Genomic DNA, 130,972 nt, shown 5'->3' with positions numbered 1-130,972 from the left:
GAGTTACCAAAAAAGTGCAAGTTCGGGCCAAGTAAAAGAGGCAACGCAAGATTTACAGATATGTAAACTTGGCCTGGGATGCCTCGCACGGAGGCTAACGGAATACAGGAAATTACACTGGTGGTTCACGATTACTCTGGTCACAGTCCCTTGGGCTGTAGAGGGCCAAGCCTGGCTACTGGGAGAGGGGAGGATGCGAGAGGCTCAGACCAGCCCAGGCTGTCTCCTGCTTTCCCAGCGCATCGGTGCCACCCAGCGTCTGCTCTGCCTCACTGCCGACATGTCCCATTGGAGCAGACCAGGGCTGCGGCAAAGACAGTCTGGAAAGTGATGAATTCACTAATTGCACATGAGTTGAGCTGGGTGAAGATATATGTGACACGGAAGACGCACAAACTCTATTGCATCCATAGGCATGCGGTCTTTGCAGCATTATACACAGTGGAGAGATGAATGCTGGTCAGTTATTTCATAGAATCATTAAGTGGCTTGGGTTAGAAGAGACCTTACAGATCATCTCACTCCAGGCCCCCTGCCATGGGCAGGTTGCTCAAAGCCCCGTCCAACCTGGCCTTGATCACTTCCAGGGATGGGGCATCCACAGCTTCTCTGGGCAACTTGTTCCAGTGCTTCACCATTCTCACAGTAAAGAATTTCTTGCTAATATCTAATCTAAATCTACACTTTTTCAGTGTAAAGCCATTATCCCTTGTCCTATCCCTACATGCCCTTGTAAAAAGTTCCTCTCCAGCTTTCTTGTAGGCCCCTTTAGATACTGGTCTTTGGAAGGTCTTCCTACCCATGGAAGGGGGGCTGGAACTTGATGATCTTTAAGGTCCCTGCCAACCCAAGCAATTCTGTGGTTCTATGTTTTCATCTAAAAAGTCATCATACTCCACAGTACAGAGGAAAGAAATAAACTAAAACCAAAAAACAACCTTAAATAATACCTCCCCAAAACCATCAATTTCATTTAGTCTGAATTTTACTATTAACTGTTGAAGCAAGACACCAGAATTTTGAATCCTTTTTCCAATCCAATAGAAGCAATAGAGCATTTTATCTGACATCATATCTGCACAACTTCAGAAGACAAAAAAAAGGCTTACGGTTTACAGAACAGGCCCTCTCTGATGTTTGCAGAGGATCAGTACACTCTGAAACATGGAGCCTGCTGCCTCCTGCAGGAGACAGGATAGTGGCCTATGCAGGCCAGACATAGCCCTTGCCAGTGGGAAGGTGATGGGAAGAGCAGTCAGCGTTTCGCTCTGCTCAGCAGCAAGGTATTCCAGCTGCCCAGGAGATAAATGTGGGAGGTTTCGGCAATATAAATAGCTATTGTGTTAGCACTGGATTAACAGGAGAAAGGCCAAGCTTAATCCCTCTTTTAACATGCTCCTGCATGCTGGGAAAAGGGCTAATAAAGAAACACTTTCCAGAGATGAGCTGATAGGTAGGTATAGAGCATTTTGCTTGAAAGAGGAGGACACTGAAGGAAAATACATCACCCAGAGTAGGAATTTCCTAGCATTAGTGGCTAAAGTTCAAACAGCACTGTCCTATTGTGACTTTCTTTTTAAATCATGTTAACAAGAAATAGCATCTTAGATGTTGCTCCATTATTGTTTCCATGAAGTGAACTATCAGTAATGTAGATGTTATGAGTATTTATAATCTTTCAGGACCTCTCATTGTCTCCTCAATCACTGCAGTGCAACAACACCTGTCAAGACTTGCTTTTAGTGCAATAGTTGAATAAATAAATATGAGGAAAGCTGCAAATGAACAAAGGAGAAAGTGATTGTTATTGTGATAATGCCTAGGGAAGCAGAGCAGAAAGTTGGGTGGCAACTACATGCAGTGGTGAGGGACTTCGAGACACAAGATGCTGAAGAGGAGAGCAAGGTTCTTCCTTTCATCTTAAGGGATTTCATTTCCTTCTTGCAAGGAGAAGGCAGGATTCCACAAGAAGGATAACCATGGCTTGTGCAGCAGCGTCACTCTGGTCAAGTTTTGTATACAGGACAAAACAGTATCTTCATAAGAGATCTCTGTGTGAAAGTAGTAAGGGAGTTAATCACTGTACTAGATTTACCCCCCAATGCATCCACTGCTACAATGTGCTGTGCACTTTATAATCCAACAGCAAAGTGAATTTTTTTACTTAAAATGCCTGATATTCACCATTCACCAGAGAGTAACTGAGGAAGATGTCTGTCTATCCCCTAGACACCACACAGCCTGCTGAACAAACAGGGTTTTTAAATGACGAACGATTTGGCACCCAAAGAGGCTCAGACTCAGGGGACTTGAACAATCTTTTGCTCAATGCTTGTTAAGCAATGGCACACAGGAGCCTGGTCTGCACCTGGCAGTTCTGGCTGTATTAATAGTATTGGATCAGTAACTAATGAGAGCTGTCAGGAATTAGCAAGCACTGCTTATAAGGCTGTCACTTGAATCCAGTTCCCCATACACACACTCTAAGGTATTTAATCAATTTTTCTAAATGAGTGTTTACTTTTCACATTAACTCATCTGAAAAATTATGTTGATAGCTTAAAAACAAAACAGAGAGGGAGAACATGCAGTTCTAGCAATTGCAAGGTTACAAAAATTTTTTTCTTCAACTCCCTCCTCCCTATTTCCTCTGCTTTGGCCATTTGGTAGAGCAAAGCACATTTACCAGCCCTGCGTGTACCTGTGTCCAGCCCATTAGTCCTCTGTTGGGGAAACAATGCCATATATTCAAATGCCTGACTTGCTTTTCAGAGCATATGAAATGGTCATAAATATAAGTATGCTAAAGAGCAGGAATGTTTATTTATGGCATCAATTGCCCAGCAGTGGAACCAGTGTCTCATGCCTGTTTGTTCTTGCACCATAACCCAGCTCTGGGAGGCATCATTCATTGTGAACTGAGTTTTGGTTTCACCATCTGTCTATAAGGAATAGTTTACTTAAAACGCAGGAGCAACAAAGACAGTTTCTCTTGATATATAGTAGATAAACCTTTCTCAGTCAGAATGATGCCTTACAAGAGACAACTGTCCCAGTCTAGGTTTTTGGTTCATTATTTTGTTTTTGTTTTGATAAGACAATTGCACTATAATGTGAATGCAGTATAATGGAAACTGCAAACATTTTCTTTATTCCAAGCAGAAAGTTGTCCCTGGCTATTGTAACACCCAGATTTTTGCGTAGAGAGAAATGTTGGGATAAATGGTGGTACCCTTTTCTAATTAAACAGTCCCTGATAAATGTTACTCAATGTTTACCTTTGTTCTCTCATTGATCATATTTGAAATAGAAGAAAACAACAGGGAATTTTAACTTGATATATCAGGTCTTGATTCTCTTCTTTTTTTTCTTTTTTTGCCAATGAATCAATTTAATTTTTGTTGTCCTTGGGTGGGCAATAGGAAAAACAAAGGTAAGACCATATCAGGAATCTTGTTTAAAGGCTTAAGGGAAGGTGCATTTTTTTGGCTGAGATATAGTTGAGATAGAACATTGAGATTTTGTTTCTTTTGAAATCTGTGATGGCAACAATTTTTCCAGCTCCCTTTTGTTTATCATTTGGTAAACAAATACTTCATTTCTTTAATGAGACAAAGAACTCCTGAGGCAAGGGAGCTAATGACAGTACTTGTTCTTATATATGTAGTTTAACTGGCTAAAAGGTCACATTGTGTGTATGTGTATACACACATATAACTGAAACACTAGAAAATAGAGTTTTGAAAGATTCTGTGATGAAAGTGACATACTTTCCAGTTGTGTTTATACATGTATATATGTGCAAGAATAAAATTTTTTCCCTGCTGGAACTTATGAGATTTTGAAAACCTAAAAAAAGAAAGAAAATTAGTGAGAAATATTTCAGCAAATTTAATTCTCACAAGTTTTTTTTAACTTGCCAAGAAAACAACACTGTGAGGTCCTCTCAGAACTGAGACAATGGCAATGACCTCACTTGAGCCAGCTTAGAAGTAACACTGTAAGAAGCAGTAATATATTACACCTTGTACCTTAATCCTGTGTTATAGAAGAGATTTAACTATTCTCTCTAAATAGACTCATTTAGCATTAGTTGCTTAGCACTAGTAACTAAAGCACATGAAGCTCTGGGCTGCAAGAGATGACTGAGAGTAAGCTTTCTGAGAAAACTAAGGCTGCTAACAGAACTAGCTGAATCCAGCAGATGTGAGTGAAATGAAGAAGATAAGGATGAAGGAGACAATTTCAAGAAAATGAGGTAACTTCAAAAGAAGGCCAGCCCAGCAACAACAAAAACCAGTAAGAAATCAAGAGACCACCAACCAGAATTAAGTGACTGGACTTGTGGATTGAGCGATGGGTGGTACAGGTGTAACTGAGGGGCATGATCTGGGTAGGGGTACCTCCAGGTTTTGGTATTCCTGAAGCAGAAGACAGCCAGTATCTGTTTGCATTTATGTGGAAAGGTCAACAACTAACATGGACTCTCTTGCCCAAGGGTCCACTGGGTCTCCTATATTATCCTATTTGCTTAAAGATGACTTGAAAGATAGTGTGAGGATTTTCAAGCACAGTAGGATACTGCAGACTCTGGATCCTGGGGCAGAAGCTACCAAGGCAGAGGGAGTGGAGCCTATACAGTGGAGTCCCAAGAGAGAAAAGGATTTCCGAAGTATAAAAGGATCTGTAGCTTCTGCTCCGGCACTGGGATTGCTGGATTACTCCAAATCCTTTGCACTATGGGTGCGTGAGAACAAAGGAGTAGCGAGTGCAGTCCTTACTCAATAGCATGGTCACACTGCCGCCCTGTGGTTTAGCACTCAGCTCAACTGGATCCTGTAGGGGCGGGAATAATTTGCGTGAAAGTAACAGCAGGAACAGTGACTATCACAGAAAGAAGCAGACCACTAACCCCGGGTCACCATGTCCAGCATGAAGTAAAACTGATTTTTAAGCAACATGTTATGCAAGCATAACATGCCACAAAGGGCACATCACTATGTATTCATGGTTTTAAATTAGGATAATATTACTTTAAAAAGATGTAATATTCTGAATCCAGCAATTTTACTGTCTGTTCCTTACAAAGATGAGCCCCACTGGGACTGTGCTAAGGTAGCGTTTCACTCCAACTGCATACAGGAAGATCTGCAGGATCAGCCTCTAGAGAACTCAGATCTAACCCTTTTCACTGACAGATCTTTATACTATATGAATGGAAAATGATACATGGGCTATGTAGTAGGAAGAAACCTAGAGGTACTTGAAGCAGAACCTCTACAACCCTTGATGAGTACCCAAGGGTCTGAATTAACTGCGTTAGCAAGAGCAGCCTGGTGGGGACATCAGCTGCATTTATTATTATTGCGAATAAGTTTTTGGAGTGTGTCATGCAATGGGTATGCTACGGAAAGAATGAAGTTTTCTTACCTCAGCAAGAAAGAGTATTCCTAACGGAACTGAAATCTGAATGCTGTTGAAAGCTATTCAGCTTCCAAGGGAAATTGCTGTACTACGCTGTCCAGCTCATACAAAGGGATACAGCAAAAGTGGAACAAATAATGAATTGGCAGATAAAGCAACTAAAGCTGCTGCCCACCAACCTATAATGAGTGTGCCACCATAATAACTCCCTCTGCTTATGGTTGACCAGAAATCAATAATCCAGCCCAAATATAGGCAGAAGATACCCTGGAAGAACTGGCTCAATGGAAAAGTTGTGAGGCTGTGAAAGACGAAACTGGAATTTGGACTACTGGGAGACAATCCATTTCACCAAGAAAGTATTTAATGACTTTGGCTATGTGGTTTCATGATAAAACACATGGAGAGATGATGGCCTCTAGGAATAGTGCTATGGGGTATTAGAAATACTTCTTTCCACCCTCTGAGGTTGTCACCAGCAGAAATGTTTTGGCAGGCACTTAACTGTATCTGCAACCTTTGTCCCTGCTACAATCAGACTCTTAGATGAACAAGTTACCAAATTTGTACTGAGGATACAAAAACACCTGCAAGAAGAGAGGGCCAGATGATTTCACCCTTTTTTATTATTGGATTGTCTTGTATACCTTAAGATACTAGAATGGTTACTCCAGGTATTAAACCCTTTCTTGAATATATGTTTTGGTTCCCTTTGTTTTCTAGAACACAAGGACCAAGGAAAAAATTCCAAGAGAATGAAGTAGCTTCAGAAGGCCAGCCCAGCAACAGTGAAAAACAATAAGAAATCAGGAGACCACTAACCAGAATTAAGTGACTATATTTGTGGATTGAATGATGGGTGGTATGGGTATAACTGAGGGGTGTGATCTGGGGTAGACACCAAACTCAAGTTGTAACCTGAGAACTAACAGAAGAGGAATTGGAAACCATCACTTGAACTTTATGTTAATCAGTGGATCCTAGAGTCATACACCCTGTTATGGTGGCCCGTGTGTGTAAATCCATAACACCTGTCAGCTTATACTGCTCAAGGTATTGTCACGAGGAAAGGAAAACAAACTTTACTCCTAAAAAAATCATCCACACTACTGATTAGACTGATATATCAATATTAAAAGAACATCAGACCTCTAATTAGCCCAATGGTACCAAAGCCCATGAGTAATTTGTAGTGCCCATTCTGCTTTTCCAACTCAGGTTTTGGGTCTGTGTTCTCTAACTGCAGCTCTCACCTACAGAAATTTGGCAATTTGTACCATCTAAAGTTGGTTGCTCTGGAAACTGGCTACAATTTCTTCCAGTTTCACAGCAAGAGATGCTGAGCTCCAAGGCAAACAAGCATAGCAGCTCTGTTCACTTGCTTCCCCAGGCCAATGAACTTACCGCAGGAGCGACAGATTATTTTTCTCTTTCTTACTCACTCTATGAGGCCAACCCCAGGAGGAGCTCATGATTGACTCACGAAAAGACTGAAGCCTTGAAATGTCTTTCACAAAAAGGAGGTGAAATAGAAAATCTCTCACTGGCCAGAATCAGACAACATTTGCCGAAGTATCAAAAGGGGGCATGTAAGGGATCTAGAGGGTTACAGAACCCTCCCACTTCCGGATGCTATGACCACTGACATCATCCTACTTTTCTGAAACGACTATTGGGTATTACTTACATATTGTTGCTTGCCACATTATCAGTCTGTTACTAGTCATTCAAATCATGATCTTCTGAGCTCCCTCCTTTACCAAGCCATTCATCAAAAAATCTGGAATAGCTCAGGCACCCAAAAAACACATCCTGCTAGCACAGGACAAGCAGTGGGCGTTTTAACACCCAAGAAAGCACAGGGTTTCTTACCAGAATTTCCTCCTTGTGTAAGGCAGTATGAAGTGAGATGGTAAAAAAGTGTCCATTTCCTGTCTGCTCTCTCCCTTAGGGACCTGGACACAGGGACTGATTGCATTAAGCACAGGTACCCGACCCTTTCTGAGGAAGGTGCAAATTACCTCCCCTGTGCCACATGGCCAGTGTGTCCCTGGGCTCCTGGCATATGGCAAGGCAGCACTCCAGCTTCTGCTTTGCTAACTTGCTGTTTTATTAACACAGGGGAGGAGAGAAAGAAAAGGCATGGGGGATGTCAGGAAACTCTCCTGTCTAATATGCGAGATCCTGTCCAAACTATCTCCTCAGCAGATGCCTTAAACTGCAGGGACTCTTCCTTCTCTTGATAGAAGTATGACAGACCAGGAACTCTGTGACAGGGATGAGGTCAACCAGCCCCATGCATTTGGAAAATAAAAATAAATGTTCAGAAGCTATTAGGATTTCAGTTTTCTGTTAGGTAGTACTGGTTACTCTTGCTCTGTATCAGCTTGTACCCTACCACTACTCCGCTGAGCTCATGCTTTTATTAATCTGCTTGGAAGTTGCTGTGACAGCTTAAATAGATTTAGTAAGTCCTTTAATTAATGGGTGTTTTAGCAGACATAAGCTGCCATAAAACCCCAAGATTACTTGTTTGAAGCCTCACCATAACTGCTGTGCCAGCACAGCATTACAGAAACCATTTGATACTACATGTTTCATTAAATACTAAGATTAAGCTGCCCATATGGACTTAATGTAAAATTCTTCATGTCTAATTTGCACCAGTGGTACATGTGCAAATCAGAGCAGGATAAAATATTCTGCCTTGCCTTCCTCTATTCCTGCAATAACCTAGTTCACATGGGTATGGGACAGCTAAGGGGTAATATTTTCCAATTTATTGTTTAATAATTTCTTCAAATTACTTAAAGCAAATATGAGGTTTTTGATCTAGATAGAAGACGCAGGGTGTCCTGGTAAGAAAACAAGGCAAAACAGGCAGTTGCAAGAGAGCTTTCAGAGTTCGAGACAAGTATTCTTTTTAAGACACCGAGATATTTTTAGGTTCCAAGCTCTGCTTGAGCTCCTGTGGGGGGCAGCATCAGTAGATTTAAGCATCGAGAGTTCATGCAGAGCACTGAACACAGAGGCTGCAGAAGAAAACTGGTACAAAAGCATGTCCCACAAGCAAACATGAACCATCAAGCATTGGAACAGGCTCCCCAGGGAAGTGGTGGATTCACCATCCCTGGAGTGTTCAAAAAATGAGTGGACTTTGTGATATAGTTTAGTGGATGTGGTGGCATTAGGTCAAAGATTGGACTTGATGATCTTGGAGGTCTTTTCCAACATTTATGAAGGCCTCAAGGAGGGCACAAGTGCCATGCTCTGTCTTGGGGAATACTGTGAGTGTGAGAACTAGATTGTTAAACATGGGGAAATAGAAGCAGCTGAAAAACTTCATGGCAATAATAGAGAGGAAATAACAATACTCTCACTGTCCCTCAATTCAGTTCACCTCAGGATCTCATGGAATCAAAAACTGCCAAAATTCCAACCTCATGCAGATTTTCAGGCAGGCAAGAGATGCTGAGCTGTATTGTCAGGATCCAGACTTGATTCTGTTGATGAATTGTAAACAGAAATACATCATAAGACACAGAAAACGTCCACCTGGTCTTCAAACCCATCAGGGATGCAAAACCAATGCAAGTTTCCTTTTCATAATGTAAAAATGTGCTTAAAATGGCACAGAAATAAGGGGATGCTTTTTTCAGTTCCTTTTTTCAGCTTCCTTACAAGGAACTGTCTTTAAATTGTTTTTATTTTTCAGATGTCACACTACTCCAAAGATGTGCCTCTTCACATGAGCGAGGAAACAGAATCTTACCATCTCTTCTCCCTCAAAACATCCCCCTCTGCTCCCAAGGGCATGCGACAAATAGGGCATTGCAAGTCTCAGACATAACTGATAAGCTCTGCATGCTTATGATTAAATTGTCACGGTTCTTCTTCAGTAATGCATGGGAGCAAGAGAAAAGCCCTCCAAAGATGGGGAGGGGGGGAGCCTACAATTACTTACATAGATGAAAGAGTGAAGACTTTGTTATTCTCATGTAACCAGTAAGTGGTTGGAGGGGGGACTCAACTCCACAGACAAATTTCTTTAAGTAGTTGAGTAAATTGGTGCTTCCTATAATGACAGTAACACTGGTTCCATACTGTCTAAGACACAAAAACTCAGCCTTATCCAGAGCTGGCAGGTGAAGGTTACTTGTCCTCTCACCAATACAGATTCCACTGTCTTACCTTTTGGGTGCTTTTCCCCTCTCCTTGCCTGCTAAGTGCAGACAGGATCAGCTATGAGGGATTTAGAAATCTCAAGTGACTGAAAACAGACACAGACTTAGGGTTTTATAGCAGATACAATTTAACAAAAATTCACAATATATTCTTCTGACATATTTTTAAAAATAATTTTAAAAAATACTTGCCTGGGTCAGGTTAAAATGATTTAAAAGCATAATTATCAGGAAGCAATCTTTAAAAGTGACATTTCATAACATAATCTTTTCTATTAAAGCAAAGATCGTGGTTCTAACATGTTTTCAAATACAAGCTTAACTCTAAATATTAAGAAAACACTGAGTAGCAACGCTTATTCCTCAAAAATCTACACATCTTCCAAAGTCTGTCCTGGTCTGTTGCCCTCTTTACTTTTTTTGCACATTTGAACACATAAATTAACATAGAACTAAGAGAATTAAACCCAGTGGAGAACAGAACAGAGAAATATTATCAGAGGAGAAAGAAAATTGGGAGACATTTCCATAAGCAGAATTGATGACTTGCTGGTAACACTACCTCTATTTGCTGCCTTTCTCACTGAGCTGGCTGCAGAAAAAGCCAAACCTCCCATCACCACCAGCTCAGATTGTACTCGCACTATATACAGCTGACCTTCCCCTGTCCTTTAAAGACATTAAAATTCAAATCAAGTTTTATCATTAGACTATGCCCACAGTGAATTATACCCACTAACTTTTACCCATCTCACAAAATGGAGCAATTATCAGAACTACGTGAAAAATAATTAACTTCTATTAATATAGAGAGTTAAGAAAAAATAAGAACATAGAAAAACAAGATCCAAGACAAGATTCAACAGTAACTAACCCGGTGTTAACTGAGCCCTTTAAACCAACATTTTGGTTTGTGTCTGCACAAGCAATACACAGGCAACATCCTTATACTATCTGTTTTCTAGTTGAGTTCCTCCATAAGTACTGACAGACTTGATGAGGATAGTTCTTGCTTCTGCCACACTGAGTGATCTTGCTCAGTTATCTAATTTTATTGATTTCTTCTTCTTGGCTTGCTTTTTGGACACAGTACTCAGAGCTGAAATGCCCACTGATGTCTGAGGCAGGAGTAGTCTTCCAGACTGTGTTGGGTACTTGGTTTTCATAAGGACTTTAAAGAGTGGCTGGGACAACATATGTTTCAGTTGTTTTTTCATCCCCTTCAGCATCTTTTGCTTCTGGCTTTCTTCTTGCTCATTAGCTTTTCTTCCTTGGGGGAGAAATCAAAGATACAGAACGTTACAAGAGAACAACTTGCATTGCAGACCTTTGTAGTGAGAAGCGCAGATGCTAATCTCAGCTTTCTCTCTCTAACAAGGTCACTCAACTCCCACACAGTCTTCCAGTCATCTGTGTCACTTTCAGATCACCCAGGCTGTCCACAGGATAACGAGATCAAGAAGAATCCCGACTACTGAGTAACCACAGCCCAGGTATCATTCTGTTAAATCATTCAGCTGGCTCTCAACCCTCAACAGACTGAGGAACAAAGGTAAGGGGCCCCCAAAAGATAAGGTATGCATTCATCCAGGGCTTCTAGCTCAGGCAGGAGCTTCTTCTGTGTATTTTGTTACTTCATGCATGCCTCATTTCAGCACCTGTAAACCAGGAAGTCCTTTCCTCTTTATACATAAAAAGCAATGAGGTTCTCAGATTTAATAACACAGGATAAAGAAGGGCATAGAAAAGATTTGAGACAGTTAATAGGGTCAGAGGCCTGAACTGGAGAGAAAAACGATATCAAAGTTGCTGCAAGGTAAAATTGAAAGGGCACTACTAAAGCCTTTGTAACTGTGTAAGAGGCATTTCATTTATGGGAGGAATGACTGAGATTTTAATTGGTCTCCAACAAGCTACAGAAGAATCAGAGACTGAGTACAGCATGAAGCTGGCAAGTTTCTGGGTGGCAATTACAAAATGTTTCACTTGAGAGCCCCAACTTACTTGGACTGGATGTGCTGTTTTGAAACTCATTACAAAGCACAGCATACTCAGATTATGTCAAAACAAGACAGCAGAGTGCTAATTATCTGAAAGCACTCCTGAACAATTTAGACAGAGACAATTAGCGTTTGCTTGCAAAGTGGTTGAGAACCAGCTAGTCCAGCCATGAATAAAATAAATAAATATATAAATAAATCTAAACATATTTCAAAAGTAAGGCATCTGCATATTTAGCAGCTAACAGGTTAGAGACAGATTCATCTGAAGAGAACTCTGCAGCACCTCTATTCAGCCTGCCTTCAAAGAACTGGTAGGAAATCATACCTTCAGCTCCTAAAATATAAACACAATGTGGCACTTTACAGTGCATCTAAATATTGCAAAACTTCATGGCATTGAGCTAATAGGCACCCGCAATTGCAACAGCCCTATACATTCAGGCACAGCCTGGAAAACATTTAATGTATAAAATATAAGAAATTATTTACTTCTAACACATCACCAAAAACCTCAGCAACTTGAATATATGTATTGGCCATTTTGCCCACACAACTCAACCTACATGAGGTTCACATAATATTTGGTGTTTCCTAGCACTTCCTAACTGTTCCCACACAGAGCTGTCAGGCTCATGTCCTGATGCCTGATTACAGGGAGAGACAAGCAGAAGCGAGGAAACAGCTTTTTCTTTGACACGGGGGGGACAAGACCCAATCAGGACATAATGGGCTGTTTAGATCACTCTGAAATACTTCCCAGAAGCTAAACAGCTCTTGTCCTACGACATGTAGACTTGTCTGTGACTTGCCATAACTGTCACACTTCACTCCCTCAGCTTCAGCACTACTGCTGCACAGTCATCCTGAAAACACCAGTAACACCACATATTAATGACACTCCTTTCCTTCCCCTTCTGCTCTGCACAATTTGAAGTTTCTCTGCCATGGTGAGACTTCTTCCAGACACCAGCACTGTGGGAACAACTGAGCACACCCACAGACAAACATTTCTACTTGCCCATCAACATGTTATCATCAAGATCCATCTCAAGAGCCTCTGCAGCTTGATGGAGCCAGGAGTTGTGTTGCTTTGCCCGACTGTTGAAAAATTCTGCCTTCTCAATCTGCCTTGCCAAATTCATTCGCTCCTGCAACAAAAATACATTTAGACATTATGATCAGGTTTATATGTGTGGTACTTTACCAGAATCAGTGTTTGAGAGCATGCATTACAATGCAACTGGGGTACAGAGACACTCATGTTCCAGGAGATGCCCCACATAACAAAGACGTCATAATTTGCTAGTGTTTTACTTCTTCCAGATCCATGATAGAATCTGGCTTCTAAAACATCTCAACTACTAAACATACCTGAATGTTAACATTCTATAAACAAATCATTACAAACACTTGAGAGACATCAAGAACAAATCATGATTCAAATACCCATAATTTCCAACTTACATATTTACATAGTACACATCTCAGAGTTACTAGACTCAGCAGTAAGGGGCAGCCACTATCTTCACTAACTCCTGCAGGCCATATGGATGGAACAACTCATGTTTTAAGGAACACACGTGGATCTTGTTTAGGCACAGGACAGAATGTCCTGTCCTTCCCAGCTGCATACAGGTGGAACAAAGATGTCCAGCAAATCTCACCTGACCTGCAGCCTTCCAACTGGGCCAAAAAAAAATAACTAATTCACTGTGGAAAGAAACTCTACACTAACAATAAATAATAATCAACCAGCAGCAAGTTCTGCTGTTTGGAATGTGCCTGCAATTGTACAAAACAAACCCTGTGCAGGAAGCTGAATAGTCTGGTGCTACATAGTAACAGCACCAGCCAGAACTGCCACAATAGTTAAGATGCAGAGAGAGAAGACATTAAATGTGCCGTAAACTACTAAATCAGTCAGTTCTAAGATCACTACAAGAAATTTTAAATAGTTTTTCCATCTTTGCAAAATTTAAGTCCTCTTTAGGTCCATCCTCTATCCTGGTTCAACAAGTCTATTCCTTCCAAGTGTGAAGCCCCTTCAGACTTTTTCTGAGCTTGGATGAAAGCATACAGAAACACGGAAGGAGTGTGCAAAAGGGACAGACATACAGAACCAGCAGCACTATTAGTCCCAACTACAATGACTTTGTGATTAAGCCCAGGTCTAAGTGTAAAGGAGACCTGACTGTTCGAAGGGACTGAGGCTGAAGTTCTGCAACTACAATTACAAAGACATCTCTTCTGAGAAGAGGAGTACTATGACAGATAGGAGAGAAGATTGTGAGATGGTAGCAGGAAAATTAAAGCATGCAAACAATATTTGTTTGCTCATTAATTGACACAGCATGATAAGAGCCAAGAATACTCAGCAAGAAACACAGAAAGAACCTCTGAAGAAACACTCTTAAAAAACAACAGATTTCTTTCAGTACCCAGAAATATTTAGTGGGTGTAAGGGGGCAGCAGAGGAGATGGGGGGGGAAGGAAATCAGATTCTCTTCATCACTACCAAGAGGATAAAAACAAGTCTGTAGAAGCATTTATTGATTTTCTTTCTCTTTCAGAAAGCTGCATCTCCTGAAAGATTCATGCTAAATACCCTACCTGCAGCAAGTCTGGGCTTTGAAACTTGCTGACATTATTCCCAAGGTGAGGATAGTGCTGTTGCCACTGGGGTAAACCCTGGGCTCTGTCCAAGCCAATTGGATAAGCCTGAATCAGAATACTATAAGGAAGATAGCTGTTGCATTATCTGACTGCTTGCATTCTCCCTTGTTCTCAATGAGTGTGCAACATTCAGACATTCCAACCCTAAATTCCTTTAAAATCCAGTATTTAAGTATGTCCCATTCCTACATAGCTGATATCACTCAAAACATTAAGAGAATGCTGAGACATAAAATGGTCTCTTATTCAAGAAGTAGAAAATCTGCAGTGACTAGATGCTTTCTAAAACACATTGTTTTGTAAACCCTAACCATTGTCTATCTCCTCAAAATGGCCAATAACCCAGAAAAGAGAATATACCCAATTTGACAGGGTTCAGTGGCAGCTGTGGTCTCACAGTATAGGAACTCTAAGAAAAGCAGAAAACTCACTACTTCAACTGAGTAGAGGCAGGTGAAGACCACTGAACACCCCCGGACCCGGTACTGTTCTCCAGTCTGTTCCTAACAAAAGAGGCTTTAAACAATGTACTTAGCAAAGCCATCCCAGCTCCCTAGCCACAAAACATACTCGTTTCCCTATACTGTTTTTGGAAATCTAGTCAGGAGAAACTCTACATAACACCATACAAGAAAAACATAAGTGATGTTTATGTTCAAACACATTTCTTGGGCCACTTATAATGGAGAAATCATAAATACTGCTTAAAAAAATATAAAGTGTGACTAATTTCCTTTTCAAATCCAGGTCCTCAAAAGTAAATTTCACCTGAAATCTGGAAAGAACACGATAGGCAGTATCATATCAGTAATGTACGTAATATAAGCAAGCAAGCAACTACTCAGGCTCCAAAAAGACTGTTGTTTCTTTACCTTGATAGAAGTCATGCACTTGGTATCAACCGGGAAAAACGGCAGCTCTTCACTCTTCCCCAATGTTTTATAAATTTTCCGAAAATTGATCAAGTCGTCAGGGCCAATCAGCAATAGGCTGAGGCCTTCATTGGCAGCTCGGGCTGTTCGACCGCTTCTGTGCACGTACAGCTCAGAAGTACGAGGGACCTGCAAGTGTTCAGAGAAGCCGTGAAGCTGACAGGGAAAGCTACCAGCAGCCTGTCATGCTTTGGACAAGAGGTTGCCAAAGAATATTGCATTTTATACACACATAGTACATTGCAGGTAACAGAAAAAAGTAATGTAAAAGATGTTGTCTTGACACACTTTTTGTTCTCTGATCCAGCATTCTTCCTTGCATAATCTTTTGTGAATTTCTCCTAACTTCTGACCCTCTGTCATTTCACTTGCAAAGCAGCAAAACATTTTATGTGTCCTCAGAGATGAGTTATATGGGTGAGTCATTTGACACCTTTGGATATCAAAGTGAAGCAAAAACCAAGGAGGATAATATCTGTTATGCCATTTCTGATATAATCGCACATTGATGAAGTGCTAACTACTGCAGTCAGTCACTGCAGCAATGAGATCTTTAAGTACGAAGCACTAAGACAGTTAAATGATTAAATATCTATACTTGGGACTATACTATACATGGAATCAAGAATTATAGCTTTATAGTCTTCAGGATTTGGATCATGAAGATCTTATTTCAAAACTAAAACAGTAAAAGTAAAACCATTAAAAATACTTAACCTGGTAGTGGATGACATGCTGCACATTGGGAATATCAAGACCACGAGCTGCAACATCTGTTGTCAGGAGGACACAGCTGAGAAAGTGACAAAATTTAATGAACATAAAATTGAAGAGTAAATCATCTGCTGAGGAACATAAAATACAGCAACACAGAATCCTACCACAGCAGTTTAAGAAACAGATTTATACTATATCATCTGCTGGAACTACACATTCTGCTTTTCCTTACAGAAACGATACCCACTATTACATCAGAGGCAGTCTTGAAACAATTCTTAAAATAAAACTAAAAAATGCAAATGTTACCCTCAGCAGGTCTATTTTATTTCCAATATAGAAATTCACTACCTTGCTGGATCCTGTTTTCCTATGCTTTTCTTCTCTGTCGGTTCACAAGAACATTAGAACTAATTGCTATCTAAAGAAGGGGGATATGTTCCCCTTTGATGCCCTTTTCAGTGCACTGCCCAGGTTTGGTTTAAAAATATCTTTAGTTGACATGACCATACCATTAACAACACAGCTGATCCTTCAGTAGTACAGACGTTATTAAAAGTTTTACCAGTAGAGAAAAATTACATTAATAACATTATATATTTAAATAACAGTTTTTTGGGGCTAAAATATCTTCTACCAACTTGCACTCAAATAAGCTCCCTCAGTAAATTAAAAGCCAGAAATATAAGGAGAGGATTCTGTTCTGACAATTGGTATTTCTCCTTACCCCTAGATATGATGAACTACTCAAAGATGTTGTTCTTTTATATAAATAGTCTACTACAGAGAAAAAATTCTCCTTAGGATATGGAACAATTTGTTTTAAAAATATCTCCCAGCACCTGAAACAAGTTACTTTTAGGCAATGGAAATTTATTATGATTTTATGGCATCTGACTGCATATTCTATTGCTACAAGGTTCAAAATAAAAACAACCAGAGAAAATTCCATGGCTTGCAATCTGCAGAACACCATGAGAGATGGTCTCATAGATTTCTTTCTTGCCTTGAAAATCTGCAGTTTCTGAAAGCGATCCATCCCACCTTGGTCAATGCTATCAATACAACATTTGCCAAGGGATACTGCAGATCCATCACAGCAATTCAACCTGTGTTCTCCCTGCTTGAATCTATTAACAAGTTACAAATTCCCAGACAGCATGCAGCAGTTTACAGCAGGACTAAACTGTGAGGCTTCCGGATTATGGAAGTACTGAGACCACCACCCTCCTCCCAAAGGTTGTTCCAAAACCAGCAGGAAACAATGTTTCTTAAAATGGCAGGACTGGTCTGCCTGGGTAAACCCTGGCTGCCCACCACTGCTGAAAGGTACAACTGCCCCTTCTCTTACATTGCTCCAGGATACTTTGACCCCCTGAAAGCTAATTCATCTAACTAAACCCACAAAACTGTAACATGGCAAAAAATGGTTAGTTTTCTAATGGTTTAGTGAGATCAATGACTTTACAGAGGATCAAATGAGTTGCAGAGCCAGGACATAGGCAGAGAGGTGTGCAGGATGGTCATGAAAGCTTATGTCTGAAAACAGGGCAAGTGACAGCTCTGTTAGCAGCAGTGAGCTGCCAGACCACAGGATAACTCAGGCTCCAGAGGACCTCAGGACATCTCTAGTCCAACCTCCTCCTCAAAGCAGGATGAGTTGTAAGGCTGGACCAGGTTGCTCAGGACTTTATCCAACTGAGCCTCAAAAAACTCCAAGAACAAGCAGACTGTTCCAATGCTCAAGTGTCTGCACAGAGAAAAAGCCCTTTTTCCCAGGTAGACCGAACCTCTTGTTTTAACTTACACCCATTACCCCTCATCCTCCTACCATGCACCACTCTGAAGAGCCTGGCTCCGTCTTCTTGACAACCTTCTTTTAAGATATCAGAGGGTTGCAATTAGGCCCCTACAAAGTATTTTTCCTGAGTGATACAACCTCTTTGCCTTCAGCTTCTCCTCTTGCAGAGCCAGTGCTTCTTGAACACCTTGGTGGCCTTCCATTGAACTTGCTCCAGTTCATCACCTCAACTATCCTGTGAAACCTCATCCTTCATTGTTAATAACTTGGGCTCATAAACTTATGGGTACTCACATCCCCAGCTAACCTCCTCAGCTTGCTCCAACTCTAACAGAGCTGCTTCCCCTTCCCACTACCTTTTACGTGATTTTTTTTCTCTACTAGGAAGTTGAAAATCAACCTACCTCTCTCGTTCAGCAAACCTCTCCAGGTTTTTCAGCCTTTGCTTTTGGTGCATGTTGGCGTGTAATGGAAGAGGATCACAATTTAAGATTGTGAGGAGAGAACTGAGGCGTTTTATACAGTCTATGCTGTTTGCAAAGACCATGGTTCTTCCTGGATACTGCAGAAGAAAGTAATATAGATAATAGTCCTTCTCGTTTGTATTACAGTGGATTCTGGTTTCTGTCAGAGTCTCAACAGTAGCCTCCTTCCTTGTTAAGTCTATTACTTTGGGTTTGCCCTTTATTCCTATTTTTTCCATTAACAATTCTAGTTTGGTCTTCTTGTCCATCTTTTTAGCATTCTTTTTTTGTAAAACTCTTGTAGGAGTCTGATGGACTAAAGTCAACGTGGCAGAAAAAACAAAAGTCTGTCGATGAGGGTTATACTGTGAATCATTTAAGACTTCCAGCAACTGAGACAGCTCTAAGAAGTGACCTTTCTCAACCATTCGGTCTGCTTCATCAATCACAAGGCACCTGTCAAGCAGAAAACACACAGTAAAAATATATTTGTGCAGATAAATACAAACCTGATACACTTAAAAAGAACTTTTCCTGCTAAACACATAAGGGATGTTCTGCATATAAAACTAAAAGGAACACTGACTATGCTGGGGCAGCTACAGTAGCCTTCTGTACTTCTTTTTGAAAAAACAGGCTTTTACTACTGTCTTTAATTGACATTTTCCTCCATCAAAATAACCACTGTGCATTTCAATAAAACACTATGAGACAAAAAAAATAAGTGATCTTATGTAGTCTAAATTAATCAGTTAGTAAACACAATCAGGGTGCAAGGATGACTAGTTCAGTATCCAGCAGTTATTCTAAAAGGCACATTTACCTGAGCTGACGAAGATTTGAAAGATGTGGGTGTCTCTCTTTAACTAAGTCCCACAGACGGCCTGGGGTTGCAATTACAATTTCTGGTTTTCGATTCAGTACACGTTCTTGCTTCTGTGCAGCCATGCCTCCAACTAGAATTGCAGTCTTAATGCCTAGAACATATAATAGGTTTTATTTCACTAATTTATCAGTCAATGTTTTTATGTAGATCCACTCAATGATTTTAAACAGTTTATACTGCAACTTTCAATAAGCATTTTGGTCAGGAAACTTCAGGGGTTTTATGTAACATTGAACATACAGCAATGTGCTCAATTTTACAGAAAAATCCTCATTATAGTTAGATGTCAAAAATAAAGTAGTCTTTCTCTTTAGGACACCTGTCTTCTAATAGCACAAAGAAACACATCCATAGCTGTTAGCTTTGTTTACCCATACTTCAGAGTCTCGTGTTTTGTCAATTATATCTGCATGAAAAAGCATATTCCTGCTATGAATAACCAGGAGGCCACTTCGTAGAATAAGACTGAGAAATGCTTGTCTTGCTAAATGACTGCTCATTTGCTATGGAATAATCCTACTAATAATACTCTTGGCCAATTAATGATTCTTGCATAGTAGCACAGACCTTGAGTTAGCTTTAAGTACTTTGCTGAGGTAGTGAAAGGAGTTTAGTTTTGGGAGCTGACTACACATGGCTTATTTCACCCTCCTTCTTCAAAGAATACACTGGCCCATGATGAACTCAATACTACTGTGCAAGACCCTTCCAGTATCCAAGCTACCACTGATCTCTCTTCCCTACTACTTGTAGAACACCATGCTTCCAGGTATGGATTTTTTTTCAAAGTGTGTTTGAGGCAATAAAGCAAGCCAACATTAAAACATTTTCTCTCCTGCTGCTGCAACTATGTATCACTTGGGCAGCAGATTTTTACACATAAATAGCTCTGCTCCTGTCAGAACTGCATGAAATAAATCAATTGTTTCAGGCTAGCAGTTATAATAAGCCTTGTAATCAGCTGCAGACTGATGAACACAGCAGGATCTACAGGCACTAAAGGAAGATATGCTTAAAAGTAGTGCAATGCACTACATATCCTCTTCAATAAATAATTACTGGTGTTGAAGAAGTGGTGAGTTCTTTTCCAATTCTCTCCCTCCTTAACAGTTTCATGTCCTCACTCACTGACTTCTGGTTTGGAAGAGAAAGGAACAGGATGGAATTGCTTTCATCAGGCATATTACTCAGTAATACTCTACGGCTTGACTGCTGCAGGAGGCAAGTCAGACAATCCAGCAATGTGATCTACCCTAAAAATTTATGGCCTTACTTTTCTTTTTTTGATCCATCAAAATTATATATTTATACACACACACACACATAAGTATATACACTATATAAAAAGATTAATAGACCTGTCAAAAATTGAAATTATTATATATATTTAAAATTTTATATATAATGGAATTATTTTTTATATATAGCCTACATGATCCAAAACTAGGACAAAGTTAGCTGTGACCAGGTATCTAGTACTCATTCTGTGTTGTGAGAGCACAAGTCAATAGCTATTTGAAGGAACACACATTTTAAAGCAAAATATCTCACATTAACTGTTTACTTCCACATGCATCTCACCAAAGAATCTTCACGCATTTCTCACACATCAGTGACTACAAACCCTAATCCTTCAAAAGTCACAGCAACTTCATGATTTTATGGAAGAAAGTGTGGCACGTATTCTGGCTCAACACCAACGCCAAGATCCAAACACAGTGTAATCTGGGACATGGCCTGCAGGACCTACATACCTGTAAACTTTGCAACTGCATCAATGTGGTGCTTTACTTGTACAGCTAATTCTCTTGTAGGAGTGAGGACCAGTCCTAAAAGAGGTCTCTTTTTATGGGAGCCAACAGTTTGTGTCTTGTCACCTGAATCAAATTCAACATTTTCCAGAACCTTCACACAGCCCGTTGTGGAAGATGCATCATCTTCATCTCCGCTATCTTCAACCTGCTGATGGGTTACTTTTTCTGCTTCATCCTCATTTTCGCATCTTGTTTCATCATGATGCTGATGGGACTCTTTAGAAACACTGTCATTTGTGGTTGTTGAGCTATTTGATTTTTGCCACTGCAGCACAGAGTGAATCATTGGAATTGCAAATGCAAGCGTTTTGCCGCTTCCTAAAAAAACAAACAAGAATAATAACACAGACTGACAAGTCATTTATTTGAAAAGATGAGAAAAGCAACAGCCAATTGCACACTGTTCTTAAAACATATCACTGTAGCAGACACAAATTCATGATCTTTAGAACACCAGAAACTTGCAGAAATAACATCTTTTCTCCTGTTCCCCTTATACATCTCCTTGAGGTCACCAATATCGTATTTCCTGGGGAACAGGTATTTTTCCAATCTCTAGCAGGTCAGGCAGACTTATTTGTTCTGAAAGTGTTTTTTAAAAGCTGCAGTTGCAGTCAAGATATTTTTAAAGAACTGTATGCCCGTAAGGAGAATACCATGTCCTAATTGAAAGTTCTGATCAACACTCTCCAAATAAAGGAATAGCAAATGAGGCCAAGGACAAGCTGGAATGTACTTGAAGGATTTGCTTCTATCTTCAATTTATAGTCCTGTATTTACAACTTTCTAAGAAACTGTATTTTGAAATACTCCACTGCCTAACTTCCTGATCTAGCACCATTTTTATAATCAGAACAAAGAAATCTGATTTAAAACAGAAATCCACTTTGGAGAGAAGGCAGTTGTCAAAAATGCTCCTAGCTTTAATTTCAGTGGTTCTTGGCACCAAACTGCCAGTTACATCCCTGCCACGTATTCCCCTCTGAACGATCTGTCAGTATTAAAGACGTCAGGAAGAGCCTGGTAGCACATCAACCCCAGTTAAGGTTCTCAGATGTATCAGTTCATTGATCATGAATGCAGCATCCAGAGTACAAGACACTATTACACCATTCCTGTAACAGGCCACTGCTGGGAAGCAGTCCTCTGGAAATCTAAATTCATGCCCACATCACATTTATGTCACAAACCATAAAGGTTTGCCAAATTCAGCAATACAGAATTTTTCCTATTTAGGGGAGAACCTTAATATTAGTTAATAAACAGATAAGCCCAGTGTCATTATCCTGACCAATGCTGCTGCAAAGTCTCCTCGTATGCACTTCCTCACCTTTCCACATGTCTGGGAGGTCTTTTATGACTTCTGTCTGCACTTGAAGCAGAAATTGTTTATAATCTGTACTTACAGATTATAAACTTACATACTTATATACTTACACTTATACAGTAAGATTCTATATTAACAGAACATCCGTTTTTAAGGTGAAGAACACTGCTGATCTTGAATTAAATGTAATGCAATTTGGCTGGTGTAAACGTCAGTACTGCACCCAGACAGATTATTGCTGTGATAATCAGCACTATTCTGCAGGCAATAGATTCATCCACAAATTTAACAAATTATCACCTCATAGGACACGTTACCTTTGTAACACACAGACCACATACCAGACAGGCCTGCAAAACCAGGAGAAAAGTATATCTTGGTACTACAGCTCAAGCCAATTCACACTTTTTTAAATGGTTTTAGATTGTATAATCTTACAGAGATAAAACTTGGTTCCCTAACCAAAAACTTCAGTAGTTCTACATATCAATGAACAGAAAGGGTTAGACCCACTGCAAAAACAAGAAGCCTTGCCATTCCCTCCACCTGATCTCCACACAGATCTACTGCCATGTCAAAATCTTGATGTTCTTCCCAATGTTGCTACCAAAAAAGGAAGATTAATAGTTCTTTAACTTATCACATTCCTCCCTCAGGCTCAATGCTAAGTGATGTTGTAGGATGCAGAAAAAACAGCTGGAGAGTTTCAACCTTTCCCAGCTGCAGCACCTCCTAACAGACAGTTGTCCATATATCTCAAGTTGCTACAGGAACACCAGTGATCCACTGGGCTCTCTGGAGAGAACCTGGATTTCTCTCATGAAAGAATAAATGAGCAAAACACAGTCCTCCTACCTCAGGGTTATGCAAAATTATAAAGCAACAACAGAGCCTGCCACCAACCATGCTTTCCATTCCACAGCTAGAGAGGGATTTGCTTACCAGCACTGCAAAATGGAACTTTTTTCCAGCACATAAACACCACTTAAATTTTCAGTTCCATTTTCAAAAACACTCCCTGCAGGGATTTCTAATCTTATTAAAGTTAATAGCACCAACCTAGCTTCTAATTAAAATAAAAATGCAAATGACTGCATATCTTATTAGTTAGTATACCTTCTTGCTTGAGAGCAGTAAATGACTTTACAGACAAGCACTTAGATAAGGCAACTGGAACAGATCAAAAGACTGCAAAGGAAGCCTTTAAACCAAGGCAGCTTCCAATTCTGCTTCCTATCTTTATGTTTTTTAGGGAAAAAATGTTGCAGTGCTAAAGAAGACAAAACTTCAAAGGTATAAGCAGCAAAAAAAAGTTTGAAGGAACATAATGCTCTGATACTTCACAGCAATAAGTAAAAAAGAGGCTGTAACAAATATGGCCTGGGCCATATTCACGCTTAACATTGTACCCAGTGTTTATTTACTGTTCCATGCTAGCACTGAATCATCTCCAGAGGAATCTAGTTCTCCACTTTGCTTTGCCAGGGGCATAAGTTTGGCTGCTGGAAAAATGACCCTGCTTGTTTCATTAATTCTGCCTTTTGCAGAGTATCACCCTACGGTTCCCAAAGCAAGAAACAATTTGAGAGAAAAAAAGACTTCTGTCAAAAGCATAAAAACTGATTGAGATTTCAAAGCTGCATAGGCTGTACTTTGAAAAGATGGAACATCCCCATGTTTGTGAGTTACAAAGTTTTAAAAATTTACTCATATGTTTAAAACTTTACTAATATGCTGGATTTGCAGAAGACGGAAGCTCTTCTCTCATGTATAAATGCTGCTGCTTCTACATGTAAAAACTTGTAACCATGGGCTGCTTTTAAAGAAGAGATGGGACGCTCACAACACACAAGCAGTTTAACAGATTTGTACCTGTTTCTGCAGCACCAAGAACATCCATATTATCCCGGATGGCAGAAGGCAAAGCTAAGGCTTGAATAGGAGTTGGAGCACTAAACCCCAGGTAGCTCAAGGCCTGCAACACTGGTTCAGGAACAAACAGGTCTTTCCATGCAGACACATCAGCTTTTTGATCAGCTGAGGCAGACAGAACTTCTGTTGTCCAGTTTTTCCCTTTTTTAGAAGAAGTTATTGGTGGAAGAGCTTCCTGTGCTTGAGAAGCCTTGTTTTTAGCTGCCTTCTTTTTCTTTTTCTTTGGAGTGTCTTTTCTGCTTGATGTGCTCTCAGTCGCATGTCCATAGTCTTTACAATTTGCTTCTTTGATTATCTCACTACACTTTTCCTCTTTATCAACCAGCACATCAACTTCTGCTGCATCAGGAGCATTGCCTTTATCTGTCTGGCTTCTTGAATCTTTGTTTTTCTTTTTCTTTTTGGGAGGGACAACGGGTTCTTCCACCTCCTCATTGCCGCCTTCTTCTGATGCACTCTCAGCCTGTCTCTTCCTCTCTTTTACTTTTCCCACTTTGGAAGAACTTACCAGCTTGTACTCTGTAAGTTCCTCCAAGCATACTATATCTCGAAACTCCTCCTCAGCAAATAGATTGGGGTCAATTTCCACAGTCTTCCATTTTCCTATTACTTCAATGCCTTTTTGCTTCCCTCTAAAGGAAGATCTAAATCTACCTCCTTTCCTAGCCTTCTTTTTTTTACCTGAAAAAGAAAGAGAGGGAGAGAAAAAAAAAAAAGGAACGAAGACTAACTTGATGATATTCAAACAAACAAAAAATCCATGGCATAATTATTTTACTTTCTTCTTTAAAATATTAAAAATATAACTTAGACATTAGTAACTCAAATATTAATAATGTCAATATAACTACAGGCTAATATATATCACTATAACATATATATATTAGCCTGTATAGATATATATACAAAGGCTAATATATCTAACTATTACATATATATTAGCCTGTATATATAACTCTCTATATAGGCTAATATATACAACTATTATACATATATATATTACCCTATATAGCCTATACTATCCTATATTAGACCACACCTGAAGTACTGTGTCCAATTCTGGGCCCCTCAGTTCAGGAAGGACATTGAGGTGCTGGAGCAGGTCCAGAGAAGAGCAACCAGGCTGGTGAAGGGACTCGAGCACAAGTCCTGTGAGGAGAGGCTGAGGGAGCTGGGGTTGTTTAGCCTGGAGAAGAGGAGGCTCAGGGGAGACCTCATCACTCTCTACAACTCCCTGAAAGGAGGCTGTAGCCAGGTGGGGGTTGGTCTCTTCTCCCAGGCAACCAGCAATAGAACAAGAGGGCATGGTCTTAAACTGTGCCAGGGGAGGTTTAGGTTGGATATTAGGAAGAAATTTTTTACAAAGAGAGTAATCAGACACTGGAATGGGCTGCCCAGGGAGGTGGTGGATTCACCATCCCTGGAGGTTTTTAAGATGACACTGGATGTGGCACTTAGGGCCATGGTCTGGTAACCACGGTGGGGTTGGATCCAGGGTTGGACTTGATATTCTCAGAGGTCTTTTCCAATCCAGTTGATTCTGCGATTCTATATATACAGATATATATATACTAGTCTGTGGTTATATAGCTACACATATACGTACGTTTTGATATATATTATAGTTATATACTATATATACCTATAATATAACTACGGGTTAATTTATTTAACCATATATAACCAAACACAGCAGCAGGCCAGGCCTACTGCCTGGCACACCTCTGGGGACAGAGACAGAATCGCCGGATAAATCCCCGCAGGCCCGAAGCGCTTCCGCCGCTGCCCACCCCGGGTACTACCCGCCGGAGCGGCGGCAGGGCCCGGCACGTCCTCCGCCGGCGCACGCGGGAGCTCCCGGCACCTGTGCTTACCGAGCTCAGGAGGCCCAGGACAGAGAGGGACGGAGAGAGCGCGGCCGCGAGCTCTGCGGGCTGTGCCGCCGCCACGGCCGCCGCCCGCCGCGTGTGCTCGGGGCGCCGCCATTGCTGCGTGACGTCACTCCACCGGTGCCGCGTGAGGTCACTGCGCGGCGCCCGCCGGCGCGTGCCCGTGGGAGGTGGGAAGTGGCGGTGGGCGGGTGAGGGAGGTCGCTGCGCGCGCACGAAGGGTCTCTTAAATTGCAGCTCTAAAATCAGCGGCTGCGGTTGGATGTCGCCAGCTCGTTCGCTAGATATCGTATCGTATTAGTCATTCAGTAAAACCCTTGCTGTTCGTGCTTGCTCGCGTGCCAGTATGCTCCTGTTTAAGAGTGCTGCAGGTAAAGCGATGCGACTTGGGGAAAAGTTGAAGTGGCGGCAGGAGGAGTAAGCACGGCACCGAGGTCACAGCAGGGGTTTTTTTCCCTCTCACATACTCTCTGCAGCTTGATCTTGCTGTAGGAAGACGATGTCATGAATTATACGCTATGATAATGGCAGATTTTTGTTTCTGCTAAAAGGGTGGCTGATGCTCAGAACTGCCTCTTGCTGTGATACATGGGGGAGGAGAGGGTTAAAAACGGGAGATTTCGAGGTGATAAGGGACCAGGACACTAGATTAAAGTGCAATTACAACTACAATTATTTCTTCTCTTTGGTATTTGCAGGTGCTTCCAGATCCTGTGAAAAAATGGGAAAACAAAAGAGTTGTTTGTTTCTTTGGTTTTTTTCTTTATTACTATTTTAAGGCCAAGGGAAGAAATAAGCATATTAAATGTTTTCAAGGACAGTTTCACTTCCTGATAATCCGTATTAATGTTCTGGCAATGCACAACATGAACAGTTGCTTCCAATTCATATCCTCCTGTGAGCAAGGCTAAAGAGCATTTGATGCTTGGTCCTCGTGTTTTCTACGAAATGAGTTTAAATCAGTGACTGTCAGGAAGCCGATTCAGGGAGCAAGGTTTTATACAGTACCTTTAATTCTACGACCAGCAAACCCTATTTATTTAGTACTGAACTGGAGGCAGTGATGCCCAACGGTGCTGTCTCACTGACAGCACCCCCTGAGCTGGTGTTGTGTCTTCATCAACAGCTTTAATGAGGGATCTCAGCAGTCTTTATCCATTCCTTCGTTAAAAGTATCTTTCCTTCCAGGTTATTAGATTCAAATTTGCGAGTGACAATTCTGCTTGTTTACAATTTTTCCATTTTCCCTCTTTTTATTTTACTGGATATTAGCAAAAGCAAATTTGCAGAAGCAAAAGAAACAGATTACGCTGCAATTCTGGTGTGGCTGACTTAATGTTGTTCCTGAATAAAGAGTAAGAAAAAAATTGTGGACAGGAGAGTTTTTAGTTGTTAATCTTATGTCCTTATGCTGTATGTTGTGTTAATCATATGTCCTTATGTGGTTTCAGAGTTCCCAGTTTTGTCCTAAATGAAAGATATAACATGGAAATGACTTGCTGAATTATGCTTTTTAATGTAATTGTGGACATATTTTCACAGGACATAGGAGTTATTCTGATTTTTTTTTTCAGTAAGAATTTAATTGTATATGCAGCTGTCTTTTCTGCTTGATCAGTATTGAGCTCTATCTACTATTTATAGACTAAGGGATTGAAATTACAGGCTCTAAATCTTAATTTGAAAGCAGGGACACGCCTATTTGTAATGAGCCTGGAGATTCAGAATGATCTTACCTAAATAGACATGGTACCTTTTCTGATTGCCATGGTGTGAACTGGTTGTACAAGAGGCATTGATTATTTGAGTTGCTTTGAAATGGGATAACCAAGGGAACTAAACATTTGCTTAGTATTAGAGTGACATTAATCTCTCTGAGCCTTTGTCACCTGAAAGAGACCAGCTTTGTTATGTTGTGACAAGGTTCTGTCAATAAGAAGTGCACCTTTGTGTCCTAACAGAGAGTCAGCTGATAGACTCCTGGTAAATACAGTTCCATTATCTACAGTGCCAAATGACTTCTTAGTTAAAATACCAGCGACAACTGAAACAGAGGCCTGCTTTACCCCCCTAGGACTTTTTTAGATCAACAGTTATTTAAATACCAGGAAATCGTGAATTGAAGAGAATAACCTGTATTAATAAATTAGCGAGTCATGTCATTTGTCTTGCATAACTCATGTCAGTACATACATATTTTATTATTTTATCAATAATTTCGAAGTTATTTAAGCCAGTATGTCTGAGAGCCAAAGAGAACTTGAGGGGTTTGATGTCTTCATTACAGAACTTTACTTGACAGCAGATGCTGTTCTTCCCAGCTGTAAACTATGGTCCTGCAGATCAGTAGTTCAGAGATTGTGGTTTGGTCTCTAGAGTGCAATATTAGATATTGTATGTTTTGTCAATTAATATTTTGGTTTTTTATAAAATATAGAAGACTTCTTCTAAGGTAGGTTGAGTCAGAGATTGCTTTGACCAATACCTTTGTGTAGCTGAATTCAGCACCAGGAACAGTTGAATCTGCATGTGAGCAACTGATGTAGGCTTTCACATACTAATAACATTCTTTGGCTTCTCTCTTTTTTTCCCTTTCTTTTGTTTTTTTTTTTTTCTTCTTGCAGGAATGTCAGTATCTGGTTAATTACTGATTTTAATAGCCATTACTGCTAATGAAAGAATATCACCATACTGTGATTTATATTAATACTCATGATACATTGTGCACATGATAAACATGCAGCTGCTGGCCAGTGGGGGACTTGATGCCTCCTGTGTTTTGAAGGCTCTAGAATTTGCTCTTCTGTCTTTTCTGGCATGAGGCCAGATGAGGCTTGTTGTTCTGTCCTGAAGTGCCAAGGTGCCTTGGTTCTTGGGATCAAGGCCTGTGTTTTCATATTCAGAAGTTCTGGAATATCATTCTATGACTGATAATATCTTAAGACATAGTGCCATAAAAATAATAACTATGGGAAATGAGTTGTTAACTGGAGGAGAGTTTTAGAATGGATTCTTCTTTCTGTCTTCTGCAGCATTCTGCAATATCTTTCTATATTGCTCCAATTTGTTAGTTCTCTATTGTTAAACCTATTTTGAAAATATATGTCTCTTTGCCTGTGCTGCCTATTTTTTTCTTTTTCTCTCTTTATTCCATCTTCCAGCTTCACAGATGTGTTTCTTACTTAGCTCTGTGAAGCATTTTGTCAAAGACATCATGCTGCTCCTTCAGCTCATGTGTTCTCAAAGCCAGGAGAAAAAGATAATCTCCATGCATGAGATTTAAGAGTACTGGCATGTTTAACTCTAGTTACAATAGCAAAGACTCTTTCAAGAACAGAAGAAGAAGGTGTGATTGAAGAATGGCAAAGACACCTCCATTTAATAATGTGAGGGAAACATTTGGAATGGTTGCAAATGCAGTCAGATGCAGTAGATACTTCAGAATGTATTTTCAAGGGAAGAATTATAAAGAAAGTTAAGAAGATAACAAGAAATTAAATAAACATCAATATTGATTAACCCAGGGGCGAATGGCAAATCAGGCCATGTCACTTAATAAGGTAACTGCTTTTCTGGGCAGAAAAATAAAGGTCATCTAATCTATCTGGACAACCTCAAAATATTTTTAATATGGGGAATTATTACAAGGAATAGTAGAGATGAGGTGAGAGGAGTTTGCTAAAGAGGAAGAGCAATACATGTTTCATTTTGGGGGAACACATTGGTGTGTACATTGATAGATTATCAGTTATATCAAGTTTACTCAAGGAGTTTCTTAAAGTTTCTTAAAGTCTTGTGGACTAATCTTATTTAACGAATAACTGTGATACAATATTAAATTTGCTGATGACACAGTTATTAATACAGAGGGGAATTATGATATCAAGGCAGATTGAATTGGATGAATATATTTATACAAATTACAGCACCATTCGGCTAAAGCGAATTAAGATGGGAGTTAATTAGTTTTAGATCACTGTGGATGACAGAATTATTGACCACAAGATAACTGAGCTGCAGCTGTAGTGTATTTGGTAAACTAATTCGTGTACAAACATTCATTCTTCACAAGAGGCATTACTTCCCTGAAACTTATTTTCAACACTGTATTCTGGCCACCTTAATTCAAGAGAGGTGAAGTCAAACTGCAGCAGATACCAGAGGGACTGCTAGGGTGATCAGGGGAATGAAGAGCCTGTTTTAGGAATGAAGACTAAATGCTGAGCTTAGCTTTTTTAACCCATGATTACAGCAGATATGACTGCAGACTTTAAATACCAGGAAAGGGAGAATAATTTAAAGGAAAGGACAACACTAGCACAAGAAGAAACTCAGTAAACTGGCCAACAGTAATTTTAGGTAAGAAATCTTAAGTTTCTACGGCAACCGATGAGTAAAGGATACTTGAAGGCAAAAAGTTGTTAGTTTTAATATAATGTTTGACATGAGCATGACAGATTGTTCATGGTTGTCATAGCAAGGAACTGGACTCATTGGCTTCCTCTTTGTTATGAATATAGCAGTGCCAGTCTTTGCTTTTGCAGCAGGCTGGTATGTCTTGGTACACTCTCTTCGTCTTCTGGGTCAGGATGCTGGTAGAATGTGGTATAGACATCCCTACTGAAAGACTGATGGCACTGAGATTTTTGCCATTATTGTTCTTATTTCTAAAATGCAAATAAATTCTGCTTTATCTGGATATTTGGAAAAACTAATAAATGTGGGGAAAAAAGTTTTCTGTTTCTACAAAAGAAAATCATTCACTTAAACTTTGTAGTTTGCTATTAGATCCTACTACAGGGTTAAAAATCCTACAAATAGCTGGAAGATATGAAGAAGAATGGCACTTTCTATTTGCTCTGTTGTTATTCTCTGTGCATATGCTATTAACTACTTCTGGATAGAGGGTAGTAGATTAGACACTGTAGGAGAACATTACTAGTTCTTACAGAAAGACAGGGAGAACACAGTGATTGCAGTCTTACAGATTTTATATACTACATAAAAACAAATTTAAGGATCTTTTCTGTGTTATCATATGATCTTTTTGGGTTTTTAGAGCTTATTGGAGGGAACTAAGTTACAGGAGAGAATATGGGAGACGAGGCTACAGATGATGAAAGCACACTGAATACAATCCAGTGCTTTTTCTTTTATAACCCATTTAATTACATAGCTATTACAATGAGATGACCCAAGCGGCAAAAGAACAATCAAAACTTTTCTGCAAATGACAGTAGTAAAATGAAGCAACAGTTTCTTAGCAACAATTTAGAAAATATGCTAAATAATATTTTTTGCTGCTGAGGTTTGTGTATGCTACATTCCAGGCATTGTTCCAAAGTAGACTAATATTTTTGTGCATGATTTTTTTATATTAATCTTCTTACAGGTTTGCCTTAACAGAGAGTTCTTCTGAAGAAGCACTGTTCATGGAGACATTCTCACCTGGAGTACAGAGGGAATAAAAAAAAAAAAAATCTTGTTTGGTAAGGCTATAGCATTAGATGGAACATTAAAACTGAATTTTTTTAAGGGCTTAGTGAACTGTAAAAACCAGTTCCAGTCAGAGGCTGCTCATTTGGAAATGGTGAGCAGGAGTTGTTACAGCTCTGGTTGTCTCTCAGTAGTGATGAACACACTGAACTGAACTTCTGCACAGTTCAGGTGCTGAGTCCTGAGCAGAACTGTGATTACACAGTGCATAATCTTCACAGTGTACATTATGAAATAGTATTTATTTTTCTGTGGAGTATTAAGTGAAAGAAAATGGGAAATTAATTTAATTTTGATGTTTATGGTAATTCTTCAGTTGTCTAAATTAAAACGAGCAAAACAAAACCCCAAGAGAAAGCATTACTTTCAAGTTGACCCAAAACATATTGCCTTTTTTCCCTCCCAACATAATTAAAGAATATTTTGCTGATTTTTTTCCTCCTTTTTTAGTTTCATCATTGCATAAGAAATTCTGGCTTTTAATTGGGAATGCACACATTTTGCCTGAAAGCATTTCTTGTCATGTTCTTCTGTATCTCCCAAACCAGTTACTTCATATTTCAGCTGATTTCAGAGCAGTTTCCAGAAGGCAGACACCTAACTGCTAGGTAGCAAAGGAAAATGGCCGTGTCCAACAGGACAAATCCCTTCCCCCAAGAATACTTAGCTTGAGCCAGTGTACCTGCAGAATTCTTTAGGTACAAAGTCCTTCCACCTATTGTCTTTTTTTTTTTTTTTTTTTGGTCTTCACCTGTATTGCATTTAGAGTTCATTGCTTCAGAAGGCCTGAATAACACCCTCTCTCTTCTCCCACTCAGAATGGGTGGTATTTTTCCAGGTTCTCTGCAGTTGCCTCCATTAAGGAAGGATTATTTGAAATCAGCCCGGTATTAACTTTGCAACCTTACACAGCTCCTGTGTTAAAGTGAAGGTTCCAATTCACTCTGGATTTCACAAAAGCAGCACGAAATAGCTCTTCATTCTACTACATTAGCTATGACAAGGTTAGAATGCAGCTGAGTAGAGCTTCATTTGAGAGAAGAGAGGAGTGAAAAGGGAAGGAGCTGGAAGCAGCAGCAGTTAGAAGGGGAGTCATACGTAACTTTAACCATAGATGAGAGTGAGAGACTACTTGCCTGCAGATTTACTATCAGAGGGGATTAATTTTTATATATGTGGTTTTGGAACAAAATATGCAAGAATTATTTTTCTGCCAAATGTGTGGGTCAAAAGGAGATTTGTTTATATTTAATCTAATTCTTCCTGTGATCTTTAGTCCGGTATTCAATTTACAGGAAAAAAATTCTTATTTTATTCTGCTTTTAACGTTTCCAGGATATTTGTAGGTCTCTTTGATATATCTACTGATTTTAAAACTAATGGGAGTCATGCCCGCACAGTGTTTCCTGGACTGAGTTAGAAGGACAGGACAGCTTTTTAAAAGAGCTGTTTAAATGTTTATAAGAAACACTCTTCCTTAGTGGCTTACAAAATTTATGTAAAATATAACATCATAAATCAGCCGAGTTGTATATCTAAACTCCATGTTCTTCAGTTTTTAAAACTGAGTTATGAAATTCCTGGTTTGAAAACTGCATTGAGTTCCTAATTCAAGGCACACATAAGGTCGCATAAGATCTCTTAAGATTCATGAGAACTACTTCTCACTATTTCACAAGGTGAAATAACCACAGATGGCTGTGAAAGAACTTGCAAAAGGATTTTCCTAAGTAATTGCCATTGGGATTTCAGTACGTTTTCCTAATACTTATCACTGGCAGAAGCTTGCACGTCAGGATTCTGAGTTTGAGAAAAGAACATTGTATAAAATTCTTTTTTTATTTCCCCTCGTGGAGATATTTACTTAACTACTCTGAGAGAACTTAAGTTCAGTCATAACTATTGTATTTGCTGTCTGATGATGTTCCCTAGTTAAAAAGATAACACAAAGGAGATGTTCAAAATACTGTTCTCATTTTAATTTATTGTCATGCCTTGAAAACTCCAAATGGTTTTAGTTTTCTATTACATAACACTTTGATTATTTATATATATTTTGGATTAGATTTTTTTGTTGTACATTTGCAATTAATGGAGATGCTCTAATTTTTTACTGTTTTACTTGTTTAACTGAGCACAGGATTTGGCCTAATCGGTAGACAGAGAAATAACAGACAGGGGACCGTGTTTATTTTTTGCTAGATAAAAGCTGAGGTACTTACCAATCACGGAATAAAAGTTACTAAAATTCTGGGCAATATACTACATAATTCTTACAATTTTAATTCTTACAATTTGTGGAATTACTTTTATAGTTTATTAACAAAACTTACTGGGTCATGTGGGCATTTCACAATAATAGTAAAACATTGTACCCACTCAAGCCCTTGTGAAATATTTACAGGGATTTTAACTCCTCTGTGAGTGTGACTTGCTTAGTTGTGTTCCATATAATTATTGCAAATACCACTGTCTAGAGGCCTGGTGAATAACTTAGCTAGTAAATGCTGAGTCCAGCTGTGTGTAATGATTCTTGTCCTGCATGAATTTTGCATCACTGACCCACCCCAATAGGAGCTGTCCTACTGAGTTTTTTAAAAAGATTTCATTTTCCATGCTTATTTGTCTGTGAATCAGGGGTAAAAATGGTGTAGCTTTATTTCGAAAAAAAATACTCTCCCTCGTAACCCCAGCGTACCCTAAGTTTGTGAATGAGCATGGTAAATCCTACAGCATCCAAGGCCTAACTGCATGTATCAGGAAGACGATCCATATGGAAATCTGCACTGCGGTAAGTGAGTGGTGTATAACCTGGGTCTGGAATGTAAAAGGTGAAGAATAAGAATTTATGAAGACTGCAAGTGATGTCTTCGGTGTAGATTCATAATTTACTGCCATGGATGTAAAAGATTTTTTTTTTTTTTAAGATTAATATAAAAGCATTCATTGGAGGAGGAACCTGCTTTGGACTTTTCTTTAAAATCAGCTCATCTAGAGGTTTGTCCTGTGTAGTTCTATGAGAGCGGGGCAGGACACTGGTGCGGGGTCGTAGCACGACTGGCGGGGGAACACCGCCCGGCTGAGGGGATGCCGCGCCCCACCGGGGAGGCCGCAGCAGCGGACGAGGAGCTTCAGGGAGGCTGCAGCTGTGGGAGGGGAAGCCAACAGAAGCCACAGCTGTGGACAAGAAGCCCCGCAGCAGGCGGGGGAGCCCGGCGGGCCAGGCTGGGCTGCGGCTGCTGGGGCACCCCAGGCGCGGTACCGGCTCTGAGGGGGCGGCGCCCCCCGCGTGTTCCGACGGTGCCGCGCTCGGGCGCTGTTCTGCCCCGCGGAGGCCGCGGCAGCGCCGCGTTGCCCCGGCGACCGGCGAGGCGGTGCTGGGGCTGCCCCGGCCGGGGTCTGTGGCGCTCACCCCCGCGACGCCGGGGAGGGAGCCCAGGTGGCCGCGCCGCGGGACGGGGGCGGGGAGCGTCACTGCACCGCAGCAACCGTCCCTCCTCCCGGGGCGGGGGGGAGAGGCGGCACCCGGGCGCCGCGGCGGGGCTGCTCCGCTACCGCGTCCTGCCGTGCCCTGCTGTGCCGTGCCCTGCCGGTGCGGAGCGAGCCCCGCAGTCCCGGGTGCTGCGCCGGGGGCTCCGCCGTGCCCGTCTGCCGGCCGGGGGCAGCGCGCTCCCTGGCCCCCGCAGCGGGCAGGCGCGGCCCGCGACCAGGGGAAACTTGGCTCGAAACTCCCGCCCGCCGAGGCACCAGCAGCTGCACCGGCGCTCCCGGGGCTGCAGGTGCCGGCCTCGCTCGCTGCCCGCCCGGGCCGAGCGGAGAAAGTTTCCCTGCAGGAGGCTGGGCGGAGGCGGGCGGCGCGGCGGGCGCTGCCGCAGTGAGTGCGCCGAGCCCGGGCTGTGCCGGCGGCGGGAGCGCCCGGAGCGTTCGGTCCCGCCGCCCGCAGGGCGATGTGAGGCTCGGGGACAGCGTCGGCTGCCGAAGGCTGTAGGTGTTACATGCGTCCGCTAACCTTCTCCAAAATGGATTTTAGTCAGAGCAATCTGTTCGGATACATAGAAGACCTGCAGGAACTAACTATTATAGAGAGGCCAGTACGCAGGAGCCTGAAGGTACATACCTCAAAAAAGAAGGATGCTTTAAAATCCGTTTTAAATTGTGTCTGTTTTATTTATATACAGCTAAGTGAGTAGACAGTCTATTTTTTTTTTTTACGACACCAGGATACTTAAACATTATTTTCAGTTATTTTTGGAATAAACAGTCTTGAATACTACAAAGCAGGGACTTAATATTTCCAGTATAAGAATATTAAGCTGGGAAAAAAATAGACTAACTTAGGTCTTTAGATTAATTTATATGTGATTTGCTTTCACTTTATTAGTGATAATGCCTGACATGGAATTGTACTGCTCTAACATTGCATCTTTTCCTGCTCAAAGATTTATTTGATTGAATTTGAAATGTTGGCTAGAGATTTCATGGATAAATTCAGGTAACTCATCAAACTGTCCCTGGACATGTGGGGAGGAAGGACTTGTTTTGAGAAGATCAAAATAGTGAAATAATAAGGCATTGGAAACTCATAATCTCTATTTCACACTTGACAGACACCAGAAGAAATAGAAAGATTGACAGTTGATGAAGAACTCAGTGATATTGAAAGGGCTGTTTATCTACTCAGGTATTTCCTAAAATATTGCTCTGAAACATTGCTGACCATCATGTTTACATACAACTTTTTTTTTTTTTTTGTCTTTCAGTAGTTTTTTTTTACCTTCCACTATGTTGAATGTATAGGCAAGATAAAAATGGGTACTGTAATTTTAAAAAGCCACCCTGGAATAGGGTGCCTGTGTACACGTATAAACATTGCTTTTAATATGGCCTTCACCAACACAGAGCTGTACTTAATCATCTTTTTCCCTGCAGTTGATTTTGCAAGATTCCGTGAATATTAATGTTAAAAATACCAATCATTCAGGAAGTTCTTATTCCCTCAAAGTGAATATTCACTCATGGGCAGTTACCACAGGCTGGAAGCAGCGCTGTTCTAGCATCCTGTATATGTTTGGACTTTCAGAAGAGAAAACTTGAGAGATTAGTTTTATAGTCCTTAGGAATTACTGTAGAAGATTCTGTGTTAATACTTCTCACTGTTCTGGTTTTTCATTTTACCTTCTTGTTGAAGGTATTGATTTGCAGCTACTTGAATAACTTAAATTTTGGTAGTTTAAGATACAGATCTTTCAATTACTGTGAAACTCATCTTTGAAAGTACAAATGTTCTGAGGGATTTTGAGTTGAATATGCATTTTTAAGCAATACCTAGTAACTGAAGAACCAGCTGCAGCTACCTCTCAGTTTGCTTATTCTGCTGTGTTAAGTGCTTTTCTGATCTATGCTTGTGCTCAGTGTTTAGAGTTTTGGGGTGCATGGCATTATTTTTAGGTAAGCATTTTTGTCCACTGATACTACTTTTGATATTGTGTTTTGTTTATATATATATATGTATATATATTTAATGCTGAAATTTACTAAATAGAGGATTTTAAAACTTGCTGTGCATTTCTGTAATCAAAGCAGTCTGTTGACTCTGGGGAAATTCAGAGAAAACAGTTTGTATGTTGTGCATATCATTGAAAGTATGCATATCAATTTTGTTTTTTACCTCACAACAACCAGCATAGCTGACTTCTTTTTCTTTCCCCGTGTAGCAGCAAATTTCTTTGCTCTTTTCCCAATTAAAGATCATGTTTCCAGCAATCTGTGTTAACTAGCTCATTGCCTTGTTAAATGATAAATGTTCCACTTCATATCTTTCCTTTTGCCAATTGCTATTCAATCTGGCCTTGACCTTCTCCTGACATCTTTATTTGCTTTCTCTCTACTTGAGCAGCTGTTCTGGGGACATAACATTCTTTTTCTTTTGATGAAGCTTTCATTTTTACCTCCGCATTGTTCTCATTGCTGAAAGGTAGCTTCAACTCTGCTCCATAGGCTTTTTGTAAGGCAATCAGTTGCTTTCCAGATATGTTAATACAGTAATCGAGTGGAAGCTTTTGCTGTTCAATAGTATATTGCCTTCTTGGTACTTAGTGGAGTAAAAACAAACAGTTGAAAAGCTGCCTGTAACACAGATAGTATCTTTTACATAATGTACAGAGGTATGTACTTTTGGTTTGTCAGGAATTTTTTAATTTATTGTAATAGAATATTCCTGCCTGTTGCTGTTTGACAGTAATGTCAGTCTGGTCTTTTTGTGCATTATTTTCTCCAGCAGATGCATTATTTGCTGACCTTCAGGTTGTCCCTTATGTGGGATGCTCCTTGATATTATCCAAAAAGCCACTGCTTTTTCTGAAAATCCAACTATAAAAATAGCCTTGATGAGATTGAAAGGAATTGTTAATGATGGCTGTGTTATAGCACATTTGAAAAGGATGATGTTATCTCCATATACATTAAAAATATTCAAGAACAATATTAGAAAGTCAATCTCTTACCTTTAAATATCTACAAATAATATCAAAATACTACTTGCGTCACAGTGTCATTTATATTGTCACTTATGGAAGCCTAATCTGCAAGTTGAGTCAGAATCACAGAATATTCTGAGTTGGAAGTGACCCACAAGAATCATCCAGTCGAGCTCTAATGTGAATGGCCCATACAGAGATTAAATCCACAACCTTGTTGTTATTAGCAGTGTGCTCTAACCGAGTTGAAGATGTTAAATTTACTGAGAATATATTTAGTGTTGCTTGTACAGTGCATCAGAGCTAACTAAACTGAGTGAAACCTTTGTATGCTACAGCAAACCTAGTGTTTACTAATGTTTTTCTGTTGAAGTTCAGGAAGAATCCACACACTTTAATGGCTTTCATTCTGAACGAAAAACCTCAACCACTTTCTTCTCTTTTCACATCCTTTCACTTTAAAAGCTGCCCCCAACTTCTCCTCCCCACCCCTGAAATTCAATACTCTGGTTTCCTTATATGCAGAGTTGTTCTGTATTTACTAGGTACTTGTGTTTTTTTCTAGAGTTCTGCTCCTGCAGTCTTTTACTATTGTAGTCTAAAAAATGGGTTGACATCTGAGTTAGAGAGAATAGTTTTCTTTTTTTCCTAGTGATTGATTCTTGCTTTGCTGTATATGGGAAGACAGAGATTTCCCAACTGTCACTGTTTCATCAGTTCATTCTTCTTTTTTGACTTCTTGTGTTCTTCACTTCTCATTTGCCAGTAATACCGTGGAGTTTGGGGCATGGTCTTTTGCTTCTTGATATTGTGAAGTTAATTGTTTTACTCATTTATTTGTAACCATCTAATGATTATTTTGTATTTCCACAGTGTCTTGTCTGTGTCTAGACATGATGTGTGGTCACAGATTTTGTAAATTTCTGTTCATTGTCTTCTCTTAAATATGACATAATTATATACCTCTGAATGTTTTTAGCTCATGGTAAGTACTTGGACACAATAATCCTGTTTAAGATCTCACTTTCATAGAACATGATTTCATTTTAATTGTTTTTTATTGCTACCTATCACATTTTGGTTTCACATTCTAAAGTGATAATAGTAATTTTGATAATCCTAACAAGTTTCTCTCTCTCTCTTGAATAATTATTTGTAGCGGATGACTTTGCTTTCAGTCTTCCCTTTTCTGCTAGTGCTGTTTTTCAGATAACTGTGCAATGAAGTAGATTGATAAGATGATCTAGCTAAGGCTGATCATTTTTAGTGACATTAATTTTCAGCTAAATCAACTCCTTGATTTGCTGCATGGTGGGGATATAGCAACAAGCAAAAGGAGAGGACGTAGTAGCTCTCCTGGTGGCTAAAGTCACTTTATTGTGACAGAGTGAACTTCTGCTTTAGATCACTGATGCCCAGAGTACTCAGTTTTAATTAGGTGACATTCTGCAGTTAGACTGAGCAAATCCTAATTAAATAAAAATGTGTTAACAAATTGGACTGTCATCTGTTTTAATCTCAGTTAACCTTAATTCTTGTTGAGGAACTAGGCTTCCTTAGACCCAATTGTCAGGGATGTTTATGAACTTCCCATTGAAATCAAATGGATTTAGGTACCTAAAGAGGGAGAGGCATTGGAGTGTCTAATATCTATGTTTTAGAGCTTCAACCTGTGTGTTTGGTGGTTTCTGGAGGGTCTAACAGGAATCACCAAAGGGTTGCATTGTACCGGTGTTTTGCACACTGCTGACCCAACAGAACAAGAAGGACAGCAGAATAACTGTACACCTCAGCCATGTCAGTGTCAAAATGATGGCTTAGCATAAAACCATCAGCAGATTAAGACAGGATGCCAGACTACACTGAAACAATTGAATAGTTTACATTCCACCTCAAGGCACTGTGACCTCTATCAGGACAGTGGCAATAAACAACTCAGGGACAGTAATTTTTATTCCTACTGTGAACTTTTGGCTGTAGTCTTAATTTCCATGTTTTCTGATGTTTGATTCATGTTATTACTTATATTAATTTGTCTAACTGTAGCTCATTGTTTTAGGGTATACGGCCAAAGTTATGTATTCTTTGCCTGATGCGAACCTGGTTTTGGATACAAGGATGCTTACTGGCATGTGCACTGCAGTGTGGTTTGTTTTCTGAGGGCTTTCCTGATAGATTTCCCTAGGGCTTTTACATTGTTGTGTTGTATTATTTTGTAGTCAGCTACTTTTTTTTTTTTTATTTGTACCTGCTTAGTGTTAAAGCTTCTAGACCTTGACATGTCTGTCATACTCAAAATAACAGGGTGATAATGAGTTATCAAGGTGGAAGATCGAATTATTCAGCCTTTTGGGAACATAGTGTACTTTGGGTTTGGAGGGATCCTATCTATTGGTGTAGAAAACAACACAGTGCCTCTCCAAAATGGTTTTTGAAGACACAGTAGATACTCTATCTAGACTGGAAAGTGTTCTATGCCTCTAACCTTAGCACAACTTAAAAAAAAACCAACAACAATAAAAAAGTTGTACTTTATTGTAGCCATGCTTGATTAGCTAGAGTATTCTCGAATTCCAAACATCATGTAATACATTATATGTAGTTAATTGTGAATGTCAAACCCACTACTGTTTAAAAGTTTTGTGTTTTTATTTTTTTGTCTAGTTTTTAGTCAACATGTTAGTTTTGGAAAATTTCTCTGAAGGTGAAGGCAACTACCCTTTAATTTTAAATGAAAGCTTTCATTTAAATGTAGCTTTAGAAGCTGATTGTCTACATTGTGTAGGTTTTTTTGTATTATATAATCATGAAAAATGGCTACTCTATTCTGATTATACAGCTTCTGGTCCTGATGCATACATGGTGTACTGGAAGATCCAGCTATAATGCTAAGCATATTGGAAAATAATTCTTCTGTCTATACTGCCAAGCTGTAAATATTAATGTAAAAAGTATTTCTTCAGTCTTCTTTTCTTCATCTTTTATTTAGTAAATTGTAACCTAAATTTTATGAAAGTTTAGTTCTGATTTTTTTAGTTGGACAAATAAACTATTTGCTTGATATTGACTGTGTTACACAAGTAAGTTAATGTATATGAAATTGATTCTTTCACCCTAAAGTGAAAGGGGTACCCATAGACTCCTAAAGTGTTGTAAAGTCACATACTTTTATTTAAATTTAGATTTGTGCAAATACTTCTGTTAATCATATTTGCTGAGTTGAAACTGCAGCTGAGGAACCAGCTGTGAATATACAGAGCGGAGTTAAAATAGTGCTTTGAGAAGCCTTAAAAAAAAAAAAAAAAAGAAGAGAGGAGAGAGAAAAATCTACATTTCAGTTTTCTTTCTCAGGTGCCAGTCAGTGCAGGAAGATGGCAATGTCACTCCTCTCCCTTTTCTAGTGATTGTGCTATGTTTGCACTTGTGCCTGCACAGCGCATTGGGGAATTTATCTGAGGCAAACCCTGAAAGTGATGGTTAGTTTTAAAACAGATTGATTGTGTGATCCAGGACTTTGTACACTTCAAAAAAGACCAGTACCAGCACAAAGGAATTGGATAGCAGCATAGGAACAATGCTCATGAGTGGGTGAAATGTCTTTGAGACTTAACACTTAATTTGGCTGGCTTATGGTATTTATGAAGCTACGGTTTCCTGGTGTCTAGTTTCACAGTCAAACTTAATGACGCTCTTCCTCTATCGGAGAGGAACTCTCTTCTCCTTTCCTTATGTGACTGCATGTTCCTGATAAGTTCTGTGTACTGGCACTAGTGTTGTTGTAGCCACCGTCTCGGTCAGATTAGGGAATTGATGCTAATTCTAACATTTTTCAGATGCTTGCTTCCAACAAAATGTGGAACAAAATACAAGCAACTGCTCGTGCTACCATAAGGGGGAGCATGAGCAGAGAAGTCACAGCTGATAGATGGCTCTCCCATCAATAGCAAATGAGATTTAGTTCTGATTACTCTAATTTTGAATGTATACTTTGAATTTGTGAAGTCAAGTACTGGTTGAAATGACCAGAGTATCAGCTGTAGTGTATTTAATGAGCTCTTTGACATTAAATGGACTTTAAGAATCATTAAAGTTGGACGAGACCTCCAAGATCATTGAGTCCAACCTTTAACTGAACACTACCATGTCAGCTAAACCATAGCACTAAGTACCATGTCCAGTTGTTTTTTAAACACTTCAAGGGATGGCAACTCCACCACTTCCCTGGGTGGCCTTAACCATCCTTTCAGTGAAGAAATTCTTTCTGATGTCCAACCTGAACCTCCCCTGGCACAGCTTGAGGCCTTTGCCTCTTGTCTTGTTGCTAGTTGCCTGGGAGAAGAGGCCAACCCCCACCTGGTTACAACCTCCTTTCAAGTAGTTGTAGAGAGTGATCAGGTTCCTCCCGAGTGCACTTTTCTCTGGGCTAAACACCCCCAGTTCCTTCAGTTGCTTCTCACAAGACTTGTGCTCCACACCTTCACCAGCTCTGTTGCCCTTCTATGGACATGCTCCAGCACCTCAATGTCTTTCTTGTAGTGAGGGGCCCAGAACTGGACACAAGATTTGAGGTGTGGCCTCACCAGTGCCGAGTACATGGGGATGATCACTGCCCTGGTCCTGCTAGCTACACTTTGCTGATACAGGGCAGGATGCCATTGGCCTTCTTGGCCACTTGGACACACTGCTGGCTCATGTTCAGCTGCTGTCCATGAACACCCCCAGGTCCTTCTCCGCCAAGCAGCTTTCCAGCCACTTGGCCCCAAGCCTGTAGTGCTGCCTGGGGCTGTTGTGACCCCAGTGCAGGACCTGGCACTTCACTTTTTTGAACCTAATACAATTGGCCTCAGCCCATCAATCCAGTCTGTTTAGATGCCTCTGCAGAGCCTTTCTACTGTCCAGCAGATCAACACTCTCAACCAACCTGATGGTGTCTGCAAACTGACTGAGGGTGCACTTGATCCCATCATCCAGATCGGTGATAAAGATATTAAATAGGACTGTCTCCTGAGCCTGGGGAGCCCCACTTGTGACTGAATGTAGCACCACTGACCACCACTTTCTGGCCCTGGCCATCCAACCAGTTTTTAACCCGGCGAAGAGTGCACCTGTCCAAGTCATGAGCTGTCAGCTTCTCTGGGAGAATGATGTAAGAAACAATGTCAAAGGCTTTGTTGAACTCCAGATAGACAGCATCCATAACCTTCAACACCACTAAGTGGTTCAGCTTGTCGTAAAAGGAGATCAGGTTTTGGAAGTCTGCGTGATAGCTTTGATATGTAAGTTCACTAGCTCTTCCTTATGCAATGTCAAATTCTTCTCTGGAGATGTCAGTTGTGTTTCAGAGCATCTTTACGCATGGCATAATTAGGAGAAACTAGGTAGCTGTGGGGATGTGTTTTTTGATATTAAACACAGTTGGAAAATCTGTGGGTTTTCTTCTAAAAATTGTACTATTACCCTGGGAAAATCTTATCATCCTCTCCTAGAAATGTTCTATGCAGGAATATTGAGCTAAATATTTCCCATGTTTCTTTCTTTCTACATGACTGATCCCATACAGAAATAGCATATTGCTTAGCAGGAGACTGACTTTCTTCTGTTTTTGTTTAGATGAGCACTGGCATTTAATAAATAACAACTGTATGGTTCATTTTGAGATGGCATATAATTAATGTATAAGTATAATAATTCTCCTTTATATCACCTTCCTTAGAAAGTTACAAGTGTCTGTAAGAACATTTTGTACTTATAATGAGCTTTTATCCTCATGCTTGCTCAGTATTACTAATTTATGCTTTTATCCTTTGCCTGATTTGGCAAGAGATGATAGTATTGCACTAGTTTATGTCAGGACCTGGAAATGCATCCAGTGGAAACTCCATGAAGGTGTAGCTGGGAAAATGTAATATTTTGTGTTAGAATACATCAAAGGTACAGACTCCTCAAACACTAGGTCAAGCTGTCCATTTATGGCAAGTCTGAGTACGCTTTCACACTATGATGCCCTGTACAATAATGACTGTTGTATGCAAGTGCTTGAAGCAGTCTAGCCGATTTTCCTAGAATCACAGAATGGTTTGGGTTAGAAGGGATAAAAGATCATCTTATTCCAGACCCTCTGCCATGGGCAGGGACACCTTCCACTAGACCAGTTTGCTCAAGGCCTCATCCAGCCTGACCGTGAACACTTCCAGGGATGGGGCATCCACAACTTCTCTGGGCACCCCGTTCCAGTGCCTGAGCACCCTCACAGTAAAGAATTTCTTCTTAATATCCAATCTAAACCTACTCCTATTTTGAAGTCATTTCTCCTTTTCCTATCACTATGTGCCCTTGTAAAAAAGTCCCTCTTCAGCTTTCCTGTAGGACCCCGTTAGGTACTGGAAGGCTGCTATAAGCTATCCCTGGAGCCTTCTCTTCTCCAGGCTGAACAATCCTGATTCTCTCAGCGTTTCCTCATAGGAGAGGTGCTCCATTTTTCAAATTGTCTTTGTGGCCCTCATCTGTTCTTGCTCCAGCAGGTTAAATGTCTTTTCTCTGCGGAGGAACCCAGAGCTGGACGCAGTACTCCAGGTGAAGTCTTACCAGAGTGGAGTAGAGGAGCAGAGTCACCTCGACCTGCTGGCCACGCTGCTTTTGAATCAGCCCAGGTTATGGTTGACTTTCTGGGCTGTGAGTGCACATTGATGTCCAGCCTCTCATCCATCAGCACCCCCAAGTCCTTCTCAGCAGGGCTGCTCTTGATCTGTTCATCCACCAGCCTGGATTGATACCAGGAGTTGCTCTGACCCAGGTGCAGCACTTTGCACTTGGTCTTGTTAAATCCTGTGAGGTTCCAGCAACACTCAGCTTGGTGTTGTCAGCAGATTTGCTCAGGGTGCCCTGGATCCCTTTGCTTGTGTCATTAATACAGTTACTAAAAAACCCTGGTACCCGTACTGGTCCCAGACCTCTGGGATACACCATGGATCACCTGAGCCAACCACCTCTGGATGCAACTATCCAAACAATTCTTTATGCACCAAATATGTTTTTCTTGCAAATTCATTCTGGTGTTTTGAGAACTATGTTGTAGGCATGGGAAGTCCTTCACGTGTCATGGTGTGATGCTTCCATGGCCTTGTGCTCTGACTCCATTTGTTGCTGACAAAAAGGAGAAACTGCAGTTAGTACTGGTCTGGCTATTCTTTCCCTAAAAGCAGTACGGTATCATGTCCCAAAAATCTGAATACTCTGAGACTCTTCAGAAGAATGATTCTGAGTGCTGATAAACCACATACGTTTGCGTTCAGATCTATTTAAACGCTCTTCTGAATCTCCACAAGGCAGAGCAGATAACACTCCATTATCACAGAATCATAGAATATGCTGAGTTGGAAGGGACCCACAAGGATCATTGAGTCCAACTCCTAACACTGCACCCATTCCCAGGAGTCACACCATATGCCCAAGAGTATCATCCAAACGCTTCTTGAACTATGTCAGGCTTGGTGTTGTGACCACTTTCCCTGGGAAGCCTGTTCCAGTGCCCAACCACCCTCTGGGTGAAGAACGTTTTTCTAATATACAACTTCACCCTCCTTTGGATGCTCTCTGATGGCTTAATATCTCTCTTACATTGTGGTGCCCAAAACTGCACACAATATTCAAGGTGAAGCTGCCCCAGTGTAGAGCAGAGCGGGACAATTCCCTCCCTTGACCGACTGGCGATGCTTTGGACAGGACTTGGTTGCCCCCCCCAGACACTGTTGGCCCCTCTGGCTGCCAAAGCACTGCTGACTCACATTCAGCTTGCCATCAAGCTGGACCCCTAGGTCCCTTTCCATGGCACTGCTTTCCAGCATCTCATTCCCCAGTCTGTCCGTATATCCGGGGTTGCCCCATCTCAGGTGCAGAATCTGGCAGTTCCCCTTGTTGAACTTCAAATATTTGATGATTGCCCAGTCCTGTAATTTGTTGAGGTCTCTCTGCAGGGCCTCCCTGCTTTCAAGGGGGTCAACAGCTCCTCTGAGTTTTGTGTCATCTGCAAACTTGCTTAGTGTCCCTTCCAGTCCTGCATTGAAGTAATTTATGAAGGTGTTGAAGAGCACAGGGCCTAAGATGGAGTCCTACAGAACCCCCCTAGTGACAGGTCACCAGTGTGATGTTTCCCCATTCACTGTTACCCTCTGTGCTTGACCCGTGAACCAATTGCTCACCCACCACATGATGTGTTTATCCAGCCCTGTGCTGTATCGGATCATATTGCAGCACTTTGTAAACTTTATGTGAAGAGAAGATGCTTTCCTGAGGCAAAATTCTGATTGTGATTTAAGGACTTCAGAATCTAGGACTGCAGGCTTGTATCTATGGCTCAGAAGATATGCTATGACAAAATAATTTGGAATGAGACAAGAAATAGCTTTGTTGAGATTAAAATTAATCCTGTTCTCTGGGGTAAACTTGTAGAACTGTTCATTTAGCTATTTTTAGAGTTGACTATAGCAATATTAGTATTTCTGTCCTTTTTTTACCAGCTGGTACTCTAAATGCCAACACTGAGTTACCCTGGATTTTGTCAAACCTTGCAACCCAAAGCTTATTGTCACAGGAAAAAAAATAGGATTATTTAATCACTTAAACAGAAATTTTTACGCTGGGGAAAGAGATTGGAAATGTAGACAGTTCTGGAGACTAAGCAACTCGAGGAGGTCTCCATTATTCATTGATAAATTCTCCAACTTTGTTAGGGGCACCTTATTTTATCTTTTAGGGGCAGTTTTTCTATAAGAGATGTTCTCTTTGGCTCTTGAAGAAAAACTGAAAAGGAAATTAAAGTTTCTGTAGTGAGGATTTTTATTGATATAATCTGGCAAAACCTGTATTACAGCTAAGAACCAACTGTTTAAATTCTGCACAATTATAGGTCTCTGAACTTGAAAAAGAAGGTCACTTCAGATTCCAAAACTGAGACCAGAAGTCAAAGACAGTTATGTCCTCAGGGAAAGATTTTTAAAGGTAGACCAGTGAAACATAAGTACAGTGACAGGAATTGTATGTAATTGAGTTGTTCTTGAAACCCACCCTTTGAGAGTGAACATGTCACTGGCATTCTTACATCTTGATTCTCCTCCTTCTCCTGATGTATATTTACTGTCCTAGATCAGGTTGTGTATGGGCCTTTCCAGTCTGAAGAGTAACAGTATCCTTTGCAGACTTTGAAAATAAGGGTTCTCTAACTCTTGTGCCTCAGTCTCTTAAAATTAGTTTTACATGGCTATCACATTCACTGCAGTTTTTGAAGTTGCTCCTATCTCTGTGAATACCCTTGCTGCTCTCATGGAGATGCTTTTTGACAAGATGGAGTCTTTCTCATTGAATGCTAATTCCCTATAGCCTATCAGATGAACACCCCTATATATGGAAGAAAAATGTCTTTCTACTTTATAAGTAGTAATTAAACAGAATGAGGTAAGAGACAAAGACCCAGTTGGAAACTTCTGCTAGATTTCCTGGATGCATCTGTCTGAGACATGGTTTATTGCCTCTGCCTGATACTTTTACAAAAGTAGGAAAACGTACCATATGTTTCATACACATGTGATTATTCGAATGGACTCTTGATGATGCAGGTATTCTTATTTAAATTCTTCAATTTAGCTTCTTTTACATTCAAATAAATGTTTCTCTTTGCAAAACATTACCCTACAGGGGGTTAATGTTAAGGAATAAAAATACCAGGCTCTGGATATATGTCTCCGTATCTTGGTAGTAGTTGTTTTAGCAGCACTTTTCTTTAGTCCATGTTATGTGACTGTGGGTTCTGAGAATTTGTACAACTCTCATGTACAGATTAGCTGAGTCATTCCTTGTCGGTTGTATCAATTCAGAGCAGGACCAAGGGGAATTGCTATACTTTATTGAACTCATTAACTATTGTTGGAAATGTCTTGCCCATCTACCCCTTACATACTAATGGGATTTAGGTAACTACCCCTTTCTAACAGACTACAGATAGACAGTACTTCTTAGTCATTGCTTAATTCCAAAATTATAATCACTTCATTTATGGAAACGTGCTACAGTGTGATTTTAGCCCCAGTGTTTCTCTGTAATGCCTACTTTCATGTTCTTCCACTGTTCTTAAATTTACTATAGTGTAAGAAAGATTCAGGCAGTGTGTAAGCAGGGGTAGATGAACTGGCATGAATGGAATTGCATCATTTTGAGTGTGTATGAATCCAAGTCGAGTATAGTAACTAGGGGTTTGTTTTATTGACTTAATCTACTTCAAGCAGCCAAGAAGGTGTTTGTAGGGCTTCAAACATTTTTTTTTAAACTTACATTTTTTGTAAGATTATATAAATACAGATGACCAGAATAAGTCAGAAAAATGTATAGTGATGAAGAAAGACTGAAGCCTCAAAGAGCATAGTCTTCCATGCTTTCTAATGGGGACAGAACTTAATTTATGCATTCTTCTTGTCCTTATCTGTTTTTTAATAATCATCCAGTTTAAGAGAATACTTCTGGCTTTGCAAATAGATCAATACAGATAGTTTTTCCTAAGGCATTTTTCTCCTAGGTTTTTAAAATTAAATCTTCTATTTAATTTTTTTTCTTTCCCCAGTGTATCTTAAATCAGAATGATAATTTGTTTTTATTTCTTTTAAATGGCAATGCCCTGTAACTTTGAATAAAATTACAGAAGTTCCCACAGGTGTTTTTTTGACAGTCTGGGAGTGTGAGGAATAGTATAAATGGAAGATCTTGGAGGCCTTGTTTTTTTGGCTTATGGGAGTAGCTTTGTGTCCAAATTGTCAATTATGGTTCTAGTAAGAAGTCTGCATTTCTTGAAGTAAAAACAGTGAATTAATTTGGGTAGCTATCAATTAGCTTCTCCCCCTCTCCCCCACCTCCACCCCTGTGACTGTTGTTGAACAACAAAGAACATTAAGCAGTGGAACCACCAATTTATGCTATGATTAAATAAAAGTTATTCAAAGCTCCTTGTGTAACTCCAAAACATTTCTCTTTAACAGGAGAGCAGGAAAGTTGGATTCAAGGTGCATTTGATAATGCAACTGATATTAGCAGAGCTACATAGCAGCAGCAGTGTTGCACTCAATAATACCATTCCATTTTGCTTGCTGTGGTTTATGTTTACAAAATAGGATAGTTTACTGTTCATCTGTGCTGCATGAGAAGTGCAGCTAGAGCAGCTTGTGGTCTGACTTTCCAAAGTAGTATATGTTCTTCTTTTCTTTTCTCTTCCCTAGTGAAATTGCTTAGTAACTCCTGTTACCAAGAGTATATTGAAAAGGCTGGACTAGGGACAGGAAGAAAATGCTTTAAACATGATAACTGTGTTTGTGTTGTAAATGGAAATTGATTGTATTGTCTCTGACAGAATAAACATATGTAAAAGAGAAATGTGAAAGGCGTCTACTTTAATATGCTTATTTACATGGTAATATTATTTACATTGTTGGGCAGACTTGGAGATAAAAATGCTGTCTTTAAGGAGAGAAGCAAAAAAGATGCCATTTTCACTGCTGAAATTGTAACTGAGCTTTTTGAGGGGGAGGATTTATGTCCATATTAAATAGCAAAACATGAGTCACTGCCTCATTGCTGCTTGCACCAAAATTCTTCTGTTATAAACAGTTAATCTCTTTTATGTAATTTCATTTCAAAGCTCAGAATTAGGATACCTATTTCTCTGCCATTTTGGGAGCTAGAAGTTAGATTATAGTCTTCAGGGCGAGATTCAAGTTTATTTTTGGTTTTCACAGCTGCATCAAGTGCTACCCATTAAATCAATGGAGAAAAGAATGACCATTTAAGAATGATCATGCTTCTTTACTACAGGTTTTAACCCAAGAGTATGTCTATTTCCTTTTATTTTTATCACCATGTGGTTACTTGTAACTTCTTTTGAACCTTGCATGCTTCTTGTATTATACACAAAGAAAATACTTGCGCCATGAGTTTGTAGTTATTAGATGCCTACTTACATGGAAAAATCAACTCTAAGGACAGATAAATACACTTGTACTTTAATCACTTAAACATCCCATTTGTTGAAAATGATTTCTTAGAGAGTATATAAACGAATAAAATTAATATCCAGATCTTTCTATCTTACGTAATTAGTGCCAATTACGAAGGTATTCATAAATACTTTTCAAGTGCCTCATCTTACTTCCTGATTAAATGAAGAAAGTGTTTTTGGTCTTTTTAAATGAACATTTGGAACGTGGCAGCTTTTGGATCTATTGTGTGTAATGCCCCACACCTGTAAGACCCATGAGTTGAAAAAGATTCTAAGTAGATTTTCGTACTTTACTAGGTCATTTGAGATGTTCGTGACTCACTTTACCTGCTTTTTGGTGAAGGATGCGAGTATTAGGGTTTATTTTTTTCATTTTTTTGCTCCCACTTTTTAAGTCTACCATACAAAAGACTGATTTTTTCCCCAAATGCAATTTCTTCCTTTCCATCTTCTTTTCCTTTTCTTTACCCTCATCCCTATGACTGAGGGTTTGCCTTAAGTTCATCATCTTCAGGGCACTACACATTGGATACCAGTTGAGATGGTTTGTATGACATCTGTGAAGACTGTCTTGGCCTATGGTACTCGTATAGAACTTTGGAGTTCTTTATGCACTAGAATAACATCGGTATCTTGAACCCTACATGCTGTGTTTTAGGTGAATTCTGCCAGTAGATATCCATTTGCATGAATGCCTCATCCGATACCTAATAAAAGTATTGTTCGTGAAAATAATGTGTTGTGTTAATATTCCGCCGTGGGTTTATACTAAAAATTTATTGTCTCACACCTTTCAGTTAATGGTATTCTTCTTCAGTTACCAACCATAGGGAGGAGGAGGGGAAAATGGTGTGCAAATGGTATTGCATCAGTTGTTGCCTTTTTCCATGTAACTTTTTCTTCCCCAGGAATGATATTGATACTAACATAGTAAATAGATAAGCCAGATATTCTGGTGGTTAACACTGAGTATATACTATGAAGGATCTATGCATGAGCACATTTGACATGCATTCAAAGGAAAGAGATATTCTTTTCTTCCAGAGATGATTCTGTACTAATTTTAGTAAACGTGGGTGGAATTACTGGTAAATGCTTTTATTTATTCTTTCCACTGCAGAACGTCAGACTCTTTTTAGGATAATTGTACCATTAGAAGTAAGTTAAAATATGAGTATGCGAGGAAAAAATAGTCTAACAAAAGACTATTTAAGATTATTGTAGTGATTTTGAAGGTAGGGAATGTTATTAGGATTATAATTACTTAAACATAATTGAGTAGTGTCATGGTTTAACCTCAACAAGCAACTAAGCCCTATGCAGCAGCTTGTTCATTCCCCTACCAGTGGGATCTGGGAGAGAATAGGAAGGGTAAAGGCAGAAAACTTGTGGGCTGAGATAAAGACAGTTTAATAGGGAAAGCAAAAACTGCAGACACAAGCAAAGAAAAACAGGGGATTCATTCATGGCTTCTCATGGGCATGCAGGTATTCAGACATTTCCAGATCAGGGCCCCATCATGCGTAACGGTTGCTTGGCAAGACAAACGCCATCACTCCAAATCTGCCCTCCTTCCTTATTTTTGCTCCCAGTGAACATGACATTATATGGTATGGAATGTCCCTTTGGTCAGTTTTGGTCAGCTGTCCTGGCTGTGTCTCCTCCCAACCTCCCATGCAGCCCCAACTGCCTCGCCCACGTGGCAGTACGAAAAGCAGAAAAAGCCTTGGCTCTGTGCAAGCCCTGCTCAGCAATAACAAAAAACATATCTGTATTATCAACCCTGTGTTCAGCACAAATCCAAAGCAAAGTCCCATACTGCTCACTGAAGAAAATTAATTCTAACCAGCCAAAACGAGCACAGGTAGTCAGGAGGATTCTGATGGTATGCTCATAATGATTTTAACAGGAATGCAAATACAGATTAGTTATCTGTATATGTAATTCTCATTTTTATCTACTGTTTGAAATTATTCTGCCCGAGAGATGGAAATTTGAAAGACTTGTATCATCATTTCAATTTGTTTATTATGTTAATTGTATTATCTGGTTTGATTGCCTGTCCACTCCAAGCTATATGGAACAACTCTCATGTATTTTTGAGAAACATGACTCTGACTCTTTCTTTTCATTTTAATTAAGTAGCTGAGTTTCATCCTGATTCCCAAAGTGAACATGAATCAAATAAAGCACTTTTTTGTTTGATAGAACATGAATCAGCAACAGCTTGAAATTGAAGCAATTTTTTAGTTACTTACATGTTTACCTCAGAAAGCTGCCTTTGATTGATGGTTACTTCTAATGGATGAGAAAGCAGCACTAGAGTTACCTTTTTGACATTGTAATGCTGATGCATGTAACTGCATCAGTTTGAAGCAGATGTACAATACTGCTTGAAAATATGAATCAAGAGCTTTAAACCCTTGGGTTCAGTCTCTTTACCCTTTTTATATTTATTTTCCTTGTGGCTTTTCATTTATTCACTGTATTCATACACTGTACTTTCATTCTGTACTCAGAGTTATGTCTGTATGGGTCTTTTACATTTGCATTTTCTTTTGATCCAGAGTGTGTGATTTTGAAAAGGGCTGGTCAACTCATTTATGAAGTATGTTTTATTTACCATTTGTCTGTGTTTTACTGTTTGATGCAGCAAGTTAGATTTTTTTTGTTACGGAATTTATAACCCTATTTTTAAAGTTTGAATTTTTTGAAAGACAGGTAAAAAATTCTACTTGTACTTTAATTCTTAGAAGGTTATGATTATTTTACTGTGGTCTTCAAAATAAAACAAGCTCTTGCTTATACAGAAAAGTCTTTTTTATGAAACCAAACAGGTTTCATAAAAAAAATCCCTTTTGATTTTACTTTTCAAATCAGACTCAAGATAAAAATGCCAAGAATTCTACCCAGAGACCACATAAAATGCAATATGTGTTATAGGTCCTCTAAGGAAGAGGAAACACTTATCTTCTAGGAGATTTTGATGTTGATGTGTTGATGAAAAATGTCTTCCTTGAAGGCCCTTTTTATATTCTTGAAACTTTTTTTAAAATTCAAGGGAGAAAAGCTTAATGTTTACTCATAATAATTAGTGTATAAACTCACAGAAACTGATGATATTAGGAAGAATGAAATTACTATGTTATTACATCACATTTGTTTTGGCTCAGGAACAGAAAGGAGTATCTATATGAATTAGACATTCTCCTTTCTCTCTTTGACAGATGTTCAGCAAGCAAACAGAAATAAGAGACTTCAGTTGACCAAACTGATCCTGATAAACAAGGTTACTGTGAATACAAAACTACTGTGCAGCTTAATCTGGGGTTTTGATTCTTACTTTATTGCACTAGAAGTTTCAGGTGTAGTGGTGCATGTTCAGATGTATACTAAAATCAGATTAGTTTCTTCTTTTTTTAGTGTATAGACCATGTAAACTTTATTCAGATGTGCTGTAAAATGACCATGGGCATATATATCTTAAGTAGAAGACCAAAATGAGAAATGGGTTTTGAAAATTGGATTTTACTAGAAAAGGGATACAGTGTCAATTGCAAAGAGATGTTAAGTCTATGATATTATTAGGACTTCTAACTTCTTGAAAATTTATATTAATATGGTGTTACATTTTCAAATTAATTTTATTCTGTCTTGTTTTCAGCAGAGTTACAGAAGCCTAAAAATAAAGTTTCTTCTCTTTATTTGCTCTGGCTAGACAGGTAACAAAGGAAGAGAGGGAAGGAGGGAAGAGTTAAAAGATGGCTGCCTGATGCTTCTTTGGCCCCATCACAGTCTTGGACTTAGACGGGTTTATATCCCTATTCTAGAATTTCCATAAATTTCATATATGAAAAGTCTTGTGTGCATAAATGTTATAGTGTATTAGTACATACAGAAAAAGGCCACTGGCTTCTAGGAAAATTTAAATTACTTTTTAGTTTGATACCAGTGGTGCCCAGCTAACTGTGATCTTCAAAAGATTTTCTGACAAAGAAGAAAGTGCAGCATTTACAGTTTAGGAACCGCACTATTGTATTTTAATACATAACATTAGTTATATAAAATAGTTAATATGATACATAGATCTATGTGTGTGTGTGTAAATGAATAATGTTTTATAAATTCTTGCATTAGCTGTTTTTTGAGAAGGAAACCTCTTTTTTTTAGCAGTTGCTGTACAATGCCAGAAATATAAGCAATTTGCTACATGAGATACCTGATTTTAAAAATATATCCCAAATATTGTGTGTTTGCAGTTTCAAGTACTAGGGCACATTTTCAGATTCTGGGTACTTTTTGTTTGAATTAGCAACATGGTGGAGGATAACCATACTGTACAAACAATTTTGTACAGCACTTATGGTCTGTAAAATCTCGTTTGTAATATACAGATTCAAGACTATGTTAATAATTGTACAGCTCACAATTCTCTGTCTTTGTCCAACTGAAGCTCTTAAAGGAAGTTATTTTAACAAAATGACAGATCTTTCCATGGGACTGGCTCTGTTTATGATATCCTTACTACAATAAATGTCAAATAGATGTTCAGACACTCCTGTTACATAGTTTATCTTTAAAGAAGTATAATTGAAAAGTAAGCATGCATAACATGAAATAAAAGTAAAGTTACTACTTTACACCAGTATAAAGAAAGGATTGTACTTCTACAGAAAATACCAGATTGTATTTTATCAAAGGAGTATTAACCTTAAAATAAAATGAAAACTGGTCTTAAATTGACACATCAATATTTGTGATTTCAAGACATTTTTCTACTTTCTAGATTTCCCCCTTTTTCTTACTAAAAGCCTTATACTATCCAATCAAAGACAAAAATTAAGAAAAAGTACCCTTGTAAAAGTGTTAATTTTTACTTAGCAAGAGCAGTACCTAGAAAGCAGTGTAATAAATTTTAATTCTGTGTCTACCCACCTGCATAGGAAAGATTGCAATGTAAAAATCTTCACAATAAACTAAAGGAGATTCTCAAAGAAAGTCTTATGGGCCACACACTTTTATGCTATTGACAGAAATACTTATCTGGATTTCTAGTTTGCCTTGGCAACAGTAGATTGTACATGAGAACAGAAATCCTGGAAGAAAAATTGAAGTGGAATCATTCTGAATAGGGTAAATCCTGTTAGATACTGAGCTTTTATACAAATAGGAAATTAAGTCTAGGATTTATGAATCCCAGTCACAGGATAGTTTAGGTGTCAGAGGACCCCTGGAAGGCATTTGGTCCAAAGTCCTGCTTAAAGCAGGACCAACTTCCAAGTCTGATGTAATTTAGTGTTAGATCAGGTTGCTCAAGACATTGTCCATGTGAGTTATGAATGTCTCCAAGGATTCCCACAGCCTCCAGACACCCTTTTTCAAGTTTCAGTGTGCTTTGTGAATTTTGTTTTCGTAATACCCAGTTAGTTACTGAATATTTTATTAATTTTTTTTTAATTTTACAATTCTAAGCCCTCACTCATTGAAGTTGGTAAATTTTTACTTCTGTTTTCAACAAAGGCAGATGTAGACAAACAGAGAACATTTTAGAATCTTGCACTGAAAATAATGACATTTATGGAGTACTAACACTGTAATCTCCTGCAGCCATCCATCAGAACTTCTAGGTTTGTAAAACTAAGTTACACAAAGCACAGACTTGAGTTTTTGATTCACCAATGTCTATTTAACAAGTCATTTTTGCTGAAGTGGTATAGTTAGCCACAGTGTTAAAGAAAAGTCTGTTCACAAACTGGGCTTTAGTTAGAGCTTGGGTAAACATTGTACCTCAGTCTTCTTCACAATACTGTATTCTGCACCTGTCATTGAATTTTTCAGGCTAGTGTGAATAAAGGAGTGAGAGATGGAAATCTAGCTTCTTTTTTTCAAACTCCTTTGTGGTAATATTGTCTTGGGGAACATTCAGTGACTAATCTTACTTCATGCTGTAGAAAGAGCTGTAGTCCCTCCATCCATTTCCAAATACAAATGTTTCTAATTGAGTACCCAGAGACTTTTAAAATTTTCTTTGTTGTTATTTTGTAGAATCTGTTTTGAAAAATGCTTTAAAAGTTAGTCTAAGAAATCTTATTGTCTTCCTTGAGCTTGATGAAAGTTTGCAAAATTGGAAACACCTATCTTGAATGTAATCATAGTATAGTTGCTGTGGGAAGGGACCTCTGGAGATCATGTAGTTCACCTCCCTACTCAAAGTAGTGTCAATTAGAGCAATATATTCAGTCTTGTCCTGAACTCAGGATTTTGAATCCTGTGGATGGAGACTGTACCACCTGTGTGGGCAACTTATTCCAATATTTGAACACAGACATAGAAGAACATTTTTTTTTTTAAGGTTTAAGTGGAACTTCCTATGTACTGAATTTTTTCCCACTGCTTCTTGTACTGTCACTGGGCACCAATGGGAAGAATCCACCTCTGCCTTCTTTACTGTCTCGCATCAGATTTTATGCATATTAAATAAGGCCCCTGAGGTTTCTCTTCTCAAGATTAAAAATCCCTGTTGTCTGAGTTTCTGCTCAGATATTAGATACTGTAATCCCTTAATTTTAGTGGCCCTTCAGTGGACTCACTGCCACCTGTCTATGAGATTCTTGTGTTGAATAGAGAAGAAGAATCGCCTCCCTTGAGCTGCTGGTGATGCTCTTTTATGTGTAGCTCAGGATGCTGTCAGCTACCTTTGCTGCAAGAACACACTGTTGGCTCCTGGTCAGCTTTGTACCCACTGGGACCTCCAAGTCCTTTCCTGCCAAACTACTTTCCAGTTGGCTGGCCCCCAGCCTGTACTGGTGCACAGGGGTATTCCTCCATGGCTACAGAACTTGCATTTCCTGCTGTTGAACTGTGTGATATCCCTGTTTTGTTTCTCCAGCTTGTTGAATCAGCACAGTCATCTGGTCTGTCAACTGCTCCTTCTGGTTTTGTGTCATCTGCATATTAACTGAGGGTGCACTCTGTCCCATCATCCAGGTCATTAATGAAAACATTAAACTATTACCCCCAATAGACCCATGAGGTAAACCACCTGTGGCTGGCTTCCTTGTAACTCACCACAACCCATTAGGCTCAACAGTTCATTCAGTTTTCAGTCCACATCACTGCATTTCTCTAGGTTGTACTTTATCAGTTTGTTTATGGGGATATAATGGGAGACAATGTCAAAAGCCTTAGTAAAATAAGTTAAATTTCATGATCTCAGCCAGTCATCATGTTGTAGAAGACTGTAAAGTTAACTGGTCAGGGATGATTTCCCCTTCTCAAATGCAGGCTGACTACTCCCAGGGGGTTTTTTTGTCCTTCGTATGTTTGTCAATTGTTTCTAGGAGGATTTGCTTCAGTCTCAAGGCAGTCCCAAATATCATGTGGACTTCATTTTATGAAGGTAGAAGAAATAGGTAAAACCAAATGCAGGGGCTAGTGGGAGAGGGTTAGTGCTGTGCTTGTGCTTGAGAAGTGTTCAAGGAGTGCTCTTCAGTGGGTCTTGCAGTTAGACCAGCTCTGGTACTGCTGCCCAGCAGCGAGCAGCTGGTGTTGCAGAGGCAGTAAGTATGAGGACAGAAGTGTTCAGGCACGAGAACTTTCCTCCCTGCTTGAGGATTCCCAGCATTGGAAAGTCACTGAGCTCTCCTGTAGGATGAACTCAGAAGATGAGTCTTCGGGTTTTATATTTAAATGATATTAGGTATGTGGATTTTCCTAGCATAAAAGAAGTTGAGCTAAATCGCTTCTAAGTATAGGGCTCTGCTGTGTTCTTCTGTAGTTAGCGCTTCATTATATTGAGCTTACTGTGACTGAAGAAAAGATTTAGCATTTATTTTAACTTGTTTATTAATACAAAATGTCTACATCTGAGCGTTTAGCAATATTTCACTATCATTCTAAAGTCTTCAGTGTTTAAAGCAAATCTATGGTGCAGCTCTTCTGGTAGAAATAGAAAAAAATGTCTTCTGCAGTTGGAAAGTTACAGACTGTGTAGGTGTTGAAATGCCTCCTGCTTCATATTCTTAACTGGCAGCAAGCCAGGTACTAAGAATTTCTGGTTTAAAGGGAAATACTTCCCTTTTCTTTACATTTCGATGAATAAAGGCAGCATTTTGGTTGCATTTTTTAGCAGTTAGGATTTCTTCCATCTTGATACAAAATGAATAAAATTTTCAGTTAAATAGCTCCTTCAAGTTACCTTGAACTTTTTGCATGATTACACAAAGGTATGTATTCCTTTCAAGTTTTATCATAAGAAGTTGTGGGCCTCATCCCTTCTGTGACCCTTTTCCCACTCTGGATGCTCTGGATTTTTCAGTTCTGCTTTAAAGCTTCATTGGAATTAGCATGTGATACTCAAAAGAAATTTTCCATGAACATGAAAGACTTCAAAATTCATGACTTTAAATTAGTTAATAAAATGACTTTGAATAATGCAAAAATATTTCAAGTTGTAAGTATATCGGTTATTAATCATTAACTTAAGTTCATTTTCAGTAGCTGACAAAATACTGCCCTTTTGCTGAGTTCAGACATTACTGGGAGAAGTTTTTTATTGAGCGTACTCACACATGTTTGCCAATAAAGATTACGGGGATGCTAATATTAAAATCAGTCTGAAAAATCTAAACTCTCATCCGTTCTTGCTGGTTTTGAATGGTATTAAAAACTTGTCGACGTTTACAAACAACAGTTAAACATATAGTAGGGTGTATATAGTTACTAACCAGAAAATTGGTTCCTAATGCTTTTTAAGAAAATCACATCAGCTTAATTTTAAGTAAGTAGGTAGTCTTAAGAGAGGATTAAAACACAGAAAAAATACTGATGTATTTTCTCTTGGAATAGACACTGTATTAAAAAACTACAGTGTTGGATTAGCAATTTTGTGTATTCCTAAAGTAAGATAAATACCTAGAGAAAAGATAACCCATATTCAAAAATACAGGAAATGGTGATTGTTTTTATGCTTTGTCAAGCCTTTTTTTCTTCCCCTTGAAATGATATATCTGAAATTTGTCTTGTTTTCAGCCAGGTTTTTTAACTAATATTTTTGTTACTACACTCTGATATTGTGAATTTCAGTGTAATTTTTTTTCTCTCTGTGTTGAGCTCCATCCCTAGCTATAATTTTTGTTTACTCTTTATTGTTGTAAATGTATAGGCACAATAAAGGTGAAGTGTCTGCTCTTGGAATGATTTCCAGATTTTGCTCAGTGGGTCACAATGTCACAGCCTCAATGACAGCAATGTGTGATAACCTCAGTACAGTGCTCACAACTTTCTGCTCACTTGTTACCCATCTTAGATTTAGGATAAGTCTTCTATTTGCATTCTTATCTATGTAATACTTGAGGTGTATATGATCCAAAAGAAAGGAAAGGCAAAAATACTGGTTCCTCGCATTCATGGTGTGTAGTGTTTTTATAGAACAGTTATTACCACTGCTAAGTTTTTAGTGGATTTGACCCTAGATTAGTTCAGTTGGTTAGAACATGATGTTAATAATATCAAGGTTCCAGGTTTGGTCCATGTATGAGCCATTCGCTTAAGAGTGGGACATGATGATCCTTGTGGATCCCTTTCATCTCAGAATATTATGTGATTCTTGATTGCTCTGGGAAGTAGGAATGTTTTGTTTTGTCCCAAATTAATTATGTTAGCTGATGTAATCACAGGAGGATTTGTAAAGATGTTACTTCGAGTTCAGTTTAGACGTAGGAAAAGGTTCTTCGCTGAGAGGGTGGTCAGTCCCTGGAACAGGCTCCTCAGGGTGAAGGAGTGGTCACAGCACTGAGCCTGTTAGAGTTGAAGAGTCTTGACGGTGTGTTTGGTCATATTATTTACTTTTAGGTAGTCCTGTGAGGTGCAGGGGTTGGAATTGATCCTTATGGGTCTTTTCCAATGTGAGATATTGTATGATTGTAATATGTTACTATGTGAGAAATCAGTGGAACTACTTGCAATGGTGAATCTGAGCATAAACCTGAGCACCTGTAGGACTAAGGCTTGTAATGTGTGTGGGTAGGAGCCAACATTTACTTACAGCACTGCTATACACATGAGAGCTAGTTTTTGTGTCAAGTGATAAAGGGAAACAGGCACTGCAGGGGCACTGTCCGTCTCATCTGTTTAGGCTGAGATAAATTGCTTTTTATTGAGTCTTACTTCTCTCCATTGATTGATTATAAAGGAAGTTTATCTTAGAGGCAGACATGCACAATCTAAGATGAAGTTAATTCCATCATATATGGTTTAGTCACATACTGTGAGATTACAGACACTTTGTGTTATTCTGTACAAAACTAGAAAGAAAAAAAAAAAGAGAGACATATCTACCATAGCAAGATTTACTTTTTCTGGAGGGTAAAGGTTTTGTTGGGGCAGAGGTTTTCCTATGTTAGTGCCCATATACAGAGTGATAGTTTGTAATTGGTGAGTTAGGTAATTACACCTGTGTGCAGAACGGAAACCTAAAACATAAGTGAACTGGGGGGAGGTGTGACTCTCCACCTTGCAAAGAGGATTTGAATTCCTGAATTCCTGCCGTCAAGCCTCTACTTAATCTTCTAGAATGTACTGCCTTCTAATGTGGAGAATTATCTTTGCAAGGATAGTAAAGAATACTTTCTTTCAAAAATTGTTACATTGAAACTGAAGTCTGCTAGATACAATTAAGTTAATATTGATGATACCTAATTGCAGTTTGAAATTATAGAGTGCAAAGAAAAAAATATTTCTAGTAAGATATTACAGTATTTTGGTTGGAGTATTTTAGTCTCTGTAGATTTTAACCAAAGATTTTACTTTTGTTTCTGGCTTATTATACAAATATATCCTTATTTTTAAAAGCATATTTATATATATTTAACAAAATAGGTCTAAATTGGCCTGCTTGACTGTACCTGTAATTTCATTTGAGCTTCTGAAAGACGTGAATGTTGAGGATGATGTAGAGCATTAATGGACTGTGTAAAGATCTTTTCAGCTCTAAATCCTGCAGAAAGGCTTTACACCTTAATTGTGAATTCTCTAATATACTTCAGAGACAGAACAAAACTGGAAGATGGTTGTGCAAATCTCCTGTCCTGTGACTATTTATGTATCTAGTCCCTTCCAGAGGTCATATGTTTCGCTAAGGGGAAAAAAAAAAAAGGAAACGGATGTGTTGTTGTTTAGTTTTATTTTTAATTTTGGCATCCAGACCTTTTCTGTTTCTGACTCTATTCTAGAAGTTTATCCACTTGAGTAATCTTTATTTTCATCTCATGCTTTTTCTCCATTGTTGCCTACCGTTTCCTTCCTATCCTGCTTTTTTTTCTTTTCCTTTTTCAATTGTGGGATACCACTGAGAGAGACAGGATGGGGAGAAAGGTGGAAGATCTGTAATCTAACCAAGTTTTTACATCCTTTAATCACGATTGTCAGTATGCATCTGATTATATCTCTGACTGTTTTCCCTACAAAAAGGGAAAAAAAAGATAGATTTCTGTTAAAATGTTGTACATCATGTGTAGCTTTCATGTATATCTTCTATTTGTCCCCTACCTATGGTTTATCCCTTTTATTGTTATAATACAAAAACTTCCACGAAACCACTGCCTTGATCATCCAGTTTGAAAAGATCTTTTGAAAGTTTTATGTTTTTCTTCAAAGCTATATTAAAATTAAAACATTCCATGTAAGGAACTATATATAACAGCTTTTATGGTTGCTGTTTTTTAATGCTGTCTTCTGCAATGTATTTTGTAAAAAAAAATTCCTCTCTTCACTTACATGAAAAACCAGGGTAGGGTAGGTTTGTTCTTCTTGGTTTTTTGGTTTTGTTTTTTTTTTTTAAATGAAAGCTGTGAGTTTGTAATCATGATACAGAGTAATATATTGTGTGTGTTTGTTTTTGTAAGTTCTGGTCAGGATATCCAGGGAACAAGTGTGGTGGCAAATCTTCCAGTCCTGATGCGACAGAATCCTGCTGAAACACTTCGTCGAGTTTTACCAAAAATCAGAGTAAGTTTTGTGAAATGCGGTTGGAATGTGTCTTTTTCTGCAAGTATAAGTATTTTAACAAAGCCAAAAAAAAATCTCACTTTTATTGCAACTCACTCTTCAGGAGTGGTATGTCCAGTAGGTCTTCCACATTAATTCATTGAATTTATGAAATATTAACAGGTATTATATTTTTTTAAAAAATGTTACAACTGGGAAAAAACCCAGAATTAATACTATTTATGTGTTCTAAAGGTTTAACAGTATTTTGACAGCTTTTTGAGAATTCTTTTTGAGGACCATCTGGTCATAATGGTTCATTTTGACCTTCTCGATCTCCTTCCATCTAAACATTAAGATTTTCATGCTGTTGTCCCGAAGAGTATAGTGTGCTTTTAGCTGTCTGTGAAATGTCACATGCTGCCCTCCCCACATTTTTAGTTAGTTGTGGTAAATGCATGCTGACCATGTAATGTTATACAGTAATTTTATATACAGATATGTTATACAAAGATACTTGGGTTGTTCAGTCTGGAGAAGAGAAGGCTCTGGGTAGACCTTATTGTGACCTTTCAATACTTAAAACAGGCTTATAGGAAAGATGAGAAGAAACTGTTTAGCCTGTTGAGGGTAATGGGTATAACTAAAGGGTAGATTCAGACTAGATATAAGGAAGAAATTTTTTGCCATGAGAATGGTGAAACACTGGAACAGGTTGCCCAGAGAAGTTGTGGATGCCCCATCCCTGGAAGTGCTCAAGGTCAGACTGGATGGGACTCTGAGCAACCCAGTCTGGTGGAAGGTGTCCCTGGTCATTGCTGCAGGGGTGGACTAGATGACCCTTCCAACCTAAACCATTCTATGATTCTGTGATTTTAAGGAACATGCATATCTCTCATGTATTTCTGCTCTGCCTCAGATATAAACCCTTGGCTAGAAGAAATGTAGAAGTTCATTTAAGGTGTGGTTTAAGGAGGAGCTTCAGCCAAATAAGAACAAACTGCATCACAAATACAAATGCAAAGCTTAATAACTCTATATGAGGCTGCAGTAGGAATTATGACTTTGATAATGTTAGCCTGCCTGTTAGAGTGGTTTTCAGTGATTTTAAAGGCTACCAGCTGGGTAGAAAAATACATTTGTTTTGGCTATCAAAATATCTCAAAGTTTATTTTGGTACACAGCAAATATCTGAGTTGGTTTTTTGTTTTTTTTTTTTATTGGATTGGTCTTCTACCAGTACCATTGGCAGTTTTTATGTGATTAAATCAAAGTTTTGATTTAGAACAGTCTCTTAACCTGGTCTTGTGCAATTGATCACTTTGATATAAACACAGTTCTAATTTATACAAATTGTCAGCTAAAGGAGCATTGTGTTTATTATCAGTTATTTCAATATTTTCAAAGCATTGAGTTATGTTAGCAATTTTGTGGACAGATTCAATTTCCTTGTTCCCTGTGTATTTTCAGAGATACATTTGACACTTTCAGTAGGGTGATTCAGTCATGATTTTACCAGGACACTTTTCGAATTCAGTGGGTTTTTTTCCCATATAATTTTAAATCTCTCCCTTTTTAACACAATTTGCCAATGGGAGTGTTATTTTCTTCTTGGAAGCAATTAATGCTTAACAAGAATATTTAGATCACTTGAGATGGGAAGCATTTAACTAGTTACTGACTGAAGCTAAATAATAGTTTGGTAATCTAAAATACATTGAAATGAAATGTAGAGTTATTTTAAGAATGTCTCCTTGCTGTGTTGTTCTTTCTATCTCAAGAACTTTAGAGTTGAGAAGAAATTTTCTGTAGTAGCTGATGTGAGTTTTCTTGCTGTATCTGTATCAAATTCTCATTACCAGGTATAAGAAAGCATATATTAGTAAGAAAAGTGAGACGGCTGACTCACATGCTTATGTTATACCGTTTTCTATATACTGAGGAGATGTTTACTAAATAGCAGTGGGCCCATGCAAAAATTATATTTGTTTGTTTCACTAAATTGTCATTATGTTTCATTGTTTTCTTTGCTGAAGTTTTCAAAAAATCACTGCTTTTGTTGAAAACCTGTATGGATGTGTATCTCTCAGCTTTTTTTTTTTTTTTTAAGGCAGGTACCATAACATTATATTAATAAAAGAATTAAAAAGAGTCATATTATGAAAAATTACTTGGTATATTTCTTACTGTCTGTGGAATTGGTCTTAAACTGAATCCTCCCTCTGTCTCCTAGTGTTAAGTAAGAGGCTGCTCAAGGGACAATTCAGTATTTGTGAAAAACTGATATAATGAGTCATATCCTGCACGTTGTTATTCCTGAAAGATGAGGAACAAATATTTTTGTAGTCCTTACCATGATTACTTAGCAAATATTCTTCTGTAGGGTATTTAAATGCAAGCCCTGCTGCAGGGAGGACTTAGGTTCTATGTGGTAGATGTACTCCATAAAGTTCTGTGCACCAATATGTGCTGGGGATCACCGAGCTGGAAAGCTGCTTTGCAGAAGAGAACAGGGTGGTCACCAAGTTGAAGATGAGCCAACAGTGCTCCCCTGCAGAGCATCCTGGGCTGTGTTAGTCAGGACACTGTGAAGAGTTCAAAGGTGATCCTTCCCCTCTGCTCCACGTCCTACTCTACTCCGTCTATAGCACTTACCCAGTTCTGGGCTCCTCATAACAAGAGAGGGCTGAGACTGTTCAGAAGACCCCTGCAGAAGAAAGGCTTGAAGAGGATCTTATCAACATATGCAAATAAATGAAAAAAACAGACTCCTTGCAGTGGTACCCAGTGACAGGACCAGAGGCAGTGGGCACAAACAGAAACATAGGAGGTTCCTTCTGAACGTCAGGAAACACTTTTTCACTATGAGGGTGACCGAGCACTGGCACAAGTTGCCCAGAGATGTTACTGTGTCCCTCCTTGGAGGTATTCAAAAGCATCTGGGCATGTCCTAGCTCTAGGTGGCCCTCCTCAAGCAGGGGGATCAGACAAAATGACCTCCAGAGAGCCCTTCCGGCCTCAGCCATTCTGTGAATACCAGACATTATCTCTAAACTTCATATTATATCCTGAAACTTCTGTGATCCCAGGGAGACTCTTATTTGTTAAGGGGAACTAGTCAATTTTTTGTCTGATTATTTAAATTCAGTAAATGGTCAAGAAATAGCTCTTCTCAGAACTGAGGATTAGTATAGACTAGCAGATTGTTTACAAAACATTGAAGTGCTTTTAGTTATAATCCGTGCTATAAGAGGCAGATTAATACGCATTTTGTTTAAATATATATGTGTTTAAAAATGCTTTAAGAAGAATGACTTGAAGTTGCAAAGTAATTAGAAACCCTTCAACTTACATGAAGTATGTGCAGTTACTGCCACATTATTCTGACATAGCAACATTCCTAAAGCAACCTAACTGGCTTCAAGAAAAGTTGATTTGGTTTTTTTATGTTTAACATATTGAATCCATTTTTGTCCCAGTGTTTCTACTTTGAGAGCAGAATTCATCTTGAAATGAAGGAGAAATAAGAAACACTAGGGATTTTTTACCCTTATTTTTCAGGGCGTAGAGAAGTGCTGGTTTTGGCCTGTCTTCAATAAAAAGTCTAATATGGTAATACGGGTTTTGATTCTAGTCTTATTTTTTTTTAAAATAGGGATGGAGGAAAAATTTAAAAGTGTGATCATTAGCATCAACAGGGCCTGGGGCCTGGAAAATATTTGTATAGTGGGAATTGGATCTCAGTGTGATCTTAGATCAGGTAGTACTTAATGACTTTGTAAAGTATCTTCCTGTATAACATTAAAGAACATTCAACTGAAAATAGTACGTGAAGAAAGAAGCATTAGGAATATTAGAAATGAAGCAGACAACTTTAATAATAAATGCAATCAATCTTTGAGCAAATTACTGAGAAAAGTAGTGTGGTTTTCATCTTACAATGTCATTTAGACCCAAACTGGATGCCTTCCTAGATGATGAATTAAATGAAACCTAAGTTAATGGGCTCCAGGCAGGGGTAAAAGAGTAAAATGTAATGAGGTCAGTCTAAATCTGAGCTCTCCTTTCAGGTTTAAACTTTATAAATTGAAACTTTCTGATATGAGTTAAGTTTCTTTCTGTGACTTTTATAAAGCCAGTTTTTCAATGGTGTTCTGTTATCTAATATTTATTTAATCTGCAATAGAAGTACAGTTCTGCAGCCATGTGCATTGCACTTTTAACTGCAAAACAGTATTTGGCATCATTAACTTGATGTATTTTTTTTCTTATCCTTATTTTTATTGGAGGAATTTTCCTGACTATTAAATGGAAACTTTAATAGTCTGTAAAGGCATAATTGAACTCAACTTCGATTAGAGTCTTGCAGATGTAATCTGGCATTGCAGGGAAATAAGCTGATTTAAATTACTGCACTTGGTTCCACTTCTTAAGACAGGGAAAAATCATTTGTGAATTCGTATTGGCACATGAAAAATGAATTGTGTAGTAGTTTCAGAGGGCTATTTATTTGAAAGTGTTGTCACTATATAACTGCATAAGGAAACCAATGTACTTATTCAGGATACTTGCAGAAACTCAAAGCCAAAATAAATACTGTTTTTATTAGAGCTGAGAGTAATGCAGAGAAAGGAAGAAATAAATGCAAGGAATGTTCCAGCTGGATACATTACAAATTTGTATTTCATTCATGAGAAATTGATAAATATGGTTACTTCTATAAATACAGAAATGTGTATATGTAAAATCTAATTTAAATTATATCAAAGACACTTTATGTATTTAACATAATTGTTTTATATCTGAGATGAGCGAAATCAGTATGTCAATAAATATGACATAAGTGATGATTGAATTAGGTGTCAGTATTTTGGGTATGCTAATAAAACAAATACACTGTATATAATTTAGATGTTAATGTAGGAATGAGATTATGAAATATTTTTCTTAAGTTCTGCACTTAAAATGAAGTGGCATCCTTGTATGGGTTCTTTTGTATAGAGGACCCCACTCTGGATTTCTGCATGCACCTCCTCATGAACTTTGGAAGTCATTGAAATGCAGATTTAGGGAAAGCTTAGACATTCTTATCAACATTTCTCTTCCTACACCAGATGGCTCTTTTCAAATGATGTTAATAGTATTTTCCCTGTTTTCCATCCTTGGGCTCTGCATCCAAAAGTGGTGGAGGGAGATTGCAGGTATATCTGACTAATCTGACTAAAAGAGATTTTTCCAAATGCAGCAAACTATGGCTGTTCTTGTTGTAGTGTATACATCAAGCTTTATTTAGTGTTGTCTGATTAATTTCAAACTTATTTTCACAGTTACTTATTTTCCTAATCTGTCAGTCTCCTCTTGAAAGCTTTTCTTTTTCCATAATAGATTTTATAGTTTAGGAAGAGGTGGGGTGATTTTCATCCTTCTTTATAGCTAACATTGGTCTTAAGGTCCATTCTCATTGTATCCTTGAGTTTCTGTAATTTCCATTATTTCTGTGTCTTTTAGTCTTAAAGGAAAATTTCTGTCATATCAGCACAATTACTAAAATGGTTTGACTATGTTCCTGCTTGCAGCATTCTTTCAAGAGAATTCTGTTATTGCAGGACAAAATGTGCATTTAAACTAGAGGTGAATTTTCTTTTTTTACAATTAAAGGAATAAACCAGGCTTTCTAAGTTTTGCAAGTTTTGATGCCTGAGTTTAACTTGTGGACATTAGAATAGTCAAGAACATGCTAATACTCTTAAATTCCATTAAATACACTGAATAATATAGGAAAAGCTTTTTTCCTGCAGTGAAAATCTGTGGAGTATCCATGTGTAGAAAAATACATTACCTTCTAAATAAATACATTTATATTAGTTAAATTTAAGTTATCCAGCTTGAGTTAAGTGAAAATGGAAAGAGGAGACCCATACACTTTCAAATGCAGTTCTGACTGCGAACATCAATGCAGACAGGTATGTAAGCAATCTAGAAATTTACATTTCAATGTCTCCCGAGGTCCATGAGGAGGCACATCCAGAGAATGTGTTCTCACACATGACTATCCAGAGTTGTGTGGATCTGTGGAGGAGACTATTTGGAAACTTTGTTTGTTGGTAAGTAACCCTGTTTGTATTGCGTACAAAGAAAATATGAACGTAAAACTGAATTCAAAGAGTCATAGAATCATTTGGGTTGGAAACAACCTTTAAGTTCATCAAGTCCGACTCTTAACCTGGCACTGCTCCATTATTTTCTGATCTCTGTTAGCATCTACTGTGTGTAGACAGTGCTTTTGATTGTCTTGGGGATGTTTTTTTGAACAAGTGTAAGCCAGAATCCCAGAACAGTATGGACAGATATTCTGATCCTAAAAATATTCAAAATACAAAATTGGTAGGTGTCCTTATTCTTTCTTGCCTGTGGATGTAATACCAATGGAGGAACAAGGACAGAGATAGGCTGTGGAAATAAGAGGGCAGTCTCCATGGCTATTGAATGCAATTATTTTATCACACTTAGATAAGCAGCTCAGTGCTGTTTCTTTTTTTCATTTGGGGGAGTAAGGACACAGGGAATCCTTTTAGATATAAACATGGCTGTAAACTGAGACAGATCTTGAGAGATAAGTAATGGTTCTCCTTGAAATCAGATGGACTAATAATTGCACATTTGCACATACAAACTGGTTGACACTTGTGGAATGAAAACTTGTTTTTTACCAAATCTACTAAAAATTTCTCAGATGTTCTTTACAAACCCTTTTCTCAGAAAATTTCCTCTGCTATATAATACCTAGAGTCATAGAATCATTAAAGTTGGAAAAGTCCTAAGATCATCGAGTCCAGCTGTTTACCCGGTACCACCATGTTCACTGTTGAACCATGTCCCCAAGTTCCATATCCACATACCTTCTGAATACTTCCAGGAATGGTGACTCCACCACTTCCCTGACGGCCTGTTCCAATGTCTGACCACCCTTTCAGTGAAGGAAGCCACTTCCCAGACACTCTGCTTCAACCTTTACTGCTTTGTGGGATTGTTGTGACCCAAGTGTAGGACCCAGCACCACTTTGTTGAAAGTCATACAATTGGCCTTGGCCCATCAGTCTGTCCTGTCCAGATCCGTCTGCAGAGCCTTCCTACCTTCCAGCAAATCAACACTCCTGCCCAACTCGATGTCATCTGCAAACTGACTGAGGAACTTTCTGCAAGCTGGATCTAACTCCATTCACCACCACGCTTGGGACCCAGCCATCCAGCCAGTTTTTAACCCAGCAAACAATGTACCTCTCCAATCCATAAGCAGCCATACACTTAGGTGCATAATGAATATTTTCTTAATCTGATCTAGGCTTATTTTTATTTTAAATTAAAAGACCAGATTATTTTTGATTTTTGACAAGTGATCGGAGAAAGCACTGTTCATCTCAAACACTTTAAAAAAGAAACAAAACCACATATATAATATGTTATGTAAGAACTATGGACTTTAAACTCTTACAGAGTTTGGAGTGACTTGTAAAATGAGTGTAATACTTTAGTGGTAGAATAATGAACTTTTCATTTCTCATGAAATAGATACATTTAGAGAAGTAAACAAATGGAATGTTCACATAGTTGATAGATATTTACAATTACTACTACTTAAAATGAATGCTGTGTCATAGATTGCATCATGGAAGTTCTTTGCATAAATCTGAAATTTAAAATACATATTGTCTTTTTGTTGAATTGAAAAAAATTAGTAATATTTCATCCCCTTATTATCTTTGTTTAACTTTTGAATTGATGATTTTAAAGACAGCCTAATTAATTATATTCTTGTATGTTAAAGCTCATAAGTACTAAATGCTGAGTTAGCTAGATAAATATTCTAGTTCATCTTGCCTTATTCTTAGGACTATATATATGTGGTTTTTAATTTGCATTCCATGTTAGTTGTCAAGGGATGAAATTTAGGTTGCCTTCTGCTATTTTAGTATCTCTCACTGAATGAATGAATTACTTCTTTTTAATTCATGTGCATAAACAGCAGAAGTGCAATTGTTGGCTGATCTGTATTCACCCCTCATTCTCTAAAGTAGAAAAATCCACACATTGATGAAACTGGAAGTCACAAAAAATATTATAATTAACTTTTTTCCTTAAAATATCCATGCTATAATATAAGAAAATCTATAATATAAGAATATCTGCAAGAAATTGCTGTTAACAGAAAAAATTATTTTACAGAGAATTTTGTAGTTTACCCAGCTTGTTGCATTTTAATTCTAAAAGTAAATGCAAGAATTTGGGTGTTCTTTCAGTACGTTTCTGCCTCATGCTTTATATTGATATAATTTGTAATTATACAGGAGGTTCTGCATGTTGCAGGAGTGGAAATGCAGTTAACAGCTGCTGTTTCATTTTTGACTGTTCTGCAAGAGGAGTCGGTGTCCATTCATACATACTCCCACTCCTTCCTACACATCATTCTCCAGAACCTGGAACACAGAGATGCAGGTCAGAGCTGTACAGCTACTCTGATGACTGATGACTTCTATATGTTTTGTTTCCTTAGTGACCATACAATACTGGGTAAAGCAGTGAATGCAGTAACTGTGACTTTGTATCTAGACTTGCATGAATGAAAAGATGACCACTTCCATAATAATATTTAAATATAATTCTAATTGAAGAAAAAAACCACTCCCCTTTGACTGAAGGACTAAATCCAAAAGTTGTTACTGGGTTGGAGCTTCTCTTGAAGTACCAAAATTTTGTGACTGAAAAATTGGAGGGAGGATGGTTGGCATTTCTTCTGTGTTGATCAGTTTTTCTTAATTTCTTTGACACTATTTTTAGAATACAAAGGAAAAAAAGGCCTTTTGTAAAACTAGAAACTTTTAGTGGGCGTAAGGAAAGAATATGCTTCTAAATGAGGGGAATTAGCTTTACAAAACAAACAGGAGCATTATTAATTTTATACAGGAATTGAAAAGGTACAAGAAATGGGGACCGAATTTGCTTCTCACCTATCCTACTTCTTAGTCTGAAGTCTTGGGTGTTAATTTAGTGGCTCTTAGACACATAGCTCCTTGAAGAGATGTGTGTGAGAAGTTAGAACAAATTTTGTAAAACTGATGTCTGTTTTGTTGTATGTACAATATAACATGGATTATATAACTTATAACCATTTCTTTGGAACAGGTGTCAGCAATGCATGGTTAGAAACTCTTCTTGCTGTAATAGAAGCTTTACCAAAAGAAACTGTCAGACATGAGGTAATAATAATCTCTCACTTATGCTAACAAATAATAAGATTAAGATTCCAGGATTGTATTTTCCTGCAAGTTTTATTCACTTCTGTAAGATTTGTGGCAGTTCTATACCTGGAAAAATGGTGATGGATGTGGAACATACTGTAAGAGAGGAATGTGCTGTTATAGAGGATCCATGGCTGTGATTTGAACCATAAAATGCTATTTGTGCCAGTAGAGGGGTTTAATAATCTATAGTAGCACTGAATATTGAATACAGGTTTCCAATAGACTATTAATGTACCTGGGCATCATTGCTATTAGTATTGATTAATTCCATGAAAAGTTTAATGACATCTGGGATATGTTTTCCTGTATTTTTTTTTTTTTAAGAAGAGGAATACTTTATTTAATGCTTATAATTCTTCTGTTCATGTTTCTTTTTTTTTTCATATAGATCCTGAATCCACTTGTTTCCAAAGCACAGCTTGCTCAAACACTTCAGTCCCGTTTAGTTAGTTGTAAAATCATGGGAAAAGTAGCTAACAAATTTGAAGCCCATATGTAAGTAAACTGAAAATATATTTTCATTCCATTCAAACCAGTATTTCTTTGTTAATGGACAAAAATTACTACAAGAAAAGTAGACTTGTTGCAAAAATTAAATGCTTTCTTTTTATAGATCCCCTTATCTGGATATTAATTATTGATAAAAAATGTTCATTATGTAACTAGCATATTCAGCTATGCTTATGTTCATCAGTTCATAACTTCAGTTTGTATGTTCTCCTACAGGTTTGAATGGATATGCTTTTCATGCCATTCTTTCATATAATTTTTCTTGCTAAAAAATAAGCCTAAGAGTGGATTTCTCTGCAATTTACAAGGACAAAACACAACTTCATTACCTTATAGTTTCTTGCAATAACCAAAAGAATTCAATTCCTCACTTTTTTATTATCTAACCAAATTTACCATGTAGGTTTTTTTTCTTATCCCACTTATATGGAGATATATTCAGGAACTGCTGTTGTTCCCACATTCAGTGTCTGTGGTGGTGAAGAGGGAAGTAATGGTGAAAGTAAATCTGAATAACTTACCTGCCCAAAGCGATTAGTATGGTATGGTAGTTGATATGGTAAATTCCTTGGACAGTTTATCGAGGCTTATGGTAGTAGGGCCAGTTCACCAAATGTGTTTCCCGTCCAGGCGGTTGGCCACATGTGATTTTGAATTACAGAATAAATCCACTGAGGGCTACTAAATGCACAGAAACTGTGTCTAGCTGGCGAAGACCGCTCTAATAATGATTGTGATCTGCCCCAAAATGTATAGCAGAAAAGAATAACAGCAGGATGATATGACAAGACATTTAGGACTACATTTCTTTAGATTATGTTTTTTTTGTTCAATAAAAAATAACTAGAAGCAACCAAAAGGAAGCTATCTACATTTTCATTTGCTGTTTACACTACATTTGTTGGACATGCAAATGTTAATGAGCATGCTAGAGTAGTGGTTTTTGACAATGTTACCCATGTCTTCAAAATCTTTTTATTCCAAATTTGTAGAATTCTGTCAGAATAGCAGTGACATTTATTTATTTGAAGTTACATTCTCATGAAAATAAGTAACTTTGCAGATAGCTTGGAATCTTATGTGAGAATATAGGAGTATTAAGTGGTAGCTGTAATAATCATACTTTCTTTCGTTGTGTTTCTTTAGTATGATTGCTTGCTATTCAGAAGTAGGAAACCCCTCATTTCAGTGAACAGCTAATAGCTCCTTTTCTGCACTGGAGCTACATGTTAAGAAGATGGCTGAAAATTTTCTGGGACATATTGTTCATCTGGTAGAGAGCTCTGAGTGCAGTTCAGAGGGCTGAAAAGAGACGTCAGTCCCCAGGTTTACAGTGTGGCAGACTAAGATTCATGACACACTCTTGTTCCCCTTGCAGGAGGGCTCTTGGTACAGGCCCAGGAGACATAACTGTCTTCAGGAGCAGACAATATATAAGCATATCTTCACATTCTTCTTCAGAATAGCACAATTTTTCCTTGTAAAATTTATACTGTAATTGAAAACTTTTTATTTGTATTTCATGTTAATCCCAGGTTATTTTATAGAGTATTGAGAAAGTCCTGACCTTATCATGTAACATTAGTTTTTCTACCCTCTGTTCCAGAGTTCCAACAGCTAATTACAAATGTTTTTGTTGTTTTTTTTTTTTTTGAATAGCCCTTATTCAGAGTATTCTAAAATGCCAGACTTCCAAGAATTTGTAGTTTTTGAAACTTGAGGCCAAATTTTTTTGTAAGAAGTAAATTAATTTTCACTGGAATGAGTGGAAGCTGTGCAGACTGGCTTGAAAATTTGCTTGTCTGTGACTACATATTGTTTTTCTTGAGTTTTGCAACAACATAAGAATTTATACAGAGATATTTTAAGAATATTCATGACAGCATCTTGGACAATGAGACGAAACACAATGGCTGATACTGCCGAGTTGTAGTATGTGCTTTTACTTAAATAGAAATCAAAATTGTTATTTTATATCTGCCATTGATTTAACATGAATACTTGATCTGCTTGTATGAAGGCATTACACTACTCGAGCTTTTAATCTTAAATTCTTTTTCTTCTTTCTTCTCAATTACCTCTTTGGTGATACCTGCATACCAAAGATGAGATATTACAGGCATTTAATTGGAATTTGCACTTCCGTTTATGTAATTGCTTATATTCTTTCAGTGACTGTTCAAAATTATACTGAAGATGGTTATTAAATGAGGACGGCATCTCTAAGCCTTCCTACTATTTTTGTAGTTTAAAAAAAAGTAGTAGATGAAATATGAGGAAATGATAATGACAGTAAATAGTCCTTTTTCTGTTTCTTTATAGCATATATTTGTGTCCAATGTACAGTATTTTATAATTGCAAATTCTCAGAAAAATGATTTACCATGTGTGATAAATTAGTTTTTAAAAAATTACCATTATAAGTAATGTAAAAGTAAAATTTGAGTACTGTTGAGTGGATTTTACATATTCTTGTTCTGTATATTAATAAAAGATGTTCACATTTTTAGTATTAAAAGAGAGGTTCTTCCACTGGTGAAATCACTGTGCCAGGATGTGGAATATGAAGTTAGAACTTGCATGTGTCGTCAACTGGAACATATAGCTCGAGGAATAGGGTGAGTATAATTTGCCAAACTGAGTCTAAATGCAAAATCTTTCTCTAAAATATTTAATGGTAACCTAAATCTCCTTTAAAAATTGCTGAATTCATGCATACTCAGTAATGAATTTGGAGTGTACAGATGTGTTCTTAGGAATTGGATGTTGGCAGTTGGCTGTTTTCCACTTTTAGATTTTGCTTTCTCTTTTATAGTAAAATTGCTGAACCATAAAACTGACAGTTTTTTGTAAATAGTGACTTCATCTATAGCTTCTTGAAATCATCTCAGTTATCCATTGATGGTATTTGGCTTATTTAAAAATGGAAGAGGATTATGGCAAATATTAGCAGTTTCTAATAATTACTGTGCAGTTTTTTGAGAAAAGATACTAAATTGGTTTTGTAAGCAAATTTCAGTTCAGTATCAACTTTTACTCTAAGCTTAAAGACCTTCAGTATTCACATATAGGAATGGAAAAAGTCTGGAACTTTTATTTTAATAAAGAACATGTTATGGTAATAATGAACATGTTAACTACCCACACGGGATTGGTCTCTGAGTGAAAAAATATTTAAAAATTAGAGGTCTGTACACCTGTTACTGTGTCAGGGAGTAAAAAAAGCAGTAACTTCTTGCACAGACTTGAAGAAGTTATCAAGAAGGTTCCCTACCCTGTGTTAGACAGCAGGCCTAGATTAGACCTTTAGTGTCCCTCTGTTTATTAAAATTGTAAATGTATGAGAAAGTTCAAGGATGAGGATGAAACTGAAATGTAATTTGAAAGATATGGCAAGCATGTCCTTCAGTCTGTTAGTACAGGTGTTTGTGAGAAGGATGCCTTTCTGTAGCTGTGGAATGATTTTTTTTTGATGGAGAATTACATTGTGACTTAGATTCTGAGTTATTAAAAAAAAAACAAACAAAAGAAAACACCAGAAATTCGTGAAGCAATGTAATTTACTTCTCAGCCATGGACTACTGGAAAAGTGTGTATTCGGACTGTTTTAGCTTACTCAGTTACAGGGAATTCACGGCAAGAACTAAGCTTTGCTGTCATGTGCTAAATTTGACTTTGTTTTAGTAAGGTTGTGCAGGTTAGTAATTTCTGGATTCCTAGAAAAACTTGGGTTTATCGTATGCAAAATAATCTTATATATATGCTTTAGGCATCTCTTCTGCAAGGTCCTTGTCCTGCAGAAGTTCAGAGGATGTTATGACTCATCTCAGTAAAGTTGCTCATTTGTTTTTGTACTTATTCTCTTTTGTATCAAAATTTAAGTTAGCATGTTAAATCATTCTAACATTTGCCATATTGAATGGCTTTGAATATAAAAGAACTTGTGATTACAGAAAAGAAAGATAATATTTGTCAATATTGTTGATATTTGTAAAATAAGGAATTTAACATGCATTTTACTAAACTGAATTACTGAATAATTTGAACTTGCATTTCTTTTTACTGTATGCATGGGTCTCATGTATCTTTATGTATCACAAAATTCTGTTTAATGGGAGATTAAAGATGAAAGAGAGGGTTCTGTTTATTTTCAGGGAGTAGCCTGGTGTTTTTATTCCATAACTACTGAGTTTCGAAGGGCAAGATGGTTCTACCTGTCATAATAGTTTGAGGATTTTTGATACCACCAAAAATCCACAGAAACATGTTTGCAATTTTTAAAAAACTTCTTCCCTTCTCCCCCCTATTTCTGGGTTTTGATTTAGGATGTTGTCCTACCCTTTTCTGCCATGACCGTTCTTAGGCTGTATATTTTTGTCTGTGTCAGTCACCTTTGTTCCTCTTTTCTCATTTGTTCTTCCTCAATCCCATGAGATTTTTTGGGTGTCTTTTTTGAGATGCTGTCTCCATTTCCACAGGTTCCTCTAACTTTCTCAGTTAAGCTCTGCTTTAGCCAAGACCTGAGAAGTAAGCATATGAATTTGGCTTTGAAAATTATTTATGATGCATAATATGGCAGTTTATTTTTTTTAAACAGTAGGAGTATGTTATTCTCAGTAACGTACCTTTTATCCAGGATATGCATATAGTTAGAGAATATTCTTGACAGCTAAGAAAATTATTTTGGTGGTAGCCTTTAAGAAGCACTAACAGTTTGTACTCATCTGTGTGACTTTGCTTTCAGCAGTTTTATTTTACGTTTAAGATAGGTTTGTGTACAGTCAGGTGTTAAAATAATGACTAAATGTTATTATTAATAATATTAATAATAACTAAATTTGTGTTATTTTCCTCAGTCCTTCTCCAAATGCAGTTTAAGTTCAACAAATACTAAGCCATGTTAAAGAAGAAGCAAAAAAGTTGTTTTCATTTGTAACAAGGTGGCTATATCTTATACTAATAAGTGGCCATATTGGAACCAAAATTTTCTTAAATTTGTTTGGTGTCTTTACAGTCAACTAAATTTCGTTTATTTTATGTGAGAGATGAAATTTTTAAAACAAGATAAGTGTTAAGCAGTGGCAAAGGACAGTATTACTGCTAATTTACCACATCTTAGCGTGGTGGGTTTGTTAGGGGTAAATACTTTGTTATCAATTAGTGGTCGGTCCTGTATATTTTAATCTGCTTCTTTCCTCACCAGCTTTTATTTTTACCATCAATGTATTTGTATAGACTGTTCTCTCTCTGAGGTTTTTGTCTGATCCAGTCCCAGTGCTTTAGATGCTTTAGTCTCAGAAGAAATTGTGAACATTCAGTATTTTCAGTATGAAAGCTATTTCAGTGTTTCATGTTGAGGATGAATAAGTAGTAGGTAAATAAAGACAATTAACTAAACAGAAATTAGTACTGTTTAGGTAAATGTTGCAGGTACAATGTGACAACAGTGCAAATTATTTTTACTAGTTAGTGATAGTACTACTAAATGATATATCATTTTATTGTAATTTTATTTGAACATTTAATCATTTGTTTCGAAGAGTACTCTTAAGCTACTGCTTGATTTGCTTGTAATAGTAATAAACTCTGTAAGGTACAAATCACTTTGGTGATGATTATAAACATTTGAAAGTGTTATTGTTCCTGTTGATTTACAAAAGGGACAGCTGTTACTTTTTTAGTCAGATTGGAAGGGATACTTTGGGCATTTTTATTTCAGCATCCTGGAGGTTGTAATCAGTTCAGTATTAAAAACTGTGATTGAAATATCAAAATGACGGTCTGAACTCTACATACTCAGTTGCTCAAAGTGTCATATGTAGTTTTGTTTTTGTCGTCTTGGTTAATGCTCGTGCAGTGTAACTTTATCAGTGTTTCCCTGTAGTTTTATGTCTTGGGCAGTACAAATGTTGAGAGCCAGATCCCTTGCTATTAGAAGTTGCTGAGGTCCCATTCTTGAGTGTGGTGCTTCAAGTCCTTTCACTAATTGACAAACAGACCAAGAGCTCGTCTGTGAGAGCAGGACAAGGTGGCCTTCTTAACTCAAATGCAGAAAAAGTCAAACACTGGAACTTGACTACCATAAATAAAAAAATGAGCATGACAGAAAAAAACCCAAGGCAAAAAAAGCCAAGCAGAACCCTTTCTCATCTTTGAAGTATAAGATTTCCAGACACTTCTGTCCAACATGGCTCATACTTAGTAATTTTTGGCTTTGGACCATCATATTGAGCATATTTGATCAAGAGAGTTTTCTTAGTGAAGTAGCCGTGCTCCTTTGATTTTTTTTCAGATTACATTTTCTCTTATTTATTTTGAGCTAATTTGAATGCTTTTTTAGTGATAAAGTTTTGCATGTTAAATTTGCAGGTTTCTTTGGCTGGCAAAGAAAAAAGTCCTGAGATTGACTGGAGGTTTTTATATAATTTTCTTTTCCTTAGAGCTTTGTCAATTTTTTCTTCTTGACTCTCCAAAAAATAGCTCAATCAGTATTTCAAGAAAGAATTCTGTTTTGCTGTAGAGTATTATTTTACTGTAAGTTTTCTTTTGACTGCTTGCCTCACGTTGCAGGACAGAACTAACAAAAACTGTGGTGCTTCCTGAATTAGTAGAACTGGCAAGAGATGAGGGCAGCAGTGTCCGCCTCGCAGCTTTTGAGACATTAGTGAATCTGCTTGATATGTTTGATGCAGGTAAGAATTTATTTTAGGCTCACTAGCCAAGTTCTTAGTGCTTAGTGCATCTTATAATTGTGTTGTTCTGTCTGTGTTCTTCAGACATTTCTAATTTGATTTTTTTGTTGTTTTATCCTTTATATTTCCTTATATTTCATGTCTTGCAGTACTTTATACAAAGAAAATTTTAAGGGAGGTGAACTAGTTGTTAATAAAATCAATTATCGTATTCCAAGTTTCTAATGTAATGTGGCTAAATGGAATGAGTAAAATTACAGCATAAATTACAGGAATATTAGGTTGCTTGTATTTAATTAATTTAATTATTTAATACTATCAATACACAATTCAAAATGTTAGCTCAAAAAATATTTACTGTATGGGAAGTTGGTATGAATTACTACAACATATTGTTGGATTTTAAGCCATATGAAGTAGTAGATAAAGAAAAAATAAGATAGTTTTGGGGAGAATACCATAAATGGACTTTCTGCAGTTAGTGTTTATATCAGTAAGTATGATAGTAGGCTTATTTTCAAATAATTGAGCCTCTGGGTTGATGCTGTCAAGTTTGTGCTTCTCTTCACACTTCTCAGTCTTCACTCCTCCTCGCTCACCCCCGACTGCTGTAACTACTGCTCTAAGCTATTGTAAAAAGCTTAGAGAAAGCAATCAGGGGTTATTTACAGGTTTTTAAGGAATGTGTTTCTAGAAATTCAGTTTGTGTGGTTTTTGCTTTCATGGCTGAACTAGAAAATGAACATTTTTGAAAGTAGGTGACCCAAAATTATATCCAAGGGTTTCTTTCCCACAATATCAAAATATTTCTTCTACTTTGTTCAACCATAATTATTTGATGAATTTTGTTATTGATATATCATTAGAAAATCCTAATCCCTTTAAAAATTGAAAATTTTAATACAACTATTTTATTTAAAGAAGTGAAAATGCGTAAATTTCTTAACTAATTACATAAGTTCAGTCTCTGTCCTCTTTTATAAGTGCTGACAAATGGATAACTCTGAAAATTTCTTTTATTTTTCAGATGACAGGAGTCAAACTGTTCTCCCATTAGTGAAATCATTCTGTGAAAAATCCTTCAAAGCAGATGAATCTATCCTAGTTTCTTTATCTTTCCATTTAGGGAAACTGTGTAATGGATTATATGGTATGATTTAATTTGTTTTTAAAAAACCTTGAAAATGGGGGAATATTGGAGAATTTAAACACCTTGAAAAATATCCAGATTTGAGTGTAGCCAGTGAAATGGCAGTTAGTAAAGGAAATATGGAAGTAAAAGTTTGACATCATATGTTGCATAAATACTGGATTTCGTAAATTTCCTCTTTGGGTGATCATTTGCTTTTTGTTTGTTGTTGTTTTTGTTTTCTTTACATACGATCAGAGATGGAAACGTGGTGGTTTATGTTTACTCATTTGACTGATTTATTTGGGTATTCTGAAGCTTATGATTTGGATGACTGAATTTTTGAAAACCATATGATGTTAATTTTGTGTGTGCACTTGATCTCCTTTTTAAGACACAGTACAGATTGTGGCCCATAAGGAACTTCAGAGGAGAAAGGAGACCTAATGGCATGTGGATTTCCCAGCTGCAACTGAGGCTAAATCTGTACCTGTAATTTTTGTGCCCATAATTTGTGCTCAAATTTTCACTTGAGCACAGCAGATCTTTCCTTGATAATTCTACCCACCGTATTTTACATGTGGGGGGACAGCAGAGAATCATAGGTTTGCATTATAATTTCCCCCTAGACTCTTTAAAACCTTTGATCTTTCTTACAGTATTTGAAATGATCCTTCATGATCAAAAGTGACCGTTGCTTCACTACAAATTACTTGAAATAGCTGTTCCACGGTGTCAAACAGAGAGTTAGGACAGTTCATCCTGTATTTATCATGTCTTTCCAGTCTTCTTTTGTCTGGGTTAAATGACTTTAATTGCTATCTCTCCTCACTTCTGAACTCTGTCTTGCAAGTTCGTGTTTTTCTTTCTTATGCCTTGGGACAGCTGAACAAAGTGAAAGGGTTACTTCATGTGTCTTGCAAGATGCATTGCTGTTTACATTTTTCAGTATGAAAAACTACCTTTTTTGGTTTTTTAATAAATCTAACAACTAGTTAGTCTTTCTCTTTCCTGGCCCTATGCAGGCAATGCAGATCAGGCTAATGCCTGCTGTCCTAATGAAATTATATAAGGCCCTATGTCCAGTTCCTGAAGATCTTTTTAAACTCTGTGTTCTGAAGAATAAGTGGTCTCGGTCCTTGGTTACTGTTATCAAGATACAGAATAAGCAAAGTCTCTTGCCCAGCATCCAAAAAATAAACGGAAATACTGAATATTACCAGAACTAGGTAGACCTTTATACAGTTACCTATATTGTCAGTGGTCTATGGGTAACTTTCTCTTAGTTGTTTTTCCAAGCAGTTTTGGGGCACCTTTGTAGTTCTTAATCTTTTCTTCCCATTCCCTTATTTTGCTTGTGAAAAACATGATCTTTGCTGCCTTTTTTGTTTCACAGGTCCTGTTAGCCTATACTAACAGGAAGGAAACTGAATCAGTTTGACAAATTTTTCTTTTGCCATGTTGGCTACTCCTGTTTTTTTATTTTCTTTTTGGTATTTAGAAGTTGATTTTTCAAATTTTTTTGTGTGTGTTTTCAATTTTTTCAAAAAAGTGAAAGTAACCTGCTTATCTGTAATGATATTACTTGTCCTTCCCCTCTCCAACTATTAAATGTCAGTACTACTTCAGCCCTTTTCTGTTCTGTTACTTGACATATTTTAAGTTTTCAGCAGCCTGTACTTAAATACTTGTGAATGCTGGAAGGAAGCCCATCTGACTCTGCACATTTTGAAAATCTCTCATGTTTAAGGATTCACTGATCTGTTCCTTCTCTACTTAAAGCGTGAATCTTTGTCACAGTTATTAATTGTACGAAGATTGATGATACTAGTGGAATTTCAGAAAGAAAATAAAAGCTTTAAGCATTTCAGCCTTCTTGGTACCAATCACTGATAGCTTTCTTTTGTCTCTTGAGCAGAAAATTGAGCCTGTCCTTGATTAGTCTCTTGTTACTAATGCACTTGTAATTTTTTCATTTTTCTTGATAGTTGCATTCCAGTTTGATCTGAGTACTTTATGTACTGATCATACTCTGCTAGGCTCCAGGTGGTGGGAAAAGGGATAAAATTGTCATATTTGATAGATTTTTAAATGAGATTTGTTTTGGGGACATTATTAATAGCATTTGTAATGAGGAAAGTTTGTTGTTTTGTTTTGTTTTGTTTCATTTTGTTTTGTTTTTTTGAGGCATTTTTACTCCTGAACAGCACTTACGGTTTTTGGAATTTTATAAGAAACTTTCCACACTGGGTTTACAGCAGGAGAACGGACACAATGATAATCAACTACAACTTCAAACTCTGGAACAGGAAAAGAAATATATTTCAGTGAGGAAGAACTGTGCTTACAATTTCCCAGTAAGTAACATTAAGTTAAGGGTAAATTATTTGTCATGCATATAGTTTACTAAATAGGACTGCATGAGTGATAGAGAAGGTATTCTCAAATTGTTGATTGTTAGCTAGACTCTAGCTCTCTCCTGCACAGTTCAAGTTAATAAGGTTGTCCAAAAGAGTTACCTGGAAAGATTACTCTTTACAATGCCTCAGAAAGTTATTGGCAAGTTTTGACTGAGCAAATGCTGTTCTAAGAGGTTACTTTTTCTTGTTGTTTCCTACACATTTTCTCCAAACTCTGAGCACAAAGGCTTCAAGAAAATGGCTGTGAAAAAGTCCCCAGTTTCAAACCACCCAAAACTACACTTTTGCGTTCACTGTGTGTCTTGTCTTTCCAGGGAGTTGAAGATTGAATCTGAATGGTTAGATTCATGTTTTAGTCATGTTCCTGCCTGAGTACAGGAAGCGTTTTCAATTTTATGTGAGGTCTTTAAATATACCAGTCATGTTTCTGTAAATCTGTTTTGTGTTTTGACATTCTGCATTTGTATTCAAATAAAATATGCTTGCGCCAAGAGCCAGTAGACAGCTATTTTTATTCCACCTTTTAAAGACAAGCAGTCTGTGCTTATTTGAGCAAAACCAAGGTATATACACACACAATCATGTTGAAATTCAGATTCTTGCTTTGTTGCTTGCTAAAATGTTCTGTGTTTTTGAAGTAACCAGTTGCAGCTTTCACTAGTGTACAGAAACATTAACAATATTTATAAAACTAAGGGTTTATATCTCATGGTTTTAGTCTATGTTGTAAGAAAAAAAGCCTGCAGCATGTCTGGAAGATAATATAAATTCGGTTTAGTTTTCAACTCCAGATTTCGTCTGATGCCTGTGTTTTAACAAGGCCATCAAAAACTCCACACTTACTACTTAAAATAACAACCTGTTTTCTCTCAAGTTCATCTGATAATCTCTGGTAGTGTAGTCCTTCAGCTGTATAGTTAATAAAGGACATTATCTTTCCACAGGCCATGATTGTTTTTGTGGATCCAAAGAACTTCCATTTAGAACTATATTCTATATTCTTCTGCCTTTGTCATGACCCTGAAGTTCCTGTCAGATATACTATGGCTATAAGCTTCTTTGAAGTAAGTCCACAGTGGTTCTTTGTTACTACTTTGGTGGTTTTATTTTATTTTGTTTTCTTCTTTAAGCTTACAGTTTACTGGTGTATGCTGGTTTTCTGTGAGGGATATTTAAGTTAAATGCTCAATTTAATATGAAACTACTTGGAAATTTTTGCAGATGTAAAAGCATATATGCTCTTATAATTCCATTTAGTTTATGTAAATTCTACTCAGTTATTTTCATAAAAGTTAAAAAATGTACAAATGCATAGGTGATATTAGCTATATGGAGTGAATTTGAGAAATTAAGATACTATCACCTGAATATAGAAACCCATACAGGGAAATCTTCAAGGTTTTCAAAGTCTTGTACTGAGAATCCTTGTGTTTCAGTCCTTGAGCTTGGCTTTTATCCCATTTTGTTGCTGAGGAAGTTGGTAAATCAAGCAGGTTGCAGAAAACATTTAAGAAACTAGTTGAGACACAAATGGCTTTATTTCTACCATTGTAAGAATGGATGGATTTCCAGTTCTTGTTACCCTTTGATGCCTTCTTTTAATGAATGATAATCCAACATAATTGTTGCAATTGTAAAATTAACATCTAATTCTATAAAATATTTTGTGTTAGATGTATAACACTATTAAAGTACTGCCTGAATATAAGCAAAGTATTTTAGCTCATTTAAAAAAACCTGCAAAATTATACTGGGGTCTGAATGTACGTTTAGTTCTTGTTGATTTAATTTTAACAGCATGACTAGGCAACCACGTGACAGCCAAAAATGAGTAGTTTATGGCATTCACTGCTAGGTGGGTTATTTTTAAAAAAAAATAAAGTCACTGTAGCCATTTCCTTAAAGCTTCATCTTGATTGGAAGTAAGCTTTTATTTTCACTTAGCTTATGTGAATTAAAAAAATTAAAAAACATCATCTAAATATTCCTCATGGCAAAAAATCTCATTTCTCATGTTTGTCTCATGTTTGCTTTTTAACAGTATGGAGATGGACTGTTAGTGTTTTTTAGAAATTTACATGAGACTTGTGAGTCACAGTCAAAAACTCCAAAGAAGTAAGGAGTAAAAACTTCAGAAGGAAAGGTTGAGGAAACCTAAATCCAGGCTAAGCCAATTTTTACATTTTATCTTTTGTAAATTATATGGCAGGCTGACTGTTAACTCTCCTGAGGTGCATGACGTACAACATTTGAATATTCCATAAGGAATTTTTCTAGCCTTGTAGTACAGCCTTAAACATTTCTGGTAAATGTGAAATAGAGTTAATTCTAAAAGCATGTTTCATAGTCAGATAATAGACCTGTTTCTTGACTCATATTCTTTGTATAAGTGTATTTTTAATGTGATCAGTGGGAAAGCACGCAACTTTAGGAGGCTGATATTAAACAAATTTTTCTGCATCCCTTCTTCATGCTTGCTGCAAAGTAAATATGTGTTGTTATGCCATGAAACTAAATAATGTTTCACCTTGCTATCTTACTGTCATTTTTTAGGTTGCTAAGCTTTTAAATTCTGATGTGTATACAATACATAAAGAACTGGTTACACTATTACAGGATGAGTCACTGGAGGTAATACATTTTTATTGGAACTTCCTTTTCCTTGTTACATTGAGGCAGATTATCTTCATGTTTAATAACTCTGCTTTAAGACAGTAGAGTAACAATTCGAAATGATCAGCAACTTTTACTTTTGTTTCACAGATGCTGTATAAAGATGACAGCCTTCTGTGAATAAAAAGGAGGAAAATAGGGAGGTGTTTGAATTTAGTGGACCCACACTGAATTTATTAGCTTTTAAAATATTAATTTGAAATAGTTTTAATTGCTGTATTATTTATTACCTTGCAAACTCTGGAAAGTTTTGGTTTTGATACTATATTATAATATACTATATTATAATAATAGGTGATAGCATTCAAGGTTTTTACTTTATTTTCATTCTCCAACAGAAAAGGAGATGAAGAAAGTTGTGTGTGGTTCAAAGATTTATAGAAAGAGTTTTGGTCCCAGGCAACCTGCATAAATGAATCACTTAGCTATATTGCAGTCAACATAGTAAGATTTTTTAGATTGAAAAAAGAAAAATATTTATGTTTGAGAAAAAAAGCACCATTTCCTCTTCTACCAGTTACTCCAGTACTTGATCTTTTTTGTTTTCTATGAGGAACTTTGCATATGGCATGGAAAAATGAGTTCTGTATTCAGGTGCTCCTTTTTCTTTCAGTACCTTTTGTTAGATTTTTTCAAGGAAATTAAAAGTGTTGATATAACATCTACTTAAAATTTACGAAATTCTGACCCATATTAGAATATTTCTCAAGTTGAACACCTGAAAGTTGAGACTTAGAAGCAGCTGGTGATTTTGAAAAATTCCTTGTTTTGATCCCTGAATGTTTATTATATGAATAATAACAAATATTTTGAACTTTATCTTATATCCATTATGAATTGTTGCAAAGAATGTTTAGTTACATACTTTTCTAGTCGAGTTTCAAGTCTCACAACATTTGAAAGGAGGGTTAGTCTATTAATGTAAGCTATGTATTCTATTTTTTCTATCAACTGCATTTTTTCTTAACACAGGAAAAATGGCTTTTAAGATACAACTGACAAACATAAAAAAACATGGTTTTGTTTGTTGAGGCTCTTTGCTGCTGAAATATAGATCTTCGTCAAGGATTAATCTTCATTTTAAAATACTGTATACTGTGGATAGTTTAGAAAACATTGTCTGATCACATAAACCAAAACTGAGACCTGTAGTACTTATATTACTTACTATATTAAAATACTGGTTTTAAATCTCAGTCCTCATCAATGCAACTCCAGTGCTTCTCCTTTTTTTTTTCCTCAACATGAGAGAGCAGTAACATAAGAGATGTCAGCAGGGATATGGTGGTGAGAATTAAAAATGGATTCGGGTTAATTTACAGACCTCTTTCATGCAGCCTTTCTTTAAATAGGTGTTAGATGCCCTAGTAGGTCACCTTCCTGAAATCCTTGAACTAATGGCTAACAGAGGAGAAAACAATGGATCAGAAAGCAAGGTGGGTATTCTCATGGTGTTTTTTTAAAATTTCCTTTCTAAATGAAGGTAGTAGCAAAGTTTGGACACATTTGGTATTAAAAGGCTTTCATGATTAGTTTCTGCTTTGGAGAAATAAGAAGTTTCTGTTGGTGTGGGGTTTTTTTTGTTTAGTGACTTTATAAACTTTACAATAAAAAGAGGGTTTTGAAAGATTAGACTGAATATAAAAATGAAGAATTTATCCATGCTCTTTTTTCTAATTAACCACAGTTAAGTGAAAACAAAACTTGGTTTCATGCTAAAGGAGTGATAGCTAATACTGAATTTCAAATCCTTTTTATATTGATGTGTCAACTGCCCATGGTTGCCATTTTCAGACACAGCTTCTACTAGAAGGAAATCTATTTCGTGGAGCAAAGGCATTGAATTAGGATTTAAGAGATCTGTATTCAGCTCCCAACTTTGCTAATTTAATCACATGTGGCTCTGGATGATGGTTTATTCCATGGCTCCTCACCTGTTAGATGGAAAAGATAATTTCTTGCTTCAAGATACTGTTTTGAGCATACTTTCTAAACATATGGATAAATTCAGATATTGCAACAGTACAAGAACCGAATAAATTTATTTTCTTGTTCTGTATGAACAGAAGTTGGGAGTGTAGTTTAAGATTTGAATTTGTCAGATGTTTACAGCTGTAGATATATCTAACATACAGCAAATGCAATGTCAAGTGTGGCAGTCTATTGCATTTTTCTTAGTGCTAAAGAGAATTTAGCTTTGCTACTATAAATTATTTGCCTCCTACTGAGAAAAGGTGTATAATTCCTATTAAAATTAACTAGGGAAGTGAAACTATAACTTCAAAGATTAAGAGGATAGAAGAAAAATGGGTTTAATTTGGTTTGAGAAAGAGAAGACTGAGGATAATTGGTGTAAGGGTCTTCATATCTGTAAAAGGGTATTTCAAAGAGAACAGTGTTTAGTTTTACTTTGTCAGGAGAAGGGATTGGAGATGAAAATGTGTTAAGTACTGCAATAGCTTTTGGACTAGTAAAGTGGAATTTACTACTTAAACCTTCATTAAATTTAATTACTTTTTTAAAGAACAAGTCAGACTAGTATCTACTGGAAATGGTCACAGTTGATCCTGTCTGAGCAGAAGACTTAATTGACCCCTTAAAATCTCTTCCCTTCTTATGTTGTTGTGATGTGCTTTTTAAGCATAGTAACATGACACAAAGCTAGACAATGTAAAATTAATGTTTGTATTTCTGTTTCTAGTTACTCTCCATTCCTGACTTGATTCCTGCATTAACAACAGCAGAACAGAGAGCAGCAACTTCTTTAAAATGGAGAACTCATGAGAAGTTACTACAAAAATATGCATGTCTCCCTCATATCATATCAAGTGATCAGATTTATTACCGTTTTCTTCACAGAATGTTGACAATCATTTTGACAAATGTGAGCCCACCTATCACATTCTCATTGTTTTTTGTTTATGCTAGTTAGAGCAATGACCACCGGATATTTGCTATGTGTAGTACTTTATATGTTATGTTGATCTTAAAGTACTATTTTTCGTTGTGTATGGTTTATCAAGCTCTGTTTTTTTAAATAAAGTCTGAATTTGCTCTGAAAACTTCCTACCATCTGAGGAGTAAAATTTGAATTGACTGTTTGTCATGGTTTGCCTCCTACCCAAGCCTTTTTATCTTTCGTTGTGCTCATTATCAGTTTGTTTCTAGTTAAATGCAGACTTTTTCCTCTGAGATATGCCTTCTTTATCCTGATTCCATAAATTTCTTTACATTGAGTTTGTTCTTTATGAAAGAACACTGTATTCCTAAAATAAATGGTCATTTAGAGCTACTAGTCTGAAATTTTACTGAGTTAATTCAGGAATAAAACTATTGTTTTATTTTCTGACACCTGCAATACAGAAGGTGCCATGTAAACATGGAGTACTTTAAGTTGCTTATGAAATAGCTGAATATACAACTTGGGCAGAAGGAATAAAGAAGTGAATTGGCCAAACTTCCTTCTTCCCCTGACATTATGAGAATTATTTAAAAATCTATAAAGTTAGGCTACTTTTTAGCTTTTTTTTTTACTTCTAGAATTTTTATATGTTTTTAGTCATATTCTTTCAGATATGTGTAATTGTGTTTCCTTTATTTCTTTCAAGAATGTCCTGCCAGTCCAAAAAGCAGCTGCTCGAACTCTCTGCATTTATTTGCGTTACAATCGCAAACAAGAACAGAGACATGAGGTTATTCAGAAACTGATTGAACGTAAGATAATTTTTCCTTGGTTACTTGGAGATGCAAGTTAGTTTTGACTGCAGATCTGTTTAGAGTTATATTTATTCAGTGTAGTTTCCTTCCATCATTGGAGGGATTACACTTGGAAGACATTCAGTTGCTCATACTATCACCAGGCAAAATGTACTGTGCGTATGTGAGGACTATATCTGAAGCTAATGTAAAGGGATTGGGAAAGAGGCAGTGTAGGAAATTGATAATATGCTAAGATCCCTCCAGCCCTGCTTCTTGTACCCAAAATTGCTAAGCTGTAGGTGCAGTAATATACAAAGAAGAATTCCTTTGTAGAAATAAAATTGTCTAGAGGCTTCAGCGTAAGAAGTGCTGAATAAATCAAAGAAATTAATGTATTAATCAATTAGTCACCTTAAGTTGACTTTTTGGTGTATGCTATGTATTTTAAAGATAGGTTAGAAGTTTTAACAGTTACTGTTAGCATTCCTTAATGCTAATAGTATTTTTGATATATCTGTGACATGGTTTTAAAGGCTTACAGGTCTTTGTTCAACACAGTAGCTAGTTCAGTTGCTATTTTTGCTTTTTCAAGTGCTCGCTGACAGAAATGGTCATCGAATTCAGAATGTTAGTTTTTCACCAAAAGAAAGAGTTGAGATAGGCTGAGAAGTTATGCCTTTTGATGTGCATGTTTGTTATCTTCAAGTCAAAGGTCAACCTGTGAAATGTTTTCTATCTGACATTGAAAACTTGATAGGTAATATCTGTGGATTTTTATTTTTCAGAACTGGGCCAAGGAAAAAGTTACTGGAACAGACTTCGTTTTTTAGATACTTGTGAATTCATTATGGAACTGTTTTCAAAATCATTCTTCTGTAAATACTTCTTTCTACCTGTGCTTGAACTTACACACGATCCAGTGGCAAATGTGAGGTATGAAGAATATGTAGCAGTGTACAGGAAAAAAAGTTTTAAATAATATATTAAGAAATATTGTTAGAGGTTTTATGAGTTGTTTAAACAATGGGACTTGAGTAAAAAAGTAAAGAGCCTTCAGGATGATCAGTATTAGAGGTGTAGGGGAGTATGGGAATTGTGTTAGAAAACCACAGAAGCAGGTCAGTCTGAGTGTTTGGGGACTGATCAAAAGCCTTAGGGTTTGGGAGTGAAGGGAACAATGAGGCAGAGGAGCCAGCGATAGATGAAAAGATTCATGGGTGTAGGGGAGAATATAACTTCAGTCTCCATTATTTTCCATGCATTTCACTGTCACTACATGTAAAATGAAACACTCAAGGAATTCTTTCAGTGGTGTGAGCTTAACAAGTTATAACAGGTTTTACCTTATGTAAAAGTGTATCTACTTCATTAATAAAGAAAATTGAAAAAGAATAGACTAATATAAGGGAAATTAGAATTTTATTTGTATTTATATGGTACTTTTTCTGTTATTTTTGTAGTAATTTTTTCTTTGTTTTCTAAACAGATAGGGACCAGGCAGTTATTACCATTAAGAAAACAGATCTTTTTTTTGTCACATATTTTTTGTGATTTTATGTTTTTAATCTTGTTTCTGATGTGTGTCATTCATGTTGTCATCATTAACATGTCTGAACATCTAATAATAATGCACAGATTTACATAAGCATAATTTGCACATACATGTGTGTGTTCAGTAAGCTTCACTGCATACTGTATACTACCGAGTGAACTGTTTAAATAGACACTCTTTTAATAACTACCACATCTCAACTCAGCAGGATCCCAAAACTAAGCCATTTTTCCATATAGCTTAACATTCATGTCTCATTAAGTTATTAAAACAATAAACTAAATTTGTATATAATCTGAAGTAGCTTAGTGCTTTTAACAAATATTTTAATTAAAAGCTCTATTGATACAATATTAAAATTTAATGGAAACTTGAACCAACTTGCAATCCCTTAGCTGGCATTAAAATTCATTTTTTCATAAGTATTTTCTGGATTGTTCTCTAACTCCTTTTACAAAAGGAATGCACTGTCTTCAGTGGAGTGAAGTTTAGAGGTTAGACATAGTTGTTAGTTGATGGTTTTAAAACAAACTTAGGGAGATATTATTCTGGCTTTCTACAGTGTGATGTGAATCTGTAGTGGGAAATGGTGAAAGTTAAAATGGAAGGTATAAAAATGGTAATATGAATTCATATGAGAAATTTTTTTGAATGTTTATAATCACGAAGTTACCGTCTCTGGCACAGGAATGTTTCTGATCAGAAGGCAGGGGACTCTGAGAACAATGGAGCATACTGCCCATTGCGTATTTCTTGTACCAGCTCCCTCAGTACCCTCAGGTGGATTTCAAATGGTCCCATAGACTTATGTGTGTCTAAGTGGTGTAGCAGCTCACTGGCCATTTTCCTTTGGATTATGGGGACTTCATTCTGCTTCCCATTCCTGTCTTCCAGCTTAGGGGGTTCATTTCCCTGAGGACAGTTTCAGTCCTTAGTACAAGACTGTCATAGTTAAATTCACCTAAGTACTTTATGCCATACAGATTGAAAGCAGGCCAAGTTGAGCTTCGCAGGGGCACTCTAGTGATAAAAATGTATCCGCAGTGTCTGTGAGCAGCAAGATATTAAGTTTGAAGTTTCTCTTCTTTGTTATTTTATATGAATAATTTTTCTCTCTGAATTTACTGCATTTAAAATTGCTTCCTCAGTCAGTAGAGCAGCTTACAGCTTCTTACCCACAGTGTCCACCCCTTCCATTGCCTTGAGGACTGCTTTTTGGGCCTTTTTCTAGGCTGATTAAACTCACTAAGCCATCAGAAACTGTTCAGTTTTTCTATCCTCTCCCTCAAGTAAGTTAGTCTCCTGTTAGGTTAGTCGTTTGAGGGTTGGGCTGACTGAGCTGATGAAAGGTCCGGTCAGTAGCAGAGCCAGCACAAGCAGAGGCAACTTCTAGATAGAAACAGGAAGATAAGGTAGCAGAAAGAAGGGCTGTCTCTTCTTAGGACCCAGTAAATAGTTACATCCTTTTAATCTTTCCAATACATCTTCATTCTTGCAGTTGTATGGAATTGCGGTAACATGATTTTTGGTGCAAATTGGGCTCATTTGTCACAATGGACCAGATTTGCAGGATATTTAGATAACTGATTAAGTTAGGTGTGTAGAACATTTAGGAAATCCAGAGGTCTACTTATTTTTCCAGATAAAAAAAAAACCAAACCAAAGACATGTTTATGGATTTCAAGATAGAGGACTGTAGTCCTGGTCTATGGCGAAGTTTTTGAAAATGTTACAGTATGTCTGGAAACAACGCATAAGCAACAATCACTTCTGAAAAATAAGAGCTATTACCTTAATTATTTTGTGTCAAGTGTAAGCATGCAATACATTGAGAAATCGATAATGTTTATTAAACATCTGCATTAAAAAGAGAATATTTGCCTTTTTTTTTTTTTTTTTGGTAGAATGAAGCTATGCTATTTGTTGCCAAAAGTTAAATCTACTCTGAAGATTCCCACTGATAAACATTTACTTCAGCAGTTGGAATTATGTATAAGAAAACTTTTGTGTCAAGAGAAAGACAAAGATGTCTTGAGCATTGTGAAGCGAGTAAGCATTTTTCTTTTTCAGCAGCGTTTTGTCTTTAGGGTAATCATTAAAAGTTAGGATGACTAAATTTATGCTCTTTGTTGATTTTCTTAACGTAGGAACAGGAGATTAAAAACTTTTACTGTGTATGATGAAATTTTGAACAATTAAAAGAAGATGTAGTATAGTGCCTTCTGTGAAATTTAGTAGCATTGATGTTTCCTTGGTTACTTATATTGCAGTTATTTTCTAGGAACTGAGATTCAGGATTTTGGCTCGATGACCATTTATGAAAAAATAGCAGATGACTAGAGACAGGATTAAATGTCGATCCTAGTAAAACTGATCGGGTCTTTGAGATAGTGATATCTTGTTAATCTGTATTATACAATATAGAGATAAAGCACTGCAGAATTTTGAAACGTTACAAATGTCTTTGTAATGTGAATATTCAAAAAAAGTGCATCTTTAAGGAATGTCCATACATTCAAATTTAGAAACCATGGAGTGAAATAGCTAAAGTAGGTGGCTTCCTTACAGGGCCAATCTACAACAGAGGTTGGATGAACACCTGCATGGTGCCTTCTGAGTTATTCGCAGATTCCTGAGTTGTTCTTTTTCAGTCTAGGTTCCTAAGCTTGTGCTCTAGCCATTCTTGCTCCAGTGCTTGAGTGTATTTTCAGTTCCATATAGATATTCTATGATTTTATTCATTTTGAGTCTCAGCAGGGCTCTGAGAGTTTTTAACTGCATTGTAGCACAAAAATAAAAGCATATTTTCAAGGCTTCAAATATTTAAGAAGAAAAGACAGTTTTTTCCTTAAAAGCATGGCATGCTCTTGAGTAATAATAAATAATGTTTTAATTTTCTTTATAGACAGTGTTAGAATTGGACAGAATGGAGATCTCTGTAGATGCTGTAAGTATTTACTAACTTTAATACTTACCAACTACTTTAAATTTCCATTTTTATGTAGTGATTTTTTATTTTTATTGGTTTTATTTTGAAGTTTCAGAAAAGATTTTACGAATATGATTTATTGGATCAAGAAAAAGAGAGACAAGAGCATCTCCTTTTGGAAATGGTATATTTTATCAGTACACTGTCATTGTTTTAACAGATTGTAGCTAAATATTAATGAAGCAATAATTTTAAGGTAGGGGAAATAGATATTAAGGAGAGACCTGTTACTTTCATAATCTGTGTGTGGTTTCATTTTACACTTTACAATAAGGTTAAGTCCTTCAAAGTAACAAATAACATCCTTTTCTAACATCCTTTTCTTTACTGGCTAAATTCTACTGTATCAATTAGAAAGGCAAACTAGAGTTTCCTGGAAAATACCACACATAACATAATAAACTGATTACTGGAACACCTCAGAATTCACATACAGCTTCCCTAGGCAAGGAAATTAATGTCATAACTTCTTTTGTCCCAAGGAGGCTGAAGGAGGCTCAGTCTGTTACAGGTTTTGTTGTTAGCCAGAAAAAGAAGAAAAACAAAAGCTGCAGTAGGTACTTCACCACATAGCTTACATCTTCACCACATTTTCACGGAGCCAAGATTAGATTACTGCAGTCCTCTGTGTCCTCTGTTCTGCTGCCTCCTCTCCAGCCCGAAGTGGGAGAAGCTAAGAAGCTGATAGGATTTAGAAGATCCTGAATTTCCTTAACACAGTTCCTTTGACTTGTAATAAATGAACTTCTCTGTAGAGAACCAGAACAGATTCAAGACTGTCCAGACAATTTAATTGTTTCCTACATTTGTGGTCCACTTTGATTTCAGTAGGTCCTGCAGGTCTTCTCTTGGACAGCTGATTTACTCATTATGAGTAAATACACCTGATTTATGTCATTCCTGCCACGTCCCCACGAGCAAACAGTTCAACTTTGTTCTCAGGACCTGCATACACACATTCAAAGTCTTGAACTTAGCTTTAACAGTCTTCAAGTGAGTACAATGAATACTTTTATAGTGAAGGCATTTGGGACAGTGGAAAATAGCCTCTGGTGTGCTGTGTGTTACTGTGTATTATATGATAACATTGATTTTTACACTGTTTCTACAGCTACACTTTAGAATTCCTGTGATATAGTCCATTGATAGGGGCAAACCTTCTGTATCGCAAAGACCTCAGGCATTGTTTGTGGCAGGCATGCTTTGGGGAACCTGAGGTCTACACAGGAAATTGGGACATGTTGCAGTCCGGAACAGATGAAAAGCCATTCAGCCCACTTAAATGTGTCTGACTGCTAAAGCTTTAATACTGAATATGTTAATAAGTTTCCTTAATTTTAGTAGACTTTGTAGAAACTGTATTCCAGAAACCTTGACTGTAATTAATTACCTCTTCCTTTTTTTTTTAACTTGGGTAGTAATTAGAGTGACATGAAAAAAAAATAGAGTAGAACAAATATGGTTCACTTAACAGTTTTTATTTATGAAGAGGGTACAGAAAATAAGCTAGTATTATATAATTTTTTGAAGTTGGAGTGATATCTGTTCACCAAATAGAAGATACTTTAAGGCTACCTAATGTTACAGAAAGGCAAATAAATTCTGTGACCGTGAACAGTTTTACAGAGCTGATTTTGTTTTGCACAAAGATTTACAAACTGTAGATGTTAATTCGAGGCCTTTATAATATTTGAGCATGTGACACACCTTAGCATTTGAGAAAAACATTTTCATTGAATTGTATTTCATTTAATTAAAAATATTGCCAGTTCTGTTTTCAGAGTATTTGTGTAACAGAAAATGTTTACATTACCAGCTGAAAATTTCTGTATCTTTTTAAATATAAAAAAACCCAAAGGCCAGGCATTATTTTAATAATAAGTTATAGATTTGAACTTCAACTCTGAGCATTTTTCAGAGTGTGATTTTTATGAGCTGTGTAGCCTGATTTCTTTCTGTATTGTTTAATTACTTCTCTGGATATTCACTAGGGGTTGTATTACTAGTAGGAGAGAGTAAAAATGAACCGTTATCTGGGTGATTTGGAAGCAATCCCTCATTGAAACACAATTTATTTACTTTTTCCTGAGTAATATTTAAGAAAATTATTCATTTTTTTTAGGAACAATTAGAAAAAGAGAAGCAGCAAACTGAAGGAAGATCTACAAATATTAATGATAAAATGTTTGAAAAGAAGCGTAAGTTTATTTATTTGTGTATATATTGTTTGTGCATGCCTTACTCTTCTACAAAGGTAGTAGAGAAAGGAACAGAAAAGAAATGCTTTACATTGTAAATAGAGTTTAGGAAAGTGGCAATAAAATTTGCTTCTATATATTTCTAAAGTTATTTATGAAAACTAGCATCATTATATATTATATATAATAGTGTATATATATATAATGTAATAATATAATAATATATATTATTTTGGCTTTATTAGTAAAATACATTACAATTTCAATTCTCTGTTATTTATCATTTTGACATGTAATATAAGTACTCTTCTGTGGTATTTCTGAAGTGTTAGTAGCCCTAGGTTAGATATTTATTACTGTTTGCCCCAGGACTGTGATATGTTATGTCCTCTCTTTTATATAAATCTAAGTTTTAAGAGAGAAGCAATTACACCGGACTTTTTTTTCGTAGGTAGAGACAGTAAAGCATCATCAGTGTTGGCAAAAAGTATCAATCTCTCTATTCCTGGAAGCTCTTCTGGTACATCAGCAGGTAAGGACTGTTTTAAAAACTCCCCTAGAATGCTTTGATCTCATATCAGCAGATTAAACCCAAAGCTGCTGTTGACAACTGTGGACCAAAGTTTCATCTACTATACAAAGGAAAACATTCCACTCCTAGAAGTGAATGTGTTTTCTGTGGTTTTTAGGTTCTTTTTTCATTCTTTAGTATATAAATAGTGACACAAGGTTTGTTTTTTTTCATCATTAAAGTATTTAAATTCATTTCTTCAGCTACCATGGGTTGACAGAAAACTATATTTAAAAGTGTTCTTAATTATTGAGGAAATGCAATGATACTGATATTAAAAAATGTTTACTCTTTATAATTTTAGGCAAAGAAGAAAAAAAATCCAAGTTGGTTCGAAGCCAGTCTTTCAGTACTCAAGCACTTCATCCAAAATACAGCAACATAGACAAGTGTCCTAAGTATCTTTATTATCTTCATTGCTTACCTCATAGGCAACTGTGTACTAATAGACAGCTGTTATGAAATTATATGCACATGAATCTATGCAAGTAATGATGTGCTCACTGAATTGTGATCTAAATTTTCACCTTTCTCTTTAATTGATTGACTGAGGGAAGAAATACCATCTAAGGCATGCTGAAGCCTAAAAAGTTTTGTGAATTCCTTTTAAGTTAATATATGTCACCCTCTCTCATGTATTAAAAATAATTTTTTATATGAACTGCTAAATCTAATTTTGTACATTATTGAAGAGATTTCAGCATAACTTTCTCATTTAATTTTTTCATACAAACTCAGAAATAACCTCCAAGATTATTAAATAGCAGTATGATACAAACAAGAGGAGCACTTTCTGAAATAAGCAATTTGGTTTTGTTTTGTTTACTTTTTAAGTAAAAGTTCTGCTACAGGATATACATCTTCAGTATCAGGAATGGGAAAGAGTTGTATGTTATCCTTTAGTGGTAAGTAGGTTATTATGTTATATTTTACTTTAGTTTTTTGTGTGGATGTTGAATATGTCGGCCCCATTAAACAGGCATGTTGTAAGATGTCATTCTACTAAAGACAGCAGCATATAGATATCCAATACACTTGAACATGTAAGTGCTAGTGTAGTTAGTCTGTTTTTCGGGCTCTTCTTTTTTTTCTTAAAAATTTGCTTAAAGTTGCATTTAAAAGTAATAAAAATAAAATGAGTTTGTCATGACCCAGTAGGAATTTTGGATACCATAAAAAGGTTGGATTTGCAGTTTTGTCCCACCTTTTTTACGTAAGGAGTATTATGTATAACTTCTACTGAATTAAGAAAGAGAAATTGCTGTTTGCAGTTCTTTCCACTAGATGTTGAAGAGTTTGGATGATTAAAGATAAGACTGAAATGAATGACTTCCTAGAGGAACCTGTCTTTCCATTCACTACTAATGAGTGCCACTAGACAATTAAATTATATTAAATAGCTACATTTTAAGCAACCAAATAAATCCTGCTATTTTCATACATTAAATGCATTAATATTTTCTTTAAAAATGTGTATTCTCATTATTTATTGTTTTTATCATAAAAATACTTGAAGAAATGTTAAGTTGAAACCATTCCTTAAAATTTTGGATTAGTGCCATAGGAAATATGCCACTATTGCCACCGGAGAAACAACTCATTCTGTTTACTCTGTATGTATTTTTTTCAGCCAAATATTTTCTTAACATCTAAGCTGCAACTCTTTATTTCAGATGATTCATTCCGGACACATTCTACGGGCAGTAGTGGCAATGCTGCCTTCCTTCCTAGTTCTTCTTCTCGCAACTTATTTAACTCAGCTGACCAAAAGAACAATGGAAATAAGGAGAGTCAGTCCCGAAGGATGAGCATGTAAGTGGTTGACGAGAGGTTAAACCAAACTTACGGGGAACATTTTCAAAGGGAATTCAAAGGAGCCATGTAAAATTCAGCCTATATTTATGATACTGCTGCACACAGATTTTGAAACACTAAAATAGCAGTGTAGAAATGTGATGTATGCAATTATAAGTGTTTCTAAGATGGCATTATCTTCTAATTAGTCTTTCACATTGTTTTCTCTTGCACATGTTTGCATTCAGCTGCTAGATTATGGGGAGGGTAGAATGGGACAAAGTGAAGGTTAGTGCCTTTGATATATAATAATTACAGTCACAGTGATTTAGCTGCCTGTAAATGGAGAAATAGAATATAAGTATTTTTAGACCACTTAATTTTTCATCGTCCTTCTTTTTATGTGCTTATATAGTTTATGTATCATTATGTAAAAATTTAATGATGAATCTTGAGACTTACAATGAACTGGTACTGTTACTTGTTATTAATGCCTTCTTTGCCTTGCCTTAGCCATTTAGATAAATCAAAAATTCAGTGTTAAGTATCTGCCTTAGGCTGGTTCTCTTTAAACATCAGCCTAAACTGTTCAACATTTTGCAAGAACAAAATCAAGAATGTATTTGTTTGCTCCTATGATAAAACTGTAAGTCTTAGAAAATCACTGACACATACTCAAATCTCCGTTATCTTACTGGCAGGAAATTCCCTGCAGATTTCTTTTACACTATAACTTTTAGGTCTGAATTACTGCCATTGGACTAGCTGTAATTTTGGGTGCTCAAACTGAGACTTTTCTTTGCTAGCAGAGATTTTCATTCGTAGCCAAGGCAGAATGGAGAAGGGAAATGAGCCAGATGTAGCAAGAAAGCAAGGCTGTTTAGAAAAGTAGATCTGTGTAGTAGAAGCCAAGGTAGGAAAGAGGAAACACCTTACACTGGTTTGGCAGATATAAAGAGGAAAAAATAGTGTTATCTCTTGAATGGTCTTTTCTGGTGAGTTAAGTATCAGTATGAATATTTTTTTCCATTTCAGTATTTTCAGATTCCTTTAAAAAACAAACCAAAAAACGTCCCCCCAACTTTCCTCACAATTTTAAGTTAATGGAATTCATAAATTATAAAATAAAGCACTCAAAAGTTGAACAAACATGAAAAGAAATTCTCTGAACAGCATTCATTTATCTACTTGTATACTTGAATTTTTCTGCTGGAGTTTTACCATCTTCACTGTACAAGATAATTTTTTTCTGGAATGAAGTCAAGCTTGTGTAGTGACCTATTGTTTTTAAAATTGCATTTTCTTGGTAGAAAAGGTTGGAAGGTAAGTAGTGAATGAAGATAGACTGTTTGTGTTAAGTGGTTTCACAGTAATTTGTCCTTAAGGTACCAAATCACAGTGCCCTTTGTCTCTGTCTTTGCCATTGTCTAATGCCTTCTCCTTAATAATACCAGCAGTACTTCAGACTTTTTATAGGTGATCATTAGGTGGTCACTTATTTCAAAGTGCATAGTTTCAAACTCAACTATTAGATTAGTAGACATGCTGACATTTTCAGATATCTATAAAGTAAATGGGACATGTACCTTGAGAATGTAAAATGTCATAGAGTGCTACGTAGTTTAAAAATTAGGTGTGCTCAAAACCCCATTTTTTTTCACTATATACCTCTGTTCCCTTGCTTTAAAACCAGAAAATAAGTTCAAATGTGATCTTTTTTTTAGCAGTCATTGTAGGAATTTCAATTACTCATGTCTCACAAGGATTTGGGGAAAATAAATGGATTAATATTCACAAAGCAGTTAGATGCAAAGGTTAGTTAGACATTTTTTACATAACATAAAACTTTTCCATATTTCTAAGGTTTTTGTATCTGTCACTTAAAATAAAACTGATACCTTTTGCTTGAATACAAAGGGACAGAAAAAGGCTCACACAGAGCAGTTTACACCTTTGTCTTCAGGCAGGAGAGTGAAATGTAAGAGACTCACCCAGCTTCAAGTCTCAACCTACCATTCCCACATGAATACCTTAACAGCAGAGTATTTAAAAGTTTGTATCTGATCAAACACAATGATCCGGATGCTTTCTCTGGTTCAGAAAGTCCCTAAACTCCGTGGTGTCAGAAGCCAATAGGATATACTAGGGGAAGAAAAACATTTTTGGAGAAAGAAGAGGAGGCTTAGGATGGTGTACATTTAGTTCTGAGTAAGAGTTTTTATATTCTGTGTTCTTGAGGGAAAACACATCTCTTAGGTTGATATAATGTCTGCTGTGCTGTAGATTCATTTTCTCTTTTGTAATCTGGCCCAATACTTAATTATTTTCATAAGAAAGTGGAGCAGATCTATAAGGAGGAATTAAGAGATACAGATGAAGGAATGTTGGGCTGTAAATGCATTCATTTGCATAACTTCATTAATCACAGATATGTTTGAGTGTACCTTTTATCTTTCTTTTATTCAGAAAGTCAGTCCTGGTGCCAAATATACACATATTAAAATAAATAAACCCAAACATGCCGGTTTCAAGGAAACATTATTTTCTAAGTTGAAGGATGGAAAAAATTGATATCCAAATATATAAGCAGTTAACAGATATGATTCTGAGAGGAGAATTTGAAAATTTTAGAATGAGAAGTGCAATAGAATAGGTGCTTATAAATGAGTGTCACCTTCAGTGGACTCACTAAGGCAGAAAACTTGTGAGAAAATAATAATTGAGTATATAGTTAGACTATATTGTCATGTAAATTTACATATGTGCTTGTTAAACTTTGCACTGACCATCTCATCTTAATTCTGGCAAGTCCTAGCTTTCAGTTTGCTGGCTCTGCAACTTGAATAAGATAACTTCTAATATGTTGCTTTTTCTAAGTAATTAGGTGTGTTATGTGGGCTGTAACATGTTGTTTAATAATTAAAATATAAACAGATATAATGAATGATTCTTAGTTCAAAGTGATATATGTTTGGAAAACATATTGTCTAATTGCTTAAGCATAATATTTTCTATAAAATTGCTCTACTGAATATTGGCAAATGTTCACTTTTGACAATACAGTGCAGTTTGCAGGGATGAAGAATTTCTGATTTCGTATATGATGATGCTCCAGGAATTTTTCAAAACTCAAAGTGACTTTGATGGACAACTGAGTTCTTCACTTACCATACTCATGAATTCAAACATGTGGTTTGTTCCATTTCACATATGTGAAAATAATGTAGATGCAAGAAAAAAAAAGTCAGTAAATCATGTTCCAGTGATCACAAGACAAGAAAGTGACCATTAGCATTGTTGTAATTTGCTAGACCTTAGGTAATCCTAAAGCAATAGAAAATGCAAGAATTATGCTACAGATACACCTGTGTAACTTAATGGTGGAATCACAAAAGAGATCAATATCTGCTTTAAGTACCTTATGGAATAGGAAAAAATCACAAGGAGCACTGGTTGAGTATTTCGTCCCACAAGTGATCTTATTTCAATTACTTTGCAGTGCAGACGTGCTTTTCTGACTTTAGCTTGAAGAGTTGCCAGTTACATCATGAATCATCCTAGTGCAGACATTGATGTGGTTCATGAACACTGCGTTCTGTCAAGTAGTCCAATCTTGTATCATTGTGCTGTTTAGCTTTATTATATTCTTTTGAATGTTTTCAACTTAGGATAGATATAATCTGTTTTGCTTGAGTTTACATTGCTGTAATATGACTGATTTCAATATCCAGTTTTTTAAAACTATTTAGAAACTTTATAGATTAATCAATAAAAATATCCACCTTATAGACAGCACTTAAGAATCTTGCATCTTGCCTATAGACATACAAATATTGCCTGATCTTATTTCCCTTTCAGTTAAACTTTCTTCAAGAATGAGTGGTACAGGTTTTCCATCCTCTAAAAAGTGGGAATAGTTTATTGTTGCATAGAAATTAATTTTTTAATAATAAATTGATATCAGTATTTTATAAGATGTCCACAGCTGAACCTTTAGACATCCAATTTGGTGCATGACCATATTATAGCAATTATATGTGTAAGTATGTTATATACTGTCTTTCATCCAGTCATATAATTGCTTAGGAAATTGAGCACAAAATGAAATAGTTCTGCCACTGATCTCCAACACTTTGAGTTGGTTACTTACAGCTTCTAATCATGTTTTCATGCTGATGTTTAAGATGCTAGGAGTTCTGAGGTCCAGTGGGAATGGCATATGTTTTGCATCACATTTTTATGATGAAGCTGGTAGGTATCCTGACACTGATATATTATCATACAATATATGCAGTTTTTAAATATTCAGCTGTTTTAAAAGGGTGAAACAGAACAATATATTGTGTATATGTAAATGATACTGTAAAATATTGATGCAAATTAATATTTCTGCAGAGTTTTAAAAATTAAACCTCATTGTTTGAAATATTTCTGACCAATACAAACAGTTTTTAATTGACATAGCTATGACTCTGTGAAGCTGAAAAACAGTACATTTAAAGATTAAAAAATTAAGGCATGAAAAATCCCAGATGACATTGTGGTCAACAGATGACCTAGAAATCACACAGTAATGAGCTCTAAGTTTCTCTCTCCTCCCCATCTTCACTTTCCCCAGATTTTATTGTGGGTTGGGCTGGAGACCTCTGGCACTTTTTTGTAGCCATGAGCAGACTGCTTGTAATAGCTTAGCCATCTCACTCAGAAGGATCTCTGCAGGACCTTCTGTAGACAACTTAATGGAGAACTTCACCCTTGTTGTGGAGAATGCCCTCAGAATGTGTCCATTTGGCTTTTTTAGTGGGTGCAGTAGAGCAACTAGTAATTTTTAAAGCACAGTAGCTAATAATTATGTTAAAATGTTGCACACAAAAAGTTTGTTATGTTATTTAATAATATAGCAACAACAAATGATGTATGTTTCTTCTTTTGTATGAAGAAAAAACAGAAAATCAAACTCCTAGATCATCTGACAGAAAAAAGAGGGAACCAGAAACTGGTGGAAGCAATGTTCTGGTGAGATAAGTTGGAAGCAGCTGATGGGACTTTCTAATGCCTGGAATGAATAAAATACATCCTGCGATGTTAAAACTCTTAAATAAATCTTTTAAATAAAATTCCAAACTGTAAAATATGTTCTGATAAACAATGTAATGGTTGCAGAATTGTGAAATGATATGGAATATAACTTCAGCTATGTACTCTTTACTGCTGTAGCTAAAGAGAAGGTTTTGTTTTCTTCTGTTATGCCTTTGTAGTTCAAATTCTTAGATTTAGAATGCACATACCCATTATTTAATTGGCTTATCTACAATTTTAGGAACTCTTAGCACCCATGTTTTATGCAAGTGATAGAAAGAATTGTTATGAATATGAAAAAATAATCCCACATTTTAAAGAATCTGATTTAAGACCAAAGTCCAGAACTATTGATCAGTGTATTAAAAAAGCCATAAACCTTAGAAGCAGTGTGCTGTGAATTTGGAGTTAATGCTTTTCCAAGTACTCAGTTCATAAAAATTCTGTATAAGTTTCAAAGCAATCTAAAAGCAAATGTCTCCAGATGATGTAAAAAAAAAAGTTTTATTTCATAAGTTTTGTTGTATAAATACTTGTTTTGATTTTTAGTATTTCAGATTGTATTTTCACTTGAATAATTTATAGTAATGAATCCAGTTTTTAATCAGCTGTAATTGCAAACTGTCATGGTTCAGTGATGTCATCTGCATTTGTTTGTACTAATGCTAATGTTTCTATCAAAATTTCTCTGTGGAAAAACATGCAATCCTATTTTAAAAAGTGCTATTTATGCCAATACTTGAGAGAGAACCTATGAAGCTATTGTCAGCTTCTCTATTCCAAAATGGAAGCAGCATTACTATACTGATATCAGAAATATGTGGTTTTTAAAATTTATTGGTGTATGATAAAGATGATCTGATCTGTGTATGCATATGCGCGTGTGGTTACTTTTTATAATGTAAAAACATGAATGATGATTTACTCAAAATAAAACCTAGGACAATGCTGTACATGCATGTTCTTGAAAAAAAGTTCTCAGGGCATCTTTTATAATTAAAATAAATAAAAGCATTTACCCATAGAGGGTATTTATTTAAAAAGGTAATAATGCTGGATGTATGCTGTCTTGTGTGAAGTAGAAAATGTGCCTTTGGATTTGGCAATATTTCACTCTCTGAATTCTTAAGCTTCTTACACCACGGTTGGATTTACCTGTATTCTGACTTAAGTCACAGACATTGTTTAGGTTCTGTGGAAACACTCAAGTTTTCAGTTTGTTCTGCAGCCTGGTGTAGGATCTTGTAAATGACAGATTTCTTTAAAAGCTTCTGCAAGTATTATGATGTTTAACATTCAGTGTGGATATAGATACACAGATGACCTGTACTGGCTTCTTCTGGGTTCTACTTTTGTCTCAGTGATGAAAACAGATACTCCCAGCTCCCCATGGACAACTAACTCATTGTGCCAGCTACAGCTGCTCACCCGTGGGCCACAGGAGACTGCTCAATCTGTTCTTAGTCTGACTTTTGCTAGGGACCAAACTGAGACCAGCAGTAGCCAGCTGCAGAACAGGACACAAAACTGTGTTTGCCCTTTCAATGCCTTTACTAGAGCAATGCAAAACAACCAGTAAGTTCAGAAATGAATCTAAGCTCTTTTCCCCCTTAAAAGCATGTAATGAGTTCTGTATACAGTCTGTCTTTTTGTTTCATATTGGCTGTCATTTGTTTGTAATTTTTAACTGATTAATTTATTTAATACTGATAACACATGCTCCACTCAATAACCCTATTATGCAATAAATTCTTGCTATTTAAATGCTCTATTTAGATGTTTTTTGGACTAGGCATCTTCCTTGTGGAATACCTTTGGTGTCTTGTGCATACTTTCATCAGTCCTTCACGATATAGACCTTCATCCAAACAGTCCTTCTAGGTTAGTTCTGTTAAACGGCACCAATGCTTTTGAACCCTTCAAAGCATTGTTTTTACCTGCTGATCACCTCTAGGTCCAGAATAACAGCTGAAGGTCAACTGTACGGTGTAATTGGTTGGTTCTCATATACACCAGCAGCAGGAAGGAGTGATTCTCCTTCTGGGTACATTCATACTGCCTTGTGGAGTTAGGTTAGATGTACCTTCATAGTGCAGTCAGATGCCAGAGCCTGCCTCCTAAGTCCTTTTGTGAATGTCTTACCCCAGACATCTAATGGTAACTGAGGTGATTTTTTTAGATTTGCCGTCTTTATCCTCTAATTTATCTTTTGTATCTTCTCTTGTGGATGCATCTGTCTATGTGTGTTTACTAATAGACATCTTTGAAGCTCTGTGTCAAATGATTTTGAACACTCTTCTGCTCCATTTTTGACATCTATTTTGTGAAGGTTATATGAGCAAGCAGAATAAGGCTTAGATCTGTTAGTTATATAAAGCTAGAAGTAGATTTTTGTGTTGTTCTATAATTCATATATAGGACTCTGCTAATTAAAATTTACTGAATGTTAAGATTTTGCAGTTCTGTTGAAATCACTGCTGTACTTGAATAAAGGGAATTGTGTTTAGATTATGGAAATATTTTTCTGTAACATTTTGGCAACATATTTTGGACTCTAGGATGAATAGATTTATTCCAATTTTATGGAGGTATGTTTTTTTCCTACCAAAGTCGGTTATAGTTCAGTCATAAAGTCCTGTTACATAGCTCACCCTGGTATCTAGATGATATTACAGGCAGAAATTCTGGTTTTAGGAGAGGCCCAGCTTGGCGTTATGAAATAGTACATGCCAGATTTTCCACATTCAGAATACCTGTTATTTTTATGAATTGTTTTGTTTTTAATACTGGGAATATTTTCAAAGCAGGCACATCATGTACTCTGAGAGAATGAGGTGATTTGATACCCTGCATAAACACTTCAAGAGGTCACACTCACAGACAATGTAGTAGACTTTATGATAGACTCAGTGCAATTTCTTCAGTTATAAAGATCTCTAGAGAGAGGCTATAAATTCTGTTTTAGGCCTTGATACTGCTTCTGTTTTTGTAAGTGGCAGAAGTATGCTAACATTGAAGTCACTAGGCTCTTAAGTCTCTGCAACAGAGGATAACATTGAGGAAACTGCAGTGTTTGGGAATATTTTGGCATATGAATCTGGGGTTTTATTCATACATCACTAAAATACTGATTTTTGAGTTCAGTTCTGTGTTTTTGTTTTGTTTTTTTTTTTAATTTCAGACAGATTTTAAAAGTCACATTTTTGCTACTTTGAGCCTTAGTGAATTTAGCTTGTTACTTGGCATTAATAATTACTAAGATGACCTGCTGCTAGCTAGAGAGACAAAACAGGTTTTCACATTTCATATTTCAATGTCTTTTTATTCTAATAGAAATTAATAAGATAAAAGTAATGCCTCTTACATACCAAAGAATAGACACTGTTACCTTTATTCACATTTTTGTTGGATCAACCACCCTGCCAATGAACAGTAATGTTTTAAAAGTTTCTTCAAAAATCATAAAAAGGAATGGTCGGTCCACTTTGATGACAGGAGGCACCGTGAATGCAATTATTTCTGACCCACTGGCTGCTGCGGCCTCAGTTCCTTCTTCATCCACTTCAATTACTGCCTTTTGGACAACCTGAAGTACAAGGTAGAAATAAAATATGTGACAGAAATAAATATTAACATGAAGAATATTTTTCCAAGTGAGGCATTCAGTTGAAGTAGGCTTCTGTTAAGGATTAAAAATGTGGGTGGGTCAGTGCAATCTAACTCTGCTAGACTGGTAGACCCATGTGCTGTCTACTTCAGCAGCAAAGATATTAGTGCAACCACCATGCCCACAATACTCACATCGTGGATGTGAGTTCAGGAGTCATTGTGCTTTTCCACGCTTCTGAGCATAGACTTCACTTAGAGATTGGGGTTTTTGTTCTTGCAGCTGGTAGCGTGAAGCAACCATTACATTTGTATAGTGCTCCTCTTTGACACCTAACTGTGCAAGGGAGAGTTTCTCAAAAATAGGGAGTGTTTTCAGCAGTCACAAACACTGGCTGGGTATGTCATCCACAGCTGATTTTGTGAGAGCTTAGGGAAATGGATCAACCTTGGCTTTTTTTCCCTATATATTTCTAATTTGTTGGTTTGGTAGGAAAGATTAAATATGTGCAGCAATGAGATACAATCCTGGCTTGGTTTGAGGACCTTCCCACTGAAATCGCAGCCTGGCAGAATCTGATTCTTTTCCATTTTGTTCTTTCAGCCTGCATATACTTTTGAGTGCTTCCTCTGTGTTTGGTGAACTGCCTGGTCAGCTGGTGGATTTCCAACTCCCATACTCCTAATTCTAGGAATTACTTATATGAGACAGTTAAAGGACTTCACCAGTGTTGAGCTCTCTGCTAAACATTCTTAAATAATGAATTTGGTTTTCATGATTCACAGGGACAGGATGCTCCTTTGGCACTTTGGAGCTGATGCACATATTGCTTCTAATACCAGTTAGCAGCTACTCTTAAAGTGTGATTTTTTCATAACACAATAGAGTTAACTGCTGAGAAACAGTATGAAAGTTATATGATCACAAGGAAGGGTGGAAAAGTGCTGCAGATTGCCATTGTATTTCCCAACAGTTAAATAGTTTATAACAAACTGAAAATCACTGCAATTTTCATCCATTAAGTATTTTTTCTTAGGATGTTACATTTTCCCAGAAAGGTTGCTTTGTTAAGCCAGCACAATTTTGAAAACCTGGAGGTTGGGCATTAGAGTTTTTGAAACTTATATAGAGGTGTTTATTATACCACCCTATTAACTGGCCAATCCCAAAGGCTTCTATAAGGATTTGGTGTAGAGAGACTTGTAAGAGCAGCACCTGGATTCTTCTTTCTCATAGGATAGAAATACCTTGAGGAAGGATGCAAAGAAGATGGAGCCAGGGTCTTCACCTTACATAAGTTTATAAAGCTATGTTTTCAAATCCTGTGTCAGATTAGTATCATTTGGGTCTTGTTTTCCTCAACCGTTTATAAATTCATCTTGTTTCAGAAATTTTGTTACTTCTACTCTAATGTAATTTGTATTTAGCATTAACTGCATTTCATCTTGTTCCACACACTCCATTCTGAAGGTACAAGTTTCTCTGTGTAGTGTGTCTTTTATCTCCTTTCTTTGATCATGCCTTTTAATTTTCTATCATCAGCAAGTTGTCTTTTCTATAGACTAGCTGTTTCTTTCTCATAAGGCATCTCTTGTCACACAGACCTGATCTTTCTTGATATTGATGTGATTGTCAAGTCCTCTGTCTTCCATTTCTTCTGCTTCTCGTTCTGCCTCTGTTTTCTAACAATATATTGAAATTCGTCTTTGCTCTCCCTTAAATAGTGGTACTAAGTAGCTCCTCCTCCTTTTTTTCCTTGGGGCTGTGTTCCTGTCTTTTTGGCCATTCACTGTTCTTGCATTTGCCTGTTTAAAGATCTTTAAAAGTTCCAGCATATGAAGTGGAACATCCATTTGGTTGGAGTACAACTATGTTGTGCCAGTGCTTTGCTGGGAGATTCTGGTTTTAATTTTCCATGGTATGCAGAAGAATAGGCAGGACTGCTTTGATTTCTCTTTCTCACTGTTACCTTTTTGAGATTTTATAATTCGAACTTTCTAAAGTTCTTTATTTTTTGAGAATTATACCTGTCTCTGGACTGTGTATGATGAGTTCCCTCTGGGTTTCCTTCTGTGCTCTGGCTTTTACCATTTGACTGTAATTTACAATGTCTTTCTTGTTCACAGTTTTTGTGCAGTTGTGCTCCTTCTCTGTCAACCATATTCCTCTTGAGGCAGAGCTCTTCTCCTGTGCTGGATTAGCTTTGGGAGGTGTTGAGCATGTGTGAGATATAACTGTCCCTTACTTCTGTACACCTCATACTTGAAGTGAGATCCATACTGAATAAGGTGTGTAGATTGCAGATGAGGTACTTTGGTATTAGTGTCCCTATAAATGTGTATGACAGTCTCTTGGCTGGGCCATTTATCTACTATTACAATCCAAATAGCAAGAATTTTGGAAGGCTTACCTGTGAAACTGCTGCATATTCTTGATCTGTGAGATGACTAAGATCTGCTCTACGTGTAAAGAGATTTTTAATTCCAAGAGCATGGAGCAGTTTTTTCATCTTGTATTTTTGCTGTAGTTTGAACTTTGGAACTGAAATATCCAGTGTTCTGTTAAAAAAAAATTCATTGCAAACTTGGACTATGCAGTAGAACACTTGGCTGCTGAAATGCACACTACTCAGGAATTAAGCTTTATACAGAGAAAGAAGGGACAGACACTGAAGAGTCTCTGCTGGCATTTAGGTTGGCAGAAAGTCATCTCTGACCTGTTAACTGCCAGTGATCCAAGAAATCATTTCCTTCTCTGTATAAAATAGTTCCAGTGGCACTTAAAAGTGCCCTGATACCAGGATGACACACTTATTTGTTGACTGGTGAAAATAATTGTCGCTTCAGGAATTACATTCCACAGGAATAATTTGGGTTTACCTTTTCACATTCAAATTTATCAGTCACTCTGGATTTTCCCTGGTAAGAAATGTGTAATAAATGTGCTACATGTTTAGATTTATTGTGGACTTTGCCTGTCAGTGCTATATTTAAGGAGAGAGAATACCCAAGGAAGAATATGGAAAGACTACATTGACTATGCCCTCAGAAAGACAGACACTTCTGAGATGAGTCAAAGATTTGTCCCCCCAGAGTAGAAACTTTCATGTGACACTTGGGCCGTGGACAGGCCATTAAAGAACCTCTGCTCTGTAGATGCCTAATGCCACAGAGATGCTAACATGTGAAAAGGCTTAGGAAGACCAGCTAATCTTTGTTGAGCTTTGTTGCTTTGCTGCAATAGGCATCAAAGGCATTAGGGCCCATGGGTGTCAAAGTACCATCAGTACCTGATTTTCATGTTTCCAAGCCAGGATTCCACAAGCTCTGTAGACAAATGGTCTTCAAGTGAAATGTAGTCTCCCTCTTTTTCTGGGATAACAATCAGCATGTGGGCATTCCCTCTGTAAGGTATCTTTATCACAGTGCATCTTAAGTTCTCATCAAAAGTTGAATTAATTTTATCTGACTTGAACATCATGGGTACCTGTACACTTCTGTATTTATTTATGTGGAAAGTCTCAGTTTCTGTGAATTTGGAATTAAATGGATAGACCCACTTGCCTGAGGAAAGAAAGAAATTAAATCATTATTTGCATTTAGATTTGTTGAGAAAAATGTTCAGAAAAGCTTAAAAAACTATAGGATATTTTCTGTATCTAGTTGAAGTGGCTGTCAGTCATATCTGGGAAAAGTGGATGACAATTTCAGTACATGAAATTATTAATAGAATTTTTTTACATCAGAAAAAGGAAAAGGAAGTAATCCACAAACTCCTTCATTTGCACAGAAAGAAGGGAAATATTTTTCTAAGATTGGTTAGTTTCCACTCAGGTTCAGAATTGATACTCTCTTTGTTTATTAAATGCCTGGTGAGCATCTGACCTTTATCGACATGTAACCTTCTCTGAAATTCTCTACCAGCTGTTCAATATCCTGTATGTAATTTTATTATACAGTCCTTTGGATGGGGATTCAGTGATGCACTGACCTCTCCACAGAATGGTTGTGCCCATCACAGCTATTTCTTTCCCTCCCCTCGTAGGTAGTATAATGGGGTAGCTGGGTTCCTTTGGGGAAAGGGATTCTTGATGGAAATAGAAAAATTATTTTTGTTTCAATGATTTTGTGTACTATGTAAAATTAGTCCATAATTTTATGCCCAGTATCCAGCATTCAAGAGTATTGCGATCAAGGCTTTTTCATTTTGGTGGATAAATGAAAATTAAACATGCTTTTGAGTCATAGAGATCATTTGGGGATGTACTGAGGTAAGGGGGTTTTTTTCGCTTTGAGACTTTTGTATGGAAGAAAGCGTATAAGAATTGTGGTTCCCTATCATAAAAAATCATTTCCTATTAAATAAGCCTAAAGGAAGGAAGTAAATCTAGATAGAGACACAGAAACAGGACATCTGAATTCATTTAAGCTCCTCTTAATGTAGCTGAAGTTAGAGTTTTGATTCTTCTAATAAATAATAATTTTCCAATATAAAACCAGCTATTACCTTTAAAGACAATGTAGTCCACAAGTAGCAATTTATTATGGCGGTCAAGCTCTTCAAAAAGATCTGGGATTTTTCCTTTGGTCCTCTTGTAAATGTTTTGATTTATGAGAAGTTTTGCCTGAGTAAAGTTTTCAAAGTCCACTCTCAGGAATTCCATATCAAAGTACTGCTTAGATAAATTCAGGAAAGACTCCTTGAGTCTGAAGTCCTTTTGGATAAAAGAAAGAGTACCTTGCATGAGGAGAAGTTCTTGATTCATTGTGAGTTTATCTGTCAGTTGTTTAAACAAAGCTGCTAAATGCTGGTGATCCATGCTGTCCTTCAAAGCATGGAGGTTTAGACCTTTTACTATTTGTCTGTGTGTTTCCCCTTTGGCTGCCAGCATATAAACAGTCATGAGAGCTGATACAGAAAGGGGAGAGATGATCACATTGTTATCATGTGTCATTGCAATTTTTCTGTAGAGGTTAAATCCAAAATTTGCAGTCTTTTCAGTGAAGTTGTAAAGAGTGAAGTCTTCAAGACCTTGGTCTTCAGATGGCTTAGAGATATTTTTGTGAGGATACCACTCTTCAGAAATACTGACATTTTTACTTCTTTCCAAGAAATTATTGTCTTTTTCCTCTTTTGAAATGTTAGGTTTGATGCCAGCCTTGATGAATTCAACACATATTTCACTTAAGAGGAGCAGGTAAATTCCGTTTTTCATGTTGACATCCAGTAATGAGCTCTTTTTTTTCTCTAGAAAAAAAGAAAAGCAACACAATGACTTTTTAGTTTGTTCTTCTCTTCACAAGTCAAAAGGCCATAGGTGTAATGAAATGGTCTTTCTGGCTGTTCAGGGTATATATTCTAAATCTAAGATCTCATTCCTGTCTGATAAGTCAAATTTGGATCAGTGAAAGAGAGGAGTTTCAAACATAATTAAATTAATCCAGAAAAGATATCATGATCTTCTGGTATTGGTGATTCATGTCACAAGTAGTTCACTGATTTTCCATTGCTCACTTGTATTTTCTTTACAAAATGAAACCCAGATTTCAAGCACAATATGCAGCTCAAAGATGAAAAATGGAAAATGAAAGATGAAAACTGAAAAGCTGTGTTGCAGCTTTCGTCCTGGGAAATTGATGTCATCTGTAAGCACAAGAATTCTAGGCAGCATGTGGTGGAAATATGCTTGGCCTTCATAATTTCATTTCACTTTTCCTCCTGCTTTAGTTTGTTTATCACTCCATTCAGATCGTTCTCCTGATCACATGCCATAGGATTCCCTGCTCTTTTCTACTTCTCTGTCCAGCAAATGCTGAAATAGGTCCATTGGTGCTGTTTCCTCCCTGAAAATAGCATGTTTCAATGTCAAGTAGCAGAAGGATGAAGCAATTGTTCTATGCTTAAAAATACAGTATTTTACACCAGTTTTGATTTCTGAGAAAAGTTAATACAGGGTCTCTCATCTGACCAACAAAACATTTGGAGAAAACTGGACACATGTTAGAGGAGACCTCAGGAAAACTTTAGCATCAGACATTAATGGTGTAAATTTGCACATGAAATGCACTTTCAAAGCATGAAATGCAAATATGATTATCATCCATCTTTCCATTAAAGCAATATATGAATTCTTTCCCATATAGCAGTGTGGAATTGCACCTTGTGGAAAAATTTTGAATGGCCACAGTCTTTGGAGATGCATTTTCTGATTGTAAATTAAGCAGGATGTCCAAGATTACCAAGCCTGCACAGATTCCTTTTGTATAGCAGGGGCATGCAGAGATAAATGAGATGAAAAGATAGATTATATGGTCCATCTTTAAAGTAGTAAGTGATTCAATAGTCTAGAATCACATGGCACTGTAAACTACTCCTTTTAAGTTAAGGATCTGTACAGCAAATTACGGTCATTGTATAATTTGTGATTTGGCATATGGGAAAACTGCTTTTATTCAATTTATTCAGAATTCAGCTGAATTTCACAGTTGGCTAATTTAGGCTGTGGGAGTTAGTCCTGAAAAGGTATGTTGATGTGAGTACTGAGATATTCAGGTGCCAAGTCACAGGGTGCTTTTGGCAGTCAGGTGGTGTGCTATTTTCTTTTGAGATAATAGGTCACGTTCTGTACTTGGTGCAACACAGATGGGCTGTCATGACTTAATCGGGAGGCAGTGAAATCCTGAATGTTATGCCTCCTCTCGAGGCATAACATGGCAGACAGAGAACAGAGTAAAATATGCAGTGAATATTTAGTGAATATTTTTTCTTTACTTTTCTTTCCCATTAACTCCTGGTTTATTTTCAATGAGATTCTCAGTGTCTGGATTTTGCAGGATTGGAATAGAGAAGAGAATGACTTGACTTCAGCTCCTGCCTTCCTGTTCAAATGGTGCATGTGATTTCTGGACAGTTGGGGTACTCACTGTCCACTGATGGACTGCAAGCAGTGCAGTTCAGAGCTATTGCAGTAACTGCTGGGCATTTCTGCTGCTTATGTAGTGACCCATTTCTGTGGGAAGTAACACAGACACAGAGGTCTTGTTCCTGCTGCAATGCTGTGCCTGCCCTGGCAGCAAAGGAGGAAGTTCTTTCCTCTGGGAGTCATCCCTACTTCAAAGAAGGATCTTTGGACACTGCCGAGTCAGCTCTAGCACAGAAGCAGGGATTGGACAATATTGCTTTTGATCCCATTCAGTCACAGAGAAAGGGTTTTCTGCCGCAGTCCATCCCTCTAAAAGAGCATCATGCTCATTAGGCATTGCAGAGTGCCAGCACTTCCTCATCTTTTCTAGGCATAGTGCAATTCTGGTGCAACATCTGGGAGATTTGCGTTTGGCAGATGTCACTGTTGCATCTCTCTCTGATTGGTGGGGACAGTACTTGGTTCAAGTGGGCCACCAGCTCCCCCATGAGATGTAAAGGGACTGAATGGGGAAAGTGGTGAGCTGCCTTCCAGAGGGCTCTGCCATCCCAGCACAAATAGGTTTCAGACTGAAAGGACAGGGCAAATGTAGAAGCTCTCCTTACAGGCACATCCCAGACCATTCAACACTCAAAAGATTGATAACAGCATACACAAATAGTAACATAAACAAATGCTACTTATTTGGATGTAATGAACATCACAGGAATAAGAACTTTGCAGTTGCACTAAATATTCCCTGCAAATCTGAGATTGCAAAAATTTAAAGTTAACATTACAGCAGCTGTATCATTCACCTCTACTAACAGTTAGAAATAAAGCATGTCCTCTAGAACTAGGAAAAAACAGTACTGGGAACAATAAGGTGGAATTTTTGAAGATTATAGACTCATATTTTTAGACCCACATAAAACTTATTACTAATTTTAGGTAACTCACTTTATGCATAGACAGTTAATTAATAAACTGTGTTAGAACAAAGTGAACATTATTTCCATTTTAAGAAATACTTATTTCTAGTAGTATCAGTATTAACGAAGTTACTTGTGCAAATGCCTTTTTCTTCTGAAGACATTAGAGCATTAAAAACTGCACATCTAGAGGCTCACTGGTAAATATGTAAAATTGCATATATATATATGCATGAAAAATATAATAATAGTTCCCTTTACAATCTAAATGCTTCGTATAAATCTTGTCTTACCTATTAGGTAGCTCCTCTGTTACTTTTCTCAATCAGCTGTGTTTAAAAATGAGAAGAAGTTGTCTGTCCCATATAGAAGATTTTGAACAAATATTTGCCCTTCCAAAGAGTGATAATCTGGTTTTGTCTGTTATAAATTAACTGCTTTATAAACACTGAATTTTGTTTCCCATAAATGGCATAATGAGGGAGGGTTATATTCCAGTAAATATACTCTATCTTTCACAAGAAACAAGAAAACAAGAAACACTTTGCATCTAGCCCTTTGTCACCCTGTCAGGATGTGGCCCCACAGATCCAGTTGTCCATGAGAATTATATTACAGGCAGGCTCTGAGCTACTCAGTGGTGGAAGCAGTATCCAATCCTGCTTTAAATACCTCCTTACATAAAAAGCTATGTCACAATTCACTGAGGCAGGGGAAGCACAAGGGAGGGAGATTGGGAGGGAGGGAGAAGGTACAGAATGTTTGTAGGGGTGTTACCAGCTCCCTTGCCCTTCCATTTGGCCGTCTTTTTGGAGGAGAGGCCAGGGCTCCACTCCCCATTTCAAGAGCATGCCAGCTATTTGGTGACATATCAGTATGCCAACATTAACCAGCTGATAAGCACTGAGGGATGTTTTTCTTATAAAATACAAAGTGGGGGAAGCTGGTATTCTCACAAAAGTTATACAGAGCTATGAGAGGTATGGATAAACTTTTTGAATTTTCGGTTGGTCTTGCTTGGACAGGTTTGACAGGCTGATTTTGGCTGTTCAGCATTATTATTTGGGTTAGACACATTCTTTAGGGCAGTTTATTCAGCAGTTTCTGTAGCATGGTGTGAAGTAAGGTAACACACAGTTATCCCTGAAATTCCAGGCAGTGGAAGGATTGTAGGTAAATTTATTTCCAAAGTCAAGAACACTAGACTTAAAAGAAGATTATCCTAACAGTGTTCCAAACAGTGGGCATGAGAAAGACACACCCTCTGTTCTTCTCAGAGCTCATAATTTCTGTGCCCCCCTCTGCGGGAAGCCTTTGACATGTCTGTGGACTTATCTTTTTCTCATGCCAGGGAGTGTTTCTCTGGAATGCAGGAGGAGAAAACATCTGAAACTCTCTCTGGGGAAAGATGCCTCTCCTAGGCAGGAAAGCTTTCTTATGCGAAACACGCTCTGATATCTTCACCATAATTCTTCCGGAAGGTCATCTACCCTTATACATGAGCATGATGTAAAGTCTTCACTATTTTGATCAGTGGCCTAATTCCAAATAGAACATATACATGAAACTCCTTATCTTCCCCTCATGCTCCTAAATTACTTTTGAAAGTATTCCCAAATAAAACAGAACACTTCATTTTGATTTGGATTGTAAAAGCAAAAGAATTTGGCCCTAAAATGTGAGATAAGGGGTCTATTCTCTAATTTTTGGCTGAACTGAAAAAAAATACTGCATACAGTGTAAGTGGAAGTATTGGACATTTTAGAAAGTCCATCATGGACTTTGGCATCCAGGACTCAATGCAAAAGGCTTTTGTTTGTTGCTGATGAGTATTGCTTCTATAAAGGGGAAAACAGTTTTTGCTTTTGAAGTGCAAAATTTGATTAGGAAGGGCTTGAGACCTGAATGCAGGCCCTCCATGGTCTAACCAGGTTTGTATCCTCATTGCAAGGACACATTACTGGAGGGCAATTGTGGGTTTTATGCTCTTTAGAAGTTTGAAAGAGGGGTCACAGGCTCTAGCTGCTTGTGTTCTTCCTTAGTTTAAATTGGTTTAAAGTATTCTTCCTTTTGGAAACAATCCTGGTCATAATAGGGCCCCAGTGTAGGCATTGTATTAAAGAACATGGGAACATAAGACAGGGTTACTAAGCAAAGGCCCTGCTGTAACATCAGGCAGTCTATTCCCTAAGCATAAGAAGCTCCACTGTCAATGCCCCAGTGACTTCAGAACTTTGGTTCTCTGTCCAGGTGACTGGACTTTTTCTTCCCTGCCTCCTGGCCTATATTTATTTGTGTTTAATTCAGTTGGATTTGAAATTCCAATGTCTTCTCATTGCGTGGAAGAAATTTGCATCTGATATGGTTGAACAAAGCTGCATTACTGTGATGTGCCTCTGAATCTGTGTGTCATGTGCAGGTTGTGGTACTGTGATTGTGGCCCAAGAAGAAAATACAAGGAAAACCTGATGTGCACAGAAGCCAGTTTTTGTGCTCAGCAAAATTAGCAGTTATTTGCAATGACAATAGTGACCAAGCCTCTTCCTCCTCGCACCAGGACTCTGATGTGTGTGGTCACTGCTGGAAGCCCTGCATGAGTTAAGATGCGCAATATTGATGTTTAATATTCAAAAGATTAAGTCTTGTTTATAGATGGTATTGAAAAGAAGGGTTTGAAGAAATCTTGAAGTCTGTGAATCCCTCAGTTAAATCTTTTCTGGACCACAAAACCCATATCAGTCCTCTTTTACCTGGAGGAAAGACACATCGGCTGTGTACAGAGAACTGAGGGAATTTTCCTTTCTAGTTACTCACAAAGCCCATGCTAGTTTTTCTCCATACACTATCAGGAGTAACGTATTCCTCCCACCAACTACTATTTATATTGTCAGTTGCCCTTTGATTTCTACAGAGCTTTCTGAGCAGTGAAACGCCACATAGCATATGGGTAACGCTCTGCCAAACTATACATATTCACAGAGTGAGTTGCTGGGAGAGGATTGCCAGTGTGTCCCTCTGGCAAAATTGCACTTTTCCACAGTTCAGGACAAAACCACCTCTGAGATCAGAACAATCAAGGCCAATACATGTGTACTGCTGCCCAGTTGTGTCTCTGCTGGGACCTTGTGCCAGCACAGTGCTGAGGCTGGGCAATAGGCAACTGATAGGTCAGCAGTTGAGCTAAAGACCGTCTGTTCTCTAATAAACAACTGTTTGTGGATGCATATGCAACTCTGAAAAATTTGGCAGTAATTATGTATTCCAGGTTCTCACCAATCTGTTTGAAAAAGCCCTGTGACTCTTGAGTACCTGGGGGTAGATATTGCAGAGGCAGATTGAGCTGCTTGTTCCAAATATTCAGAGGGTTTCTGTTATAAGAGTCTTTCATCCTTTTGTAGTTTTTCCTGTGGGGCTGGCAACATTTCTGCTTCAGTGGCTGCTTTTCCTTTTACTTACTTTCCTCAATCTATTTTAGGAAACCTTCCCTGACCATGAAGCAACTAGTCATCCTAATATTTGGGGTTTTTGGCTTAGATTCCCTGTGCTAACCATGATTCCTCCCAGTTACAATCTCCTCGGTACAGCAATAGTGCTTGCTTAAGTAATGCCTCTCTTCCACATGCCATGACCCATTTTAGCAGTTTATAACTCAGCCACAGCTGAGATTCAAAGTGGGCTATGAGATATGATGGGCATGATTGCACTACTGAGAGCAGGTTCCAGGAAGGAGACAGGTGGTTTAATTAATTGTGTCTGTACCAGGTTCCTGGTAAGAGATTTTTTGGAACTGAGTTTCTTGCCTTGCTCAAACAAGGTAATAAACAAACAGATACATTTCACTCAAGGCCCTGCAAATTTCTGTCCCCAGCTAGTGGCTACCCATTTGCTTTCTCAAGGGCAGACACAGGATATTTACACCTGTCTTGATGGAGCTAGTTGAAATCAATCAGAAATACTGTCCAGGCTGGAGTCTGATGAGAGGAATAAAGGTAGAAAGTGTCAATTTAGGAAAATATTTTGGCTGAATGTGAGCTAACATCTTCCATGTTTTTTAGACTAAACAAAATACCAGTATACCACAAGTAGTTCAGGAGATACACAGGGATGATTTTCAGGGATCTGTATTTCTTCTGAAGTCTCACTGTGAAATTACTCATAACACATAAACTAACATGCTCCAACAGTTATAAAACAGCTCTTTTTACAGTCTCCTGAACATACTTAGTTTGTCAACAAGCTGATTCATCAAGGTTACTGCTTCTCCCACTCAAATAACACACAATATAATTGAAATAATCAGGATGCAAACGCCTTGTGGCTCCAGGCATACTCTGTTTATAAGCTTGACTCTTCTGTAGAGAACTAGACCTATGCCACCGTTCATGTGACAGGATTCCTATAGCATCTTTGGAAGGTACATATTCCTTTATCTCACCTGAGGTGGGATGGGTGCATTACTGTACAAGATGGACAAAGCAGTAAAGCTGTAGTATTTCATAACACAGGGCTGAAGTATCTCCATTTTATTTTCAATTTCATAGTCAGGCACTGTTTAACTGTCAAATAAAACTATAATTGTCTTTTAATAAGACATCTTACTATGGAATCTTTTATAGGAAGTGCAAAAATGATGAAACAGGGTAACAGTTTGCCCAGAGAACTACTAGCAATTTTCAGTAAGAGGTGAAGCAATCCTCCATGAGGTTTGATGGAAGTAACATGGACCCTTGCTTTATTCCAGAGGAAATAAATGACCTTTTAAAGGTCCCAGCCTTGTCTTCCTGTGACTTTCTGACTTGCAGCAATGGAAAATTTTAATTTGCAATAATTTATTTATCCTGCATTTTTACACAGAAGAATTGAAGTGGTGCAGCAGGGACCGGCTGGTGTTTGCTGAGTCCTCATGGAGCCAGCAGGTGTCATCAGAACCTTTAGTTCTCAGATGGGAAGAAGGATAATTTTGCGTGTTTGGACAGCTGTCCTTCTCTGTGCCTTACTAAGTTTGTGTCATGAGACAGGACTTAAGCAGGCAGGAGACACAAACTTAAAAAAAATGGCACTGGAAGATATTTCTGTTTTCTTGGGAAGTCATGTCAAAGTTTCTTCAGTAGATCTAAAAGGCAAGTGCATTTTTATTTTAAATTCCTGGAAAAAATTCATCTTGAAAGGCAGGAGTTACAAAGTGTCTAAGAGGTTAGTATATCTAAGGTGGAAACCCCCTTATTATTACACCTTCAAAATGGCAGAAAATTTTACAATCAGTGACTTCTGATGACCTGAACTTGAAATATGATCTATTTTCCCACAATTTCTTATCCAAATTCTATGTTTACATGCACTGTACATTCGTCTCCTTACTGCTGTGATAATCAAGTTGTGTTCCTGAGACTTGCAGTCTTTGGCTGTCTGGCCTGAAGCAATTACCTGATGTAATGAAGAAATGTCTGCACTTTGGCCTCTGTAACAGACAAGCAAAAAGTGCCTTTGGGCACTTAGGAAATGTGCTGAGGGTTACTAAGTACCAAATGGGTGCAACTTAGTGCTACCCACATTGCCCACAGAGCGGCTGCCCAAGAGCTCTGCGTTGTGGCGTTGGGTACTTGTGTTTCTTTGGGGTTCCGCCTTTGAACAGAGGTATCCATACAGGTCTGGCACTGAGCGTGCTCTTCCTGTGCGAGGCTGCATGTGGTGGGTATTCAAAAGCCACTTTTTTTCCTCAAGAAAGTGTGCTATCTACTGGCTGTGCTTACATAGAGTATTGAAGCAGGCATTAGTTTTCATATAGGACTTGGTGTCTTTGTTTAAACTGCTTCAGCACTTTACACTACTTGTTCTTCCATAAGTCGTTGTCTGTGTGTTTCTACCCATTTCTTGTATATCTGTGTTTACCTGAAAGCAGTAAAACTAAAGTGGAGAAGCAAGTGCAGATAAACAAATCTTTAAGATGACATTCATGTTGTCTTCAAATAACATACAAAGCGGTTATATGGCAACAACACAGTCCTTGTGAATTTGAGTTCAAAGGATAATAAATGGCATCCATAATGATCAGTCTCAAATGTAAGGCCAGAGACATTGACATACTCAATGTGTCTGTAACTCGATTGTATATATAATATTAATTTTCAAGAAAAAGACATATTATACCAAAAACCCACTATAAGTTGAAAATTTGTAGCCAATATTTCCATTGGTTCTTTCCCATAAGGAAAATTATTTAGACAGTGAAACAGTTAAGTGGACAGCAACAGTTAAGTGGACAGCAACAGTTAAGTGGACAGCAACCCCTGTCTGTGAGCTGTGTAGGGACTCAAATACGGCTTTCTTTATGTTTCATAAGAATATTGCATTTAATATGGGGGCAGTGCCAGATGTGAGGTGTGAATTTTTCATTTCCTTGATTTAGGTGCTAATACCACTTAGCAACCTTACACATCTTTGAAATGAGACTTCAAAGGATGCACTTACATTGCTAGTGAGAATACAATTTATATTAGGAAAATTACTTGGGAAATAGAGCAAATGCATGAACCTCTTTCACTCCTGATGGAAACCAGGTGCTAAGTTTATAGCTCTTTTGAGAGGTTTCCTTTAGACAACTACAGGATTTGGTTGCTTTTCTCAGTTCCTGATTTTTCTGGTTAAAGTGCCATCCAACTTTGCAACTTGGAGTCAGTGAATTTTCAGCTTGAATTTTTTGAGAAAATTTAAGTTATATTTTCTCTGTCTCATTCTCTCTCTCACCTTCTCTCAATTCCATTTTATATATTTTGAAAGTATTCTGGTTTTGCATCTGCTGGGACAAAATGATAAAGGTCTGAAGCATGCCAAATTCATGAAGCTGAATGATCTGATCCAGGACAGACACTTTTACAGCCTACACTGTGGGATGTGGTGATGAGCTTGTCTTTGCTAGACATCATGTAATGCACACCAGAGAAGCTATGGAAACCAGGTTTCACTGAATCTGTAGGCCAGATAACTATTCATATATACAAAAAAAGAGCAATATTTATCTTTTTGCTTCTAAGTTAGGCCCATCAATGTGTGGAAGGTAAATGAAACCTTAATATTAACTTCCTGGATAACAAAGAGTAGTGAGGTATGTTCATGATGAGCAGTTTTTATATAAGTATCCATTCCTATAGGGTGGTAGGACAGCTGGAAGAAGAGAAGAGAAGAGAAGGATGGCAGTCAAGGCTGCAGAAAGCTGAGGCTTTACTGAACAGAGCTCAGAAAAAGTAACTTTGGAGACACTCAAAACCCGGCCCAAGATTCCATCAATATATGAAATGTAATTGGCCATTTGAGGTCTGTTCCCTGGCTGGCAACAGCATTTTCCCATGTGGGAAATGCAGTCTCTTTGGACCCTGGAACACTTGGAGTGGAAAGCTGTGTTCCCAGAGGATATGTACCATGGGTCAGCTCAAAACACCTTCACTGTGAGAGCCCCTGTGGAGATTCAGCTGTAGGTTAGTCTTGCTTTTCTGTGCTACAGCCATAAGCACAATATCAGTACTTTTCTCTGTGCCTTTTCTTGGAAAGATTCCCAGCCTCCTACAGTCAGGATTTTGTGCCAAGCTGAAGTATTTAAAAGCCTATAATACACTGTGTTATATATTACTTTAAGGAGAGTGGTGTCTCCAGTGTGGGAGCAGTCTTACTTCAGACACTTCCTGGGGCTGTGGCCAGATCAGAATAAGTGACTGAACACATCCAAGACATCCTTCTTACCTCCCAGAAGGCCTGATCTACCATCTTCATTTGTTCCTTCTCAGTCATTTTTGATTGAAAGCACCTATTTTGCTCCCTGTATAATGAAACAATTTTTGGATCCTACTGAAGTCACTCTATAGTAAATGATAGTAACCTTGGCCAGCATGTGATTATAGAATGAATGTGAGATTTCTGCATCATGTAATTTGCTTTTGATGGAGGTATTCATTTTTCTTTTTGGCATTGTAATGAGCATGGAAGCATTTGCATTGACAGGAGGTTGAAATTAAAAGCCACTACCCATTCTTCTTCAGTGAGCAGTGGTGTCTTCAAGTTCCAGTCACTGTCCTCCTAAAGGACAGCCAGTTCCTGTGGTCAGACTTCTTGTCAGCCAACATTTCTGTTTAGTAGAAGATAAGCGTAGGGTGAATATGATATTTCAACTACATTTTATTGAGCTAGTAGCTATATTTAGCAAGACTTTGCTCTCTCTGACCAACAGGCAAACAAGTGCTCTTGTGAATGCACAGTGCAGTAATAGCACAGAATTGAGGACTCTGTATCAAGAGACTGCTTGAGAAAAGACTTTGACCTTTAACATCATGGTTCATACACTTGCCACTCAAACCCATATCTTCAGCTTGATCATAGTTATCTTATAGTTTAGGCACAACGTATCCATAATATGCATTGGAAGATCTAACTTCGGACACAAAGATGTTCCCATTCTATAGGAAGAACACAGTCATTGGACCTATTTTGATACTTGTGGAGGGTCAGACCCACTGATAATCCACCCTGCCTGTACTCCACATAGGTTGGACTGGCAAACACCATTGGTTTTAACATGCTCCAGATATCGGGTTTCAACTCCTTCTTAGACTTTTATATGCATAATGTGGATCAGGTGTGGCAATGTGCTCAGATGCTCAACCTACTGCTATTGTGTACCAAATCAAAGTGCTCTTCCCAGGTGATGTATAACACAATGGGCTACAGAAGATCAGGCATGCTAAAGAGAACATGAAAAATAGAGAACTGATGTTTTTCATCTGAAGAAAGAAACCTGTAAGATACAGACCATTGTAACAATGCAGAGAGGAAAACGAGCAGTCTTTTCAGTGTTGATGTGTTTTACTGTTATATCAGTAAAATTTAACTTATGTTTGCATGAAGAAATGATGCAGTGGAACAGCAATGGGAAAGTGTTACTACCTTAAATCCTTGTGCGGACTTTCATTCCAGCATGAGTGACTTCTTGGTTGAGCTCTAACTCTTAAACTCTTCAACAGGTGACAAAAAAGGATTTCTTATGCAAGAACAAAAGTTTCTGTACAGAAAACTTTCAATCTAGAACTATATTATTTTAAACCAATTCTTTAGATCATAGCAGAACCTTGTTTTTTTCTGCATATAGTGTAATGGAAGGTGGAATTATTCAGCACATCATTGAATATAATTTTTGGAATTGATAAAGCTGTTTGTGCCTTTTTGACCAAAATTCAACATGTGAAGCCTTGCAAAACTCACAGCTTCCACTGTGAGTCATGCTAACTAGCATGACAAGAATAGGTTTTTTGCCCTTCTGTGGCTGTGTGACTCCCATACTTAGCTGACTTACAGAGCTGCTCTTACTCTAGGCATACCCAGACATGCCACAGTGTGATACGTTTTGAGTTCTCACTGAGAGCTGAGCCAGTGAGAGATTCCCTGTAGGAGCAATTGAATCAGCACAGCTGTGCCCATAACAGCTCATGCTGCTCAGGGGAAGTGGCACAACCAGTCTCCGTATAGCAGTTGTATAATGACATAACTGTGTTACTTCACTGAGCAGGCTGAGGTTTAACTGTCCTTGCTCAGGCAAGGACCATTTTAGTAATTAATTATGCACATGCTGCAGTTTATGTTGGTTACAGTATGTCTAGTTCAAGTAGATATGATAGATGCAAGTGTTGAGGAGAGTCCACAGCATGATACTGAAAGCCTGCAAGCAAACGAGCTCTAACAGATGAGGTTGCAAAAACAGAAGCTGAAGCCAGGCTGGAAGTTTGATCATAAGCATGCATGAAATGCAAATGCCTCATCTCTTTTTCAGTTCGGCTGAAAAGAAAGATGAGCTGTGTAATGGAGTCTTTGCCCAGAGTTTTATCTCCTAGTTTAACATCAAGCAATAGGGAGTGAGGGTGGAAGAAGTATGCAAAGTCAGCATGCTCACTGCAATGCAAACATGAGCGTTATCTTAAATTTGCCCTGAGAGAGTGGAAAACAAAGGTATAAGCTAGCAAAGCATTTTCTCATAGAATCTCCTCTGTTCATTGAAAGTGTTTTGTCCACAATCTCCTTTAGAGTAATTTGGTTTAATTATACTAGCAGAGGTTAACACTTCTGTGTCCCCAAACCATATGACAAAGATGAGTCAGTGTGTGCAAGTGTATCTGTGTGTGAATGCGTCTGTAGGACAGAAATATAATGAATCTGAGCATAGCTAAGTGCCAAGACATTAAGTGAACTGATGCAGAGCCGGAAAGACCTGGGCTGTGCACCTTTGCCCATTAGCCAAGGTTTTCTCAGGAATGCTGGCAAATTGCAGTCACCCTGAGAGCAAATTTCGGGAAGGAATCTGAAAAGACAGCATGCCTTGGTGGAATACAGCCCACTTAGGGAGCCCTGCTGGCACGTCAAGCAGCACCAGCACTGCTCAATGGTGTGGGGAAACAGACAGGAGGGAGTCGAGTCCTAAAATCCAGTGTTCCTTTTGCAGTCTCAACAGTGATGCATTTGAGCTAAGGAGAAATGTATGTTATTAAGTCCTGTTATCACAGTCTCCCAGTAACCTCAAAAATGTCAAGATTTCGTGCTACCTTGATGTATGGTTTTGTGCATGGGGTGTGAGAATCACCTCCTCTTGAAGCACTTCAAGAGCCGTGAACATAGACGCTGTGTGGGTCAATGTAACCTCTATTGGTTACAAAATTACATGGTAGGCAGAGCGGAGCTGAAAGAAAATGCGCTGGCTGTCTTCAAGTGTCTGTGGTTATATCAGTTGTCATATTCTAAAAATTGTGTGTTTTGCTCATATCAGGTTAAAGGGGACATTTGGAAGTTGGTATATTTTTTGCAGGGGAGATCGTGCCTACAAATATGGCAGCAAACCCACTTATACTCCTGACTTCAGACTTTCAGCTTCATGGAAGTCTCTTCTTTTCCCTGCTGTCCCCATCTGTGCTACCTGGAGAAGGACAGCACACTCAGGGACACCAAGTGGATGACAATGGAACTTTTGCATCACGGTCAGTGGCTCACCACTTGGCAGTAAGTCTGAGAGCTGCAACCCCGTGGCTCCTTCCAGCCGAACTCTCGTTATATTCAGCCCTCACTGTAGGAATATCCCTATTTTCTCAGTCCAAGTGGCCTCACATGTGGCCAGGCTCGGCCCCAGCACTGCCAGTCCTGGTGGCCGTCGGCAGAAGTGGAGCGGGCTGACCTCCTGTGCTAACCATGAAGGCTGAGCTTTTCTGCAGCCACAGCTTAGACACAATCTTTCATTCTTGAACCTTGCTTTTATATTTTACTAAAGTCTGGAATCATTTGAAAGTTTTTCTTCTGTGACCAAAGGATGCCACCTTAACAAAGAAAAATGCGTACAAGAACTGCCTGTTTTGGAAGACTGCTCAGTCAGCCAGTTTTCCCTGACTGGTGCCAGTGGGCTACATGGGATGGCATCACTCCTGCTGCCCAGCATGCTGAGCTCATTTCCACTGTAAAGCATATCCAAAAATGTGTTGTTTTCCCACTACTATATGAGGAAGTCAGGATATATTTTGAGAAATAAATCCCTTAGGTGTGTATTGTTAAAGCTTTCGTTAAAGTTTTGGATGCTATACAAGTATTAAGTCACACTAGACTTTTACCTGTGGCGAGACATGTTACATTAGTTAAACAGTTATTTCCCGTGCTTTGAAGCCAGCTATTTCAACACATCAGGTAGTCTGATAATCTCTCAGCTGCACCATTTAACAGGCAAAAAGCTTCTCTGTGTAAAAAACCATAGCAAACCCAGGGATATAAAATAACCAATAGAACTAGATCAAGCTGTAATACAAGTGCTTCAGATTATACTTAGATTGGCTGGAGAGTGATCACGTATACAACCAGATTCTCATGCTGGTCTCCTGCAACGAATAACCCACACATGACATTCACACCTGGCCTGCAACAAGTTGTCATTAAAAATGCTGGCTGTTGTCAGTGTCCCAGCACCAACACTACCGTATGTTTCAGTGGCAATTCTGGTCAGAGGCTGGGCGCTCTGACACACATGAATGAGCACACAGTGGTTTTGCCACAGCAACTGTCACAGGACAAACAGTCATTTACAGCTGGAAAGATTTGTTTTAAAATAGACTTTCCATGTAACCATGAAGAAAGCAACCTACAAATGTTTTTAGCTGTGATTTTATCTCCTCTCAGTGAGCTGCTCTCCTTTGTCAGTGAGTAGAGGCATGCTGGTGCCTTCCACTAATCAGTAGCTGACTGGCTCAGCTATTGAAGATAAGACAGAATAAATAATGATGAAATCTTATTTCTTATAGCTATCCTGGGGGGTAAAAAAGTGCTTTTGATCAAGTTGCTAAACATCTAGTGACTGAATAACAGAATATCAGTATATCAGATAAGATAAGGAGGCACAAAAAAAGGAGTCATACTGATGCCCATTGTACTACCTTCTTCAGTTTCTGGACTAACAAAGTCGTGTGAAATTCTGTCTGTGGCAACAGAGCAGAAGGGAGCCTGTTAGCCCCAGAGTAGGCACCTGGATTGTCCCTGGGCTGTGGATCACAGCCTCCTGCCTGAGGGTGTCCCTTTGCGCTCAGAGTCTCCAGATCTTGCCTCTCCTGGATGTGGCTGACCCTGTGCCAGCCTTCCTCATGGTCTTACTGCCCAGCTGTGGGGAAGAGCTGAATGTCCTGTGGTCCAACACACACCAGCAGGCTTGACAGGAGGGCATCGAGGTCTTTGGAGGAGGATGGGGATCTGACTGCCACTTAGGGCTGTCTCCTTGCCTCTAATTCCTCTTCTTCCATTGCACCAATTTTTGCCTTTTCTCCCACATTGGTCCACAAGGTTTTAGCCACTTGGTAGCTGGCAGAGCTCACTAATTGACTACAAAAGGGTGTTTTGAGGGGTTGTTTTATTTCCAAAACATCAGTTCTCCGTGTGCCCCCATCAACCAGGCACTGGGAGAAGGGACCTCTGGTATCACCCTGTCAAGCTGATCTTGTGCTAAAAAACTGCTTTTAGAGTATACCCATGACATATTTCTGCTCCAAATACCTCAAAAGCTGGCATCCAGGGAAGCTTTACCATTTCCTTTCTGGACCCAGCATGTGGCTACATGTGAGTCTCATATATTTCATGAGTTTCTGCCCCCCTTTCCTTCTCAGTAACCTCTGGGAACATCCTCCTGTAGCCAGAGTGCTGTGTTATCTTGCACTCTATGAGGTATTTTCATATTGTGTATAGGAAGCAAGAAAAACATAGGGCTGTTTGGTCCTTTGGCTCTATCAAGGTGTACAGGGGACTCACTGATAATAACAATTATTTTGCATCCAAGTAGGTGGCTTGGATACCCACCATACACTGAAAATCTTGTTACGATGGAAAAACATGCCTTGTATGCAAAGATGAGAATTTTTCAGTAATGTATTTAAAACCTTAACAGTTTTACCCAAGAATCAATAGCCTGATCACAATACTAAGACTTAGTGTTCAGATTATGCATAGTTAAAATTTATACAAACAAACTCTTTAGTACCTTCCCCGTTTCCTTGTTTTATGCTCACCCTTTCTCTGCCCCACTCCTTCCTCAGGTTGATGGCTTCAGCCCTAAGCAAAGGCGTGACAGGATGGCCACATACTGCATCCTTGCTGGGAGGAGTACAAGGGTGGTGGATGCAATCTCTGTGCTCTGGGGTCTGTTTGGGACCATTGTTACATATTTGCTCGCATGCTCTTCCCATTGCTTTTCCTTCATTTGTTCACAGGTTCACAGTGCACCTGAACTTACTACCTGTGCTGTGTTTTACATACACTGTGTTCTCAATCTCCATTCTCCTAGTTATGCCCTAAACTGGTTTCACTCAGCTCCCAAGTCTGCAATCCTTTTATGACCAGTAACCGAGCACTGGCAAGATGTTATAGCTCTAAGGTGTTCAGTGTCATCCTGCGCCTGTATTCTCCAGTCCCCTTCTATCATCCCACCACGTCTGTACTCCTTCACTTTTCATTCTATGGCCATACACTATTCAATGAAGAACAACTACGTGTTCTTAATATCTCCTGGTTAACAGATACATCTGTATGTGTATTGATATGTAAATGTTATACCATACAATCATATGAAGGTATGGAAAAATTTAAGCAAATTAGATAATAGCACCTGATTGCTGGATAGTTACTATTATAAACAAAGAAGCTAAAACAAAACTCCAGGCAGGTGAGGACAGATTCAAGCAAAGCCTGACAAGTGCAGAGACCTAAGGCCTGTGCTGTTAGTTTGACGGAAAGCAGGTCACTGTGTTATAAGCAACAAGACTGTTGCATTTGCAAAGTTAGAGGTTACACTGACCCATGTCTTTCTTCCTGCTAAGCAAGATCTATCAGATCACACCTGCCTGGAGTGTTTTTTCATTGACTCATCTTTGTAGGGGGGCTAAGGGATGTGGGGTGGGAAATGGGGTGACTTTCGGTTCTCCTCCTCCAGGTACAGCCTTGGATAATGGTGAGAAAAGAACAAAACCCCAAATGCCTCCTTCCACAAACAGTGTGTGAGCCCAGGAGGCTGTTGCAGTCTTGGGATGTGGTACTTGGAGGACTTGGAGTCTGCTGGGCTACAGCCAATGGCATTAATGGCCCTGGTGCAATCAGTGAAACAGAGCTTGGCATCTGGCCAGGAGACAAACAGGTTACCCAAACCTGGGATCACTACCAGCACAGCTGTAAGTTCCATCCTCACACTCTGTAGTTGTGTCAGCTGTGTCAATGGCTAATGAACCTGGTAGTTAATTGCTCCCAAGATGCATCTCTGGCTTATTTGTATCCCCAATTGCCCATCGCACCAAATAGCAATAACACAATGACCTGAAGCCCTGTCTTTCTGCCCAGCCTTTCTGGCTCTGCTCAAGGTGGTTTGTTGAAGGCAGGGAGCCCCATTGCCTCATGCCTCCCATTTTTAGGGAAAAAGAGGAGGACTTGCTGGTGGAGAAGGCGCCACAGCTGAGGCGGCAGCGTTCACCTCCTGCGTGAACAAATGGTGCCATCAGGTGGGAGGGATAAAATGTTAGTCTGCGGGAGGGAGAGTGGGAGGCTGTGAAAAAGAGCTGGTGCAGAGAGGAAATGAGAAGAGTGAGTGTAATAGGGAAAACCTCTTTTGTTGTTTGCAGCAACAAGAGCAGGATTAGGAGAGTAGGACTTGGTGGATGGGGGGGAGAGATGAGAATGGGCCACATAACAAACAGCGCAGCACAGCATGGATGTAGGCAGGGAGCAAGCTGTCTGCTGCTCTTTTGTGCTAAGTGTGGCGCCTGCCTCTTCTTAACACTGTCTCTGACAAATCTTACAGTGGAAAATCACAGCATGATGTCAGTACACCAGGAGCTATTGCCTGATGAAACAAGTCTGGCAGACGGCTCCTGGACATTGATCTTGACACTGACAGGAAATCCCCTGTGGGAATGGCAGACTCCCCTCCTCACCACCACTCTGTTCTCCCATGGCTGGCGCACATATACCACACCACTTACTGTCCCTGTATCCTCCCCAACACATTTCACAAACACAACTCATACAGGAGATGCAGTGAGAGCAGAAGCACAATCTGTGGAGTGCTGGTTCTTCGCAGCAGCCTGTCTGCTCCTGTACCTCCCTCCTACCGCCCTGTGGGCTCTTCTTCCTGGAATATGTGAGGAAAACAGAATTCCTGCATCCTGCTTCTGAAGGGGAAACGTCTGTGAGAGCACAGGTACTAAGGGTAGGAAAGGAAGGAATCCCCTTCCAGAGTTATGGATTAACAGCCTGCAAAAGCTGATTTAGCTGATGTGAGAGATTCTCTTTGTCTTCACATCTCTCCCAGAACCACATGGGGACAACTTTCCTCCTACTATGCTGTATTTCTGTGTTTATGTCTTCATCCACTGCAAAGTGGTTTACAAGGGAGTGAGCAATATTTTGTCTTGTACAGGTGCATTTGCAGCCTCCGTTCCTTCATCATCTCTTGATGTAAACTCAGAATCACCCTACTAAAATAAATTATGTCAGTTTTTCAACTCTAGGGAATTCAATACATAGTTGAAGATCTCACCTCTGAGCTCTCTCCTCCCTAAAGGTTTCACTGTTGCTTTGCTGAATGCCCATTCCTTAACAGCAGTTAACAGTAGCTGTGATAACAGCTGAGACTGATTCCATTGAGGCTGCACCCTGCAGTTATATGTCAGGGAGACAAGAATCCTCCACAGGTAGGGTGCCTTGTTATTTGCCGCTTTTGGGCATTGGGCCACAAAGCCACCCAGACAAATGGAGGAGAGTTCAAGAAGGCACCAGAAATGTACTGTCTGTTTAGTCAAAAAACACCATCAAGCACTATGTATGAGAGTTAATGGGGGGTATTTACTAGGAACAAGAGCAGAAAGGGGGCTTTCCTTTTCATTGCAATAGGGGAGACAGTGCTTTGCAGCAGACTAATAAAATCACACTTGCTCTTAATTTCACAGAGGGCACACAAGTCCTTGCTTTGGCTATATTAGCTTCCCAAGCCATTTGACTGCTCCCAGTGTCATTCCCAATGCCAGGACACCATTTCATTTCTTTCCAAACTCCACAACTTTAGGTAAAGAAGGGGCAATTGTACTTTTTCTGGTACCTGTTGCCAAGGCAGGCCCATTGAAAATGGTTACCAGCCAGCCTTCAAGCTGCCCTGTGATCTACCTAGGTGCCTGTCATCACTCCGTGAGTCAGGTGATGTGCTTATTGAGTGCTCCCTACCTACTTTTTTGGCTGTAAAAGGATAGTATTTGAAACATCTACCATTTTTTAGAGCCCCATTATAGGTTTTCCATGAATCTCAGCTTGGGTACTTGCCATCCAATACCTCACTTTCCCATTCATCTACATCCTCCT

General features: G+C 37.7%; 3 protein-coding genes across 9 annotated transcripts; 1 reads left to right on the top strand and 2 right to left on the bottom strand.

Moving 5' to 3' along the window:
* Window positions 1-9,916: 9,916 nt before the first annotated feature.
* On the bottom strand, window positions 9,917-26,143 carry DDX24 (DEAD-box helicase 24). The gene is made up of 9 exons (XM_027637927.1): window positions 26,032-26,143; window positions 24,098-24,838; window positions 20,839-21,216; window positions 19,022-19,175; window positions 18,139-18,654; window positions 15,934-16,009; window positions 15,157-15,345; window positions 12,630-12,759; window positions 9,917-10,878 (listed from the first exon to the last, which is right to left on the bottom strand). Exons 1-9 carry the CDS (start codon window positions 26,141-26,143, stop codon window positions 10,646-10,648), a joined length of 2,529 nt encoding a protein of 842 aa, XP_027493728.1. The 3' UTR covers window positions 9,917-10,645.
* An 8,784-nt stretch (window positions 26,144-34,927) lies between these two features.
* Window positions 34,928-103,656, top strand: PPP4R4 (protein phosphatase 4 regulatory subunit 4). Of its 7 annotated transcripts, none has more exons than XM_027637566.1 (25): window positions 34,934-35,651; window positions 36,150-36,223; window positions 61,956-62,058; window positions 70,383-70,530; window positions 71,218-71,291; window positions 71,725-71,831; window positions 74,357-74,464; window positions 78,417-78,538; window positions 79,566-79,688; window positions 81,855-82,024; window positions 83,032-83,151; window positions 84,641-84,718; window positions 86,113-86,196; window positions 87,462-87,644; window positions 88,369-88,474; window positions 89,245-89,392; window positions 91,916-92,060; window positions 92,917-92,958; window positions 93,050-93,124; window positions 95,123-95,198; window positions 95,650-95,730; window positions 96,074-96,167; window positions 96,604-96,674; window positions 97,443-97,581; window positions 101,748-101,814. In XM_027637566.1, exons 1-25 carry the CDS (start codon window positions 35,538-35,540, stop codon window positions 101,752-101,754), a joined length of 2,592 nt encoding a protein of 863 aa, XP_027493367.1. In that variant the 5' UTR covers window positions 34,934-35,537; the 3' UTR covers window positions 101,755-101,814. The 7 variants fall into 7 exon arrangements, with proteins under 7 accessions (XP_027493373.1, XP_027493369.1, XP_027493367.1 ...); XM_027637565.1 differs by lacking the exon at window positions 101,748-101,814 and adding an exon at window positions 102,503-103,656 and having other exon boundaries at window positions 34,935-35,651; XM_027637568.1 differs by lacking the exon at window positions 101,748-101,814 and having other exon boundaries at window positions 34,933-35,651; window positions 97,400-97,556.
* Window positions 103,657-105,943: 2,287 nt separating this feature from the next.
* Window positions 105,944-114,682, bottom strand: SERPINA10 (serpin family A member 10). The gene is made up of 5 exons (XM_027637573.1): window positions 114,376-114,682; window positions 110,756-111,496; window positions 109,539-109,812; window positions 108,660-108,807; window positions 105,944-106,228 (listed from the first exon to the last, which is right to left on the bottom strand). The coding sequence occupies exons 2-5, from the start codon at window positions 111,462-111,464 to the stop codon at window positions 106,037-106,039; spliced, it is 1,323 nt and encodes a 440-aa protein (XP_027493374.1). The 5' UTR covers window positions 111,465-111,496; window positions 114,376-114,682; the 3' UTR covers window positions 105,944-106,036.
* Window positions 114,683-130,972: the final 16,290 nt, after the last annotated feature.

This window comes from Corapipo altera, unplaced genomic scaffold, assembly GCF_003945725.1.
Source record: "Corapipo altera isolate COAL_440 unplaced genomic scaffold, ASM394572v1 23, whole genome shotgun sequence".
Lineage (NCBI taxonomy): Eukaryota > Metazoa > Chordata > Aves > Passeriformes > Pipridae > Corapipo > Corapipo altera.
Note: the sequence above shows the minus strand (reverse complement) of the source record. Positions and strands in the feature narration are given on the sequence as shown.

Coding starts and splice junctions, on each gene's coding strand:
- DDX24 (XM_027637927.1), bottom strand. CDS start 26,143: ATGGCGGCGCCCCGAGCACACGCGGCGGGCGGCGGCCGTGGCGGCGGC. Junction 21,217..24,097: donor TCTTGGTGCTGCAGAAACAG/GTACAAATCTGT, acceptor TTGTTTTTTTAG/GAAGCGGCAAAACGCTTGCA. Junction 10,879..12,629: donor TGATGATAACATGTTGATGG/GCAAGTAGAAAT, acceptor TTCTCCCCCAAG/GAAGAAAAGCTAATGAGCAA.
- SERPINA10 (XM_027637573.1), bottom strand. CDS start 111,464: ATGAAAAACGGAATTTACCTGCTCCTCTTAAGTGAAATATGTGTTGAA. Junction 109,813..110,755: donor GGACTACATTGTCTTTAAAG/GTAATAGCTGGT, acceptor TTCTTTCCTCAG/GCAAGTGGGTCTATCCATTT. Junction 106,229..108,659: donor AATATGCAGCAGTTTCACAG/GTAAGCCTTCCA, acceptor CTTGTACTTCAG/GTTGTCCAAAAGGCAGTAAT.
- PPP4R4 (XM_027637565.1), top strand. CDS start 35,538: ATGCGTCCGCTAACCTTCTCCAAAATGGATTTTAGTCAGAGCAATCTG. Junction 79,689..81,854: donor ACTGTGTAATGGATTATATG/GTATGATTTAAT, acceptor TGTTTTTTTGAG/GCATTTTTACTCCTGAACAG. Junction 96,675..97,442: donor TTGTATGTTATCCTTTAGTG/GTAAGTAGGTTA, acceptor TCTTTATTTCAG/ATGATTCATTCCGGACACAT.